Genomic DNA, 143,244 nt, shown 5'->3' on the forward strand with positions numbered 1-143,244 from the left:
AAGGCTTTCTTGAGGAGGAGGGCATCAAGCATGAGTTCTCTTCTCCCTACACTCCACAGCAAAATGGTGTAGTGGAGAGGAAGAATCGAACTCTATTGGACATGGCAAGAACCATGCTTGATGAGTACAAGACACCGGACCGGTTTTGGGCCGAAGCGGTCAACACCGCCTGCTACGCCATCAACCGGTTATATCTTCACCGAATCCTCAAGAAGACATCATATGAACTCCTAACCGGTAAAAAGCCCAACATTTCATATTTTAGAGTTTTTGGTAGCAAATGCTTCATTCTTATTAAAAGAGGTAGAAAATCTAAATTTGCTCCTAAAACTGTAGAAGGCTTTTTACTTGGTTATGACTCAAACACAAGGGCATATAGGGTCTTTAACAAGTCCACTGGACTAGTTGAAGTCTCATGTGACGTTGTGTTTGATGAAACTAACGGCTCTCAAGTAGAGCAAGTTGATCTTGATGAGATAGGTGAAGAACAGGCTCCATGCATCGCGCTAAGGAACATGTCCATCGGGGATGTGTGTCCTAAGGAATCCGAAGAGCCTCCAAGTACACAAGATCAACCATCCTCCTCCATGCAAGCATCTCCACCAACTCAAAATGAGGATGAGGCTCAAAATGATGAAGAGCAAAATCAAGAAGACGAGCCACCTCAAGATGATAGCAATGATCAAGGGGGAGATACAAATGATCAAGAAAAGGAGGATGAGGAAGAACCAAGACCGCCACACCCAAGAGTCCACCAAGCAATCCAACGAGATCACCCCGTCGACACCATCCTCGGCGACATTCATAAGGGGGTAACTACTCGATCTCGGGTTGCTCATTTTTGTGAACATTACTCTTTTGTTTCCTCTATTGAGCCACTCAGGGTAGAGGAAGCACTTCAAGATTCGGATTGGGTGATGGCGATGCAAGAAGAGCTCAACAATTTCACGAGGAACGAGGTATGGCATTTAGTTCCACGTCCTAACCAAAATGTTGTAGGAACCAAATGGGTCTTCCGCAACAAGCAAGATGAGCATGGTATGGTGACAAGGAACAAAGCTCGACTCGTAGCCAAAGGGTATTCACAAGTCGAAGGTTTGGATTTCGGTGAAACCTATGCACCCGTAGCTAGGCTTGAGTCAATTCGCATATTATTGGCCTATGCTACTTACCATGGCTTTAAGCTCTATCAAATGGACGTGAAAAGTGCCTTCCTCAATGGACCGATCAAGGAAGAGGTCTATGTTGAGCAACCTCCCGGCTTTGAAGACAGTGAGTATCCTAATCATGTCTATAGGCTCTCTAAGGCGCTTTATGGGCTCAAGCAAGCCCCAAGAGCATGGTATGAATGCCTTAGAGATTTCCTTATTGCTAATGGCTTCAAAGTCGGCAAGGCCGATCCTACACTCTTTACTAAAACTCTTGAAAATGACTTGTTTGTATGCCAAATTTATGTTGATGATATTATATTTGGGTCTACTAACGAGTCTACATGTGAAGAGTTTAGTAGGATCATGACACAGAAATTCGAGATGTCGATGATGGGGGAGTTGAAGTATTTTCTAGGATTCCAAGTCAAGCAACTCCAAGAGGGCACCTTCATTAGCCAAACGAAGTACACTCAAGACATTCTTGCTAAGTTTGGGATGAAGGATGCCAAACCCATCAAGACACCCATGGGAACTAATGGGCATCTCGACCTCGACACGGGAGGTAAGTCCGTGGATCAAAAGGTATACCGGTCGATGATTGGTTCATTGCTTTATTTATGTGCATCTCGACCGGACATTATGCTTTCCGTTTGCATGTGTGCAAGATTCCAATCCGACCCTAAGGAATCCCACCTTACGGCCGTAAAACGAATCTTGAGATATTTGGCTTATACACCTAAGTTTGGGCTTTGGTACCCTCGGGGATCCACGTTTGATTTGATTGGTTATTCGGATGCCGATTGGGCGGGGTGCAAAATTAATAGGAAGAGCACATCGGGGACTTGTCAGTTCTTGGGAAGATCCTTGGTGTCTTGGGCTTCAAAGAAGCAAAATTCGGTCGCTCTTTCCACCGCCGAAGCCGAGTATATTGCCGCAGGTCATTGTTGCGCGCAATTGCTCTGGATGAGGCAAACCCTGCGGGACTACGGTTACAAGTTAACCAAAGTCCCTTTGCTATGTGATAATGAGAGTGCAATCAAAATGGCCGACAATCCCGTCGAGCATAGCCGCACTAAGCACATAGCCATTCGGTATCATTTTCTTAGGGATCACCAACAAAAGGGGGATATCGAGATTTCTTACATTAATACTAAAGATCAATTAGCCGATATCTTTACCAAGCCACTTGATGAACAATCTTTTACCAGACTTAGGCATGAGCTCAATATTCTTGATTCTAGAAATTTCTTTTGCTAAGCTTGCACACATAGCTCATTTGAATACCTTTGATCATATCTCTTCTATATGCTATGACTAATGTGTTTTCAAGTCTATTTCACACCAAGTCATAGGTATATTGAAAGGGAATTGGAGTCTTCGGCGAAGAAAAAGGCTTCCACTCCGTAACTCATACTTCGCCACCACTCCGAGCAACTCTCTCTTCTTTGGGGGAGAAATGAGCCTCAAAGAAAAGGACTCTATCCTTGGGGGAGAGAGTAAAAGCTCAAAAGCAAAAGGACCGGACCTCGTCTTTGGTATAATCTTAACTCATTTACTTATGACCAAAGGGGAGGAACTTACTTCGGGGGCTCTAATGATTCCGTTTTTGGCGATTCATGCCAAAAAGGGGGAGAAATGAGCCCAAAGCAAAAGGACCGCACCACCACCACCAAATTCAAAAACTTAGTGCTTTCCAAAAGTCTTTATCATTTGGTATCCTATTGTGTTCAAAAGGGGGAGAAAGTAGTATTTCAAAAATGGTATATCAAAACCCTCTTGAACACTAAGAGGTGGATCTCTTTTAGGGGGAGTTTTGTTTAGTCAAAGGAAAAGCATTTGAAATAGGTGGAGAAAATTTCAAATCTTGAAAATGCTTTGCAAACTCTTATTCACTTACCTTTGACTATTTGCAAAAGATCTTTGAAATGGATTTACAAAAAGAATTTGCAAAAACAAAACATGTGGTGTAAACGTGGTCCAAAATGTTACATAAGAAAGGAACATTCCATGCATATCTTGTAAGTAGTTATATTGGCTCAATTCCAAGCAACCTTTACACTTACATTATGCAAACTAGTTCAATTATGCACTTCTATATTTGCTTTGGTTTGTGTTGGCATCAATCACCAAAAAGGGGGAGATTGAAAGGGAATTAGGCTTACACCTAGTTCCTAAATAATTTTGGTGGTTGAATTGCCCAACACAAATATTGGACTGACTAGTTTGCTCTAGTGTATAAGTTATACAGGTGCAAAAGGTTCACATCTAGCCAATAAAAAGACCAAGTGTTGGATTCAACAAAGGAGCAATAAGGCAACCGAGGGCACCTCTGGCTGGAGGCACCGGACTGTCCGGTGTGCACCGGACAGTGTCCGGTGCGCCCGTAGACTTCGTTTTCTACCCTTCGCCAGAGGACTTCGACTTCAACCCTTCGCCCTCGGGAATTCGCGGAGGCCGGCGCGCTATAATTCACCGGACTGTCCGGTGTGCACCGGACATGTCCGGTGCGCCAACGAACCGCGGCCTCCGGAACTCGTCATCCTCGGGTTTTCACGACAGCCGCTCCGCTATAATTCACCGGACTGTCCGGTGTGCACCGGACTGTCCGGTGTGCCAGCGGAGCAACGGCTCTCTGCGGCGCCAACGGCTCCCTGCGCAGCATTAAATGCGCGCGCAGCGCGCGCAGACGTCAGACCTGCCCATACCGGTGCACCGGACATCAAACAGTACATGTCCGGTGTGCACCGGACACCCCGGCGGGCCCACAAGTCAGAAGCTCCAACGGCTAGAATCCAACGGCAGTGATGACGTGGCAGGGGCACCGGACTGTCCGGTGTGCACCGGACTGTCCGGTGCGCCATCGAGCAGACGCCTCCAGCCAACGGTCAAGTTTGGTGGTTGGGGCTATAAATACCCCAACCACCCCTCCATTCATTGCATCCAAGTTTTCCACTTCTCAACTACTACAAGAGCTCTAGGCATTCAATTCTAGACACATTCAAAGAGATCAAATCCTCTCCAATTCCACACAAAACCCTAGTGACTAGAGAGAGTGATTTGCCGTGTTCATTTGAGCTCTTGCGCTTGGATTGCTTCTTTTCTTTCTCACTTGTTCTTGAGATCACAACTCCATTGTAATCAAGGCAAGAGGCACCAATTGTGTGGTGGCCCTTGCGGGGAAGTTTTGTTCCCGGCTTTGATTAGAGAAGAGAAGCTCACTCGGTCCGAGGGACCGTTTGAGAGAGGGAAGGGTTGAAAGAGACCCGGCCTTTGTGGCCTCCTCAACGGGGAGTAGGTTTGCAAAAACCGAACCTCGGTAAAACAAATCTCCGTGTCTCTCTTGTTTATTCGCTTGGGATTTGTTTTGCGCCCTCTCTCTCGGACTCATTTATATTTCTAACGCTAACCCGGCTTGTAGTTGTGTTTATATTTGTAAATTTTAGTTTCGCCCTATTCACCCCCCCCCCTCTAGGCGACTATCAAGTTCCCAGGGCGCACGTATGTGCCCTGGAAATTGCCGGCGAAGGCTTAGACCAGGTCGTCCCAGTTGGAGATCTGCCCCGGAGGCAGGTGCTCCAACCAGGCGTGAGCGGTGTCGGAGAGGAACAGGGGGAGGTTGCAGATGATGAGGTTGTCATCGTCCGTTCCACCCAGTTGGCAGGCCAGCCGGTAGTCCGCGAGCCACAGTTCTGGTCTTGTCTCCCCCGAGTACTTTGTGATAGTAGTCGGGGGTCGGAACCGGGTCGGGAACGGCGCCCGTCGTATGGCGCGGCTGAAAGCCTGCGGACCAGGTGGTTCGGGCGATGGACTCCGATCCTCCCCGCTGTCGTAGCGTCCTCCACGCCTGGGGTGGTAGCCTCGGCACACCCTCTCGTCGAGGTGGGCCCGACGGTCGCGGTGATGGTGCTCGTTGCCGAGGCGACCCGAGGCCGCAGGCGCTGTGTTGCGCGTGCGCCCGGTGTGGACCGAGGCTTCCCGCATGAATCGGGAAGTCGCGGCGTAATGTTCCGAGGGGTACCCCTGCCTTCGGGAGGCGGAGCTTTCGGCCCGTCGGTCCGCGGCGCCCTCCAGGAGATTCTTGAGCTCTCCCTGGATTTGCCACCCCTCGGTGGTTGATGGCTCTGGCATCGCACGAAGAAGCATTGCTGCTGCAGCCAGGTTCTGGCCGACCCCACTGGAAGCGGGTGGCGGCCTCACCCTGACGTCGTCGGCGATGCGGTGCTGGAAGCCCTGGGGTAGATGACGCATTTCTCCGGCCGGAGGTTGGCCCGCCCATTCCTGCCCGACGTCCCGGCGGACCGGCTCAAGTGTTCCTGCTCCCTCGTCGAGCCTGGCCTGCACCCCGCGGATTTGCTCGAGATGTGGGTCATGACCCCCCACCGGAACGGTGACCACAGCTAGCTCCCGTAGGATGTCAACGCGAGGCACAGGCCTAGGGAGATCACCGTCCTCCGGCATACCGAGATGGTTGCCTTCGGAGGGACCCCCTAGATCGACGTGGAAACATTCACGACTTGGGCCGCAGTCCTCGTCGCCGAGGCTGCGGCTACCGTCGGAACAGTCGGAAAGGCAGTAGTCGCATGCGGTCATGAAGCCCCGCATGGCACTGGGGTTACCAAGTCCAGAGAAATCCCAATAGAAGTCAGGCACGTCATCTTCCTCGGACGCAGAGGGCCCGTAGGTCGAGAAGACTGTCAGCCGGTCCCAGGGTGACCGCATACGAAACCCCAGAGGGTTTGGACTCGCCTCTACGAGAGCGTCCGCCAAAGCGAAGCCGCTTGGCGGGTCGAGGCTGAATCCGAAAGGCGTGAGATGGGGATCGGTGGGTACCTCTTGGTCGACGGGCGGTGACGAAGTCACGTCAGGGACTGACTGCACCGTCGTCTTAGGTACAAGGGTGACGCCCAGCAAGCCTTTCGCGAGCATGCTGGCGTCGTCCGTTTGCTCGGAATCGGCGTGTTGCTGGGAGACGGCGCTCGTCTTCGTCTCGACGCGAGGTCGATGCCCAACGCGCCCCCCGTTGGGGCGCCGGCGTCGTTGACTTGCTCGACAGCCGATGAGGTGCCGCCTCCTGCTTGGCCTTGGCTGCCCCGCCTCCTCCTCCGTCGACGGGGGAGAGGACGGGGTGAGCTCGAATGTTGTTCTTCCACCACGCGGGGAAGACGTCGTCGATTCTGCCGCCGGCGGGCGGGCTGTCGGCCGCCATTGTCGTTGTCGCACGGCGGGGGAAGGAGTATCATGTCGTAGCTGCTGTCGAGGGACATGAACTCAAGACTCCCGAAACGGAGCACCGTCCCGGGCTGGAGAGGTTGCTGGAGAATGTCCATCTGGAGCTTGACGGGAAGCTGTTCGTCAACACGCAGCAGGCCCCTACCTGGCGCGCCAACTGTCGGCGTTTCGAGACCGGGGGGTCCCTGGGCCAACGAGTGAAATGTCGTCGCGTGCCCCAGCTCAGATGGGTCGGCGCGAGGCCGAGCGCGAAGGGGGGGAAACAAAGGAGGGAGACCGGCGTGAGAGAGGTGGAAATCCCGCGGCCTTCGTGTTCGTCCCGCGCCCAGGTCGGGTGCGCTTGCAGTAGGGGGTTACAAGCGTCCGCGTAGGGAGAGAGCGAGGGACTCTACGCGTCGCTCCGTCCTCCCGTGCGGCCAACCCTCTCTAAGAGGGCCCTGGTCCTTCCTTTTATAGGCGTAAGGAGAGGATCCAGGTGTACAATGGGGGGTGTAGCAGAGTGCTAACGTGTCTAGCGGAGGAGAGCTAGCGCCCTAAGTACATGCCATCGTGGCAGCCGGAGGGGTTTTGGCACCCGGTTCGTGTGGTGTCGTGGCCGTCGGAGGAGCGCTGGAGCTTGGTGGAGGGACAGCTATCGGGGCTGTCAAGTCTTTGCTGACGTCCTCCTGCTTCCGTAAGGGGGCTGAGAGCCACCATCGTCATGGAGAGTGCGGGGCGCCATCATTACTTATCTGGCGGAGCGAGCCAGATGGGACGCCGGTCTTGTTTCCCGCAGCCTGAGTCAGCTTGGGGTAGGGTAATGATGGCGCCTCCTGTTGACGTGGTCGGTCCGTGCCCTAGTTTGGGCGATGTGGAGGCTCCTCCGAGGTCGAGGTCGAGTCTGTCTTTCGAGGCCGAGGTCGAGTCCGAGCCCCTGGGTCGGGTGAGGCGGAGACCGTCGGCTGAGGCCAGGGCTGAGTCCGAGCCCTAGGGTCGGGCGAAGCGGAGTTCGTCGTCTTCAGGGGCTGAGCCCGAGTCCGAGCCCTGGGTCGGGCGGAGCGGAGTTCACCGTCTTCTGGGGCTTAGCCCGAGTCCGAGCCCTGGGTCGGGCGGAGCGGAGTTTGCCGTCTTCCGGGGCTTAGCCCGAGTCCGAGCCCTGGGTCGGGCGGAGCGGAGTTCACCGTCTTCCGGGGCTTAGCCCGAGTCCGAGCCCTGGGTCGGGCGGAGCGGAGTTTCCTATGGTGCCTGAGGCCGGGCCTGACTGCCTGTCAGCCTCACTCTATCGAGTGGCACAGCAGTCGGAGCGGCGCAGGCGGCGCTGTCCTCTTGTCAGGCCGGTCAGTGGAGCGGCGAAGTGACTGCGGTCACTTCGGCTCTGTCGACCGGAGGACGTGCGTCAGGATAAAGGTGTCAGGCCACCTTTGCATTAAATGCCCCTGCGATTTGGTCGGTTGGCGTGGTTATCTGGCCGGGGTTGCTTCTTGGCGAAGACTGGGCCTCGGGCGAGCCGGAGGTATGTTCGTCGCTGGAGGGGGGCCTCGGGCGAGACGGAGATCCTCCGGGGTCGGCTGCCCTTGCCCGAGGCTGGGCTCGGGCGAGGCGTGATCGAGTCCCTCGAATGGACTGATCCCAGACTTAGTCGCACCCATCAGGCCTTTGCAGCTTTATGCTGATGGGGGTTACCAGCTGAGAATTAGGAGACTTGAGGGTACCCCTAATTATGGTCCCCGACAAGGTTGTGCACTAAATTTTCTTCACCAGGTTCTGATCCATAGCTCTTGATTCTAGAAGGTGAGAACATGTCCGTTCGCTTTCCCTGTTCTTTCGTTCTTTCTGTTGATCCATGACTCCTATTGAAGCTTTACTTTTGTATGCAAAGTTGGATGCGCTCTCCATAGGACGTTGGGATTTGAGAAAATATATAACACTAACATGACAGTTCACTTTTAGCAACCCTTCTTTAGTACAAATGGTTGGTTGCTAAATGTTAAGGACTGATAGTTGGTCGCTAAAGACATTTTTAGCTACGATCGGTTGGTCGCTAAAAGCATATAACTTTAACAACTTACGATTGGTCTCTATAGAGGCCGATAGACATCCGACTATTGGTTGCTAAATTTTTTTGGGTCGTTTAGTGTTGGCCCAAATAAGCAGTTGACTGCTGCGACCTCTCTCCCCGTACTCAGTACTCTATGTTCTCTCCCCCTCCGGGGCCACTCTGCCCACCCCACCGCCGTTGTCGCGCCCCAGCTGGAGCGCCACTCGACACCACTGTGCCCCCAAGCCCTTGCCCCGGAGCACTCACACGCTCATGTGCCCCTTCCTCGGAGCGTTGCCGCACCCCCTCCGCCCCTTCCTCGGAGCGTCGTGCAGCCATCAAAGTCCATGAGGACCTGTTCGAGCTCATCGACGCACTCGCGAACTAGGGCATCACCTCCTTCCTCGCGCTTGTGGCTCTTGAAGGCGTAGGCTCTCGCGCCGGCCAGACCCGTTGACCCCCAGCTTAATCGTAGTGGATGTCGCCAAGATCGCGTCATCGCTAAAAATCTTTGATCAGGTGCAAGGTGCAAATTCACCAAGGTCTACATGGCACTTTGCTTGAAGCATTAGTTTTTTTAATGATTTTGTAAAGTGTTTGCAAACATGTTTAAATCACACTAAGATGTAGCTTTTGTGAAATACACGTGCAAAGTCTATGATCTAGCTATGGTGATTTTGTGTTTATGTGATATGTGGATCTTTTATTGTGAAATACTAATTAATTGTGTATGTTTATGTGATTATGTGTATAAAAAGTTGTGATTTTATGATGCTTTTTGTGTTTATATCTATTTAGTGGATATATCATTTTTGAATGCTAATTAAATGCATACTATTATTAATAACAATAGTAAATAGGGGCAACTTTTTGTTGGTTGCTAAATGTATAGTATAACAACACATATTTGGTCGCTAAATATATAATACAACAACTATAACCCTAAATATGATATTAAGAAAATTAGTAGCGACTTTATGATTTGTGGAATAATACTAAAGACTTATTTAGAGTTGTGTTTGAAAGTGTTGAGATGTTACTACATAAATACTAAATACTTATTTTGAGTGTGTTCTAATTTGAAGAACTTTCTGCAGAGTAATGACACTGATAATAGGAGTTTGTTGTCATCGTGCAATATAGCATCAAGGGGGTGTTTGGTTTGTAGTGACTAATTTTTAGTCCCTCCATTTTATTCTGTTTTAGTCCCTAAATTACCAAATAGTAGTTTCTAAATTTGGTAATTTAGGGACTAAAATGGAATAAAGTAGAGGACTAAAAATTAGTCCCTAGAAACCAAACACCCCATAAGACTAGCTAGTTTGGTTATTTTTTCGTGGTGCTACACAGGGTCTTGGAATTATTTGATTATTTCTCATGTTTGGTTTGTGTTTGATGGCTTGATCTACGGTGGCTTTTTTGCTGAACATGGTCTAGCTAGTTTGCTTTCATTAGTACATGGTCTAGCTATTTCATTCGGTACATGGTCTAGCTAGTTTGCTTACGTGGTTCCTTACAGTGGTAGATCACATAACTCACCATAGAGCAGCCAACGTGTTGCTTATGTGGTTCTTCATGTAATATGATTATATGTAAGTACAAGTGCTTATACTAGTTCTCCCGGTTCTCTAGATATGAGTTCTTGGGAATAGCTAGCTAGGTAGTTTTTGTTGGAGGAAGAAGATGATGATGGGGAGTTTTTTTGTTCTTCTTCCTGTTATACTTCCATTCCTTTCTGAAGAGACAATGTCTATCCATACATCCTCTTTCTCTGGTGCCTAGAAGGTTAAGGAGATTCTTGAAGGCTGATAATAGTGTTGCTGTGTATTGGGTAGTACTCGTCTCTATGTGTGGGATTGCTTCAGCTTTAGTGGGACGAAGGTGGGGGAGGACATTGCTGCTCTAGTGTAGAGTGCGGCTACGTATTGTGCATATGGTACCAATCTAAGTGTTGTACACCGGACGATCCAACAGTACGCCGGACGGTCCACGATGGATTATCAGACGGACCGTTCTGACGTCGAATGGTCGAAGATTATACTCGGACAGTCCAACCGTGGCCTAGGGCACTGATGTATCATCTAGGGGTTGTGGAGGTGATGGCTATCCTTGGTATGAGTTTATCAGCATACCATATAATGGTTGGGACTGTGGAGACCCATTTGTTGTCGATGCGTCTAGCGAGGTCGTCTCTATCGCAACCTCATGAGATGGAAAACTAGGGACAATAGATTTTTCAAATAATATACGTGTGAGTTTCTTGAGTAATTCTTCTACCCCTCCCATACATTGTTCTAATGTATATCTTTGATGATCTATATAATGCTTTAATAGATTGATTATCATTAGCATTACTTACATTGCTATTTTGGAGCGAAGGCTGCAAGAAGTCGATCTTGATCTCCCTTTTCTTGATAATCTTCTGGTGTCGATCCACAGTGAAGTGTGACAAAACTTCTCCTTCGCTTCTTCGCGCACCCGGACGTGTTGTCACAGTGCCTCACCATCCTATTGCTTCATGAGGTTTTCAAACCGATGCTACTTATCAACCGACACGGTCTCCATAGCTGGCCTAAGTATTATCTTAGGAGACATTTGGTGCGATCTTTGGAACCGGCCATCATGACCGATCTAATAGATCTGAAACGCACTCGTTCCCAGTGGAGTCGTCAAAAAGTGTGTTAGTGCCTTTTTGAGCAAAACACCAAATGAACCCTAGGGTCTGTGCGCGACGACATGACCTTGGGGTTCTCTCTGCGGGAGCGCGGACTGTCCACAATTGACGCGCCCGGACCGTCCACGACTCAGAACTAAGATCTCATCTCCCGTGAGGGATCCGTCGAGGAGGAAAGATGTTGTGGTTGCTTTGCCGTTAGTAGGCCATCCAAAAGCTTCCCTAGACGACGTAGAGTGGAAGAGAGACGAAAATAGGAGATTGAGGAACTATAACTAAGGCTACAAGGTACTCTCCTAAGGCCAATTCATAAAGTATATATATATATATAGGGACGAACTAATGGAAGCCCAGGGCTTCCATTAGTATCGGGAAGCCCCAGCCAATTAGACGGAATCGGTCAGACCGCAGGTTTGTTCGGCGGTTTATGGTCTGGTCGAACCACAGCGTAAATCATAAGCCAACACATCGTAAACCCGTGTGTATTTTAGCGTAAAATGGTATACGCGATAAAATCTCGAACGATAACTGAAGCCTCCCGAAAATATCGCCCAGCATGCACGTAAGCAGAAACGCGAGGCATAAATATGTACATACAATGGCGTAACTGGTTAGATATACTTCAGTAAATATAAATCTGTTTCAACAAACCGCGATAAATTCTCTCGAGTTGTTATCACCAGTCCGACAATATCTCCTGGCATGCAGGAACAAACTTTATAGATCGTAATTGACCGAACAAAATAGCGTAAACATTGTACACGGGATTGGTTAGCTCAGGGCATATAAAAAGGAACGTGGCGGCTGATTGTATTGCATTGTTTACAATGGCTGACGGCAGAGAAGAAGAAGCAGGCGATGATAATTCTGCGTCATTGCACATAGCTGCACCAGGTAAATTTGCAATTGAATTATTACTTCAGTTCATAAAATAATTAGACAAATATGATGGCCGGCTTGCAGACACATGCAGTGGTCTACCAGCAGCGCCCACATCAAGAATTATATCTCCAAACTGTGGTGCGAGTCCACGGATAAATATAGTAACACCACCTGCAGAATTACGAGCGCCAGGGGTCAATGATGGCAATACAACAGTAATTGAAACAATGGTAGCGGCAAATCAAATGGTGCCTATGAGGACCATTAGTGATCATGAACAAGATACACCTAATATCCTCCGAAGTCATGTAAGTTATTTATCTTTGGTTATGTCAATTATACAATTTATAAAATTAAGACTGTAACTAATATAAAATTAATTGTATTTATGATTATGTTCATTCACAACCTGAAAGTATTGATCCAACCATGGTGCCTAGGATCGGTATGACATTTGGAAATGTCGATGAGGCATACAATTTTTACAGTCGTTACGCATATGAGGTTGGTTTTCCACTTAAAAAGTATAGGGAGAGAAAGAACTGTAAGTGGTTAAATTGTTCAATGGAGGGTAGAAATACAGAAAGGTTAGCTAGTAATCCTAGAATCCGTAATACATCATCGAGGAGAACACAATGCAAGGCTGGTTTGAAACTAAAAAAATCTATGATGACTCAAAAGAAAATATTGTAGCCGTAAGAATCGATCTGGTGCACTTAGAACATAATCATGAATTCATTAAGAAGGATACTGTAAAGAAACACCTACAATGCAACAAAACTCATGATCCTGAGTACATGGAGTTTCTCAATTCAATGCAGCAAAGCAGAATCCTGCAACACTGTATCATGGACTTCGTGTCTGAGATGCATGGTGGTCCAGAAAACGTACCAATTACAGCAAAGGACATTGCTAATTTGTAAGAATCATTTTCTTTATGTATCTATTATATAAATTTTAAAATCCATTTCAAGTTAATGAGTAATAATTATAAATTTTTGTTGAAATATACAGGAAACAGGCAAAGCAACGAGAAAAGAATGACAATGATGTGTCTAAGCTTTTGGCTTTTTTTCATTATGCAAAAGGGATAATCCACAATTTTTCTCTGATTTCCAGTTAGACAACGAAGGAAAAATATTGAGTATTTTTTGGTCTCATGCTAGTCAGCAAGGAGAGTATGTTGATTTTGGGGATGCAGTTACCTTTGATACAACTCATAAGACTAATTTGTATGGAAAACCCCTAGGAATGTTTGTTGGTGCAAACCAACACCTACAATGCACAGTGTTTGGGTTCTCATTATTGGGAGATGAAACTGTTGAAACATTCGAGTGGGTATTTAATGCATTCAAGACATGCATGGGGACTGAAGGACCAAGAGTCATGTTGACAGGTATGATTTATGTAGATATAATAACTATAAACTCGAAGTACATGCAATATAAATTCAATATCTTGTGCGTATTTACAATGCATGTGAGTCTTGTTTTGTTATGTACCATACAATGTTTGCATAAAAATATGCATATAATAATGTCAAACAATGAATATTTACAGATCAAGACCCTGCAATGCCAGTGGCATTACGTCGGGTCTTCCCAAACACAATCCACAGGTTGTGTCTATGGCATGTGCAAAATAGGTACATGCCATTTCTAAATGAGTTGTATGCATGATATGCTGAAGCAGATTTTAAGACAAAATTCCAGTCTATAGTACATCATCCATTGACTGAAATAGAGTTTGAGGCTGCATGGAAATTGTTGATTGATGAATTCAACCTGCATGAAGATGGAACACTTAGAAAATTATATGCAATGCGTAAGGAGTGGATACCTGTTTTTTTCAAACATGACTATTGTGGGCTTATGGTGTCAACGCAACGTAGCGAGAGCATGAACAAACTCGTGAAGAGCGCTCATGTCGATTCAAACACCCCACTTCATGAGTTTGCTAAGCAAATGTTGAAACTACTGCATAGCAGGAAGATGCAAGAAGGAAAGGAAACACTAGGATGTATGGTATGTAATATTATTTATGCATTATACTATTTAGTAGGCTCGCAAGACGTAACTAATTATTTTATATGCAGGGTCAAAAAGAAACCACAACTCTATATATGTTCGAAATTAGGGTTGCAAGGGCATACACCAGGGCTGTGATGAATAGATTCGAGGAGTCAATAAAATACACTACTGCATATAGGATAACACTTGATCCAGATGGAGGCGCAAATGATTGGTTGGTGCAGCATAAATCAAGATCGAAAAGAATCGTGTGGGGGCAACACCAATTCAAAGTGAATGCAGATGTAGAGGCAGGAAAGTTTAAATGTGAATGCAAACAGTGGGAACACACAGGTAAGCAAGAGTTAAGAAATAACGTCGTATTATTTATACGCTAATAAATAAAGCTGAATGTGAAATGTTGCACCCTTGTTTAAATGTAGGACTATTTTGTGTGCATCTAATCCGAACATTCATGCACATTCAACTAGAGAGGATACCTAAGGAATACATTCTACAGCGTTACACATACTCAGCTAAGCAAGATGTGGTATTTTCAAGAGATGACAGGAAAATGAGTGGAAAAGATGGAGAAACAAAATCATATAGGCAAAAAATGTTGCTTAAAAAGGCAATGAAGGTAGTAAACCAAGCTAGTATGTCAAAGGCAGGGAGTGATAAGGCTTTGGACACAATGGATGAACTGTTGGAGATGCTTGGGCGTTTAGAGCCAGATATAGGATGTGAAGATGCTGGTGGTGCAACTACTGGAGAGGGCAACCATGTGGGTGTTCTTTTATATAAAATTGTTGAAAATTTTATTCAGAACTTAATTATTACTAATTGTAAAAATTAAACGTTGCAGGGCGAAGAGGATGATGTTGGAAACGCTGAAGATGAACATGTATCGCAATGTGATAACGAGGAGCATGGGGCAGTACATTCACTACAACAGGTAATATTATGGCAAAAAAACAATGTAATTTATGTATAGTGCAAACAAATGGGATGATTTATACATTATTTGTAATATTGACTATAATGCACTAATGAGTAGGATGGAGGCTTAAATATTGATGCACATCATCAATCTGAACTGCAAATGACACTTGTTGGAAATGATGATTGTGAAGGAACACAATATGGGGATGTTAGAAAGGTATGAAATCTAAATTTATTAAATTGCAGATATTATGTATATTTAATGATAGTAACTATTTATAATTTGACATAACATATGTACCTATAAAAACTTCTTTGTATGGCATGTAGAGACTGGAATATGATGTAGATGGCATAAGCTTATTGCGTCCAATTAATGCAAGGCCAAAGGGAAGGACAATAAAAACTAGTGAACAAAGAGTTCTAAAACTGGGTGCGAAAGGAGAAAAGAAGAAGACTCGAAAGTGCCAAAAATGTGGCATTGCTGATGGACACAATAGTCGAACCTGCTTGTCTGTAGAGGAAAATAGGGTTAAATTGGCTAGCCTTGCCGATAGAAAAAGAGGACGACCGCCTGGGTCTAGAAACAAAAATTCAACAATGGTCCCACAGTGGAATGAGACATCCACATCAAAAAAACATAAACATACTGATTCTGAAGAACATGGTTCGGATGACGATAATTTGGCAGGATTGTAAAACATTTATACATAAATAATGGATGATATTGAAATGTTATGATCATGATACTATTTGATGATTATGAATATTTACGTTAAAAGCTCACTGTATGGAATAGATCTATTAATGCGACGTAATTATTTGTTATGAGCTATGCTACTGATGGATTTGTTTGGCTATATAATCATATATTCACTGCATCTCGTACAGTATTTATGTTGAAAGAATCAAATATCCGGTGAAATGAAGTCAATATGTAGGGGCTGGCGCCAAACGAAAAAACTAAATGAATAAGCGTAAACATGTTCAGTTATATGCATAAACGGTATCAGATTTATGCATAACTGAACAAAGATAGGCAGCACATTAACACTGGATAAACATGCGCATTCAGTAAATAAGTACATAAAACAAAGTAAACCTGTTCAGTTATATGCATAATCATTATCGGATTTTTTGCATAGTCAATACAAGGAATTATTGAAAATATTGAACAGAACTGATCAAAGATAAGCAGCACAATGAAGCTGGATAAACAGGCGCATAAAGTAAATAAGTATACAAAAAAGCATAAACATGTTCAGTAATATGCATAAACAGTATCAGGTTTTTGCATAATCAATACAGAGAATAACTGAAAAGACTGCATAAATGAACTTAGAAAGGAAGCACATTGGCACTGGATAATCAGGAACATACAGTAGATAACGGAATAAAACATCCGATGCATTGAAGAACATCACTGAATAAGATATAAAAACCATAAGACAAATGATAAAGTGCAGAACTATCATATATAAATATAACCATCTAAAACATATCTAGTACAATATATATAAGAGTTTGCTAAGAGCTGCATATGGACATAAGTATTATCTGAATCCTAACATAAGCCAACAGACCAATATTTACATGAACACCATTCAGTGACACTACCCTAAACTAAGCTAGAACTGAGATAACTTGAAGCCACCAAAAGCCATCAGACCATGATGTTCATACTAATATTAAGATAGTAAACTATACTAGGCTACTACTGAGAGAACTTGAATCTATCCAGATGGGAAACCACGGAGCTGTTTCTATTTAGTCAATGGAATATTAGGTAATGCAGTACAAGAGAGCGAATGTCCTCTGAATTATCCTGCAAACAAATATAAGGAAAAGGTGAGTTAGACATAACTATACATACATTATCTCATAACAACAAAAATACTATATATGTATTATGTACCGGATCAATGACTGCATTCATAGCTCCAACCATGTAGTCGTAGTTCTGCATATATCTCATGACAAAGAATCCACAATCATTAGACCCCAATTTCATTGTTGGGCAGTTATTCATGAGTTCAATAAGGTACTTCAAAAAAGCAGGGAAAGCTGATCTTGGTCGAGCATTTTGAATAGCTAGATTGAGCCTACTCATCATTAACCTGGCCCATGAAACCTTCCTATCACCCAAATCCATAGATATACAATGGTAATTTTTCCAGATAGTCCCACCCATCTCTGGTCCATAAGGGTTGGAATCTAACACATGTATGCGTCCAATCTGAAGATTAACAACATACAATGTCCAATGTCCAGAACGTAGCATGGGTACCATTATCTACATGCACACAAAATGGAAATAACATATGTTGAATACACTAAGGTTGATATGGATGATTGGATTAAAATTTAAATGCAGCAAAATGAGGTGAGAGTGTGAAGGGTGAAGGAACAGAAATTAACTGATTTGTAGTCATCCAGCTGCTTGAAAGAAGGCAGTGTCTTCAATAGGTAACTCTCCAAAACTGAAGGGTCAAATGGACGAGGAGACTTACTATGTTGCTCCTGCTCCTCAAAGTTCAATATAGCCTAATAGGATAGAGAAGTATTATGTAATTTCCATTAAAGATATGCATTTAAAAAAGAGGTATAAATGTAGAAGTCATACCCCAACATTAACATCTAGAATGAGCTGGTGAGCATTGAGTGGAGGAATATGTTTAGACCAGTCATCGCGGACACACTCAATGAAACATTGCATAAACACGTTGTCGAGACATGCGCCATCAGCAAAAGATTGTTGTATGTCACAACAATTGGCGCGATGTTCACCAAAGTCAATTATATTTCTACATAAGAAAAGATTGAGCATACAACAATAGAAACAAATGTTATTTGTATAAATGAGATATAAAATTACATAATATATATGAAACTTGACCATTGAATTGAAGGTACTATATGGGAATAATGAGATACAAAATTACATAATATGCAACTTGACCACCCTCTCTCAGACATAATAATGGGAATTCTAGTATTTCAATTTTCTGTTTTTCTCTTTTATGTAAACTTGCTGTTTTTGACTTTTGATTGTCTGGCACAGCCTGCTGTTGGAGCTGACAGAAGGAAAGTGGATGCTCAAGGCAATGTTCTATAGAAGCTACAACTCAAAGTTCAGTCATGTGTATAGCTATTTTCCTTTCGCTTCTATTCAATGCTAAATATTTGGGTACAAAGATTGAATAAAACTTAATAGTATCAATACCATTGCCACGATGTTGTTCAATCAGAATTAAAAAAATTAAAAATTATGCCAAGTCAAACAAATTGAAAATTATGTACCTGTCCAATTCAATGAACCTAGAACACAAGTATGCCCGAAGAGCGCGAGCACATTCTAATTCAGATAAGAAGAGACCTGGTGCAGAAACACTCCCAATAGGAGTCTTGTCAAATACTGGTCCAGAATCATTGTCAACTGTGCCACCTACCACTGTCTGACCTTGCTGCACAAAAAATATGAAGTATACGTTAATCATAATATGTAAACATGAAATGCAAGATATCGAGACAGAAAAGATATATAAGTAAAGCTTAAATACTAACAGTATATGGTGTAACAGATTCATCGGCCCGAAGAACCTCATCAATCAATTCTCCAAATGTAGCAGCTAGATTGGACTGCTTTGTACCAATAGTATTCAAACATTGCTTGATAGAGGCAAATATTTTGCCAACCTCTAAGTCATAATCAATCAACGTAGCTTGGAACTTCTGGCATTGATGTACAGGAAGCATCTGAATCTTATTTGCCATCAAGTCTTGCATAAGAGGGAGTTGGATGATTATATTGGGAAGTCGATCATGTTGATTTGGTAAGTAAAAAAAGATAATAATGATATGATAAGTATGGTAAAGCAACAGACAAACAAAGATCATAGTGGGTATATGACCTAACCTCAATCTGGCAAGTAGTTGGCGATTTTGAGACGTAACATGTCTCACTGCTGCTACGAAACTGATGAAACAGAATCAAAATTAATAATTATGTATATGGATTGACGCATGGCATGAATTGATATCGTTATATGACTACTAAAATCAAGATGTGTATTCCAACTAAGAAAGAAAAGAAGACCACAAACTATATTTCAAACCATCCAGCCATGCATACTGCAAGTTTCAGCTTCCATATACAAGGATAGCAATCCCGACACCTCTTATTTATCAGGACATTGTAAATGTAATTTAGATTTGATAGGGAGCCATATTATAGTAAACGCAAGCAAACATTTCGACATGAATATATACTTTCAGTGGCTGTTTGCTTGGGATCCCTAGGAAACCTGCCAGGCATATTATAGTGAACGCAAGCAAACATTTTGACATGAATATATACTTTCAGTGGTTGTTTGCTTGGGATCCCTAGGAAACCTGCCAGGCACGGGCAGTGCTCCCAGGCGCACAATTTCATCTGCCTAGGGTCATGATCAATGCCTGGCAGATCCCAATCAAACAGACAAATAGTCCCTCACCACACCCATTTGCAGTACTGTTCATGGCTCGAGTTTGATCAGAATATTTACTTTACAAAGAAAATGCAAGAATGCGCAATAATAGCCAGTAAGATGAGTCAAGCAAATCCATGCAGTAGTAGTAGAGGGTAATTATATAATATCTAAGGCAAAGTTAATCATAAATGGTGCTCCCAAAAATTATTACTTTGGATCAACTTGGTAACCCAACCATAGAGTTATTTTTTCAGAAAGGGCTACTTAATCTTTTATAACTTGTACTATGTCAGGTTTGAGTGTAAAGACATAATGCACATTTTGGGTTCAAAGGTACCGGCTAACTAATAGGCTACGAAACTGATGAAATAGAATCAAAATTAATAATTGTGTATATGGATTGACGCATGGCATGAATTGATATCGTTATATGACTACTAAAATCATTGGTTTGTAACTAGTTGTAAATAACATTGTTATAAAGATCAGGAAAAATATGATAGAAGAAATGAAGACTCACAGAGCAAACACCAAATGGTTCACCACCCTGGCGAGGCTTCCGCTTATCGGCCATTGACAACGCCCTTATAATATTCTTATTAAAATACTTTATGCGTGGAGTGCCATTTTTGTTGTTTGGAGCAGCAACATGATGCAAATGATCCAAATAATACAGCTACATAATATAAATATTTCATGAGAGTCATATACAAATGAACGTAAACACATAATATGTCTATGTATTTTCAAATTGCAAATGAATAATCTAATAAAAGATTTGACAAATTAATTTTGAAACTTACAAGAACAATGATGGAACAGCCATATATCGTCGCCGACACATTGTTAATGCTCCTGTTGTGCCATCTCTGGGCAGCCTCACATAAGTCACTAAAAATTAGATGGCACCAATCAATTTGAGGGAATCGCTCCATTTCTTCTGTAAGTACAACCTCATTGAAAGAAATAGACCAGCTAGTTGTTGGGAATAGCAGCCGGTTGAAGAGAATGAGAAAAAAACATCTGATAGAAAGATCATCATCCTGGCCTAGCCTCAATCTGTCTTGGAGCTTTGAAATAACAAACTCATCCTTGCTAATATTCAATGAGGCCCGAAGTGTTGCCGCAGCGTTCGCTTCATTAACATTAAGTGGCTTTCCACCACCCAAATTTGGAAGACCCAATATCTGATGGACAGTCTGCTTGGTGATTTTGAGTTCTTTGTCTGGACCAATACGAAGAGTCATGTCCCTGGGGTCTAGCTTCTGCATGAGCCAACAAAGAAGTGTTCGACATCCAATTGCATCAATTGTCATGTCAATAATACTAGAAAATTCTTTTCTGACTATAGCTTGACGTTGCCTTTCATTCAATATATGAATGGACGCAAGAACATCTCCTGGGTTGCATCTGATGTTGAGCTTCTGAAATGAAAAGGTAGATAGATGGATAAATATGCGAATACTTAAATATCACAATTTATGCTTTCTTATTTATACAAAGTTCCTTGTACTATGACTGTTTTGTATTAATGAGCTAATGTAATGTAGAAAGCTATAACTTTCAGCACATAAGATATGTATTGAGATTAGATGCATGATTAAAATATTGGAAACGATTAATTTCTGCAATGTTGTAAACTCACCTGCGTCTTATTTGGGGCATCCATTGAGATATTGCACTTCTTTTTAGGTGGCTCAAAGTCATCATCATCCACATTAGGCATAGCAATGTTTTTAGCAGCTGCTGCAACACCCGTCTTTCTATGCTGCGGAGGATCACCATCAGACGGCGTATTTGTAGGGTCTGCCATGTCAGTCGAGCGTGGAATGTCAACACTGAAACATTCTTGACTTGACTCAATGATTAAACGCTTCGGATTGGTTGGGGGTCGATCAACCTTCCGCATTATTGAAGCAGCAGCCTGCAAAAGAACAATGTAAAACATATGCGCTTCATTGAGTTAGAACAACATATACACCAATGATTATATGAACTAATTGAAAAAATTGTCATTAATTGTGTTTTATGACCCTAACGAAATAAATGTCAACACAGTCAAACATCAAAAAAAATTATATCATTGCATTATAAAAATTGCCATATACATATATGCAAACCAACAGACTGATAATAGAAACAATATTTACACAAGAAAAATGTATATTTATGCAATATTAGTAGTTAATAAGCATCAACATAAATATGTATATATGACTAAATAAACATGTAAACAGATGTTCAAATATTATTTCTTTTTTCCTTTATTTTTCCCCTTCTTCTAAACTGAGTGTATTGCCCTTGGTCCCCATCACATCTGTTCGTTCGTTTCTTGACAGGAAATAAAATAGTTTTTGCATTCCTGAAAAGTGTAAATCTGTGATAGTTTTTAAACCATGTAGTACATTTGTGCATAAAAGAATGTTGCAGATGTTGGATTGATCCATCAAGTAGTATATTTGTTTCTAGTTCTCAATACTAAAAATATATCAGTTTATGGAGGTGAAATATTGAAATTAAAACGTGACTAACTATTGTGAATTCAATGTATTGGTGGGATCTGCTCTTGATGCTGGCATATACTATCCACACGGTGAAGTGAAGAAACGAACGTACAGATGGGAATTGCCAATTAAGCTACACCCTATTACAGTAGAGACATTAGAAAATTTGGCGGTGCCGAATGCTACCAAGAAACGAACGAACAGATGTGATGGGGATTGGGGGCAATACAGTAAGTTTAGGAGAAGGGAAAAATAAAGGAAAATGAAATAATAAAAAGAGGTGAGAATACTATTTTAAAGAGTAATAGCACTTGTAAATACTACTATAGAGAAGGTCACATTAAAAATACTATAAGGGAGAAACCTGTTAAAACAAGTGTTATAATAGAAAAAAAACTCGGTATTTTTTGTAAATGATTCTGTCAGCAAGACCTATGTGAGCAAAAAACAGGTGTTCGCAAAAATTCGCAGCGCCGTAAGCACATATGGCCAAGTCACCGCAAGCTAGTCATTTGCTTTCAGCTAGTTTGGATTGGTTTGATTTGTGGCTGTTAGCTATGTGCTAAGATCGGTTTATGATTGTTGAGTGATTAGTTTGGTTTGCTAGAACCGCCTCTATGTTGAAAAAAATGCAGAACAGAGGATAAAAAAGGAATTGTATCTTGTTGTTCAGAGCCACTAAAGAGGGCAAGCACGCCATTCTCATCCCTGTCTTTTCTTTCTCTGTGGATAGATGGCAGGTTTCTCTCTTTCTCTGTGGTTTATGGTCGATTTAGTTCCATTTTGGGAGTTTAACTTATATGTTCATATAGCTGCAGCACAAAAGATAAATGTAGGCAGTGCCTATTAGTTTACTAATGTTATGAAGTAGTGGTTTATGATTGTTGAGTGATTAATTTGGACATGATTGATGACCATATTTATGTGAAAAATATGATCCAGTAAGTATATAAAAAGTGAAATGCATTACAGTTTATTTGAATAATATATAGTAGCATGAAGTCATGCGCAGCACACTTGTTTCCTCATCAAAATATCAACCCCTACTTCATAAAGGAATGTATAATTCACAACATTGCATATATATTCTCCCACACAATTTGAGCATACAATGAGTCTAAAACAACAGGTCCGTGAACCTTTATCAAAGCTAAAGGCTCTATGATAAACAACTGAACCATAATCGCACAAGAACAGTAAGATTAATGAAGACCGTTGGTGGGCATGTAAAATACCTATGGGACGCGGTGGCGGAGGATTGACAGCAGCGGCCGGCTCGACGACACTGTCAACGGCGGCGCTGATTAGGGTTGAGTTCGCGCGGAGACAAATGAAGGCGATTCACACTGCCGGAAGGGGGGAAGGACATTAGGAAGTTGCATTGTAAAGCATAAATTTAAAAAATCAACTCGAGCACCTTGGAATCCGGACGACATAGCGACCGCGGACGTGAGCCAATGTGACGCGGGGCGCGCAAGATTGACAACAGCAGCGGCTCGATGATGCTGTCAACGGCGGCGACGATTAATGTTGAGGGCGTGCGGCGGTGGAGGACGGCGAAACGCGCTGGCGGCGGCGGATGAACAAGAATCGCCCTGGCGACCTCTGAAGAAACGCGGCGAGTCGGCCAGGAAGGTTGACCGCACGGGGGTTAGGGTATAGAAATGTTTGACCGCGTGGGAAGTGGGGTAGTGGGCCAATTCCTTTATTTCTAGAACGTGGGTCGGCTGGAGTAGTTATGCTAAATCACTATTATGTATAAACGGAAGAATGGAATAGCGTAAACATGTGTTGACTAAGGAAGATATGGTTGACCACGTGGAAAGTGGGCCTAAGCCGCTATTTCTGGAACGAGGGCTCGCGGTTGTTACTCTCTTTACGCTAAAATGAGTTTCCGTTTACGCTAAATCAGTTCGCTTGCGTAAAAAGTGATCGGACGTGGGCTGGGGCTCTCTACAGTTATATAGAGCCCAGGGCTCTTAATAGATAAACTATATATATATAGGGCGATGGTAATGGAAGCCCTGGGCTTCCATTAGTACCAGGAAGCCCCAGCCAGGTATAGCCACGTTCCGTACCAACGTGCGTCCCATCGGGTACGGGTTCTGACTTGGACAGATTTTAGCGTAAAACGTGAACAAAAAGAGCGTAAATGATTACGAATTTTAGCGTAAATCGTAGATCTGTTTTGAAATGTCGAATGCGGCCCGAAAATTACGGCGTAAAAATCTCGCGCGTCCCATCGTGATCGAGTTCTGACTCGGACAAATTTTAGCGTAAAACATGAACCAAAATAGCGTAAATGAGTACGAAATTTAGCGTAAATCGTATATATGTTTCGTAACTGTAAATGGGTCCCGAAATTACGGCGTAATAATCGCGTGCGTCCGATCGTGCGCGGGTTTTGGCTCAAATAGATTTTAGCGTAAAACGTGAGCTAAAACAGCGTAAATGAGTACATAATTTAGCGTAAATCGTATATCTGTTTCGTAACAGGAAATAAGGCCTGAATTACGGCGTGAAAATCGCGTGCGGCCGATTGAGTGCGGGTTCTGGCTCGAATGGATTTCAACGTAAATCGTGAACCAAAACAACGTAAATGAGTATAAATTTTAACGTAAATCGTCCATCTGTTTCATAATAACGAATGTAGACCGAATGTATCTCTCAGCGCATGAGGTTGTCATAAAACGCATCAATAAATTTCATAAATTGGTGTAAGATACAACAAGTGATCTGAGGTAATTGTAGCGTAAAATGCAAGCTAACCATCTACAGGAGAACTGTTTCAGATTTTGCAATAAGATATAAGAGATAATTATTCTTGTACTCAACTATAATAATGTCGTGTTTACATTTTAGCTGTTGGTACATACACACAAAACTCTGTTTCACCATAACACCACTGTTAGCAAAAAAAATGAGTTCAAAAGGCTCTTCCAGCTTTCCTAATGTGGAGAAAACCACCGAGGTCCATATCTGCAAATGTAACATGAACTGTTAATATGAGGTGCTCGCGTGCTGCTGCTACTCAGCAAATTCTTTATGTATATTTAGTTAGAATTGGATGTGTTGTAGCATAGGCACACATATAAACCAGCGTAAAAACCCATTATTTTTTGACAAAAAAAACTGTTGCAGCATAGGCACACATATAAATCAGTAAAAGTATGTGGATGTTAACTTTAGAGAACTGATTAAAAAAGATTAAATAAGAACAAAAAAGTAACTAGGTTAGGTAATATCTTATTTTTCTTGTCACATACTTAACCAGATGAATAAAAATATTAGTTGCAACATACCTCATCAACTAAATAATAAAATTAATATCTGCATTATTTTAGGTAGAACTTATATTGTGAACATTTGTAGTTTTGTTAGTAGAGGAAATGACAGCTAACAATTCACTATGGAACCTATATGTTGAGAGTAGGATCTCCTGCAAACTCGCTAGATACAAAATCACATGACATTAACAATCCTATGCAATACTAATAAAAACAAATCTAGAACAATCAACCCTAGGCCTACGTTTTGACGGACGATGCCACATATGGGGACCGGATGGGAAGACGGCACAGATCAACCACTCTAAACAACAGATTGAATCACTAGAGTCATGGATCTATACCTCCAGGTGACATATGTGGCAGAACCGCCCGAATTATTCCAGCTTAAGTGCCTAAGTCACGCCTCAGAGGCCGTAACACACTTAAATCGGAATAACCCGTCAGTCCTTCAGATCTAGTCTGATAGAGCCACTTAACCAGGATCAAATTCCACAATCTCACTCGAAGGTGAGTCACAGAAGAAATACAATAAAACAGGAAACCTCAAATTAAGTACTGAGTTATTACATAAATCGGAGTTTTTGAGTAGCAAATAAAGTTCACAAAATAAAGTGCAGCGGATAATCAATGTCGTCGGTAATGAGGAAATGGGCAAGGCCTAGCCCACTACTCCTCATGCTCCTCTCCTGCCGGAGCAACATCCCACTCGACCGTCCAACCCGGTGGCAGGGTGGTAGGCCAAGTCACACCATCAACTACATCCTGCATGGTACCTGCAAAAATGGTGCCACAAGCAAGGCTGAGTATACTAATACTCAGCTAGACTTAACCGGTGTGAGGAGTCTACTCCTCTACCTCTAGACTATGCAGCTGTTTGGCTGAGGGGTTTGGTTTGCCAAAAGCACTAGCTGTTTCTAAAATCAACTTTTAGCTTTTCAAATTCTACCATCATTATCTTAGCTAGATTTGCTCCTTCTAAGCATACATGGTAACAATCAATTAGTTCAATCAACAAGTTATCTCATATAATCCACATTTCACTTCTTACTCGATGCAGTACAAGGAATCAAGCAGTCTCATTAGCTGCGAGAAGCAGACGATTCGAATCGAGTTTTTAAACCTTGCAAGGTAAACCTAAACACACGGCATGTCAGGGTACTCCGACCCCACACATGACAACCGTCCCCATCGATTCCCCGTTCGCGTCCAGGCCTCACCGCCTTGGCATACAATGCTCCGCTGACCCCGACTGCCGTCATGCAGTGGCCGCACTTGTACCCACCATAGCTAGCATGGGAGACCCTGTCTCAGGTCGCATGAGGGATAAAGTCCGCGCCCGGCTTCACTCAGGTACTAGGTTTACCGGTTACCATTTTTCCCGGCATGTGCTTAGTACGTTCAAAAGCTTGACTCAGGTATCCACACATTAATCCTTAATTCATTTTTCCCGTCTCATGGACATGGCATCCTCCCTGGATCCAAGTCCACGGACCAACATATATCCCATTATCAAGATGAATACAATCAATTCCTGACCTCGCGCGAGTGCTAGAAAAATCACTCGACTTCTACCGAGATCCTGATTAGCAAGCAGCTACTCGACCTAGCATACTAGTATTCATCTCAAAAAGGAATCCTAAGTTCATGCAACTAGAGGTTTCAAGCAACTCCTACACTTAAGTGCACATTGCAATCATACAAGCATTAAGTGTAGTAAAGTAGCATATAATAACATGGTTATGCATAAAACCGGGGCTTGCCTTCAATTGCTGGGGTTGCGGGGAGATCCTCAATAGCAGCCTCTGAAGCCTGCTCCTGGTCCTTCTCTTGGACAGGTCCTTGCTCGGGGATGAGCACGTACTCTCCGTCGGCAAGATTACAATCTAATGAATGCAATGCGTAAGATATATGCATGATATGATATGTGCTTTAGAATTTATAACTTTAAAGATGTATGATCTTTTGAGTTAAAACCAGTTAACTTTGCTTATGTAAAACCCTTTAGTAGTATACTTGGTAAATTGGGTTAGTCTTATTGGGATGAGATTTATTCCTTCTTCTCTTTTCTTTTATTCTCTTTAATGTTTTGGAGTAGGTTTGAACTACAAGTTGCTTTTATAAAATTCCAAAAATTCTGCAAAAATTACAGTGGCTTGTTACTGGTGTATGATTCTCTGTCTCAAAATTTGGGGTTCAAAAAGTGAATGGTTTTCTCTGGACAAAATTACCAAATTTTAGGGCAGAAGGGGTACTTTGAACTACAACTATTATTTAACAGTGGGTAGTTTTCAAAAACTTATTTTTGCTGGCTTTTAGGTGTTGTAACACGACTTGATACAAATTTCTAGTCATTAATACCCTTTAATTCTTTCCCCAAGATTTTCTTAAGGTTTCTAGCCAAAGGGGTGCTTTCTACTACCACTATACTTGAAAAACATCAAACAACAGAGTTCTTATTTTTCTTAGCTAGTATTTTGTGCAAGAGCAATCATTCTGGAGTTTGGCTTCCTTTTGCTTAAGGGAAGGGGTGGTTTGCATTATTTGAGCTAAATGGCCTTTCTCACAAATTACTAGCAAAAGGCATGGGTTCACTTCTTTTTCATGGGTTTGTATTTTTCTCTGGTGGTTTATCTCATCATGGACTTAGCAAAATTTTGGTTGCCCATTATCACATTATTTGGGGTTGCTCATGATTTAGTGGGAAAATGCCTTATTATCATTCTGTATTTATTTTCCCTACTTAAAAAGTTAGGCTGGGTGCTCTGTATTTTTGTAGTGGAGCTCTGGTGGTTATAAGTTCACTGGATTTTTGTTAACCACTTTGGTTATAGTTTTGCAATTCTAATAATTGATTTTCAGTCTACATAATGCTAATTAAAGCATTTTAATTAGAAACTGGTCCAAATTAATGGTCTCTGCATTTTTCCTAGGTTCTCTGTTGCATAAGTAATCTAGGAAAAATATTACTAATCACTGTTCATTAATCTCTAAGGCCTTTCTGATTTTCTCTAAGTTTTGGACAAAATGGCTTTAAATGAATAACTACATCATAAGCTCTAATGCTGGGGCTCCTACTATTTTTAAACAGTGTCTAATTAAGGTATAAGCATCTACAAATTTTCTTAAGCTCAGCACAAAAGAAAAACTAATTTTCCTTAATTAAACAAGGTTTAGGGGGTTTCTGTTTTTAAATTTAAACTCTAAAATTTTGAACAGAAAGCATGGGGTTTACTAATTTTAAATGATAGATCATAATATTCCAGAGCTAGCAAAATTGGTTTGACAGCTTTTCATTAAGATTTCATCAAATTATGGATTTCCTAAGTTCTCTAGTTATTTTAAAAAGAATAACAGAATTGATTAATGGAAATCCACTTTGCACTGGGGTCCCTGGCGGTTTTTCTAAGTTTTCCTCGCAATTCAGTCCTTAGGTTACTATTCACATGAGTCGCTGACATTACGAAAAACCCCTCGGGTTCTACAGAACCTAACCCGAGGTCCTTCTTCTACCTTAAACAGTAGCCGCGGCGAAGAAAAGGGCGGAGGGGCTTACCGGCGGCGAGACTGTTCCGGTGAAGTGGCCGAGGGTGAAGGGGAGGTCGCGGGGATCACAACGGTGTGCGGAACACCGTCGGAGATGGCCGGAGTCGGTCGGTCCACGCGCGCAGGCGGGGATGCTCGTCGGCGGCGAGGAGACCGGCCTGGTCACGGCGAGATAGTTCAATCAAATAGGTCAGGGAGGTCCACGGGATGCCAGAGAAGACATGAGCGAAAGGAATCGGGCGGAGACTCACTGGATAGCTCGGTCCACGCGCGGCGGCGGAAGACCGAAGTCCGGTGAGGTTGATCTCGGGCCTCCGGTGAAGTCCGGTCGGGTCCGAGGGCTTGGCAAGCTTCACGGGCTACTGGCGGAGCTAGCCGAAGCACTGGTTGGGCTGGAGGGTGGCTGGAGTGGGCTGGCCACGGCGGCCGTAGCTCTGGCGGCAATGGCGGGCGGAAATGAGCTCGCCGGAGCTAAGGAACGGTGGCTGGCCGGTGAGGGTGAGTGCGGGGCGAAGAGAGGTGCGCCCGGGGAGGCTTTATAGGCGCGGGCGGGCACGGCCGAGGGCGTGGGCGCGCGGCGGACTTGACCGGACGCCGGGGCGAGCGCGCGCGCGGGTTGGGCGAGCTCTGGCGTGCCGACCAGGGTCGAACACGTGTGCCCGTGCGTTCTGCCCAAGCTCTGGCGCGTGTGGTCGCTCATCCGAGCCTGCTCTCGCCTTGGTCAGTGCACAAAACCTCTTCTCCTCCCTACAAGCTACCATTCTTGTGTGGGGGTCATAGGATTTTGCCTACTGGTTGCAGAGATATGGAGCAAGGAAATCTGGTCTGTCTCCCTGCCCAAACCCGAGGCAAATCCCAAGTTTTGTCGTGTCTAGGGCTCGCGTCCCAATGCCATCTTCTGGCACACGACAGAGGGGTTAGTTAGACACAATTTTGTCAATGGGGCCATTAGGATTCGAGTTAGGGATCAAGGTGAACATCCCTGATCTTTGGCTCAAGGTCTGAATTTCAGAATTCTGAAATTCAGAATTCCCAATGAGTCCCAACAAAAGAAGCTTGATTTGGGGGGTTTCTTGAATTATTTTGGCTAAGCTTTCTCAATCTATCTTGTTGCTTATCAAATATACTTCAACTTATATAATTGGCTCAACTCAAAATTTTAAACTTTTCATGCCCTTTTGCTTATTTTCTTGAATTTTGTTCATGGGGTTCACTTAGGGTTCTTAATTAGGGTTGCACATTCTTATCCTTTAAGAGACTCAATTGTCTTGATCATGACACTTTTAAGCATATACTTGGTGAATTCTTTCTTACTTAAGTTATTTTGATGCTCATGCTTACTTTGGTTCACATAAAATAATGGTTCTTGGTTTGGCTTTTTAAGAGAAACCCTAGGTGACACTGGGGTGTCACAGCCTTCCCCCCTTAAAGGAATCTCGTCCCGAGATTCGGGCCAGAGTCCTTTCGAGGTGAAGCGAAGGGTGAGACTGATAGGAAAAGGGTGGGGATTGTTATTATTAGGGCAAAACTGCTCTTCGAATGTCATTCTCTTTGCAACTTCAGAAGGAAGTCCTTTTAAGTTTTACTTTATAGTCACTTCATTCTGAATTAAGATCATATTTTTGGAAATTAGATTCGAAAGGCAGGAGGAGGGGTTGGGGGTGATTACATACCAGCTTCCTTAGGTAGGCAATCGGGGAAGTTGGATCTTAAGAATTCCTCGGTTTCCCAAGTAGCTTCCTCCTCTGAGTGATTACTCCACTGGACCTTGAACATCTTGATTGATTTAGCCCGAGTTGATCTTTCCTTGCAGTCCAGAATCTTGGAGGGGTACTCTTGGTACGAGAGATCTGGCTCTATCTCCAATTCTGGCTCTGCTATGATCTCAGTCGGCAATCGAACACACTTCTTCAGCTGAGATACATGGAATACGCTATGAATGGCAGACATCTTTGAAGGTAACTTCAACTTGTATGCCACGGGTCCACATGCTTCTATGATCTCATAAGGTCCAATGTAACGAGGGGCTAGCTTGCCTTTGATCCCAAACCTCTGCACTCCCTTGGTGGGTGATACCTTGAGGTATACAAAACTTCCCACCTCGAACTGGAGAGGTTTCCTTCTTCTATCATGATAGCTCTTCTGCCTGGCCTGAGCAGCTTCTAGATTCTTCCTGATTAACTTGACCTTCCTTTCGGCTTCAGTCACCAAATCAGGTCCAAAAACTTCTCTTTCACCAGGCTGAGACCAATTGAGTGGTGTCCTGCACCTTCTTCCATAGAGAGCTTCAAAAGGTGCCATCTTTAGGCTGGATTGGTAACTATTGTTATAAGCAAACTCTGCCAAGGAGAGGTGCTTATCCCAGTTCTTGCCACAATCGATCGCACAAGCTCTCAGCATATCCTCCAGAATCTGGTTTACCCTTTCCGTCTGACCATCAGTCTGTGGGTGGTAAGCTGAACTCCTGATTAGCTTAGTTCCCAAAGACTCTTGCAATTGTTCCCAAAATCTGGCAACAAATTGGGCTCCTCGGTCAGAAACAATGGTCCGAGGTAATCCATGCAAACACACGATCCGGTCGATATACAATTCTGCATACTTCTGAGCCTTATCAGTGGTGTGCACAGGAAGAAAATGTGCCACTTTCGTCAATCGGTCCACAATAACCCAAATCGAATCATGATGACGAGAGGTGTTGGGTAGACCCATAATGAAATCCATGCTGATGTCGTCCCACTTCCACGAAGGTACGGACAGTGGTTGCAAAGCTCCAGCGGACTTCAAGTGGCTTGCCTTTATCCTCTGACAGGTGTCACACTCTGATACATACTGGGCTATCTCCCTCTTCATTCTGGTCCACCAGTACAAAAGCTTCAAATCATGGTACATCTTGGTGCTTCCCGGATGCATAGAGAATTTGGAGAGATGAGCCTCATCCAAAATTTTCTTCTTGAGATCCTGGTCCTTAGGAATTACCAATCTGCTTTTGAACCATAACACACCCTTCTCATCCTGGCGGAAACAATTATACTTCTCAACCTTCTGATGGAGATTCTTCTTGATAATTTGCACTCCCTTGTCACTGAGCTGGGCCATGATAATCTGGTCTTGCAAAGCTGGCTCAACAGCAATGTGAGACAAAGAACCAGAAGGAATCACTTCAATCTGCATCTTGCTCAACTCATCACACAAGGTGTTAACATGAGAATCCATCAGAATACAGTTGCATTGCAACTTCCGACTCAAGGCATCTGCTACCACATTAGCTTTCCCTGGGTGATAATGTACCTCCAGGTCATAATCCTTGATCAGCTCTAGCCATCTTCTCTGCCTCATGTTGAGATCAGCCTGAGTAAAAATGTACTTAAGGCTCTTATGATCAGTGAAGATGTTGCAGTGGGTTCCCATTAGATAGTGCCTCCACATCTTCAATGCATGAACCACTGCTGCTAACTCAAGGTCATGAGTGGGATAATTCTGCTCATGAGGCCTGAGTGCTCTTGAGGCATAAGCAATGACTCGGTTGTCTTGCATCAAGACACAACCTAGCCCGGTGCCAGAGGCATCACAATATACATCAAAAGGCTTGCTGCTGTCGGGTTGCGCCAATACTGGTGCTGTGGTCAGATGCTGCCTTAATGCATGGAAGGCATCTTCGCACTTCTGACTCCACACAAATTTGACTTCTTTCTTCAGCAACTCAGTAATAGGCTTCGCAATTCGAGAGAAGTCCGGAATAAATCTTCGGTAATAACCAGCCAATCCCAGAAAACTCCGAATCTGGCGAACAGTCGTTGGTGGCCTCCAGTTCATCACCTCTTGCACTTTATCAGGATCAACAGCTATTCCAGCCTGAGAGATAGTGTGACCCAAGAATTTGATTTCCTTTAGCCAAAAATCACATTTGGATAACTTGGCATAAAGGTGGTGATCTCGCAGACGTTGAAGTACTACATGCAAATGCCCGGCATGTTCTTCTTCGTTCCTTGAGTACACCAGAATATCATCGATGAAAACCACCACGAACTTGTCCAATTCTGGCATGAAAACAGAATTCATCAGATACATGAAATATGTTGGTGCATTTGTCAGCCCGAATGACATCACCAAGAATTCATATAGCCCATATCTGGTTGAGAATGCCGTCTTCGGAATATCACTTGCTCGTATTTTGATCTGATGGTAGCCAGAGCGAAGGTCTATCTTGGAAAACACCTTGGCCCCGACCAACTGGTCAAAGAGAACATCAATACGAGGCAAAGGATACTTGTTCTTGATAGTTACCGCATTAAGAGGGCGGTAATCTATACACAGCCTCAAGCTTTCATCCTTCTTCTTCACAAACAGTGCTGGACAGCCCCAAGGCGAAGTGCTTGGGCGAATAAATCCCTTATCCAGCAACTCTTGCAACTGCTTCTTCAACTCTGCCAACTCAGCGGGTGGCATTCGGTAGGGCCTCTTGGAAATTGGGGCCGTTCCCGGTTGCAACTCGATGGCGAACTCAATATCCCGGTCCGGTGGCATTCCTGGCAATTCATTAGGAAAGACATCTGCATACTCACAGACCACTGGGATCTTCTTCAGGGGTAACTCCGTCATAGAGAAAGCACATGACTGAGAAGAACCCTGACTAGGCAGAATCAAAGTGAAATTCCCGCAGAAGGGAGAATTAACTTCCACGGTACGACTGGCTACGTCGAGCACAACTTGGTGCAAGGTCATCCAATTTGCTCCTAGAATAATGTCCACATTTTCCAATCCCAACACAAGAAGAGTGGTTTTGATAATGTGGCTTCCCAGTTGAATAGGCACACTTTGGTTTAATTGATTAGTTGCAATTTTACCCCCAGGTGTGACTATCATGAATGACCCTTTTGAGTGAGAGAATGGCAGTTTGCAATTAGCACTAAACTTTTGGCTAATGAAACTATGAGATGCACCAGAATCAAACAGAATTAAAGCAGGTTGATTATAAACTGAAAAGGTACCGGTCATGATAGGAGCTCCTTCTGGCACTTCCTCTAGAGCAGTGAAGTTGAGCTTCCCTTGCCTGACTTGCACCTTCTGCTTTCTTCCCTTGTCTTGATTTGGTGCTGGCATCTGCCTCTGCTGGTTCCTGGGACAATTCTTGGCATAGTGGCCCACATTGCCACAAGTGAAACACTTGTTCCCATTGCCCTGGCGGAACTGCTGCTGCTGCGGAGGCTGATTGTTTCTTGGGGCGGGAGCTGGATAGCGGTTGGGTGCCGGCTGCTGCTGCTGCTGAGGTGGCCTGATCACCCATCTGCCTGCCTGCTGCTGAAAACCCCTGCTCTGATTGTGAGAAACAATCCGGAACCTCTGAGCCTGAGCGGATGGTGCTGCCATTGGTGCCTTCCTCTTCTTCTCTGCCCGGTGAGCAACAATGCAATCCTCCTGAGAGATGGCCATGTTGACCAACTCATTGAAGCTATCGGCCCGGACAGTGTTGAGTCGTTCCCGCAGCTTGGTATTGAGACCCCTGCGGAAGCGATCCCTCTTCTTTTCATCAGAATCAGCATGATACCCTCCATACTGGCATAAGTCGTTGAAGGCTTGCGCATACTGCAGTACCGTGCGGGTTCCTTGATTGAGGGCCAGGAATTCGTTCAACTTCCGATCAAGAATGCCAGCTGGAATGTGGTGCCCTCTGAAGGCAGTCTTGAATTCCTCCCAAGATACTTCACGATCATCGGGGAGCATAGCACGGAAGTGATCCCACCAAGTCCGAGCAGGGCCGCGAAGCTGCTGTGCGGCGAAGCGAGCCTTGGCCTCATCAGGGCAGTCTCCTGTGAGGAGGGGAAACTTGGACTCGACGACGCGAAGCCACACGTCGGCGTCCAACGGATCCTCTGCCTTGGTGAACAAGGGCGGCTGCGTGCTCAGAAACTCCTGGTATGTTGCCATAGCCGGAGGTCGCTGATGCTGGCCTCCACCAGGATGCTGAGGGTGGGGCTGGCGCTGCAAGAGCTGTCGCAGAATCTCATTCTGCTGGGCCATCAGCTCCTGCACTGTGGGAGCTGGAGGAGGTGGCGGGGGAGCTTGCTCATTTTGCCCGCGACGCTGCCTCGCTGCCATCTGAAAACAGAGATTGTCGCCATTGTTATCCCAATTCACATTTCCGAATGACAAGATATCATCTCATATGGAAGGAAAATGCCATAATCATAATATTAGGTTCGAATGAAGATAACATGGTGACAAGGATCCCACAGATATCAAAAGTTTACAGGGTTACATTAATCAGGGGAAGGTACCCACAAGCCTAGTCCAAAATGTGATACCACTAAGCTCGCATAGGTTTCTATCCGCCTAAAAATGTCAAAGCGACTGCTTAACCCTGAGCGGTGGAAGCGACACTGGATACGGGTGAAGGAGGTATCGCGGAGGTAGTCCCATTGGCACCAGGGGCTGGTCCTAGCTCCTCGGGAGCCTCTTCTCCCTCGCTTCCTGCTTCATTGGCCTCCATCTCCAGGTGGTGCATGTCCAAGTGGTCATTTGCTTCCTCGAGTTCCCTCTGCACGTCGTGAAGCTGGTTCTCCAAGACATCAATAGTGTTATCTCGGATCTCCACTTGCTGCTCCAGGGTGGTAATACGCTGGTTCAGCCTCTCCACCTGCAGATCCTTTTCCACCAACTCTGTGGATAGGTCGACCACAAAATCTTCCCGACTGTCGAGGGTGAGCTTGGCAGCCTGAGCGGTGTTAGCAAGAAGTGTCATAGCATCGCTCTGAAGGGCCTGAAGGCGGTACAGCGCACTCATGCACTGAACAGTGACCCTCCCAACCAAGTCAGGATACATTGCCCACACATCCTTCACATGGCTCATGCGGTTACACCATATGGGATCATCCTTCTTCTCAGCGGGGAAGAGTCCCAAGGGGTGCATCACCATCTCCAGGGGATGGTAGCCACAAAAAGTTGTCAGAGTCTTCATGGCTGCTGCCTCAACGGTGTCGTCCGTCCTGAGTCCAATCGTCTCAGAGTCAAGAGAACGCCAACCCGGCTGAAGGGGATGAGCCTCCAAAGTTAGCCAGACCCGACAACGAGGTACCCGATGCTCCTCATACAACTGCACCGTGTACAAAGGGGGCGTAGGGTAACCGACGGAATTAAGCACTTCCCACAAAATGGAAGGAAAGCCATCGCGAGAAAGGAAGTCAGAACTGAAACGAGAGTCTCCTCCACTGGCGGGGGTGGGTGAATTCATCTGTGGAAGGGAATCAAAGATAAAGATTATGGTGGAAGGAAAAAGAAAAAGAGAGCCCGGATGATTTCGAAGAAAAGGGGGTTAGCTCAATTTTAATTCCTCTTTATGTTTTATAATGCATGCATGCGGAAAGAAACGTTGCCTCTCAAAAGGAAAATAGGGTGCCTTTTTAGGGCATCCTAAAATATAAGTATTGGCCCACAGGGCCTAATTAGTTAGCCACCTATTTCTCCCTCTATGCCTAAGGCCTTTCGTCCTAGGTCTAGCGGTCTAGTCCTGACGATCCGTAGTAGCTTCTAGGCAGGTTTTAGATTTTGAAAATTGGTATTCATGGTTTATTGCCCTTCTCTGTGGTGGAATTTGCTCCGATACCAGCTGTGGCAGAACCGCCCGAATTATTCCAGCTTAAGTGCCTAAGTCACGCCTCAGAGGCCGTAACACACTTAAATCGGAATAACCCGTCAGTCCTTCAGATCTAGTCTGATAGAGCCACTTAACCAGGATCAAATTCCACAATCTCACTCGAAGGTGAGTCACAGAAGAAATACAATAAAACAGGAAACCTCAAATTAAGTACTGAGTTATTACATAAATCGGAGTTTTTGAGTAGCAAATAAAGTTCACAAAATAAAGTGCAGCGGATAATCGATGTCGTCGGTAATGAGGAAATGGACATGGCCTAGCCCACTACTCCTCATGCTCCTCTCCTGCCGGAGCAACATCCCACTCGACCGTCCAACCCGGTGGCAGGGTGGTAGGCCAAGTCACACCATCAACTACATCCTGCATGGTACCTGCAAAAATGGTGCCACAAGCAAGGCTGAGTATACTAATACTCAGCTAGACTTAACCGGTGTGAGGAGTCTACTCCTCTACCTCTAGACTATGCAGCTGTTTGGCTGAGGGGTTTGGTTTGCCAAAAGCACTAGCTGTTTCTAAAATCAACTTTTAGCTTTTCAAATTCTACCATCATTATCTTAGCTAGATTTGCTCCTTCTAAGCATACATGGTAACAATCAATTAGTTCAATCAACAAGTTATCTCATATAATCCACATTTCACTTCTTACTCGATGCAGTACAAGGAATCAAGCAGTCTCATTAGCTGCGAGAAGCAGACGATTCGAATCGAGTTTTTAAACCTTGCAAGGTAAACCTAAACACACGGCATGTCAGGGTACTCCGACCCCACACATGACAACCGTCCCCATCGATTCCCCGTTCGCGTCCAGGCCTCACCGCCTTGGCATACAATGCTCCGCTGACCCCGACTGCCGTCGTGCAGTGGCCGCACTTGTACCCACCATAGCTAGCATGGGAGACCCTGTCTCAGGTCGCATGAGGGATAAAGTCCGCGCCCGGCTTCACTCAGGTACTAGGTTTACCGGTTACCATTTTTCCCGGCATGTGCTTAGTACGTTCAAAAGCTTGACTCAGGTATCCACACATTAATCCTTAATTCATTTTTCCCGTCTCATGGACATGGCATCCTCCCTGGATCCAAGTCCACGGACCAACATATATCCCATTATCAAGATGAATACAATCAATTCCTGACCTCGCGCGAGTGCTAGAAAAATCACTCGACTTCTACCGAGATCCTGATTAGCAAGCAGCTACTCGACCTAGCATACTAGTATTCATCTCAAAAAGGAATCCGAAGTTCATGCAACTAGAGGTTTCAAGCAACTCCTACACTTAAGTGCACATTGCAATCCTACAAGCATTAAGTGTAGTAAAGTAGCATATAATAACATGGTTATGCATAAAACCGGGGCTTGCCTTCAATTGCTGGGGTTGCGGGGAGATCCTCAATAGCAGCCTCTGAAGCCTGCTCCTGGTCCTTCTCTTGGACAGGTCCTTGCTCGGGGATGAGCACGTACTCTCCGTCGGCAAGATTACAATCTAATGAATGCAATGCGTAAGATATATGCATGATATGATATGTGCTTTAGAATTTATAACTTTAAAGATGTATGATCTTTTGAGTTAAAACCAGTTAACTTTGCTTATGTAAAACCCTTTAGTAGTATACTTGGTAAATTGGGTTAGTCTTATTGGGATGAGATTTATTCCTTCTTCTCTTTTCTTTTATTCTCTTTAATGTTTTGGAGTAGGTTTGAACTACAAGTTGCTTTTATAAAATTCCAAAAATTCTGCAAAAATTACAGTGGCTTGTTACTGGTGTATGATTCTCTGTCTCAAAATTTGGGGTTCAAAAAGTGAATGGTTTTCTCTGGACAAAATTACCAAATTTTAGGGCAGAAGGGGTACTTTGAACTACAACTATTATTTAACAGTGAGTAGTTTTCAAAAACTTATTTTTGCTGGCTTTTAGGTGTTGTAACACGACTTGATACAAATTTCTAGTCATTAATACCCTTTAATTCTTTCCCCAAGATTTTCTTAAGGTTTCTAGCCAAAGGGGTGCTTTCTACTACCACTATACTTGAAAAACATCAAACAATAGAGTTCTTATTTTTCTTAGCTAGTATTTTGTGCAAGAGCAATCATTCTGGAGTTTGGCTTCCTTTTGCTTAAGGGAAGGGGTGGTTTGCATTATTTGAGCTAAATGGCCTTTCTCACAAATTACTAGCAAAAGGCATGGGTTCACTTCTTTTTCATGGGTTTGTATTTTTCTCTGGTGGTTTATCTCATCATGGACTTAGCAAAATTTTGGTTGCCCATTATCACATTATTTGGGGTTGCTCATGATTTAGTGGGAAAATGCCTTATTATCATTCTGTATTTATTTTCCCTACTTAAAAAGTTAGGCTGGGGTGCTCTGTATTTTTGTAGTGGGGCTCTGGTGGTTATAAGTTCACTGGATTTTTGTTAACCACTTTGGTTATAGTTTTGCAATTCTAATAATTGATTTTCAGTCTACATAATGCTAATTAAAGCATCTTAATTAGAAATTGGTCCAAATTAATGGTCTCTGCATTTTTCCTAGGTTCTCTGTTGCATAAGTAATCTAGGAAAAATATTACTAATCACTGTTCATTAATCTCTAAGGCCTTTCTGATTTTCTCTAAGTTTTGGACAAAATGGCTTTAAATGAATAACTACATCATAATCTCTAATGCTGGGGCTCCTACTATTTTTAAACAGTGTCTAATTAAGGTATAAGCATCTACAAATTTTCTTAAGCTCAGCACAAAAGAAAAACTAATTTTCCTTAATTAAACAAGGTTTAGGGGGTTTCTGTTTTTAAATTTAAACTCTAAAATTTTGAACAGAAAGCATGGGGTTTACTAATTTTAAATGATAGATCATAATATTCCAGAGCTAGCAAAATTGGTTTGACAGCTTTTCATTAAGATTTCATCAAATTATGGATTTCCTAAGTTCTCTGGTTATTTTAAAAAGAATAACAGAATTGATTAATGGAAATCCACTTTGCACTGGGGTCCCTGGCGGTTTTTCTAAGTTTTCCTCGCAATTCAGTCCTTAGGTTACTATTCACATGAGTCGCTGACATTACGAAAAACCCCTCAGGTTCTACAGAACCTAACCCGAGGTCCTTCTTCTACCTTAAACAGTAGCCGCGGCGAAGAAAAGGGCGGAGGGGCTTACCGGCGGCGAGACTGTTCCGGTGAAGTGGCCGAGGGTGAAGGGGAGGTCGCGGGGATCACAACGGTGTGCGGAACACCGTCGGAGATGGCCGGAGTCGGTCGGTCCACGCGCGCAGGCGGGGATGCTCGTCGGCGGCCAGGAGACCGGCCTGGTCACGGCGAGATAGTTCAATCAAATAGGTCAGGGAGGTCCACGGGATGCCAGAGAAGACATGAGCGAAAGGAATCGGGCGGAGACTCACTGGATAGCTCGGTCCACGCGCGGCGGCGGAAGACCGAAGTCCGGTGAGGTTGATCTCGGGCCTCCGGTGAAGTCCGGTCGGGTCCGAGGGCTTGGCAAGCTTCACGGGCTACTGGCGGAGCTAGCCGAAGCACTGGTTGGGCTGGAGGGTGGCTGGAGTGGGCTGGCCACGGCGGCCGTAGCTCTGGCGGCAATGGCGGGCGGAAATGAGCTCGCCGGAGCTAAGGAACGGTGGCTGGCCGGTGAGGGTGAGTGCGGGGCGAAGAGAGGTGCGCCCGGGGAGGCTTTATAGGCGCGGGCGGGCACGACCGAGGGCGTGGGCGCGCGGCGGACTTGACCGGACGCCGGGGCGAGCGCGCGCGCGGGTTGGGCGAGCTCTGGCGTGCCGACCAGGGTCGAACACGTGTGCCCGTGCGTTCTGCCCAAGCTCTGGCGCGTGTGGTCGCTCATCCGAGCCTGCTCTCGCCTTGGTCAGTGCACAAAACCTCTTCTCCTCCCTACAAGCTACCATTCTTGTGTGGGGGTCATAGGATTTTGCCTACTGGTTGCAGAGATATGGAGCCAGGAAATCTGGTCTGTCTCCCTGCCCAAACCCGAGGCAAATCCCAAGTTTTGTCGTGTCTAGGGCTCGCGTCCCAATGCCATCTTCTGGCACACGACAGAGGGGTTAGTTAGACACAATTTTGTCAATGGGGCCATTAGGATTCGAGTTAGGGTTCAAGGTGAACATCCCTGATCTTTGGCTCAAGGTCTGAATTTCAGAATTCTGAAATTCAGAATTCCCAATGAGTCCCAACAAAAGAAGCTTGATTTGGGGGTTTTCTTGAATTATTTTGGCTAAGCTTTCTCAATCTATCTTGTTGCTTATCAAATATACTTCAACTTATATAATTGGCTCAACTCAAAATTTTAAACTTTTCATGCCCTTTTGCTTATTTTCTTGAATTTTGTTCATGGGGTTCACTTAGGGTTCTTAATTAGGGTTGCACATTCTTATCCTTTAAGAGACTCAATTGTCTTGATCATGACACTTTTAAGCATATACTTGGTGAATTCTTTCTTACTTAAGTTATTTTGATGCTCATGCTTACTTTGGTTCACATAAAATAATGGTTCTTGGTTTGGCTTTTTAAGAGAAACCCTAGGTGACACTGGGGTGTCACAGCACGAGCTGAAACGGCGGCCGATTCGCTCTGTTCACCAGCTGAGGGCTGTAGGCTCACCAGGTGCCCACGTCTTCGTCGTCCCATCGCTGGCGACGAGGTACACGCCCATCCCCCTGCTGTCCCCTTCCTTCTGTGCGAAACCGAGCACACAGACGCTAATCTAAGTGCTCTTGTGCTTGGAACATGCGCACCCAGGGAACGGGAAAGGGAGGATGAAAATGGGCGAGTTCGATGACTACTGGGCGCACGCGTACAAGGGCAACTCAGCGGTCCCGCACTCCGACCCATAGCGGCTCGTCTCCACCTGGACTGGCGCCTTTGCTCTCGGCGCGGCCACCTGTGTCCACCACCATGCCTTCGCGCTTGCATCTTCCGTTGACGGTGGATGCGAGGTTGGGGCGACGGCGGGCGGCGATGGATTGGGTTGGGGTGGGGATGGAGCCGTCGAAAGAGATAGGGTTGAGGGCGACATGGTGTGAATCCCCGGGTATAGAAAGGTGGATTTACTGGACCGGGTGTGGGATACTGTAGGAGCGGTCGGTTTGCGATTCGACTCAGGGAGGGGAGGGAGGAGGCGTCAGGATGCATGAAAGCAAACGAACCAGATCCAGATCTCCTCTTGCGCGTAGACGACGAGATGAAGACCATTCCGGCCGCCGGGAGACGAGCAGGTTCCTTGAAGGGCCGCTCGGGCGCGTGGATTTGCTTTCCCGTTGTGGCCTCTTCGGCGGCCGCGGGATCCTCAATCAGCGGCGAGCCTCCTGCGGCTGGAAGGCGGAGAAGAGCGTGAGGGGATGTGGGGCTCCTGCGGCTGGAAGGCGGAGAAGAGGGTGAGGGGATGAGGGCGGATGCCGATCCGGAAGACGGCGGATTAGATTAGGGTTGCGAGTGGTTGGAGCGCTTGGGATGATTTGGGGGCGCAGTGGGGCGGATCCGATAGCTGGGCGCGGGTGTGGGATAAATCAATTTCTGCGTTTTTTCTAAAACGAATACAAAAGAAATGCTTGTATAACTAATCATAAAAGTTTTTTTTGTGGTACGTCTGGTTTACCTGGTCTACCTGGTCTTGAATGATTAGGGCTTTATCTAACTAGAGAGAGCCCAGGGCTCTAAATACATAAACTATATATATATATATATGGGAAATGTCTGCATCCGTTCCTAGATGAATCTTAACAGTTTCATGTGGGTTCTTAAGATAACTATGATAAGAATTCCAACCTAAATTAATATAATCGCGAACCTGCCATGCCGAACCGTTCGAACCACAAGGTCAAACCATCCGGTCGTTCAGGTGCCAAATTTAGTATTCCTTATATCTAAAAAATACAGTTCTTTCTATCAAAAAAGTTCGTCCATATTCATTCAAATTATAACGAATATAGACATACATGAAAACTACATTCATATATTACTTAATAAACATATTATTAGTCTAAAATAAATTATATTTTAGGACGGATGGAGTACATAACAAATTCATAATCCTTAAATCACATGTTTTCGGTGCGCTTATCAGTCAAGACTCAAAACGACACAAATAGGTAGAAGTGTGTCAAAGTGTCACTTGTTGGAACACTGACAAGCGGGAGTGTTCGACCGGCACCCCAAAAAAACGCTGCCGTTTTCATCCCGTGTACAGTGTGGTGGTCACGGGTCCGTGTGCGCGAGCATTATGGCGCTAGGCTGTGTACTTTGCTCTCCGGCGCCCACACTATCCTCTGACCGGTTGCGGGCCTCTTGTCGTCCCCCGACGGCAGCGGCTGCCGCCTGCCGCAGCACCACTTTATTGCCCCCGAGGCGACACCTGTCCCGTCGCGCACCTCGCCGCCGGGATCGTCTCCCTCAAAACCGCACCAACCCCCCCACCCCACCAACGCTCGAGCTCCACATCCCCCGGTGTTCCCCCTCCGCTCTCCTTCTTAACCCGTCCCACTGAACTGGATTTCCTCTCGCTATTGTGGTATACTGTAGCACGCCAGACGCAACTAGTCACGGTCACGGTCAAGCTCATTGCGAGCGGAGCGCCCTCCTGTCGCTTCTGCCGCCGCCGCCACCGCCGCCGCTCGGCTATAAAGTCGCCAGCTCTGTTCACCGCCGCTTTTCCTCTGCATCCGTCTGTGGTGCGGAATTGAATTCCGGTGGGATTTGGGAGCCGAGAGGAGAAGGCGGTAGGCGGGGATGGAGACACCGGGAGGGAGCGGGGCCCCGTCGCTGGCGCGGCAGGGCTCGGTGTACTCGCTAACGTTCGACGAGTTCCAGACCGCGCTCGGCGGCGCCAGCAAGGACTTCGGCTCCATGAACATGGACGAGCTGCTGCGCAACATCTGGACGGCCGAGGAGTCCAACGCCATGACCGCGGCCGCCCCGACCACGGCGGCCGCATCCATGGACGCGCATGGGCAGCATCAGCAGCAGGCCGGGGCGCCCATCCAGCGCCAGGGCTCCTTCACGCTGCCGCGCACGCTCAGCCAGAAGACGGTCGACGAGGTCTGGCGCGAGATCGTGGGCCTCACCGACGGGGAGGACGCGCAGGCGGTTGCGGCTCCCGCTCCCACGCCCGCGCACGCGCCGCTGCCGGCGCAGGCACAGCGGCAGCAGACGCTGGGGTCCATGACTCTGGAGGATTTCCTGGTACGCGCCGGCGTGGTTCGTGAGGACATGGGGCAGCAGACCCTCGTGCTGCAGCCGCACGCGCAGGGGCTTTTCTCCCAGGGGAATGCGGTCGCGCTCGCGCCGCAGACCATGCAGCTGGGGAACGGGGTGGTGACCGGGGTCGTCGGGCAGGGGCTCGGAGGAGGGATGACGGTGGCGGTGCCGACGACGCCGGTCGTGTTCAACGGGATGGGGAAGGTGGAGGCGGGGGATCTTTCGTCGCTGTCGCCGGTGCCGTATCCCTTCGACACTGCACTGAGGGTGAGGAAGGGACCGACCGTCGAGAAGGTGGTGGAGAGGAGGCAGAGGCGCATGATCAAGAACAGGGAGTCGGCAGCCAGGTCGCGCGCGAGGAAGCAGGTGGAGCCTTACTTCTTTCAGTGCACTGCTATGCGTGCTGTCCGTTAATCATACTGCACCTTTAGTTTAATTATAGTAAAAACTTGTCTGAAATGGAACTCTATGGTGACTATATTTGGTATGCCTCTCGATTATGTTGTACTTTATTCACTTGATGTGATCTGCCACTTCCAGTTTAGCTCTGTGTTATTAAGTAGCCTATACAGATAGCAAGTTGCCATTGTATAATGCTCTTATGTCTTATCTTCATCTAAAGAGATGAAGAATCTGATGATGAACCATGGTTCAGCTTGATCCTCTCAGATTCAGAAAGACTGAGACACTGGATAAGTTTGTTAATTTGGGAGATGGTGGTTGCACATTACAGTCTCACAGACTTCATCATTTCAACCACCTCACTGAGACACTGAGAGGATAGGGGTAGCACCCTGGGCTTACAGAGGTTCACAATTCCAATCATAAACACATGTGTTGTGTTCTTTCTAGTCAATTTTAGCTAAATACAAGAGACATGATTGATGTATTTTACATCTGTAAGTTATTCCATGGTGCACATGTACTGCTGTATAAGCTATAATCTTTGACCCCTAGTTTTCCATTGGAACTCAAATTTATTTTATTGCTGTACTTGCTAGTAGAAAATTGCTATGATGCTTCAATTTACTGGTAAGAGTCTAAAATCATAACCCAGTGTACAGACACTTGACCGCATGCGTTCTAACATCGTAGGCATACATAATTGAGCTGGAAGCTGAGGTGGCAAAACTCAAGGACCTGAATGACGAGTTGCAGAAAAAGCAGGTATGATTGCTATATTTTGTTAAAAGAACTACTGTTTCCACTAAAAGGGAGATTTTTTTCTTTCATGGTTGTATGCACATTATTTGTTTACCATATCAATGAATGTATTCAATCTGTGTTCCTTTGATAATCTCTTTATATTAGACTTTCATGAAGTCTTTCTCCACATTGGTACCTTTTTCTAGAGATTTGAGCTCCTAGAGACTTTTTATAATGAGGCTTGCCGCTGGCATGCCAGATAAGTTGCCACAATTAGTAGCAACATCCAAATGCTTGGTCCTTGGCCTCTGGATGAATTGGTTAAGTAATCTAAGTAGCACTCTTCAGGTCCTGAGTTCAAATCGTCCGACGCCAAAGCACAAGATCCGGTATCTGTCGCGGTCGTTCTCACATGAGCTACGGTGCCACTATGTATGCTATCTATATTGAATTATCAGACCTCAGTTGTCACATGTAATACCTGGGCATCTGATGTTATTGATAAATTGCTAGTGTTGCATATTTGTATTGTTCATTGTGTAGCACTGTAGCGCCATCACCCCACGTCCCCACCTCATTGATTTGGCACAAATGAAGGCAAGTTCTGGTTAGCTTAACTCTTAGGCTCCATTTGGATCCTTGGAATTGAAATCAATTCCAATAATCATAATTTAGGCACATACCAAGTTAACATGGTCACATGCGTAACATACTTGTATGCTGTTGTTGACCACATTAGGGTAGATACTTGTGTGTTGCACTGTTTGTTGCATGTCAGCGAGCTGAAGAGCCTAGTATAGAGCATGTGGATCAATGGAATCTAGTTCTATCTGTCAACTCATGAATTTAAGACAGTCTATATCTAAACTTTGAAAAGTTCTAGAATGTCAAATTTCAAGCCAAATAGTCCAGTCCGTAAGGTATATTCCAATTCCTCTAAAACGAAAGGATCCAAACAGGCCGTTAAGAGTTTATATATTTCAGACTTAAGTTCCATTTCATCCACGATAGTTTGTTTCTTCTTAACTCCTGAAACAAATGGAGAGGCGTTAACTTGGTATGCTTAATTGTGCAGGTTGAAATGCTGAAGAAGCAAAAGGATGAGGTAAGGACCTTCCATTTGAGGAAACTACTGCTGTTAAGATTTTTCATTTCTGTAGAAGTTTTACCAAGTTCTCTTTAGACTCTGCCTCATCACTATTGCATGTTTTCTTGATGTTGGGGAAGCAGGCGGGGGCTGATGATAATGATATGCTTCTGTTAAGCAACAACTTTTCTATATTGGTTTAATCCTTTCCATGGAACTTTCACAGATCCAGCCTCGCAGCATTTCAGTGGGGCTCTTTCTAGTTCCTACTTTCCCATGATAGAAACCTGCTGATGTTTGGTTGGACATGAGTTTGATTTTTTTTTCTTCTTTCTGAAATACGACTAGAATCTACTCCAGCATGTACCTATCACTAAAACAATGCATGATGACCTTATTTTATTTCCATGTCCATATGATTTTGGTACATGACTTTGAAAGTTTCTCCTTTTACACTCAAAAACTTTCTGAACCATAGGCTTGTTCGTAAAACATGGTGTCAACAAGTTCATTCATCCATGAGCCATCATGTTCGTTGTTTATAAGAAAAAAAAAGATTGATTTGATACCCAAAAAGATAAATAAATTCGTTGCAGGGAAATAGGGATGACTTGATTTTTTATCTTCCATGTGGTTTTGTTCTGCATGATTTGTTCACTTGGGACAATATATATATATACATATATTTTTTTTGCTCACAGAAATTTCTCTGTAAATGGTTTTTGCAGGTCCTGGAGCGAATCAACAACCAACATGGACCGAAGGCAAAGAAACTTTGTCTTCACCGCACCCTGACTGGCCCATGGTAGCCTGCTGAAGCTTGCACAGACCTCACCGAAGTCGAGATCGTCGGCTTAGATGTGCTCGTGTGTATACCAGATGATCTCAAGTTGTTCTGTGACGTGGGTTGTTGTCTGTGCCTGACAGTTCACCGTTTAGGTTCAGCTGCGCAATCCTCATATAAACAATGAGGCGTACTATCTAATCTGTTCATTTAACTCCCTCCTATTGCCATGGTGAGATCATGCATGTAACTTAGGCCTTGTTCGTTTGTGTCAGATTGTACCCGGAATCGTTCCAGTTTATCAAAGTCTATATAAATTAGAGAATCAATCCGGTTAGGAATCGTTTCGGCCCATCAATCCGGTACAAACGAACAAGGCCTTAATGTTGTTGAGATAATTTGACAATGAGATTATAGCTGATAGCTCAGATGGTCTGTATGCTTCTGCTTGTAACAAGTCCTGTTTTCCTGGGCTACCTTACTCATGACTGCTTCTGGACGGAAGATGTCGATTCTTATCATATTCACTTTCATCCATCCAACCAAACATAAAAATTCCATCCAACTAATAAATATGCAACATGGATATCCTTGTCTCAATATCCGTAGATCGGCATATCCCATCCAACTTCGCCGTATCCCTATCATAATTCTGGTATTCGAGAATGTATGCTCCTACCATCATATAATAAATGCACTTCTAACTTTCAAAATTTATCCTAAAATTTATTCAGAATGTAGCCTGTTTTCCACAAGGATTCAGTAGTTCACCACCCATGCATGCCGTCCAAACTAGAGGAGGCAAGGGTGATGCGGAGACCTCTGAAGTTTTAAAATTAGTTGGCAGTTGCGTTTAGAACATGTTTAGATTATGAATTATGTGATTAGACAACTAGTCTAATGCCCACCTTTCTAAAAATTTCACAAATCTCAATACTATATGCAGCAGCCTACAACTGAAAATACAATAGTCAAAGCTAATGTATCCTTGTGTTGGTGTCCTACAGTGTCGTACGTTTTCACCCTTGATTGATTTGGGTCAACAAGCTTCAGCCCCGTGGGCACGTACGTCCTCGCAGTGCCGGACATGCGGCACGATCTCGCCGGAATCGTCATGCCGCCGCTTGCAGTCGTACGGCGGCGCGATGCGGAAACAGGGCTCCAGGGACATGTCCCGGCTGCACCAGCTGTGCCGTTGGCCCGTTTGAGCAGGACCCACGGCCTCCGCCCGGCGAGTCCCTGGGCCACGTAGCCGATCGAACGTCGACTTGCCGGTGGTGACCAACATGTCCGTCAGGCTCAGCAGGTAGATCTCCGCCCAGGCCTTGTACTCGTGCGACTTGACGCCGTAGTGCTGGTACTCCTCGTGGGCTCGTGGCTCGGCTGCAGGCTCACGACCACCAACCACCTCGCCGTTCGCTGTCGCGTTCTCCCGGTACATGCCCTTCATCTGCTCCTAGTACCAGGCCTTGAGAGAGGAGATCACGACGGCGCTTGACTTGGCAGCAGGCGGCGCTGCCGTCGCTGTCGCTGCCACACGGCTGGTTCTTCCGTTTCCACCAGTTCCGGGAGCAGCTAGCCCCTCCTCCTAGGTAACGTAACGTAGTTATTCAACCATTCCAACTCCATGTCCTTGGGATCAGGGTATACCAATTGTAGGAGTAAACCCGTTGACTAGTCCGTTCCATTTGCAGCGTCCAGGCGTTAAGAGTCAAAGACTCCAAGGTCCAGCCGTGAGCCGTCTAGGGGAGATAGCCACCGGCTCACCGCCGTTTGTTTATAATGCACGCACGGACTATCTAAATCTTTTTGAACCATTATTTATGCTATTGTGCTATTGGTGTCTGTTGTCAGTGGTGATGAAGCGGGCCCTGGATAAGCACGGCCCGTTAGCACAACACGGCTCGACTAAGAACATATTGTGTTGGACCTTTCTCGGGCCCACATGTCACCATAGTCCAGCCCGACAATTGATAGTCCCGTGCATCAGCCTGACTAAACAGACCTGGCCCATGACAGACTCGGACCGTGTTGGTCCGACATAGCCCATTGACCACCTATATAAACACCAAATACATACTCGTACCAAAATTAGGACAGAGTCTGTCACTAACGATTGACATTCTATAGCTATAAAGGCCTATATTGATACTGTCTAGGACCATGTGTACTGCCAAAGGGAGTTTTAGAGCAACTCCAAAAGGATGTTAAAAAATTTATCCCAAAAACTGATTATTAGAAGTAGGATAAAAAGTTTTAAGAGTGAATCATGAAGTGTACTCCAACAGTTCCCCTAAATGTAATAAATGGCACAGTGTCAGGAGGTTGTGGATGATTCGATACGTTGAGAAATGTATTAGGGAGAGATGGAACATACCAGACTTTGGATGTGGGACACGATTTTTTTGGGAGAAGAATGAGGGAGTTGTTGAAGTAAGAAAAATCACTATTCTTTACTAATATATGTTTTGTGGTTAGTTTGCACGTTCTTTTGGAGTTGCTCTTATCGTACCATATCGTAAGTGTGGGGGACAGATATCCCCGAGTCCACTAGAAGGCGAAAGACCCTTGCATGGGGCCACAGACCGGTTACCCCCGCAAGGTCGTCTCGTCGTGGGTCGGGCAAAGACTACAAGTGGGATGGGCCGACCCCAAGGAGGCAATGGACTCATGCCCAGATTGTCGGTCGGATCGTGCATAATCTCAAGAAACCGTCTGTTTTCCCCGCGCCTGGCGCCCTCGAATGTCGGAGTAGTTCGGGGTAGAGTCGGCGGGTTTTTCTGGAGTTTGGTTGAGTTAGTTCGCTATTAGCTAGGAGATATGCTGAAAGAACGTGATCATCATGTACGTAGGGAGTATCCCACGGTCGTGTATATAAAGCCTAGGGGAACCCCATCATTATCATCTCATTAGCCTTTATCCATTCAGGAGACGCCACTTGTAACACACCACACATACAGATCCATCCCAGGAAGTAGGGTATTACGCCTCTCAAAGCGGCCCGAACCACCAAAAAATCGCCTGTCTCTCTCTCTCGTGCTCCTAGCACGAACCATCAAGCTACAATCAACAACACCGTCCTACCCAAAAGCACCGCAAGGGTATCCCTGGGTGCGCGGTCGAACTCTAAACACCGACAGCTGGCGTGCCAGGTTGGGGTACGCTTGCGCTTGCCATCGGCACGGCGAGGCAAGCCCCTGCCCCTCTTACCCCTACTCATGGTCGTGGGAGAGTGGAGCAGTGAAGAAGAAGAGAAAGAAGAAAGCAAACGATCAAGAGCAAGTGAAGTAAACAGCTAGAGCAAGCGGGCTATTTTAAGGGGCCGAAGGGTGGCCGTCCACTTCCTACCCCGCTCGCCGAACAGTCGCAAGAATTCAATAAGCAATTTAAGCAGCCTAAAAATGAGTCAGGCAACTGGCGCCGTTTCACGTAACACGACACTGTTTGAACCCAAGTCAACTGCTCAGACAAATGTGAAAGTCGCCTAGAGGGGGGTGAATAGGGCAAAACTGAAATTTACAAATATAAACACAACTACAAGTCGGGTTAGCGTTAGAAATATAATAGAGTCCGCGAGAGAGGGTGCAAAACAAATCGCAAGCGAATAGTGAAGTGAGACACGCGGATTTGTTTTACCGAGGTTCGGTTCTTTCAAACCTACTCCCCGTTGAGGAGGCCACAAAGGCCGGGTCTTTTTCAACCCCTTCCCTCTCTCAAACGGTCCCTCGGACCGAGTGAGCTTTCTCTTCTCAATCACTTGGAACACAAAGTTCCTACAAGGACCACCACAAGATTGGTGTCGCTTGCCTCAATTACAAGTGAGTTTGATCGCAAGAAGGAATCAAGAAAGAAGAAAGCAATCCAAGTGCAAGAGCTCGAAAGAACACAAGCAAATCTCTCTCACTAGTCACTAAAGCTTTGTGTGGAATTTTGGGAGAGGATTTGATCTCTTGAGTGTGTCTAGAATTGAATGCCTAGCTCTTGTAAGTGGTTGGAAGTGTGAAAACTTGGATGCAATGAATGGTGGGTGGTTGGGGGTATTTATAGCCCCAACCACCAAACTAGCCGTTTGGTGAGGCTGTCTGTCGAATGGCGCACCGGACAGTCCGGTGCACACCGGACATGTCCGGTGCGACAGCCACGTCACCAGACCGTTAGGGTTCCAACCGTTGGAGCTCTGACTTCTGGGCCCGCCTGGATGTCCGGTGGCGCATCGGACATGTACTGTAGAGTGTCCGGTGCGCCTGTTCGCGCGTGCCTGACTTATGCGCGCACTGGCGCGCATTAATTGCTGTTGCAGGTGACCGTTGGCGCCAAGTAGTCGTTGCCCCGCTGTTACACCGGACAGTCCGGTGAATTATAGTGGAGCAGCCGAAGCGAATTCCTGAGGTTGGCGAGTTCCTGAGGCCGCTCTTCCTTGGAGCACCGGACAGTCCGGTGAATTATAGCGGAGTCGCCTCTGGAATTTCCCGAAGGTGACGAGTTTGAGTTGGAGTCCTCTGGTGCACCGGACAGTCCGGTGCGCCAGACCAGAGGTGCCTTCGGTTGCTCCTTTGCTCTTTTGTTGAACCCAATACTTGGTCTTTTTATTGGCTAAGTGTGAACCTTTGGCACCTGTATAACTTGTACACTAGAGCAAACTAGTTAGTCCAATTATTTGTGTTGGGCAATTCAACCACCAAAATTATTTAGGAACTAGGTGTAAGCCTAATTCCCTTTCAATCTCCCCCTTTTTGGTGATTGATGCCAACACAAACCAAAGCAAATATAGAAGTGCATAATTGAACTAGTTTGCATAAGGTTGCTTGGAGTTGAGCCAATATAAATACTTACAAGATAGGCGTGGATTGTTTCTTCATTTTTAACATTTTGGACCACGCTTGCACCACATGTTTTGTTTTTGCAAATTCTTTTGTAAATCCTTTTCAAAGTTCTTTTGCAAATAGTCAAAGGTAAATGAATAAGATTTTGTGAAGCATTTTCAAGATTTGAAATTTTCACCCCCTGTTTCAAATGCGTTTCCTTTGACTAAAACAGAAACTCCCCCTAAATGAGATCCTCCTCTTAGTGTTCAAGAGGGTTTTGATATATCCATTTTGAAATACTACTTTCTCTCCCTTTTGAACACAATAAGATACTAATTTGAAATTTACCAATTTGAAAATCTCTATTTTAAAATTAGGTGGTGGTGCGGTCCTTTTGCTTTGGGCTCATATTTTCTCCCGCTTTGGCATAAATCGCCAAAAACGGAATCATTAGAGCCCTTAGAAGTACTTTCTCCTCCTTTGGTCATAAAATAAATGAGTGAAGATTATACCAAAGTTGGAGAGATGCTCGGAGTGACGACGAAGGATGAGTTGTGGAGTGGAGTGGAGTGGAAGCCTTTGTCTTCGCCGAAGACTCCAATTCCCTTTCAATATACCTATGACTTGGTTTGAAATAGACTTGAAAACACATTAGTCATAGCATATATAAAAGAGACATGATCAAAGGTATACTTATGAGCTATGTGTGCAAGTTTAGCAAAAGAAGTTCCTAGAATCAAGAATATTGAGCTCGTGCCTAAGTTTGGTAAAAGTTTGTTCATCTAGTGGCTTGGTAAAGATATCAGCTAATTGATCTTTGGTATTAATGTATGCAATCTCGATATCCCCCTTTTGTTGGTGGTCCCTAAGAAAATGATACCGAATGGCTATGTGCTTAGTGCGGCTATGCTCAACGGGATTATCCGCCATGCGGATTGCACTCTCATTATCACATAGAAGAGGAACTTTGGTTAATTTGTAACCATAGTCCCGCAGGGTTTGCCTCATCCAAAGCAATTGCGCGCAACAATGGCCTGCGGCAATATACTCGGCTTCGGTGGTAGAAAGAGCGACCGAATTTTGCTTCTTTGAAGCCCAAGACACCAAGGATCTTCCCAAGAACTGGCAAGTCCTCGATGTGCTCTTTCTATTAATCTTACACCCCGCCCAATCGGCATCCGAATAACCAATCAAATCAAAAGTGGGTCCCCGAGGGTACCAAAGCCCAAACTTAGGAGTATAAGCCAAATATCTCAAGATTCTTTTTACGGCCGTAAGGTGGGATTCCTTAGGGTCGGATTGGAATCTTGCACACATGCAAACGGAAAGCATAATGTCCGGTTGAGATGCACATAAATAAAGCAATGAACCAATCATCGACCGATATACCTTTTGATCGACGGATTTACCTCCCGTGTCGAGGTCGAGATGCCCATTAGTTCCCATGGGTGTCTTGATGGGCTTGGCATCCTTCATTCCAAACTTGGTTAGAATGTCTTGAGTGTACTTCGTTTGGCTAATGAAGGTGCCCTCTTGGAGTTGCTTGACTTGGAATCCTAGAAAATACTTCAACTCCCCCATCATAGACATCTTGAATTTTTGTGTCATGATCCTACTAAATTCTTCACATGTAGATTCGTTAGTAGACCCAAATATAATATCATCAACATAAATTTGGCATACAAACAAATCATTGTCAAGAGTTTTAGTGAATAAAGTAGGATCGGCCTTGCCGACTTTGAAGCCATTTGTAATAAGGAAATCTCTAAGGCATTCATACCATGCTCTTGGGGCTTGCTTGAGCCCATAAAGCGCCTTAGAGAGCCTATAGACATGATTAGGATACTCACCATCTTCAAAGCCGGGAGGTTGCTCAACATAGACTTCTTCTTGATTGGTCCATTGAGGAAGGCACTCTTCACGTCCATTTGGTAAAGCTTGAAGCCATGGTAAGTAGCATAGGCTAATAATATGCGAATTGGCTCAAGCCTAGCTACGGGTGCATAGGTTTCACCAAAATCCAAACCTTCGACTTGTGAATACCCCTTGGCCACGAGTCGAGCTTTGTTCCTTGTCACCACACCATGCTCGTCTTGTTTGTTGCGGAAGACCCACTTGGTTCCTACAACATTTTGGTTAGGACGTGGAACTAAATGCCATACCCCGTTTCTCGTGAAATTGTTGAGCTCCTCTTGCATCGCCATCACCCAATCCGAATCTTGGAGCGCTTCCTCTACCTTGTGTGGCTCAATAGAGGAAACAAAAGAGTAATGCTCACAAAAATGTGCAACACGAGACCGAGTAGTTACCCCCTTATGAATATCGCCGAGGATGGTGTCGACGAGGTGACCTCGTTGGATTGCTTGATGGACTCTTGGGTGTGGCGGCCTTGGTTGTTCATCCTCCTTGTCTTGATCATTTGCATCTCCCCCTTGATCATTGTCGTCATCTTGAGATGGCTCATCTTTTTTATCTTCTCCTTCATCAACTTGAGCCTCGTCCTCATTTTGGGTTGGTGGAGATGCTTGCGTGGAGGAGGATGGTTGATCTTGTGCATGTGGAGGCTCTTCGGCTTCCTTAGGACACACATCCCCAATGGACATGTTCCTTAGCGCGATGCACGGAGCCTGTTCTTCACCTATCTCATCAAGATCAACTTGCTCTACTTGAGAGCCATTAGTTTCATCAAACACAACGTCACAAGAAACTTCAACAAGTCCTGAGGACTTGTTAAAGACTCTATATGCCCTTGTGTTTGAGTCATATCCTAGTAAAAAGGCTTCTACAGTCTTAGGAGCAAATTTAGATTTTCTACCTCTTTTAATAAGAATAAAGCATTTGCTACCAAAGACTCTAAAATATGAAATGTTGGGCTTTTTACCGGTGAGGAGTTCGTATGATGTCTTCTTGAGGATTCGGTGTAGATATAACCAGTTGATGGCGTAGCAAGCGGTGTTAACCGCCTCGGCCCAAAACCGATCCGGTGTCTTGTACTCATCAAGCATGGTTCTTGCCATGTCCAATAGAGTTCGATTCTTCCTCTTGAGAGCACCTAGAGGGGGGGTGAATAGGTGATCCTGTGAAACTTAAACTTATAGCCACAAAAACTTGTTAAGTGTTAGCACAATAATCGCCAAGTGGCTAGAGAGAAGGTCTTGCACAATACGATAATCACAAAGAATTCAACACAGAGAAGACACAGTGATTTATCCCGTGGTTCGGCCAAGTACAAAACTTGCCTACTCCACGTTGTGGCGTCCCAACGGACGAGAGTTGCACTCAACTCCTCTCAAGTGATCCAATGATCAACTTGAATACCACAGTGTTATGCTTTTCCTTTCAATATCCCGTTTGCGAGGAATCTCCACAACTTGGAGTCTCTCGCCCTTACACTTGAGATTCACAAAGAAATACGGAGTAAGGGAGGGAAGCAACACACAAATCCACACCAAAATGCGCACACACACGGCCAAGAATCGAGCTCAAAAGACTATCTCAAAGTTCTCACTAGAACGGAGCTCGAATCACTGAGAATGACAAACGAATGCGCAAAGACTGAGTGTGGATGATCAAGGATGCTCTAAGGTTGCTTGGTGTTCTCCTCCATGCGCCTAGGGGTCCCTTTTATAGCCCCAAGGCAGCTAGGAGCCGTTGAGAGCAAATCTGGAAGGCCAATCTTGCCTTCTGTCGTCGGGTGCACCGGACAGTCCGGTGCACACCGGACACTGTCCGGTGCCCGATTTCTTTCCTTAACTGGCGCTGCCGACCGTTGGCCGCCAGAGAGCCGTTGGCGCACCGGACATGTCCGGTGCACACCGGACAGTCCGGTGCCCCCTTCCGACCGTTGGCCCGGCCACATGTCGCGCGCAGATTCCGCGGCCGACCGTTGGCCCGGCCGACCGTTGGCTCACCGGACAGTCCGGTGCATACCAGACAGTCCGGTGAATTATAGTCGTACGCCGTCGGCGAATTCCCGAGAGCGGCCACTTCGCTTGAGGCAGCCTGGCGCACCGGACACTGTCCGGTGCACCACCGGACAGTCCGGTGCTCCAGACCGAACAGCCTTTTGGCTGTACACAGCCAACTTATTCTCTGACTCGATTTCTCCTGTTTCAAGCACTTAGACACAATACATTAGTCTTCAAAACAATGTACTAAGGCTTAGAAACATACCTTTACTCTTGATTTGCACTTTGTCAATCCATGGGTATAGATTCACATTTAAGTACCTGTGTTGGCACTCAATCACCAAAATACTTAGAAATGGCCCAAGGGCACATTTCCCTTTCAATCTCCCCCTTTTTGGTGATTTATGCCAACACAACATAAAGCAACTAGAACAAGTGCAATATCACTTCAAATAAAACTCAAATTTATTTTGATTCAATTTTGGCATATATGGATCATCCTTTGCCATCACTTGGTTTGTTTTTGCAAATCAAACTCAAATCTCTATCTCTAAGTCAAACACACATGTTGAAGCATAAAGAGAGTCATTCCAAAAGAGATTGATCAAAGATTTCAAAAACTCCCCCTATTTCCCATAATCAACACTTCTCCCCACAAAAGGCCAACTTTTGACAAAAGAGACAATGCAAGAGTTTTGACAAACCAAAAGCTCTATTCTACTATTTTCAAAATTTCTCAAGTGGTAGCTGATCCATCTATTGCTTTGGCCTTTATTTTCTCCCCCTTTGGCATCAAGCACCAAAACAGGATCAATTTTGGCCCTATAACCCCATTGCCTCACCAAAATCTTCAATTAAGAGCAAATGGCAATAAGAGTTCATGAGATGAACTTGGAATAAGTTACCCTCTCATCGGAGTGCAGTGGAAGTCTTTCATGGTCCAAGTCCACCTTTTCCCTTTTAATTCTCCTTTGAGACTAAAACAAGCAAACTCAAGCATATGGTTAGTCTCAAAGGGTCAAGTTGTAACACATCTCCCCCTAAATCTGTGCATCACTTTGCAACGGACTTGTGAGGTCCAGGGAGTGTTTTTACAACTTGAGCACCACAATAAGCAACAAAATGCAGAATGAACATGATCAAAGGCATAAACACATGTATGCTACAATTCAATCCAAGTTCCGCGAATCTAAGACATTTAGCTCACTACGCAACCTGCAAAAGGTCTTCTCGTCTAGAGGCTTGGTGAAGATATCGGCTAGCTGGTTCTCGGTGTTAACATGAAACACTTCGATATCTCCCTTTTGCTGGTGGTCTCTCAAAAAGTGATGCCGGATGTCTATGTGCTTTGTGCGGCTGTGTTCAACAGGATTTTCCGCCATGCGGATAGCACTCTCATTATCACATAGGAGTGGGACTTTGCTCAGATTGTAGCCAAAGTCCCGGAGGGTTTGCCTCATCCAAAGTAGTTGCGCGCAACACTGTCCTGCGGCAACGTACTCGGCCTCAGCGGTGGATAGGGCAACAGAGGTTTGTTTCTTAGAGTTCCATGACACCAGGGACCTTCCTAAGAATTGGCACGTCCCTGATGTACTCTTCCTATCGACCTTACATCCAGCATAGTCGGAATCTGAGTATCCAACCAAGTCAAAGGTAGACCCTTTTGGATACCAGAGCCCGAAGCAAGGCGTAGCAACCAAATATCTTAGAATTCGCTTCACCGCCACTAAGTGACACTCCTTAGGATCGGATTGAAATCTAGCACACATGCATACGCTAAGCATAATATCCGGTCTACTAGCACATAAATAAAGTAAAGACCCTATCATTGACCGGTATGCTTTTTGATCAACGGACTTACCTCCTTTGTTGAGGTTGGTGTGTCCGTTGGTTCCCATCGGCGTCTTTGCGGGCTTGGCGTCCTTCATCCCAAACCGCTTTAGCAGATCTTGTGTGTACTTCGTTTGGGAGATGAAGGTGCCGTCCTTGAGTTGCTTCACTTGGAACCCAAGGAAGTAGTTCAACTCGCCCATCATTGACATCTCAAATTTCTGCGTCATCACCCTGCTAAACTCTTCACAAGACTTTTGATTAGTAGAACCAAATATTATGTCATCGACATAAATTTGGCACACAAACAGATCACCATCACATGTCTTAGTAAAGAGAGTTGGATCGGCTTTCCCAACCTTGAAAGCATTAACTATTAGAAAGTCTCTAAGGCATTCATACCATGCTCTTGGGGCTTGCTTAAGTCCATAGAGCGCCTTAGAGAGCTTACACACGTGGTCGGGGTACCGTTCATCCTTGAAGCCAGGGGGTTGCTCCACGTACACCTCCTCCTTGATCGGCCCGTTGAGGAAAGCGCTCTTCACATCCATTTGGTACAACCTGAAAGAATGGTGAGCGGCATATGCTAGCAAGATGCGAATTGACTCTAGCCTAGCCACAGGAGCAAATGTCTCCTCAAAGTCCAAACCTGCAACTTGGGCATAACCTTTTGCCACAAGTCGAGCCTTGTTCCTCGTCACCACCCCGTGCTCGTCTTGTTTGTTGCGGAACACCCACTTGGTTCCCACAACATTTTGCTTAGGACGAGGCACCAGCGTCCAAACTTCATTTCTCTTGAAGTTGTTGAGCTCCTCTTGCATGGCCAACACCCAATCCGGATCTAGCAAGGCCTCCTCTACCCTGAAAGGCTCAATAGAAGAGACAAAGGAGTAATGCTCACAAAAATTAACTAATCGAGATCGAGTAGTTACTCCCTTGCTTATGTCACCCAAAATTTGGTCGACGGGATGATCCCTTTGAATCATCGCTCGAACTTGGGTTGGAGGTGCCGGTTGTGCTTCTTCCTCCATCACATGATCATCTTGTGCTCCCCCTTGATCACACGCCTCCTGTTGATGAACCTGTTCATCGTCTTGAGATGGGGGATGCACCGTTGTTGAGGAAGAAGGTTGATCTCGTTCATCTTGTTCCTGTGGCCGCACTTCTCCAATCGCCATGGTTCGTATAGCGGCCGTCGGAACATCTTCTTCATCTACATCATCACAATCAACAACTTGCTCTCTTGGAGAGCCATTAGTCTCATCAAATACAACGTCGCTAGAGACTTCAACCAAACCCGATGATTTGTTGAAGACTCTATACGCCTTTGTATTTGAGTCATAACCTAACAAAAACCCTTCTACAGCTTTGGGAGCAAACTTAGAATTTCTACCCTTCTTCACTAGAATGTAGCATTTGCTCCCAAATACACGAAAGTAAGATACATTGGGTTTGTTACCGGTTAGAAGCTCATACGAAGTCTTCTTGAGGAGGCGATGAAGGTAGACCCTGTTGATGGCGTGGCAAGCCGTGTTTACGGCTTCCGACCAGAAACACTCGGGGGTCTTGAATTCTCCAAGCATCGTCCTCGCCATATCGATTAGCGTCCTGTTCTTCCTCTCTACCACACCATTTTGCTGTGGTGTGTAGGGAGCAGAGAACTCGTGCTTGATCCCTTCCTCCTCAAGGAACTCCTCCACTTGAAGGTTCTTGAACTCGGACCCGTTGTCGCTCCTTATCTTCTTCACCTTGAGCTCAAACTCATTTTGAGCTCTCCTGAGGAAGCGCTTGAGGGTCCCTTGGGTTTCAGACTTATCCTGCAAAAAGAACACCCAAGTGAAGCGGGAAAAATCATCAACAATAACTAAACCATACTTACTTCCTCCTATGCTCAGATAGGCGACGGGTCCGAAGAGGTCCATATGTAGCAGCTCCAGGGGTCTTGATGTTGTCATCACATTTTTGGTGTGATGAGAGCCTCCCACCTGTTTCCCTGCTTGACAAGCTGCACAAGGTCTATCTTTTTCGAAATGAACATTGGTTAGACCTATCACGTGTTCTCCCTTTAGAAGCTTGTGGAGGTTCTTCATCCCCACATGTGCTAAGCGGCGATGCCACAGCTAGCCCATGCAAGTCTTAGCCATTAAGCATGCATCTAGACCGGCCTCTTCTTTTGCAAAATCAACTAAATAAAGTTTGCCGTCTAATACACCCTTAAAAGCTAGTGAACCATCACTTCTTCTAAAGACAGACACATCTACATTTGTAAATAGACAGTTATATCCCATATTGCATAATTGACTAACCGATAGCAAATTATATCCAAGAGACTCTACCAAAAACACATTAGAGATAGAGTGCTCATTAGAAATTGCAATTTTACCTAACCCTTTTACCTTGCCTTGATTCCCATCACCGAATATAATTGAATCATGGGAATCCTTGTTCTTGACGTAGGAGGTGAACATCTTCTTCTCCCCCGTCATATGGTTTGTGCATCCGCTGTCGATAATCCAGCTTGAACCCCCGGATGCATAAACCTGCAAGGCAAATTTAGGCTTGGGACTTAGGTACCCAACTCTTGTTGGGTCCTACAAGGTTAGTCACAATTTCCTTAGGGACCCAAATGCAAGTTTTATCACCCTTGGATTTTGCCCCTAACTTTCTAGCAATTACCTTTCTATCCTTTCTACAAATTGCAAAGGAAGCATTCAAAGCATGATATATTGTAGAAGGCTCATTAATTTTCCTAGGAATATTAACAACATCTCTTCTAGGCATATTATGAACAACATTCCTTCTACCAACATTTCTATCATGCACATATGAAGAACCAGAAGCAAACATAGCATGAGAAAAATCATCGTAAGCATTATAACTCCTATAAGCATTTCTAGTTTGTCTCCTCTCATGATACAAAAAGGCATGGTTCCTTTTAGCACTAGTAGCCATAGGGGCCTTCTCTTTCTCCTTAGCGGGAATGGGAGCCTTATGGCTTGTTAAGTTCTTGGCTTCCCTCTTGAAGCCAAGTCCATCCTTAATTGAGGGGTGTCTACCGATCGTGTAGGCATCCCTTGCAAATTTTAGTTTATCAAATTCATTCTTGCTAGTCTTAAGTTGGGCATTAAGACTAGCCAATTCCTCAGTTAATTTGGAAATTGAAACTAAATGATCACTACAAGCATCAACATCGAAATCTTTACACCTAGTGCAAATCTCAACATGTTCTATACAAGAATTAGATTTACTAGCTACTTCTAGTTTAGCATTTAAGTCATCATTAACACTCTTTAAAGTGGCAATGGTTTCATGACAAGAAGATAATTCACTAGAGAGCATTTCATTCCTCTTAATTTCTAGAGCAAGAGATTTCTGAGCTTCTACAAATTTATCATGTTCTTCATACAACAAATCCTCTTGCTTTTCTAAAAGTATATTCCTATCATTCAAGGCATCAATCAATTCATTAATTTTGTCTACCTTGGTTCTATCTAATCCCTTGAATAAGCATGAGTAATCTATCTCATCATCGTCACTAGACTCATCCTCACTTGAAGAAGCATAAGTACTAGTATTATGAGTGCTTACTTTCTTCTCCCTTGCCATGAGGCAAGTGTGACGCTCGTTGGGGAAGAGGGATGACTTGTTGAAGGCGGTGGTGGCGAGTCCTTCATTGTCGGAGTCGGACGAAGAGCAGTCCGAATCCCACTCCTTGCCAAGATGAGCCTCGCCCTTTGCCTTCTTATAATGCTTCTTCTTCTCCCTTTTGTTCCCCTTTTCCTGGTCACTTTCATTATTGGGACAGTTAGCAATGAAATGACCAAGCTTACCGCATTTGAAGCATGAGCGCTTCCGCTTGGCTTTGGTCTTGCTTGGTTGTCCCTTGCGACCTTTAAGCACCGTCTTGAATCTTTTGATGATGAGAGCCATCTCTTCATCATTGAGTCCAGCCGCCTCAAACTGTGCCACCCTGCTAGGTAGTGCCTCCTTGATGCGCCTTGTCTTCTTCTTCCTCCCGTCTTTTCTTTTGTGGCCCGAGCCTGAGTCGGTGGGCTTGTCATTATTTGGCTCGTTGACGAAGGACTCCTTCTCCTTGTCGTTGATCACCATCCCCTTGCCTTTAGGATCCATCTCTTCGGGCGGTTAGTCCCTTTCTTGAAGAGAACGACTCTGATACCAATTGAGAGCACCTAGAGGGGGGGTGAATAGGTGATCCTGTGAAACTTAAACTTATAGCCACAAAAACTTGTTAAGTGTTAGCACAATAATCGCCAAGTGGCTAGAGAGAAGGTCTTGCACAATACGATAATCACAAAGAATTCAACACAGAGAAGACACAGTGATTTATCCCGTGGTTCGGCCAAGTACAAAACTTGCCTACTCCACGTTGTGGCGTCCCAACGGACGAGAGTTGCACTCAACTCCTCTCAAGTGATCCAATGATCAACTTGAATACCACAGTGTTATGCTTTTCCTTTCAATATCCCGTTTGCGAGGAATCTCCACAACTTGGAGTCTCTCGCCCTTACACTTGAGATTCACAAAGAAATACGGAGTAAGGGAGGGAAGCAACACACAAATCCACAGCAAAATGCGCACACACACGGCCAAGAATCGAGCTCAAAAGACTATCTCAAAGTTCTCACTAGAACGGAGCTCGAATCACTGAGAATGACAAACGAATGCGCAAAGACTGAGTGTGGATGATCAAGGATGCTCTAAGGTTGCTTGGTGTTCTCCTCCATGCGCCTAGGGGTCCCTTTTATAGCCCCAAGGCAGCTAGGAGCCGTTGAGAGCAAATCTGGAAGGCCAATCTTGCCTTCTGTCGTCGGGTGCACCGGACAGTCCGGTGCACACCGGACACTGTCCGGTGCCCGATTTCTTTCCTTAACTGGCGCTGCCGACCGTTGGCCGCCAGAGAGCCGTTGGCGCACCGGACATGTCCGGTGCCCCCTTCCGACCGTTGGCCCGGCCACGTGTCGCGCGCAGATTCCGCGGCCGACCGTTGGCTCACCGGACAGTCCGGTGCATACCGGACAGTCCGGTGAATTATAGCCGTACGCCGTCGGCGAATTCCTGAGAGCGGCCACTTCGCTTGAGGCAGCCTGGCGCACTGGACACTGTCCGGTGCACCACCGGACAGTCCGGTGCTCCAGACCGAACAGCCTTTTGGCTGTACACAGCCAACTTATTCTCTGACTCGATTTCTCCTGTTTCAAGCACTTAGACACAATACATTAGTCTTCAAAACAATGTACTAAGGCTTAGAAACATACCTTTACTCTTGATTTGCACTTTGTCAATCCATGGGTATAGATTCACATTTAAGTACCTGTGTTGGCACTCAATCACCAAAATACTTAGAAATGGCCCAAGGGCACATTTCCCTTTCACCTCTCCACTACACCATTTTGTTGTGAGGTGTAGGGAGAAGAGAACTCATGCTTGATGCCCTCCTCCTCAAGGAAGCCTTCTATTTGTGAGTTCTTGAACTCCGTCCCGTTGTCGCTTCTAATTTTCTTGATCCTTAAGCCAAACTCGTTTTGAGCCCGTCTCAAGAATCCCTTTAAGGTCTCTTGGGTATGAGATTTTTCCTGCAAAAAGAATACCCAAGTGAAGCGAGAATAATCATCCACAATAACTAGACAGTACTTACTCCCGCCGATGCTTATGTAAGCGATCGGGCCGAATAAATCCATGTGTAGGAGCTCCAGTGGCCTGTCACTTGTCATGATGTTCTTGTGTGGATGATGAGTGCCAACTTGCTTTCCTGCTTGGCATGCGCTACAAACCCTGTCTTTCTCAAAATGAACATTGGTTAATCCTAGAATGTGCTCTCCCTTTAGAAGCTTATGAAGATTCTTCATCCCAACGTGGGCTAGTCGGCGATGCCAGAGCCAACCCATGTTAGTCTTAGCAATTAAGCATGTGTCGAGTTCAGCTCTATCAAAATCTACCAAGTATAGCTGACCCTCTAACACACCCTTAAATGCTATTGAATCATCACTTCTTCTAAAGACAGTGACACCTACATCAGTAAAGAGACAGTTGTAGCCCATTTGACATAATTGAGATACAGAAAGCAAATTGTAATCTAGTGAATCAACAAGAAAAACATTGGAAATGGAATGGTCAGGAGATATAGCTATTTTTCCTAAACCTTTGACCAAACCTTGGTTTCCATCCCCGAATGTGATAGCTCTTTGGGGATCTTGGTTTTTCTCGTAGGAGGAGAACATTTTCTTCTCCCCGGTCATGTGGTTTGTGCACCCGCTGTCGAAATGATCCAACTTGAGCCCCCCGGATGCATAAACCTACAAAACAAGTTTAGTTGTTGACTTTAGGTACCCAAATGGTTTTGGGTCCTTTGGCATTAGAAACAAGAACTTTGGGTACTCAAACACAAGTCTTGGAGCCCTTGTGTTTGCCCCCAACAAACTTGGCAACTACCTTGCCGGATTTGTTAGTCAAAACATAAGATGCATCAAAAGTCTTAAATGAAATACTATGATCATTTGATGCACTAGGTGTTTTCTTTGTAGGCAACTTAGCACGGGTTGGTTGCCTAGAGCTAGATGTCTCACCCTTATACATAAAAGCATGGTTAGGGCCAGAGTGAGACTTCCTAGAATGAGTTCTCCTAATTTTGCTCTCGGGATAACCGGCAGGGTATAAAATGTAACCCTCGTTATCCTGAGGCATGGGAGCCTTGCCCTTAACAAAGTTAGACAAATTTTTAGGAGGGGCACTAAGTTTGACATTGTTTCCCTTTTGGAAGCCAATGCCATCCTTGATGCCAGAGCGTCTCCCATTATAGAGCATACTCCTAGCAAATTTAAATTTTTCATTCTCTAAGTTATGCTCGACAATTTTAGCATCTAATAATGCTATATGATCATTTTGTTGTTTAATTAAAGTCATGTGATCATGAATAGCATTGATATCAACATCTCTACATCTAGTACAAATAGAAGTGTGCTCAACGGTAGATGTGGAGGGTTTGCAAGATTTTAATTCTACAACCTTAGCATGCAACATATCATTCTTAGTTCTAAGGTCGGAAATAGTAGTATTGCAAACATCAAAATCTTTAGCCTTAGCAATTAACTTTTCATTTTCAATCCTAAGGCTATCAAGAGAAATATTCAATTCATCAATCCTAGCAAGCAAATCAACATTATCATCTCTAGGATTGGAAATTGAATCAATACAAACATGGGAATCAACCTTAGCAATTAATTTAGCATTTTCATTTCTAAGGTTGTCAATGGTCTCATGGCAAGTGCTTAGCTCACTAGACAATTTTTCACATTTTTCAACTTGTAGAGCATAAGCATTTTTAACCTTAACATGCTTTTTATTTTCCTTAATAAGGAAGTCCTCTTGAGAGTCCAAGAGATCATCCTTTTCATGAATAGTACTAATCAATTCATTTAATTTTTCCTTTTGTTCCATGTTAAGATTGGCAAAAAGGGTACACAAGTTATCCTCCTCATCACTAGCATTTTCATCACTAGAAGACTCATATCTAGTGGAGGATTTAGATTTAACCTTCTTCTTTTTGCCGTCCTTTGCCATGAGGCACTTGTGGCTGACGTTGGGGAAGAGGAGTCCCTTGGTGACGGCGATGTTGGCGGCGTCCTCGTCGGAGGAGGACTCGGTGGAGCTCTCGTCGGAGTCCCACTCGAGGCACACGTGGGCATCGCCTCCCCTCTTCTTGTGGTACCTCTTCTTTTCTCTCCTCTTGCCCTTCTTGTCGTTATCCCTGTCACTGTCACTTGATAAAGGAAATTTAGCAATAAAGTGACCGGGCTTACCACACTTGTAGCAAACCTTCTTGGAACGGGATTCTTCCGATGAAGTGCTCCCGTGACTCGTAGTGGGCTTGTCGCCGGTCTCCATCTCCCTCTTGGTGTGATCTCCCGACATCACTTCGAGCGGTTAGGCTCTAATGAAGCACCGGGCTCTGATACCAATTGAAAGTCACCTAGAGGGGGGGTGAATAGGGCAAAACTGAAATTTACAAATATAAACACAACTACAAGCCGGGTTAGCGTTAGAAATATAATAGAGTCCGCGAGAGAGGGTGCAAAACAAATCGCAAGCGAATAGTGAAGTGAGACACGCAGATTTGTTTTACCGAGGTTCGGTTCTTTCAAACCTACTCCCCGTTGAGGAGGCCACAAAGGCCGGGTCTTTTTCAACCCCTTCCCTCTCTCAAACGATCCCTCGGACCGAGTGAGCTTTCTCTTCTCAATCACTTGGAACACAAAGTTCCTACAAGGACCACCACAAGATTGGTGTCTCTTGCCTCAATTACAAGTGAGTTTGATCGCAAGAAGGAATCAAGAAAGAAGAAAGCAATCCAAGCGCAAGAGCTCGAAAGAACACAAGCAAATCTCTCTCACTAGTCACTAAAGCTTTGTGTGGAATTTTGGGAGAGGATTTGATCTCTTGAGTGTGTCTAGAATTGAATGCCTAGCTCTTGTAAGTGGTTGGAAGTGTGAAAACTTGGATGCAATGAATGGTGGGTGGTTGGGGGTATTTATAGCCCCAACCACCAAACTAGCCGTTTGGTGAGGCTGTCTGTCGAATGGCGCACCGGACAGTCCGGTGCGCACCGGACAGTCCGGTGCACACCGGACATGTCCGGTGTGACAGCCACGTCACCAGACCGTTAGGGTTCTGACCGTTGGAGCTCTGACTTCTGGGCCCGCCTGGATGTCCGGTGGCGTACCGGACATGTACTGTAGAGTGTCCGGTGCGCCTGTTCGCGCGTGCCTGACTTCTGCGCGCACTGGCGCGCATTAATTGCTGTTGCAGGTGACCGTTGGCGCCAAGTAGTCGTTGCCCTGCTGTTACACCGGACAGTCCGGTGTACACCGGACATGTCCGGTGAATTATAGCGGAGCAGCCGAAGCAAATTCCCGAGGTTGGCGAGTTCCTGAGGCCGCTCTTCCTTGGAGCACCGGACACTGTCCGGTGTACACCGGACAGTCCGGTGAATTATAGCGGAGTCGCCTCTGGAATTTCCCGAAGGTGACGAGTTTGAGTTGGAGTCCTCTGGTGCACCGGACAGTCCGATGCGCCAGACCAGAGGTGCCTTCGGTTGCTCCTTTGCTCTTTTGTTGAACCCAATACTTGGTCTTTTTATTGGCTAAGTGTGAACCTTTGGCACCTGTATAACTTGTACACTAGAGCAAACTAGTTAGTCCAATTAATTTGTGTTGGGCAATTCAACCACCAAAATTATTTAGGAACTAGGTGTAAGCCTAATTCCCTTTCAAAATGATTACACCTCTCCATCATATCAAGTTACTACTTCAGGACAACACGATAAACACTCTACGCACCAAGACACCCATTGGGTGTGTCGCCCAGAATTTTCAAGATTTTCTGAAGGAGAGATATCCATAAAATATACGCAATAAATGTACCACGACAAAAGGAGGAGATCGGCTGAAACAGGAGGAAGCACAATAGTGGTTACTAAAGCGTAAGTCCAATCAACAGAAGCATTGAAGCACAGAACAGGGTGATGTCCAGCCGAAAGCCATCTGTCTCAACTAGCTAGATGTCCAACCTGTCACCGATCAAATTTATTTCAGACCTAATAAGGCATGGACAGATGGCATCGCTTGGTTATTCAGAAAATGTTGATTTCAAAAGCATAAAATGAAAACCTTTGAATAGATTATTTCTAAAATCCACTCAAAGCTTTGTGGCTACACCCATTGGGTGCACCTTCGGTGCACCCAATAGATCTACAGTACCTTGAAGCCAAAATGCTGATTTCAAAAGCATAAAATGAAGACCTTTGAATGGATTACTTCTTAAATCCACTCAAAGCTCGGGGGCTACACCCAATGGAGCAGAACAGAAATCAGGCCATGCAACAAACCCATAGGCCGAACCAAGAATCTTTGGGCCGATTATTTCAAAATCAACTCAAAGATTGGGGGCTTGTGGGGGACAGATATCCCCCGGGTCCACTAGAAGGCGAAAGACCCTTGCATGGGGCCACAGACCAGTTACCCCGCAAGGCCGTCTCGTTGTGGGCCGGGCAAAGACTACAAGTGGGATGGGTCGGCCCAATAAGGCAATGGACTCATGCCCGGATTGTCCGTTGTATCATGCATAATCTCAAGAAACTTTCAGTTTTCCCCGCGTCTGGTGCCCTCGAATGTCGAGGTAGTTTAGGGTAGAGTCGGCGGGTTTTCCTAGAGATCGGTTGAGTTAGTTCGCTATTAGCTAGGAGATATGCTGAAAGAACATGATCATCATGTACGTAGGGAGTATCCCACGGTTGTGTATATAAGGCCTAGGGGAAACCCCATCATTATCATCTCATTAGCCTTTCTCCATTCAATAGATGCCACTTGTAACACACCACACATACAGATCCATCCCAGGAAGTAAGGTATTACGCCTCTCAAAGTGGCCCAAACCTGCAGAAAATCATCTCTCTCTCTCTCGTGCTCCTAGCACGAACCATCGAGCTACAATCAACAACATCGTCCTACCCAAAAGCACCGCAAGGGTATCCCAGGGTGTGCGGTCAGACTCTAAACACCGACAATAAGACATTGCTTTTTAGGATAATATTTAAAAAACAAAGCCAGGTGTCAGATCATGATGTTAGTGTCGCTAAGAATTCATAAAACAACACTGGTTTGAGACAGTATTCAGGAAATAGCAGTATATCACTCATTTCAAGTAACTCAAAGAACAACACCAATTTCATCAAAAGAATTCAGAAAACAACACTCCATCTATTTTTTTATTCTTTTGTTTCTCGCCTCACATACAAATGGACCAAATTACCCCTGTTAATTTGATAGTCTCACTTTTTTATCTCTTCTGTCTGTAACAACGTTAATGCATACAAATATATAAGCTTTATTTTTATATTGTTAAGCATAGTGTTAACCATACAAATAAACACATAGTTGATTTAACCATGGAACTTGAAAACTATATTTTGGGATGGAGAGAGTAGTTTTTTTTCAAAAACTTACATTTTTTGAATAAGACGGATGATTGAAGTTTTTGAAAACCTTATTCTTGTAAAACCTTTTGGTAAACCAAATATGTCTAATTTTTAATAACTCGATGACCGAAGATACACGATTTTAAAGTTCAATAGTTAAATCTAGACTTCGAGCTTATTTTTCCTCACATGTGCATAATTTTACCTTATTCTTGTATAATCATGGAAACTGAAAAGTTATTAGAAAGAAGTATAAAGACTGAGAGAGAGAGAGAGCTACAGGGAAACCCGCCGGCGAGCCACCGAAACGGTGGCCCGGGTGGCGACGAGGAGGGCGGCGGCATCATCCGAAGGAGCGCGCATGGATGATGTGATGGCAGAGAGCTGGCTGTAGACAGTCAGCGGCGGTGGATGGTCATGCACGGGGGACCCAACTGGCATGTCGAGCGGGACATGGGGAAAACCAGGTGCCAACACCTGAGAGCGAAATAGGGTCGCGTCGGGCAGGGAGAGTGCGCTGGAGGGGAAGCCTGGGTAGAGGGCTGCGACCGCCGAGTTAGGGGTCGCAGGGAGGTGGATGAGGTTGGTGCCGACGCGACCCTGGTAGGCAGAGGTTTAGGGGGTGGGTAGGGGAGGGGAGGCCGGCTTGGCCGAATCCGGTTGGGGCGCGATCAGAGCGGCCGGAGGAGAGGGCGGCGTGGCAGCTGCGATAAGGATAGGGGCAGGAGCACGCGCGGAGCCGGGCGCGGCGAGGGACGTCCGGTAGGTGAAGCGTCCCAATCCTTTGGGACTCAAATGTGATACAATTACTAGTCCTAGGAGGCTAGTAACCACATTCCTTACTTCAAATAGTACAGAGTTTTGAATAAAGGTTATTACAATACCGGGGTACAAGCTCGAGAGAGAGCCAGAATATAAAACGCAGTAGAAGACACACTAGCCCAAGCCACAGGCAGAACCTGGTGCAGACACAGTCACACAGCCCTCTCAATCAAGCATAGCAGAAAAGAAGTCTTCGGCTGCTGAAAAACATAAATAAATCTGGGTGAATACACTAGGTATTCCGCAAGCCCATCCCGCTCCCGTAAAGAGAAAGAGGCCTATATCATACATGCTTTATATGGTGGAGTTAAAGTCGCTCTTCTTTTCTCAGAGAAAGGCAGTTTATGTAGGGTTTTTTCCCAAGGAAATAAAAATAACACAATACTCAACCACCACTGAGCTTCCCGCTCCCGTGGCCTTGTTTTAATTTTCAAATACGCACTTACACACGCATTTCCTTGATCCCGAAGGTTGTAAAAATCTCTAATTGTCATACCACACCAGACTCGTCCATACCAGTGGACACGGACTATTCGAATATGTTTCAACTCTGCGCAGAGGGGTACACTTTACCCACTAGTCTGGTTTCTGCGATCTCACCGTCGCGAGACCCGAATGCCGAATCTCTTTCTTTCCTCGCACGTTCTAACCTTAACGGTTATACCGGAAGGAGTCAGGCCACCGCCATGTCCAAACCGGACAAAACATTCCCCCTCCTTATCCTCCCGGTGCTCCCCAGCCTTCATAACCTTGGGGTTGGACCGTACGAGTTCGGATTGAGTGACTGCCCACACAGTCTCGAGTGGTTGTACTATTTATGAGTACAGGTAGTGAAAGATGACAAACCGGTCCTTACATGAGGGGGCAATCCTTCTGCTCACGCCTAAACCAGCTGAGCCAACACCTTAGGTCCTCCCCTAAACCAGGGAGTCCCTGATCATCCCACTCCCAAGGTGATGATGGTGAATACCCTTCATCGCACATCCCTTTTTTTTCTAAAAACCTCTTTTGAAGAAACACACTGCCCTTTCTCCCATCCCATATTTTGTATCCAAAAGATATATGTTAATGCAGGCTATCTCTCTACTCACAATGCAAATATTCCACCCTAAAATCCCGGCCTAGGTAGTGGTAGAAATAATAGGTAATTTATGCATCAAGGGAAGGATGGACTTGCCTTCGTCGAAGCTTTCCTGGCACAAAAGGTCTGACTCCGGGAGATCGGGCTCCGGCCCTTCTTCCGGGGCTACGGGTTCCGGATCGACGGTCCCCGCTTCTTCTAGTAAAACAGGCAACAAACAATACATCAATAGTGGTTTACTAATTGGAGTGTGTCATTTTCTATTATTATTATTACATGTGACTTTAGAAAGTATTTTGATATTTTTTGGTGCATAAAATATTGAGATGTAATATTTAAAGGAGAAAAGGCTGAAAAGGAAAAAAGAAAAGGATTTAAGCTCTGGTGGGCCGGGGGGAAATCTGGCCCAGCCAGGCGCAGGGCGCGATTGCGTCGGCCCAGCTGTGGCCCAAGGCGGAAGACGGCGCGGGCGCGCGAGGGGTGACGCCGTTTCCGCGGGGCCCACACATCAGAGAGAGCGGGAGGGGGGAACGGTGCCAACGGTCGACGGGGCGGGGTGAACCGGCCGTCCGCGGGGGAGAACCCGGCCGCCGGTGGGCTCGACGGTGATTCACCGCCGGCGACCCGGTTCTTGGGCAACGGGCAGGCACTCTAGCATGAGGAGGGGCTGACGAGTTTAGGGGCAGGCCCAATTTGGCCAGAGGAGGCTAGGAGGGGGCTGACCGCGGGGAGGTGGCGGAGCTCCGCGGCGGGAGTCATCACCGGCGGGGTTCGTGCGGGGATTTGGGTAGGGGAGTGGCGTCCCAAGCTAACGGCGGTGTGGCGCAACTGATGAGCCTATCTAATTTCTCGCTGAACCGCCAGAGGGGGGAGGGAAAGGGCTTACCGGAGGGGAAGAAGACGGCGGCGCTTAGCGCGATTGCTCGGGTGAGGGGGAAGATGGGTGGCTGAGGCCGGTGCGGGGCTAAGGGGTGCTCGGGGCGGCCCTTTTATAGGCGCCCGAGGGAAGGGGAGCGACGGAGCTGGGCAGACGCCGGTGAGGTTGCACAGCGCCGGAGTTAATGCCGCACAGCGGCGACGACGAGACCGCACGGTGGGCGGTGCCGTGCAAGGACGCGGTCGCTGCGGCGAGGATGGGGCGGTGCCAAACTTTCCTGTGCGGCGAGGGGATGGGTGAGGGGACGAGGCGAGGAAGAGGACGGTGGCCGGAGGTGACCGCTGCGAAGCCGTACGCGGCGAGGACGACGGGGTGACTGACTGGTGGGGCCAGTCTGCCAGTGGGAGCGGTCACGAGCGAGGGCGAGGGGGCGGGGACTGACGAGTGGGGACGGCGCGTCAGCGGTGCGCGGGCGCGAGCTCGGAGTGGGCCGAGGGGGAGGGAGTCGCGAGCGCGAGAGGGGGAAGCGGCCGCGGGCGTGGGCTGGAAACGACCTAGCTAGGGGGGCATGGGTTTCTCTTTTTCTTTTTATTTTCCAAATCCTATTTCTATTTTTGCATCCCTTTTTTGAACAATTAATTAACTAGGTAATCTTAGGTGCTAAAAAATTATACTAAGTGAGGTGCTTCTAATCACACAAAGTATATGCATATGATGAGAATACCTAGGGATAAAATAAATAAGGGAGGGGGGTTAGATTAGGGTTCCAAACCTCGGGTTTGAAAATTGGGATGTTACAGTAGGTGAGAGGTAGAGGGGGGAAGGGGTCGCCAGAGTTGGGAGTGGCGGCAGAGGAAGTAGGGAACGGCGGCCGGCCGGTCATGGTGATGGCGGCGGCGGGCAAGGGGCCGACCGACAGCGAGCTCCTGCGCGTGCGCCGCGGCGTCGGCGGTGGGTGTGCCGAGCAAGGAGAAGGAGCGTGTCGTCGTGGCCGGGCACGCTGAGCAGGGCAGGTTCAGTGGGAGGAAGACTCGTCGGAGACCGGCTGGACGTGGGGCGGAGCCATGGGCGCCGGCCAGAGCAGAGCAAGCGAGTCAGAGGTCCAGGCGGGGAGGGAAGCGGGCGGCGGCAGCCGAGCACGGCGCGGCGGTGGGGCGGCGACCGTCGCACGGGAGACACGGGAGAGAGTTGGCTGATACCATGAGAGAGAGAGAGCTACAGAGAAACCCTAGCATACAGATATATCGTAATAGGCGAGACCCATGTACACATCACTCTAACAAAGATTTTTTTCAAAAGGGGCGACGGTGAAAAAAAACTGGTGCTTTGCGGTAGTAGAAATAGATATTTTGGTGAAATAGGTGTTGTTCTACAAATTGTTTTTGAAAACGGATGCTGTATCAAGAGCGCTGTTTCATGGTTCTTCCTGTTAGGGTTTAGGGTAGTACTAGCAACAAAAAAAACATGATGGTCTCTATCAATCCGTCAGTCTATCTGCCTGCTTGACACATTCCAAGTTTTGTTTATCCATTTTCTCCTTTTATTAGTTCCTTCCAAATAAATAAAAGAATCCATGCGCCCATGCCAAATCCCCTGGAAGTCTTATTTTAGAATGGGATCTCGGGACCCCCGAGAAGAACGCATCGGCCGCCAGGTCCGATAACAATGGCCTTGGTGGGCGTGGTCGGCATTGGCATAACCAAGCGACCGTCGCAGCAATGCCTGGACGCCGTCGAGAGCGCGGCCCGACGCGCCGAGGCAGAAGAGGGTACGGTGGAGCAGAACACACCGCCATGGATGGCGACAAAGAAGGTCACAGCGCTCGCCGCCATCTGCCTCGTTGCGTTGCCCATCCTGATGGTGACCACGGTTAGCCGGCGGGACGTGCCGCGGACGCCCGCGTCCTTCTGGCCCTTGGCGACCCTCGCGAGGCAAGGTAACATAGTGTAATCCACGCACTCGTGATCCATCTCATCCTCTGCCGTCGTGTGGGATCTTCCGAGTCGCGTGCTTTGGAACGATTTCGATTGGAAGGAGACCTAATCTACTGCGGAAATTTTTACCAATCGGCTCTGGTTTTTTTCTACGTTCCCGTGTGCAACATCTGATGCAGAGAAGCTTGTCGGCGGCCTGCTCGTGCCGGGGTTCGACGAGCGGTCGTGCCTCAGCCGCTACCAGTCCGCGTTCTACCGCAAGAACCTGGCGCGGTCGCCGTCCGCGCACCTCATCAGGCGGCTGCGCCAGCACGAGGCGCTGCAGCGCCGGTGCGGCCCGGGCACCGAGGCGTACAGGGCCGCGGCGGCGCGGCTCAGATCGTCGTCGCACCGCAATGGCAGCAACGACGACAACGACACCCGCGGCGCCTGCAGGTACCTGGTGCTGGTGCCGTACCGGGGGCTCGGGAACAGGATCCTGGCCGTGGCGTCGGCGTTCCTCTACGCCGTGCTCGCCGACCGCGTCCTGCTCCTCGGCGGCGAGACGTCGCTGGGCGACGTCTTCTGCGAGCCGTTCCCGGGGACGTCGTGGCTGCTGCCGCCGCGGTTCCCGATCGGCGACCTCCAGAACCTGACGGGCGACGTGCGGGAGAGCTACGGGAACCTGGTGCAGCAGAACGACAGCGCGGCGGCGGCGGCGGCGTCCGGGCTCCGGTACGTGTTCGTGGACCTCGACCACTCGTGCACGTACCACGACAAGCTCTTCTTCTGCGACGACGGCGAGCGGCAGTTCCTCCGGCGCGCGGCGTGGCTGGTGATGAGGACGGACGGGTACTTCGTGCCGGCGCTGTTCCTGAACCCGGCGTACCAGGACGAGCTCGACGGGATGTTCCCTCGGAAGGACTCGGTGTTCTACCTCCTGGCGCACTACCTGTTCCACCCGACGAACGAGGTTTGGGGGCTGGTGACGAGGTTCCACAGGTCGTACCTGAGGGGCTCGGACGAAAGGCTGGGCATCCAGGTGAGGGTGTTCGACGGAGACGCCCCGTTCCAGCACATCCTGGACCAGATCCTCGCCTGCACTTCGCAGGAACACCTGCTCCCCGACGTGGCGGTGACGCAAGAGCCGTCGGCGGGCCGCGGCGCGCGGTCCAAGGCCGTCCTGATGACCGGCCTCAGCTCGTGGTACTACGAGAAGATACGGTGGAAGTACTGGCAGTCGGCGACGGCCACCGGAGAGGTCGTGAGCGTGTACCAGCCGAGCCACGAGGAGCACCAGCTCTCCGGCTACACGACGCACGACATGAAGGCGGTGGCGGAGATGTACCTGCTGGGCATGACCGACAAGATCGTCACCAGCGGCTGGTCGACGTTCGGCTACGTCGGGCACGGCCTCGGCGGGCTCACGCCGTGGATCATGTTCAGGCCTGAGAACCACACCACGCCTTACCCGCCGTGCCGCCGGGCCAAGTCCATGGAGCCGTGCATGCACGGGCCGCCGTTCTACGACTGCAGGGCCAAGCACGGCGCCGACACGGGGAAGCTGGTGCCGCACGTCCAGCACTGCGAAGACATGAGCTGGGGGCTCAAACTTGTTCATCCCGAGTGAAACAGCAATAATAGTGAAAAGAATATCTTTTTTTTATGGTTCGAATTCCTGTGCTATTCTGCGGCTTTGTTCATTTCCACACCGATTTGGACGAAGCGCCAGGAACACGAACGCAACGCAGACACGAAGGTGAAAACTCCTGTTCATATTTCCCTCTTGTCTGACATAGTACATAATGTATTGCCTAGCCTCTTGGGCCGGCCCACTCACGAACCCTGGCTTGTTTAATAGCCCAAATACGCATAGCCAGTCTCCTGCACACTTCTCGCTCCCACCTGTATCAACTCCTTCCTGTTGCCGATGAATGATGCTTGATGGTTCCCCTGCTCACTTCAGATGGAAACCTTGCTTGTCCCTAATCAACATGCCGCGTAATGCAGACCTGGATCCCAAGGTCTAATGATCCAAAGGATAAACATAAGTGTTAAGACCCATTGTATGCTGCTGATGACAGTATCATGAATTCAAAATTTGCTGCTCAAGGTGTCCTACAAGCATTTTTCACCATTCCAGATACCCAATATTCCTCAGCTAGCACTCAATCCCAGTAGCCTCGCTTGATCAATCAAAGGCTGCAGTACATCATCCACTTCATCCATAATTTTGTTTTGTTATCTTGTAAACAAGGGTAGAACTGAATTCTAGCTTCAAAGCTGCCAGTGCATGCATGAGTCCCTAACTCTAAAACTGCAGTAGGCATAGCATAGGGACATTGTTGTTGCCTTGCAGTCACTTACCATGGGATTATGAGCAGATAACCAATCATATCCCAAGATCGTGTCATACATACGCACCCCAAACTCAGCACCCTGACATCACTAGCTGAAGGAACGACGCGAGGTGGACCTGTATGCCGAGGCCGAGACGCTCGTCGCCGCCGGCGTCGTAGAACCTTTACACGATCCCCACCGAGGAGCCTGGTGGTCGGATCCGCGGCCGACGCCCCTAAGCAGGCGGGCGGTTCCCCATAGTCCTCTACTTCCACGACGGGGGCCTGGTGGTCGGATCCACGGTCGACGACCCCGAGTACCGCCTGGCGCCCGATCGAACACCCTCATCCCCGCCTGCTACGACGAAGCCTGGGCCGCGATCCCTGACGTCGGCGGCCGACCCGTGGGTCCGCGACCATGGTGGCAAATTGAAGTTTAATACGATCGAGTTATACGCAGCATACACTCTTCAAACCATCCACAAATTGAAGTTACCACAAGACATTCAAGAAGCAGCAGCACTCGTACGTACAGCGCCTACTAAGAAAGTGTTTTTGTTTTGTTGCTTTGTACACGCAACTGATGGGTTAATCATTAGCGCTCGCTGCTTTCTCTTCCCGTTTGCGTTTGCGTTCAATGTGTTTTGACCAAACAGCAGTACGTAACAATAAGTAACAACACACATCCACCCGGACGTGAGAGAAAAAAAAAAAGTAGCAACAACACATCCAACCCACCCAGCTGTGACAAACAAGTGACGATCGAGTAGTGACAAACCCATCGATCGATGCCATATGCTCCATGCCTCCATATTGGCCGATCGATCGGCCGACGACGGATCAGCAGTACTAGTAGTACCCGAGCTGGGCGATCTTGACGCGGAGGTGGCTCTGCGCGAAGGCGAAGAGGCGGGCCACCTCGTCCTCCCCCAGCTGCACGCCGCCGTCGCGGTCGGCGTCGGCGGCGCGCACGCCGCCCCTCGCCTTCCACCACGCGAACCGCACGTTGAGGCTCCGCAGCGCGTGCCGCAGCTCCTCCCTGCTGATCCGCCCGTCGCTGTCCGCGTCGAACTGCGCCAGCCACGCCCGGAACTCCTCCGCTGTTAGCTCCCCCCGCGGCAGCGCGCGGTACCGCATGAACGCCATCCTCTCTCTCTCTCGCGACGCTGGTATCGTGCCCGGCCGGCGACCGCTGCTCTGCTTTGCTTCCGCTAGCTTGGTGAGTGGTTGCGAGTGAGCTGTGGGCCTACTGCTGATCGAGTGGCAGGCAAGTAGTGACGCACACAGCTCCGATCCGTCCAGGTCCAGGCTCTCCGCCTCCTATATATATAATAACCGGTGTCCAAGAAGAGGAGGGCCACGGCGCTGAGGGTTACTTTTACGACTACTCCGTTACCGCACGTTTTGCACGCGCGGTTTCTTCTCCAGTCGATGTCCTTTGCGTCCTTCTACAAAGTATTCACTGGTGTACGTGCTGGTAGCACAAAGTTTTACAATGCTTGAAGGCAAAAAGGTTGAGAGTTATTTGAGAGTAGTTCCGTGATTGATCATGCGAAAGCCTTGAAACCCCAGGATACTTTTGTTCCAAAGACGCGGCAAAACCATTCATTAATATGAGAATCAGATTCCGTTGGGTAGGCTTTTCGCAGGCAAGCCGTGGATCAGAGCAGCCTGACCCGCAAGTGGTCGCTTGTTTATCTCGTAGAGCGGGGCGCATCAGCAGGTTCTCTTGCTGGCTCATGCTCATCAACGGGTTCTCTAGCTGGGTAGTGGCACAACGTTAAATACATGCAGTAAAATGTACCGCTCCCATTTGTTTACGGCAGAAATATGAACGCGTCACTAGTTTCCTTTGTGGCTAAGAAGAGTACAGAAAACGCGTCAGTTCAGAAAAGGGAAGCATCGTGTCCATGTGTTGCCAACGTTGGCCAGAACACAACAGGTTCGTATTCGATCTGTCTGTCTTGGAACATGGAGGAATTTTTTTAAAAAAAATACGTTCTTTTTTTTTCGTTTTTAGAACATCTCTTGTGGTTCCTCCAGCTAGACCACAATGAGAGTTGCATATGCTAATTTTGGATTCTTAAAATTTTGCTCCATCATCATTTCATATCGTTGCAACAAAAACTGCTCCCTCAATCCTCCTCAAATTTCATTCCATGGTATCATGGCATCTGAATACTGAATGTTTTGACTTTGAGGTGAACCAGAAATACAGTCAGTGACAGCACTAAACACAAAACGGTACTCGAAGAAACGAAAGACACCAAGCGGGAAAAAAAAAGAAAGACCAACATTAAAATACTAACATCAGCTATGACCAGTAAAAAGGAAGAGAAGATTTTTCCGATAGTTAGATTTGACGAACATGAAATATAGAGGAGACTACAGGAGCATAATAATGCATTCCCTTGGCTATTCAATGTTAGCGTGCACCTTACAACCCGCCTAGAAACTATGTCCACGATCCACCTTCTAGTACACACTAAGGGCTTGTTCGGTTATTCCCAATACATATGGATTGGATGAGATTGGAAAAAATTGAGAAGAAGTTTGACTTGTTTGGGATTCAAACTCATCCAATCTCACTCAATCCACATGGATTGAGAGCTAACCGAACAAGCCCTAATATGGTATACAAAGCATATGTACATTCTCTCGCCAAGCAGCGCAAAAGTAAAAAACAGAAACAATTACAGGGAGCTTACATAGGTAAAATCTTGCTCAGAGTGCCCATTAGACACCTTGCCTCCGTTATATATACAAAAAATAATAATCTCAACTCCTACAGAAAACTATAGTCTTGAACGTCGGAAGTACCTGATGGGATTGAATGGACCAAGTTGACGGGCAGAAGCAAATGTTGGCCGTCCATTCGGGGACACTGTCGGCTTGATGTCCCATCCTTCAACATTTCTCGGAACACAAACATCAAACAGGATTTGGCCAAGGACTCCTTTAGGCTCCATGCAGGGTGGATGGGACATGTGGGACCCGGGTTCCTGAGACTCATCGTGATCCTTCGAACTTGGCAAGAAGAAGTGATCGCTAGGACTGTTAGGAACCCCTCTTAAACTCTCGTTTGAATTGGCTGCAGCATTGTGTAGACTGCAGACCGAGTGCGCTATCTTGTACTCCCGGTCACCAGCCATATTTGAGTCATATAGTTGGCTTCGGTGGCAGAAGGTAAGGAGAGCCTTCTTCAACATATCATCTACAGCTGTCCTGTATTCAGTTTCATGTGAATTGTAATGACCTGCAAGTAATCAGAAAAGTGATTTAACTTATCTGTGAAATGTGACATACTGCCTGGCAGCAGAGAAGAAAAAAATGAGGTCTGAAGTTGACCCTCATATCTGCAGCAGCTAGACTGTGTGTAGTATAATGTTGCCCCTTACTATTCTAGTGTGACCAACCTAACGCCTAAAGCTATAAGGCAGCATGGAAATCTCCTCCCGCTTGTCATTTCCTCAACATTTATGAGTAAACTCCCATACCCAATATTCTGTGTCCCTCAGAACTTGGCAACAGAGGAATTGTTCATTCTACTCTACCATTCTCTCAGACTGATAACAGCCCCAATCCATCCAGGTATTGAAACATGTGGTTCAAGTCAGCCTTATAAAACTTTGAGTATGAACAAATCATTACATTCAAGTGTTAATTGCTCGTGGATGTGGTACATATGGGACTTTTTTTTGTCTCAAATAGTTGTAGGATTGTACTGCGAATTCAATACGTGAGATTAATGCCACTTCTTGGAAAGAAGCTGTGATGGTTTCATTCATATTCAAGTTACAATGGAGCTATTTATCAATAGTGGTGAATGTTAGAGTCACTAACCAGTTCAACCCAAAAGCTTAAGCTGATGGGAGAAGGTAGTCAATCCACTTATACACTTCAACACCCTCATTCACGTGCAGCCAGAGAGAAAGGCGCAAACACAGCCAGAGAGAAAGCCACAAACGTGGAAATAAATGGGTGGAGGCACAAATAAAGCCTCTGTTAGGATTCAAACTCGAGACCTCTGACTTTGATAACATGTTAGAGTGAACGCACTAACCAGTTTAAACCAAAAGCTTAAGCTGATATACACTAACAGTGAAGACATGATAAGACATTAAGACTATCTCCTGATGGAATAAGTCTTGAGCATCTAGAGGACAACCTGCTTTTGACTGTCCTCTGTAGTCCTTTAGCATCTAGAGGACAGCTTGACTGTCCTCTGTAGTCTCTTTAGCATCTAGAGGACAGCAGTCGCTTTTTGACTGTCCTCTGTAGTCGCTTTAGCATCTATAGGACAGCAGTCGCTTTTGACTGTCCTCTGTAGTCCCTTTAGCATCTAGAGGACAATCCTGTTGTATAGTGTGTGTGAGAAGGTGTGGTAGTGCAGCCCCTAGGGCTATAAATATGTGTCCCCAACCCCTCTAAGGGTATGGCATTGTGTAGTGTTTGAGGAAATAAACAGAAAATTGCCCCAACTCATAGTGTCATCCTCTGATGAGAGTTAGAGTCCCTCTACTTACAATTGGTATCGGAGCCAAACTATCCTGCAGCCTAAACATCTCGTGCTCATCTCCTTCCCGTGCCTCTCCCCACACTCAGTCGGCAGCAAGAGCTCCAACTGTTCCTTCCTCCCCTGCTCAGACGAGCATCCTTTCGTCTGAGACAGCCTCTTCCACACGCAGCAACCCCTCACTAGCCCACCATGTCCCTACGCTCGGCCACTTCGAGTGCGCGGCGCCAGCAGGAGGCCGAGGTCGCCGCGGCACAAGAACGCGAGCGAGCAGCAGCAGCGGCTGCAGCGACAGCGGCGAGGGCAGCACGGTTGGCGGCGGCGGAACTGGCAGCGGCGAGAGCGGAAGTAGAAGCAGCGGAGGCGGCGGATGCTGCACGTGCGGCGGCAACAGAGCTCGAGGTTCTGCGCGGCAGTAGAGCTGGCAGCTCTGCTTCTGTCGACGACAACACCGACGACGAGCTCAGGCTGGCGAGGGAAGCAGCGCGAGAGCAGGCGGCACAGTGGGCAGCCGCGCATCCCCATGGGGGCGCGCGTGGCGGCAGCCCGGATAGGCGCCGACACGCTGACGGCGCTCCAGGCGGGGGCGCACGCGGCGGCAGCCCAGACGGGCGTAGACGCGCCGGCGGTGCTCCCGGCGGCGGCGACCGAGTCGACGGAGATCGCGGCCTCTACAGGCGGCGCGGTTCTCCCTCCCCGGATCGGTACCATGGTCGCCGCATGGCCCAAGCCATTGTCAGGGACATCGGTCCCGGCGGTGGGTGGCCTACCCTCACCAAGACCAACTACGTCGAGTGGGCCGCGGTGATGAGGGTACGGCTCCAGGTTCGCCACATGTGGGAAGCAGTTCGTTACGACGACGTCGACTACCACGAGGATCGGCGGGCGCTGGATGCCCTCATTGCTGCAGTCCCGCCCGAGATGCAGTTTTCGCTTTCCCAGAAGCGGACTGCCAAGGAGGCCTGGGACGCCATCGCTGCGACCCGCATCGGCAGCGATCGTGCCCGCAAGACCACACTGCAGGCACTTCGCAAGGAGTGGGAGAACCTGGCCTTCAAGCCAGGTGAGGATGTTGATGACTTTGCTCTCCGCCTCAACACTCTGTTGCAGAAGATGGTGCAGTTCGGCGACGACACCTACGATGAGGAGAGAGCTGTTGAGAAGCTCTTCCGTTGCATCCCCGAGAAGTACAGGCAGATTGCTCGCTCGATCGAGTCTCTGCTAGACCTCTCCACGATGACGATCGAAGAGGCGATTGGTCGCCTCAAGGTGGTCGACGGCGACGAACCACAGGCTCTCTCTGGGCCTATCACTATCGGCGGGAAGCTACATCTCACTCGGGAGCAGTGGGAGGCCTGCCAGGGTGACAAGAAGCAGGGGGAGTCCTCCTCGACACGAGGCCGCAAACGCGGCAAGCCGCGCAAGGCGCGTGGAGGCGCCCAGGCCGGGGCGCGAGGACATGCTGAGGGTGGTGCACGTGGAGGTGCCCAAGGCGGCGCCGTCGGCAACAAGAAGCCGGCACGAGACGACGGCTGCCACAACTGCGGCAAGCTTGGCCACTGGGCCAGGGATTGTCGGCAGCCACGACGTGGCCAGGCCAACGTCGCACAGGCGGAGGCGGAGGAGGAGGCCCTGCTCCTGGCACATGCAAGCATCGAGCCATCTCCAGCGGCACCGGCCGCAGCGGCACTCCTCCACCTTGATGAGTCGAAAGCACGCGCATTCCTCGGCGACGGCTCCAACAAGGACATGATCGAAGGATGGTGCCTCGACACCGGCGCCACTCATCACATGACCGGCCGACGGGAGTTCTTCACCGAGCTTGACTCTAGCGTCTGAGGCTCCGTCAAGTTTGGGGACGCCTCCGGCGTAGAGATCAAGGGCGCCGGCTCAGTCGTCTTCACCGCCGCGTCTGGTGAGCACAGGCTGCTCACCGGAGTCTACTACATCCCCGCGTTGAGGAACTCTATCATCAGCTTGGGACAGCTGGATGAGAACGGTTCGCGCGTGGAGGTCGAGCACGGAGTCATGAGGATCTGGGATCCCTCTCGTCGCCTTCTTGCCAAGGTACGCAGGAGTGCAAATCGGCTTTACATCCTCAATGTGAAGGTGGCACAACCTTGCTGCCTTGCTGCTCGTCGAGACGACGGGGCATGGCAGTGGCACGAGCGCTTCGGGCACCTTAACTTCGAAGCCCTGAAGCGGCTCAGCGCCAAGGAGATGGTACGAGGCCTGCCGTGCCTTGACCATGTGGAGCAATTCTGCGATGTCTGCGTGTTGACAAAGCAGAGACGACTCCCCTTTCCCCAGCAGTCGAGCTTCCGAGCCAAGGAGAGGCTCGAGCTCGTGCATGGGGACTTGTGTGGCCCGGTGACACCAGCCACACCAGGAGGACGACGCTACTTCTTGCTGCTCGTCGACGATCTCTCCCGCTACATGTGGGTGATGATCCTTGGCAGCAAGGGAGAGGCTGCGAACGCCATCAGGCGTGTGCAGGTCGCTGCGGAGGCGGAGTGCGGCCGCAAGCTGCGCGTGCTGCGCACCGACAACGGCGGCGAATTCACGGCGGCTGAGTTCGCGTCGTACTGCGCGGATGAGGGCGTTCAGCGCCACTACTCCGCGCCGTACAGCCCGCAGCAGAACGGCGTCGTCGAGCGGCGCAACCAGACGGTTGTGGGGATGGCTCGGGCTCTCCTCAAGCAGAGAGGACTGCCAGCTGTCTTCTGGGGAGAGGCGGTGGTGACAGCGGTTTACATCCTCAACCGCTCGCCCACCAAGGCTCTCAACGGGATGACACCGTACGAGGCTTGGCATGGGCGCAAGCCGGTGGTCTCTCACCTACGGGTCTTCGGCTGCCTCGCGTTCACCAAGGAGCTTGGCCACATCAGCAAGCTCGACGATAGGAGCACCCCAGGGGTGTTCATTGGCTACGCGGAGGGCTCGAAGGCCTACCGCATCCTTGACCCAAGAACACAGCGTGTGCGCACGGCGCGCGACGTAGTGTTCGACGAAGGGCGAGGATGGGCGTGGGACAAGGCGGTGGACGACGGCACGACTCCGACGTACGACTTCACCATCGAGTACGTCCACTTTGAGGGAGCTGGGGGAGTAGGCAACTCTTCTCCGAGCAGGTCTACCCCAGCCCCCAAGTCTCCACCGCCTCCAGCGCCACACTCTCCAGCTCCTGCTACAACGAGCTCTTCACCACCACGCACTCCAGCCACGACTCCGGCTACAGCGAGCTCTTCGCCACCACGTACTCCAGCACCGACGGTACCCTCTCCGGGAACGTCCTCTCCGACACCAGCTCGTGTCGAGCACGACCCAGTGGAGCTCGTGACCCCTCTGTCCCGCGACGAGGAGCGCGTCGACGCGTGCTACGACGGCGAGCCGTTGCGGTATCGAAGGGTGGAGGGCCTTCTCATCGACCCGTCGGTGCCAGGCCCTGCATCTCGCATTCTGGCAGGAGAGTTGCATCTTGCATGCGACGATGGTGAGCCTCGGTCTTTCGCGGAGGCCGAGAAACATGCGGCTTGGCGTGCCGCGATGCAGTCGGAGATGGACGCGGTTGAGACGAACCGCACTTGGGAGCTCGCTGATCTCCCTCATGGTCATCGCGCGATCACCCTTAAGTGGGTGTTCAAACTGAAGAGGGATGAAGCCGGCGCCATCGTCAAGCATAAGGCTCGCTTGGTGGCACGCGGTTTCTTGCAGCAGGAGGGGATCGACTTCGACGATGCCTTCGCCCCTGTAGCACGGATGGAATCCGTGCGACTCCTCCTCGCGCTGGCAGCCCTGAAGGGCTGGCATGTTCATCACATGGATGTCAAGTCGGCGTTTCTTAACGGCGACTTAAAGGAGGAGGTCTATGTACACCAGCCGCCAGGTTTTGCGATCCCTGGCAAGGAGGGCAAGGTGTTGCGCCTGCGCAAGGCTCTCTACGGCTTGCGACAGGCACCAAGGGCGTGGAATGCCAAGCTGGATTCCACGCTCAAGAGGATGGGCTTCATGCCAAGCCCGCACGAGGCGGCCATCTATCGGCGGGGCAATGGAGAAAATGCCCTGCTGGTGGGTGTCTACGTCGACGACTTGGTGATCACCGGCGCCAAGGATGCAGAGGTGGCAGCGTTCAAGGAAGAGATGAAGGCCACCTTCCAAATGAGTGACCTGGGGCATCTCTCCTTCTACCTAGGGATTGAGGTGCACCAGGGAGACTCCGGGATCACACTTCGCCAGACCGCCTACGCCAAGCGCATCGTTGAGCTGGCTGGGCTCATCGACTGCAACCCAGCTCTCACTCCGATGGAGGAGAGGCTGAAGCTGAGTCGCGACAGCACGACGGAGGAGGTGGATGCTACACAGTACCGGCGTCTTGTGGGGAGCCTTCGCTACCTCGTCCACACACGGCCTGACTTGGCATACTCCGTCGGCTACGTTAGTCGGTTTCTGCAGCGACCGACGACGGAGCATGAGCAGGCTGTGAAGAGGATCATCCGCTATGTTGCGGGGACTCTCGACCACGGTCTCTACTACCCGAGGTGCCCTGGGGAGGCACACCTTGTCGGGTACAGCGATAGCGACCACGCCGGCGACATCGACACCAGCAAGAGCACAAGCGGGATCCTCTTCTTCCTCGGCAAGTGCCCCATCAGCTGGCAGTCGGTCAAGCAGCAGGTGGTGGCCATGTCCAGCTGCGAGGCCGAGTACATAGCGGCGTCCACTGCTTCGACTCAGGCTCTCTGGCTGGCTCGACTGCTCGGTGATCTCCTCGGGAGAGACACTGGAGCGGTGGAACTCAGGGTGGACAGCCAGTCCGCTCTGGCATTGGCCAAGAACCCCGTGTTCCATGAACGGAGCAAGCACATCCGGCTGAGATACCACTTCATCCGAGACTGCTTGGCAGAAGGGAGCATCAAGGCGCGCTACATCAACACCAAGGATCAGCTTGCAGACCTGCTCACCAAGCCCCTTGGGAAGATCAAGTTTGTTGAGCTTTGCTCCAGGTCCGGGATGGCCCAACTTTCTCACAAGACGACGCCCAAGACTTAGGGGGAGAATGATGGAATAAGTCTTGAGCATCTAGAGGACAACCTGCTTTTGACTGTCCTCTGTAGTCCTTTAGCATCTAGAGGACAGCTTGACTGTCCTCTGTAGTCTCTTTAGCATCTAGAGGACAGCAGTCGCTTTTTGACTGTCCTCTGTAGTCGCTTTAGCATCTATAGGACAGCAGTCGCTTTTGACTGTCCTCTGTAGTCCCTTTAGCATCTAGAGGACAATCCTGTTGTATAGTGTGTGTGAGAAGGTGTGGTAGTGCAGCCCCTAGGGCTATAAATATGTGTCCCCAACCCCTCTAAGGGTATGGCATTGTGTAGTGTTTGAGGAAATAAACAGAAAATTGCCCCAACTCATAGTGTCATCCTCTGATGAGAGTTAGAGTCCCTCTACTTACATCTCCAACAGCTTACCCATCCTCATACTCATATTCAAACTACACTCTGCGAACATCGCAGAGTAGAACAATCCAGAAACAGTGTTTTAAGTAAACTATGGGTAAACTGCTGGAAACGGTCTAAGAACCATACCGACATGTTGGGAGCTGTTCCATTTCATAAGTTTAACCTCTGTGCCTAGTTCAATCAAACGCCGTGCAAAACCACAGATAATATAGCATGGAGCAAGGTTATCAGCTTCTGAGCAAAATAGAAGAACTGGGCCCAATCCCTGCAAGAACAATAAATGAAAAATATCATGAGTATCAAAGATGGTATATGATAAATATCACAGATAAAACAAAACTTACTGCTGCCGAGTACAGTGTGTGCCAGTACTCTGCACGCTGAGCTTCAATCCTGCTTGGGAAGAGAGTATCCATGACAGAAGCTAGAGCCTTTGCCATCCATGAATGCAATATAGTTGGCTGAGATGAATTTCCATCAGCAGGCTTTTGGACAAACTGGGCGCCCACATCACTGACAAAATCTACAGGGCTAGAGTCATAAATTTGCCCGCAGATACAGTTCCTCACTAACCGATAGTCCTTCTGCACAGTGAAAATTTTATGTCAAGAAACTCAACATCTTAGCCAAGAAATTAAGATCAGTAGCCCAAATAGCTAATCTCCACCCAATGGTGACCACATATATTAATAATAAACAGATCTATGTTAATTAAACAAACTAATCAAACATACACAGTAAATATTTTATCTCAACATAAATCCAAGATGATGACTGAAAAATATGGACTTCCCAAAATCCATCATTGCCACTGATCCAAATCATGAACACAAAACTACATACTAGTTGAACGTACTGCCCAGAAAGTACAAAGTTAGCATTTAAGGAAGGGGTTATCACTGTGAATGACAAATAAAACATTCAACATATTCAAGCAAAGCATAGTTCGTCACACTAAACAACTGGAAGAAACTATAGCCTAGCAGTATCTAATCCATATGACCATTATACACAGTTAATTTGTTAGCTATAAGTCTCAACATGTCCCGAAAACAGTTCAATTAAGATTTCTTCACAGGTTCCAATGTCCATGCCTACTTGTATTGATAGAAATTTATGTTGAAAGCAATGAATGAGAAGAAAGGCATCACATACCATGATTGCATCTCCTTCACATATTCCATCTAGTAACTGGAAAATCCAAGAAATTCAGTCATTTCAACTGGGACAAGTGATTTCTTTTTCATTAGAAAAGTTATATGATTCTATTTACAAATGGCAGTTAAGATTAAATCATTAAAAAAGTGGCATGCACCTGAATAACCTTATACATGCATCCCTTTGAGCCGCCAGAAAAGGAAGCAAGAACAATTGGCACAATTTTTATTTTCAGTTCCTGAAACCAGCATTCCATGTTATTCGGTTGGGGAGGGGGCGATAATGTAAAGTAGTAACAGAATTAAAGGATAGTACAAAAGCAATGTAATGTAATAAGATAAAATAATTATATAAATTATAATGTACTTGATTCTAAGGATCTCATCACCTACAAAATTCCCGTGTAAACCACAGATTGAGTACAAATGATAACAAAGAGTTAAAAGAGGCATAGTGCATTACACAATAGTGTGGATATACAGGAAAATGTTTTCAAGTCGGACGACTTGTTGGTCGTACTGGCTGACTTGGACGATTAATCGCGATTAATCACGATTAGTCGGACGACTTGGCGATTAATCGCAATTGGTCCAAACCGACTTGGACCGCGATTAATCGGATGACTTTAAAACATTGGAAAGTACTATTACTCGCTATCCTTTCACAGAATTTCTGTCAACTTGATGTACTGTGTGATATTTGTAAGCACAATAATAAGGGAGAAAAAAAATACTTACCTTAACCAGCTCATTTATAACACCAGTTGCCAGCGATATTGCTTTCTCAGAGAGATATCTGGAAGAAGATAGGAATTAGTACAATACCATGATCAGATTTATAATAAAGGAGCCCAATCATACACACAAACCTATTGATACACTACACTTTAGCATACCTGTACCATATTTGAATTAAGGTTCAACAACTGCCATTTCTAATAAATTCAAAAATAAAGCCCTATTCAACGTATTTTTGCTTAAAGGTCCATGGAAAAAGTTTCCTACTCCACCTGTGAATTAAATGTCGCTGATAAAACCCTTCTAACTTCAGCACTAATATGATGATAATCAGCACACTAGTGCTATTCAATCAGAATCGTTCCACTGCATTCAAACTGGTTACAAAAATAATTATAAAGCTTCCAGCTTCTATCTCCAGCTGCCATTGTTCAAGCAACAAAAATGTTTGGATTCTACATATCGAACTCATGCATATATGGTTTTAGCCTCTATTAATGTGTCAACACATAAGGGCTTGTTTGGAATGGAGGGGGTTGAGGGGGCTAGAATCCCTCATTATTTAATTTTGAATAGTGGGGGATTCTAGCCCCCTCGAATACCTCCATTACTCTTGCTCCCAAATAAGCCCTAAAAGCAAAAGAAGTGAAAAAAGGGTAACCTGACAGGAATGATAACGTTACAGGAAATTATCTATGGATGCAATTAGTTTTGCTTTTATATAGTTGTCCTTGAAGATTATGCCAACCTTGAAGTGCAAAGATTTACTCCTAATTACCACAACCAAAACATCTTTGACATCCCGTGATTGGTAACTTAAGTTAGACGTCCATGCCTAATAGCCAACCAGGAAAGGTCGCTAAAATGGCATCAATACAGAGCAAACAGTAAAAATTGCAAATATCAACCCTAAGACTAGGCATATTAACATCCAGTGATCAATCTAAAGGGAGTTACCAAACTCAACACAACGCAGCTAAGTACCATGCCCAACCAATTTGCTTGCCGCAGAATAAAATAAGTAGGCAAACGCAAACCTAAATCCTCCCGCCTCACGAATTCAGCAGGCACACACTAGCGAGAAATCTCTGAAATTAAAGCTAAGAATCCTAGTCGCACAGGCAGGCCAGGATAGAAGCTATAGAGCTACGGCCGGGCGCCTCCACAAGTCCAAACGAGTAACGGGCTAACGGCACGGCGGCACTCACAGTGCGACGAGATCGGGGTGGCAGACGAGGCAGCGCCACCCGAGCGAGGAGTACAGCTCAACGAACGGCCGCAACTGCGTCTCGTCGCTCCACACCCACGCGAACAGGACCGCGACGCCCCTGGCCTGCCCCGGCGGCGCCGATTCCGGCGCCCAGTAAAACCGGCCACCGCAGCCGGGCCACATGGGCTCCGCGGCCCCTGCTCTGCTACTTCCGTCGAGGAGGCCGAGGAGAGGGGAATCGGAGCAAGGGTTTGCGCTTTCACTTGTTTGATTCTGGATTTCTGGTGGTCTGGTGGAGATGGAGGTGACGGGTGCAGGAGACAGGGACGGGGTGAGTGGCTGGCTTCGGCGTTTGGTTCGTCGCGGATTTTTATTTTCTCTTTCGATGGTTTCCTCCTTTTTTTTTCTGAGGTTTGTATAGGAGTAAGTTTGCTTGTGCGTCGTGTGAGATGAAATTTTTGTTCCAGAATTAAGTGGACAAGTGGTCAACGCTAACCTGCCGGGCTGGATAAACATGAGTTGTCGTGGAGCACAGTCATACTCGTGGAGATTTTCCCATCTGACATCAAGTTTGTTTGTTTACACTACCTTGTAGTTGTAGTACTGACATCACCTTCGAGTGTAGATATATGTATGACTTCATGAGTGTAGATATATATGGTACAGGAGGCAGGGTTCACAATATCTCGTTTTTACTGTTCCGAGATACCTACTGTTTTGATAAAAAAAAGTAAACTTCTATATCTTTAAAATTGTCACCGAAATACAGAAAAAAACGGCGCTAGAAATCTGAATCGGTCCTCAACGAGGAACGGGGAATTTTTCCGATTTCTCGCTTTTACCGATCGGGAAATCAAACTAGGATACAGGGTACACTATAACATATTATTACGTAGTAGCAAATTGTATATAATGATGGGTTATACTATATTTCCTATAAATGTATCAAATGTCATTTGGCGCGAATAAATGTCAATAGATTGTACATCCAGGGCCGAGCTGAGGGGACGTGTAGGGCTCGATATCGAGCCAGCTCGGCTCGTTTTAGCTCGACTCGTTAAGGTAACGATAGCGAGTCATAAAGTTAGCTCGGCTCGGCTCGTTTACGAGCTCGAGCTGACTCGTTTAGCCCGCGAGCCAGAGCAGAAAAAATTATATGTGTATAATAATCAATTTCTAGTTAATTTTAAACTAATTTAACAACAGAAAATAGTGATTATACTCATAGTTTCACAGACCACATTAATATAACACCAGATTCACACAAATCATCACTTATCAATTCACTATTCACACACATGTTCAGCAGTTTAACCCACACTTATATTCGCATAGACCAATTTCATACATAGACATAATTCATCAATCATTAGTTTAACTTATAGGTTATAGACACAACACATACATATAATATATTCATATAATATATTCATCAATTGTTACGTACATGATATGTATATAGTTTTGTTTTTGCTAAAATGTGATAGCTCGTTTAGCTAGCGAGCTAGCTCGTTAACAAACCGAGCTAGGATGCCAGCTCAACTCGTGAAAAAATTCAAACGAGCCGATCCAAGCCGAGCCGAGCTGGCCACGAACCGAGCGAGCCGACGAGCCACGAGCATTTTGTCCAGCCCTAGGGACGTGCAGGGGTAGGGATGATAATAGGTACAAGTACGGATAAATAACCGCGGATAATTATCTATTGAACACGGGTATGGTAGATTTTGCTATCCACGGATACAAATATGGACATAATAAGGTATTCGCGGATGATTTTTTCGTGAGTATGGATATTCAATATCCATACCCGTTACCCGATGGGTATTTGACATATGGGCCATCCAAATTCAATATATTATCCTAATTTTCCATTCTTCAATTTTCATTCATAACATATTGTTTGGTGCTAAAATTATCGTTTGATGTTTCTGGAATGATAATGTTTTTGGAAATGTAATAAAAATGTTGTTTGGTGTTGAACGCTAAATTTTTAGTGAGTTGGGCGGGTGGCAGATACGCAACGGGTACGTGTATGGATTGGGCTTCGTCTCACAGATATGGGTTCGCGGACCATATATCCATGTCATGCACACACAATTGCTATCCCTAGGCAGGGCCCTTCCCCTATAATCGTCCGTACACACAATATGAAACATAGAATTTTATTTGGTTAAAATAAATTTCTCTATTCAAGTAAAAATTTTTCACATTTTTTAAGCGTCAAATTCATTGCTAATAATAAAATCGATAAATTTCAGTCACCGAATAGTCATTGTGTACATGACAAATTTGATACTTCACCTTGAGTATACAACCATTTAGAGCTAAAAACATTATGATCACCTGTTGTTTTAATAAAAAAGCCTTTTCAAATTATATAAAAGTTTCATATATCAAATGGTTTACGGATTATTAAGATTAACGGTCACCCTTCCAGTCTCAACTACAACCACTGAGAGAGCTGTTTAGCTACAAAACTTATCAAAACACATCTATGAAATAAAATAGGAGATATATTATGTGAAATTACTTGATCATTTATATTGATATAGAATTGATAGTTATCATCAGCTCTCATGATGTAATCGAAGCTTTTAATTTGATTAATTATCATAGAGGCAAATTATTTTAATCTTTATTGGAGTTAATTAAAATACAATTTTGGAGTTAATTAATATATAATTATATGGTGCAAGTATTTTTTATTAATTTATTATCTATGCTATACACAAATTAGTATATGACGCATATGTATATACTAGGTCTATGTCCGTGCGTTGCCACGGAAAACACATGAAATCGTTATATATGTGGTACCGCAAATCAAACAAAGTGAAAAACATGAAATATTTATACACACGATATTATAAATAAAACAACATATCATAGCAACAGTGAGAGATCCATCCATGCCACAAACGAGCATAGGAGAGAGCTGGAGTGTGCCTTTTCATCACCTTCTTGACACTGGCAGCAGCTACTAATAAACGACTACTAATTAACTACTACTACTATTATTTATGCCTACTACTCACTCACTTACTATCATATACTTATCATAGGCCTAAGAGCTAAAAAACAAACTGGACTTGTTTCTTCTCTGTTGTTGTCTTCACTGTCCCCTCCTTCTCCCACTCTGAAGAAGATTACACCTCTCCAAAGGTATTTCTTTTTTCTTTATCAAAGCTTCTCTATGCTCGGTTGATGGGACCGGCCATCATGTAGCCATATTAGTAGTCCCCTGCGCACAACAGCCCGTTAACACACAGATTATGACCATCATGATTCAGGATCTATGCTGGCATATACATGCATCATGGTCATGGGAGCAGCAGCTAGCTTATTATTAATGGTTACAGCACTATCAGAAAGACAGGCACAAGGAAGGTTGTTGTTGACACTTACTCCCAGATTAGAGGAATGGAGGGGGGCCCTCCCCCTTTTTTGCTCTGTGCACCTCACACATCATAGCCCAATGGCTTCATGCCCAGGAGAAAACCTGGAGAAATTCTGAACGGATGTAACAACAAAAAAACAATAATCTTTGATTTCTTTTGCTCACCCCACATGAATTGCTTGCAATAAGAGAAATAGCACGCAGGAAAGATTTAAGCTACATGCTGAGAACGTTTACCTGGGCACCTGAAAGAAGCAGGAGGGCGTAGGGGTCCCTGGAATCCAGCAATCCAGTGGGCGACGCGCAACCGACGAACTCGGCTCCGCCATGGTGCGTGTGCTGCAGCTTCCTGCAACCAGACAAAACGATAAAACCGAAAAAAGAAGCTTTTTAGGTGGCAACTGAAGCTATCGAAACAAACAAGCAACGCAACCCAACGTGCAGTGCAGTGCAATTGCAATGTGACTGAAGAGAAGCGCGGATGTAGATGAGATTGCGATGCATGCAGGCAGACAATGGGTAATGCAACAAAGAAGAAGGGAGAACATACCTAAACCTACCGGGGACCTTGCCCTTCTCCTTGTAGGGCTTGACGAGCACGCGAGCGTCGCACACAAAGTGCGGGTTGCCCTTGCTCAGGATGACCTTCACCGTCTCAGCGTACACGAAGGTGACGAAGCCGAACATGCGCTTCTGCTGATACGGGATGCGCACGTCCTGCACCGGCCCGAACATGCTGCTCGGTCCATCGATGGCGGGGCAACATTATTGGACGGCTAGTGGAAACAAAATGGAACGAGCGGAGCAGGGGTGCCAATAATGGCGGCGTGTGCTCTGGGTACCTGAAGTAGTTGGACACGATCTATCGCGCGGCGGGACTGCGGATGAGGTCGCCGCGGTCCATCCACGGGGAGCGCACCGGGAACCTGTGCATGTCCTCGACGCCGAGCAGCATGCCCACTGTCGCCCTGGAGCAGACAGCAACACGCAGAGAATAAAATGGGAATGGTGAGACCGGAGACAAAATGCAACCTTTAATTTGGTGGCGAGGAAGCCGCTGGGTAAAAATGGCACCTTTCCTGACCAAATCAGCTCAAAAGTAGTCAGATCAGGCGGTGGGGGACAAGATCTAGTGTGAGTAATAAGACTCAATTAATTATAGTTTCTGTTGCTATCAGACTACTTCACAAATTTTTGATGCTATCGGACTACTTCACAAATTTAATAATGGCATTTATATTCAGGTTTATACAATACAAATGCAATTCCAAAATCATGCAGGACATCATCTATCATTTGATCTAAACCTCATAAGTAAATACAAATGGCCCTGAAATATTTACCTCAAAGTAGCCATCTGTTTCTTTTCTTCTTATTTTCTTGATAATACCTGATTGTATTAAAGCCTTTGTAGAACAATACAATGAAGCTTATAGAGCAGGTAAGCCTCCTACGCTACACAGGATTACAGGAAGGAAACGCTCAGATTACATACATATCCGGGAAGCTCATCTCATATGTGTTCACCATTCCGATTTCCGAACTGGGACAAACTGGATCCATTCCACACCCTGCATGGACGCCGAAACGAACCATCTCTTATCTAACCAAAACCAAAAACAAAAATGTCTCGTAAAAATAGCAGAATAAAGCCGCATATAGTAGCAATAGTACGATGCCCGTGCATTGCAATGGTACACCACTCATACTTGATGGCATAGATACACACAATTCAGAAAGCTATATGATGTTATGCGTACGATTATGATCGTCTTTCCAGGAGCAAGCCAGTGACGAGCTTAGATTTCTAGCAAGCATATACCTGCCTAGACAGATAAGGGAAACCCCACTACAAACCATCAGCATCATATCGAACCAACTCCAAATTTAAACATGATGCATTTGATGAATAAACAAACATCCCTATCAATAAAAAGGCATCCATTGTTGAGGCCCACAAAACATCACCTAACAAGGGGTTAAGATCAACCGTGCAGGCATAATAGTACTTGATATAAGTTATGCTTGTTTCCAAGTTGTATCAAACCAGAGCACCCCAGGTGTCACAAAAAAGAAATTGAGTACAAAAAGTGTTGTGAAGTTTGTTACTCCAGGAGTATTACTCCATAATACCCCATGAGTGTTATGGAAGAAACAAGTAAATGTTCCAGTACCCATAACCTAGCCAGAGTTCCTTCTGTTTAGCACAAACAAAAAAACGTTTTATCCAAGCATTACATTCGTTGGACATAATCTAAATGGTGACCATGCCAACCAGCAAAGAGACAAGGCTACAAGGGTAAGACATCACAACATGTTGCAGCTTACCACCGATTATTGGCAAACTTAACCACTTTATTACCGTTCTTCAAACTCCAAACCTCAAGTGTGATGGCCTACTTGTGACACCCAAAAACCAATTTGAGGCACACATCCCCAAGTTCCCAAGTTCGACTTGGGCAACAGGCTTGTGCGCAGCACCCATAGGCCACACACCTAGAACCAACAACATGGTTTAAATGTCCTGTGTGAAACAGCTAACGACATACCCAAAGAAAAATAAGAGAAATACAAACTAAAAGCAGAGCATGGTATAGGAATAAGCACCTAGCAATATACACTACTTTGTGCCTAATGTGGTAGTACATTTCCCTCATTTGTGCTAATAGTGTCAGCATGACAAGGTGACCAAAAAAGTCGGTTGCCTCATCTCAAGTAGAATTGTCTCTGATGCACTAAACGAGATCAACACCACAAAAAAAGAAAATGTCAGTTGCATAGAATTTCATGCAAAACGGTTGGGAGCCCTAAGCTACCTCAAACCAAGCACATTTCCTTCCCACCACCTAATCGAAGGTCACATCATGATGAGTCGGGCATAGCAGTCGGCCATAGCAGAACTGCAGCTGGACTCTACAACATGGTTATCGGGTATCAACTAATAGAGATTTCTAATACTTCACTTTAAGGCATCAAGAACCAGGACTGAAATAGCATATGAGTAGAGCAGTGATGGTAGGACTGTTCAAAGTTTGATGCCTACATAGGAGTGTATCTTCTTACAACAGCCTTGCTATTATTGGTTCCCATCCGTCGACTATGATCATGACAATTTTTGTGTAAGTGCCAAAGTTTTGTATTTACCAGAGCCATATAACTCATGAAGTTTTCATGACCTAGGTCTGCATAGTAGTACCCCTTAAGCTAGGACGGTTTAAGCTGGCCCTTATAAACAATAGTCCTGTAATATAAAGATATACATAATAAGAATTATTTATACAAACATAAGCCAACCAGAATGTCATTTGGCTACATATTTACAATTTTTAAGAGCAAATCTAAGGCAAATTTTTGCTATCCCCCTATAGAAAAACAAAAATATTGCCAAAATTCCATTCTAAAAACTGTGCTAAGTGGAGACTCTCTGATCCTTTTCAGCCCTAAAACCTAATGAAATCAAAAGCATGAACAAAAACTTTTGAAGTGAGAAAAGGGAAGCACCTAGAAGATAGAGAGCACATGTAGAAATCCCTCTCTCCACCACGCTTAATGTTCAGAGAGGCTCGAACAGAGATGATTGAGAGTCTCCTAAGGATATATAGCTGCGACAATTCATGAAAAAATGTTAAAGCCAAATCCATCAAATGTGCTGATATGCACTTACATCTAGTGGTATGGAATTACCTGTTGCTCAAACTCAGCCTCTGATATTGAGCTCTTGGTAACGAAAACCTACTCAATGACTGGCTCAGTCTCGAGTGCAGATTCACCCAAGTCTGAGTTGTCAGTCGGAACCAGACGCCACCCGAGTATTACATGTCCCAGTGATTCTGCAACCTGCAAGGACAAGATTATTAATCAGAGAAATGAGCTTAACATGAAAATCCTGCATCATAGGCTATCAAATTTATTAATAGTGTTACACCAACCTTCTTAAACTCAGCTTTGCCTTTCTTACGACGCTTTTCATCTGTTGGCATAAAAAACATTGCAACAGCATACTCGCCTAGTGGGGGTAGCTCAATCCCAGCATCCTTTGCGACCTACAAGAACACCAAAGCAATTGAATAACTGTTGAAAAGAACAGATTTGTTCTTCTATTTCTTTTTGTTGCAAAGAAACTCACCTCTTTGAAGAAGTCATGTGGTAGAGCGACCATGATGCCGGCACCATCTCCTGTATTCTTCTCGCAGCCGCAGGCACCACGGTGAGCCATTCTCTCAAGCATCTCAATAGTATCATTAACCTGGGGTAAAAAGGAGAGCAAAATCGGCATCCCGAACATGATACATCAAAATAGTGTAGCTACAATGCATGTGGCATCGCCTCTTTGAACTTTGAAGGAATTGATGTAACTCACAGTCACGTGTTTGTAATCGCCAGATAGCTCAGCGACAAACCCAACGCCGCACGCGTCACGCTCGAACGAGGAATCGTAGAGCCCAATGCTGCTGTTTGGGAGCTTTGAGAGCGGCCTCACCACCTCGGCGTCGCATGCAGATTCCTCCACCGCTCTCAAAGCTCCCGAACAGTTCTAGATTGAATTCATAAACTGAGTGTGCCGAGTTTCAGATGTACGACTACAATTTTTCTCCCTGATAAATGTTTTTAGATTTATGAGCTAATTTGTTCATTTTTTAATTCCCACGCCACTCTATTTGTTTAAATTGGATTCAGTAGAGGACTATAATAGAGGTGCAGGAATACATCAGAGCTAGTTTTAAGAAAACGTGCTTATAACTGATTCCGTAGCAACCTTTCTTAAGTGGAACATGCGCATATTAAGGCCCTATTTGGTTCCTTTAGTCACCATCCTAAACTTTAGGCACTAAACTTTAGTCCCTAGAAACTAAGGCTATCTCAGCAGATCTCCTATGAGCAATCCAATGAGCACTTGAATATTGACTGACAACATGATTGTGCTCATACGACATTGAAAGGGAAATGTGCCCTTGGGCCATTTCTAAGTATTTTGGTGATTGAGTGCAAACACAAGGGCCTAAATGTGAAAATATGCTCATGGATGAACAAAGTGTAAATCACAAGTAAAGGTATGTTTCTAAGCCTTAGTACATTAGTTTTGTGTACTAACATCTTGTCTAAGTGTTAGAAACAGGAGAAAGAAGAAAAGAAAAGAAGTGGAGAGTGGCTGTGTACAGCCAAAGGCTGCTTCGGGCTGGGGCACCGGACTGTCCGGTGTGCACCGGACAGTGTCCGGTGCGCCAGATCAGCGCAGCGCAAACCAGCCGCTCTCGGGTTTTTCTCCGGCGACTTCGGCTAAAATTCACCGGACTGTCCGGTGTGCACCGGACTGTCCGGTGAGCCAACGGTCGGCCGGGCCAACGGTCGGCCGCGCGATCGGCGCGCGACACGTGGCCGAGCCAACGGTCGGAAGGGAGCACCGGACTGTCCGGTGTGCACCGGACTGTCCGGTGCGCCAGATCTGCAACGGTCGGCAACGGTCGGCTTCGCTTTCTATGGAAACAAATCGGGCACCGGACAGTGTCCGGTGTGCACCGGACTGTCCGGTGCGCCACGAGACAGAAGGCAAAGATGGCCTTCCAGATTTGTTCCCAACGGCTCCTAGCTGCCTTGGGGCTATAAAAGGGACCCCTTGGCGCATGGAGGAGTATACCAAGCATTCCTACAACTCTTCTAAGCACCAAGACATCAATCTCACGCATTCGTTTCATTGTGATAGCATATAGAGCTCTTGTGGAGTTGTGAACTCTTTGTGTTGCGTTGCGAGCTCTTGTTGCGACTTGTGTGCGTGTTGTTGCTCTGATTTTCGAGTCTTGTGTGCGTTGCTCATTCCCACCTTACTCCGTATTCTTTGTGAACTTAATTGTAAGGGCGAGAGACTCCAAGTTGTGGAGATTCCTCGCAAACGGGAAAAGATCAAAGGAAAGAAAAACACCGTGGTATTCAAGTTGATCATTGGATCACTTGAGAGGAGTTGAGTGCAACTCTCGTCCGTTGGGACGCCACAACGTGGAGTAGGCAAGTTTTGTACTTGGCCGAACCACGGGATAACCACCGTGTCAACTCTGTGATTGCTTTCTTGTGGTTATCGTGTTTTGAGTTCTCTCTAGCCACTTGGCCATACTTATGCTAACCCTTAACAAGTTTTTGTGGCTTAAGTTTTGAACTTTTACAGGATCACCTATTCACCCCCCCCCCTCTAGGTGCTCTCAATTGGTATCAGAGCCGTTCTCTTCAAGAAAGGGACTAACCGCCCGAAGAGATGGATCCTAAGGGGAAGGGAATTGTGATCAACGACAAGGAGAAGGAGTCCTTCGTCAACGAGCCAAGGGATGACAAGTCCAATGACTCGGGCTCGGGCCACAAGCGAAGAGATGGGAAGAAGAAGAAGACAAGACGCATCAAGGAGATCGTCTACTACGACAGCGATGAGTCCTCTTCTTCCCAAAAGGACGACGACCACGACAGACAAAGGAAACCGGTTAATTCTAACTTTTCTTTTGACTACTCTCGTATTCCGCAAAGTTCAAATTCACATTTGCTTTCTATTCCACTCGGCAAGCCCCCACACTTTGATGGGGAGGACTACGGATTTTGGAGCCACAAAATGCGTAGTCACCTATTCTCTCTCCATCCTAGCATATGGGAGATTGTAGATAGTGGAATGCACTTTAATAGTTCGGATAGTCCTATATTCATTAATGAGCAAATCCATAAGAATGCACAAGCTACTACTGTTCTTCTAGCCTCATTGTGCAGGGATGAATATAATAAAGTGAGTGGCTTGGATAACGCCAAGCAAATCTGGGATACCCTCAAGATCTCTCATGAGGGAAATGACGCTACCTTGCTCACCAAAATGGAGTTGGTGGAGGGCGAGCTTGGACGGTTCGCGATGATAAGGGGCGAGGAGCCAACTCAGACATACAACCGGCTCAAGACCCTTATCAACAAAATAAGGAGCTACGGAAGCACGCGATGGACGGACCACGACGTCGTCCGACTAATGCTCAGGTCCTTTACCGTTCTTGATCCTCATTTGGTGAATAATATTCGTGAGAATCCCAGGTACACCAAAATGTCGCCCGAAGAAGTCCTAGGAAAATTCGTCAGCGGGCGAATGATGATCAAGGAGGCAAGGTATGTGGACGACGCCTTGAATGGACCGATCAACGAGCCGCAACCTTTTGCTCTCAAAGCCACAGGGAACAAGGAGGCGCTACCCAGCAAGGTGGCGCAAATTGAGGCGGCCGGTCTTAATGAAGAAGAAATGGCCCTCATTATCAAGAGATTCAAGACGGTGCTAAAGGGTCGCAATGGACAGCCGAGCAAGACTAAGACCAAGGGGAAGCGATCATGCTTCAAATGCGGTAAGCTTGGTCATTTTATTGCTAACTGTCCCGATAATGATAGTGACCAGGAAAAGGGAAACAAGAGGGAAAAGAAGAAGCATTACAAGAAGGCAAAGGGCGAGGCGCATCTAGGCAAGGAGTGGGACTCGGATTGCTCCTCGTCCGACTCCGACAATGAAGGACTCGCCGCCACCGCCTTCAACAAATCAACCCTCTTCCCCAACGAGCGTCACACATGCCTTATGGCAAGGGAGAAGAAGGTATGTACTCGCAACTCTACCTATGCTTCTTCAAGTGAGGAAGAATCTAGTGATGAGGATGAAGTAGATTATTCATGTTTGTTCAAGGGCTTAGATAGATCTAAGATAGACAAAATTAATGAGTTAATTGATGCCTTGAATGAAAAGAATATACTTTTAGAAAAGCAAGAGGATTTGTTGTATGAAGAGCATGATAAATTTGTTGAGGCACAAAAATCCTATGCTTTAGAAGTTAAAAGAAATGAAATGCTTTCTTTTGAACTATCTACTTGTCATGAAACCATTTCTACTTTGAAAGGTGTCAACAATGATTTAAATGCTAAATTAGAAGTAGCAAATAAATCCAATTCTTGTGTAGAACATGTTGAAATTTGTACTAGGTGTAAAGATTTTGACATTAATGCTTGTAGTGAACACCTAGTTTCAATTTCCAAGCTTAATGATGAACTGGCTAGTCTTAATGCTCAACTTAAGACTAGCAAGAATGATTTCGATAAACTAAAATTTGCAAGGGATGCCTATACAATTGGTAGACACCCCTCAATTAAGGATGGACTTGGCTTCAAGAGAGAAGCTAAGGACTTAACAAGCCATAAGGCTCCCATTCCCGCCAAGGAGAAAGGGAAGGCCCCTATGGCTAGTAATGTGCAAAAGAACCATGCTTTTATGTATTATGATAGGAGACAAACTAGAAATGCTTATAGGAGTTATAATGCTTTTGATGATTTTGACTCTCATGCCATGTTTGCTCCTAGTTCCTCTTATGTGTATGATAGAAATGTTACTAGGAGAAATGTTGTTCCTAAGAGAAATACTATTCATCATGTGTCTAGAAAGAATGCTATTCATGCTCCTAGGAAAGTAGTGAATGAACCTTCCACAATTTATTATGCTTTAAATGCTTCCTTTGCTATTTGTAGAAAGGATAAGAAAATTGTTGCTAGGAAGTTAGGGGCAAAATGCAAGGGAGACAAAACTTGCATTTGGGTCCCTAAGGATATTTGCACTAACCTTGTAGGACCCAACATGAGTTGGGTACCTAAGACCCAAGCCTAAATTTGCCTTGCAGGTTTATGCATCCGGGGGTTCAAGCTGGATTATTGATAGCGGATGCACAAACCATATGACGGGGGAGAAGAAGATGTTCACCTCCTACGTCAAGAATAAGGATTCCCAAGATTCAATCATATTCGGTGATGGGAATCAAGGCAAGGTAAAAGGGTTAGGTAAAATTGCAATTTCTAATGAGCACTCTATCTCTAATGTGTTTTTAGTAGAGTCACTAGGATATAATTTACTATCTGTTAGTCAATTGTGCAATATGGGATATAACTGTCTGTTTACAAATATAGATGTGTCTGTCTTTAGAAGAAGTGATGGTTCACTAGCTTTTAAGGGTGTATTAGACGGCAAACTTTATTTAGTTGATTTTGCAAAAGAAGAGGCCGGTCTAGATGCATGCTTAATGGCTAAGACTTGCATGGGCTGGCTGTGGCATCGCCGCTTAGCACATGTGGGGATGAAGAACCTTCACAAGCTTCTAAAGGGAGAACACGTGATAGGTCTAACCAATGTTCAATTCGAAAAAGATAGACCTTGTGCAGCTTGTCAAGCAGGGAAACAGGTGGGAGGAGCGCATCACAGCAAGAATGTGATGACCACTTCAAGACCCCTGGAGCTGCTGCATATGGACCTCTTCGGACCCGTCGCCTATCTAAGCATAGGGGGAAGTAAGTATGGTCTAGTTATTGTTGATGACTTTTCCCGCTTCACTTGGGTGTTCTTTTTGCAGGATAAGTCTGAAACCCAAGGGACCCTCAAGCGCTTCCTCAGGAGGGCTCAAAATGAGTTTGAGCTCAAAGTGAAGAAGATAAGGAGCGACAACGGGTCCGAATTCAAGAACCTTCAAGTGGAGGAGTTCCTTGAAGAAGAAGGGATCAAGCACGAGTTCTCCGCTCCCTACACACCACAGCAAAATGGTGTGGTAGAGAGGAAGAACAGGACGCTCATTGACATGGCGAGGACGATGCTAGGAGAGTTCAAGACCCCCGAGTGCTTTTGGACGGAAGCCGTGAACACTGCTTGCCATGCCATCAACAGGGTCTACCTTCATCGCCTCCTCAAGAAGACGTCGTATGAGCTTCTAACCGGTAACAAACCCAATGTATCTTACTTTCGTGTATTTGGGAGCAAGTGCTACATTCTAGTGAAGAAAGGTAGAAATTCTAAGTTTGCTCCCAAAGCTGTAGAAGGGTTTTTGTTAGGTTATGACTCAAATACAAAGGCGTATAGAGTCTTCAACAAATCATCGGGTTTGGTTGAAGTCTCTAGCGACGTTGTATTTGATGAGACTAATGGCTCTCCAAGAGAGCAAGTTGTTGATTGTGATGATGTAGATGAAGAAGATGTTCCGACGGCCGCTATACGGACCATGGCGATTGGAGAAGTACGGCCACAGGAACAAGATGAACGAGATCAACCTTCTTCCTCAACTATGGTGCATCCCCCAACCAAAGATGACGAACAGGTACCTCAAGTGGAGGCGCTTGATCAAGGGGGAGCACAAGATAATCAAGTGATGGAGGAAGAAGTGCAACCGGCACCTCCAACCCAAGTTCGAGCGATGATTCAAAGGGATCATCCCGTCGACCAAATTCTGGGTGACATTAGCAAGGGAGTAACTACTCGATCTCGATTAGTTAATTTTTGTGAGCATTACTCCTTTGTCTCTTCTATTGAGCCTTTCAGGGTAGAAGAGGCCTTGCTAGATCCGGACTGGGTGTTGGCCATGCAAGAGGAGTTAAACAATTTCAAGCGCAATGAAGTTTGGACACTGGTGCCTCGTCCGAAGCAAAATGTTGTGAGAACCAAGTGGGTGTTCCGCAACAAAAGGTTATGCCCAAGTCGCAGGTTTGGATTTTGAGGAGACTTTTGCTCCTGTGGCTAGGCTAGAGTCAATTCGAATCTTGCTAGCATATGCCGCTCACCATTCTTTCAGGTTGTTCCAAATGGATGTGAAGAGCACTTTCCTCAACGGGCCAATCAAGGAGGAGGTGTACGTGGAGCAACCCCCTGGCTTCGAGGATGAACGGTACCCCGACCATGTGTGTAAGCTCTCTAAGGCGCTCTATGGACTTAAGCAAGCCCCAAGAGCATGGTATGAATGCCTTAGAGACTTTTTACTTGCTAATGCTTTCAAGGTTGGGAAGGCCGATCCAACTCTTTTCACTAAGACATGTGATGGTGATTTGTTTGTGTGCCAAATTTATGTTGATGACATAATATTTGGTTCTACTAACCAAAAGTCTTGTGAAGAGTTTAGCAGGGTGATGACGCAGAAATTCGAGATGTCGATGATGGGCGAGTTGAACTACTTCCTTGGGTTCCAAGTGAAGCAACTCAAGGACGGCACCTTCATCTCCCAAACGAAGTACACGCAAGATCTGCTAAAGCGGTTTGGGATGAAGGACGCCAAGCCCGCAAAGACTCCGATGGGGACCGACGGACACACCGACCTCAACAAAGGAGGTAAGTCCGTTGATCAAAAAGCATACCGGTCAATGATAGGTTCTTTGCTTTATTTATGTGCTAGTAGACCGGATATTATGCTTAGCGTATGCATGTGTGCTAGATTTCAATCCGATCCTAAGGAGTGTCACTTAGTGGCGGTGAAGCGAATTCTTAGATATTTGGTTGCTACGCCTTGCTTCGGGCTCAGGTATCCAAAGGGGTCTACCTTTGACTTAGTTGGATACTCAGACTCCGACTATGCTGGATGTAAGGTCGATAGGAAGAGTACATCGGGGACGTGCCAATTCTTAGGAAGGTCCCTGGTGTCATGGAACTCTAAGAAACAAACTTCCGTTGCCCTATCCACCGCTGAGGCCGAGTATGTTGCCGCAGGACAGTGTTGCGCGCAACTACTTTGGATGAGGCAAACCCTCAGGGACTTTGGCTACAATCTGAGCAAAGTCCCACTCCTATGTGATAATGAGAGTGCTATCCGCATGGCGGAAAATCCTGTTGAACACAGCCGCACAAAGCACATAGACATCCGGCATCACTTTTTGAGAGACCACCAGCAAAAGGGAGATATCGAAGTGTTTCATGTTAGCACCGAGAACCAGCTAGCCGATATCTTCACTAAGCCTCTAGATGAGAAGACCTTTTGCAGGTTGCGTAGTGAGCTAAATGTCTTAGATTCGCGGAACCTGGATTGAATTGTAGCATACATGTAGTTATGCTTTTGATCATGTTCCTTTTTGCATTATGTTGCTTATTATGGTGCTCAAGTTGTACAAACACTCCCTGGACCTCACAAGTCCGTTGCAAAGTGATGCACATGTGTAGGGGGAGATGTGTTACAACTTGACCCTTTGAGACTAACCATGTGCTTGAGTTTGATAATTTAGTCTCGAAGGAGGATTGAAAGGGAAAAGGTGGACTTGGACCATGAAAGACTTCCACTGCACTCCGATGAGAGGGTAACTAATTCCAAGTTCATCTCATGAAATCTTATTGCCATTTGCTCTTAATTGAAGACTTTGGTGAGGCAATGGGGTTAACAGGCCAAGATTGATCCCGTTTTGGTGCTTGATGCCAAAGGGGGAGAAAATAAAGGCCAAAATGATAAATGGATCAGCTACCACTTGAGAGATTTTGAAAATAGTAGAATAGAGTTTTTGTTTTGTCAAAAGCTTTTATTGTCTCTTATTGTCTCTATTTTCAAAAGTTGGCTTCTTGTGGGGAGAAGTGTTGATTATGGGAAAAAGGGGGAGTTTTTGAAATCCGTGGTCAAATTCTTTTGAAATGACTCTCTTTATGCTTCAATATGTGTGTTTGACTTATAGATAGAGATTTGAGTTTGATTTGCAAAAACAAACCAAGTGGTGGCAAAGGATGATCCATATATGCCAAAATTGAATCAAAACCAATTTGAGTTTTTATTTGAAGTGATTTTGCACTTGTTCCACTTGCTTTATGTTGTGTTGGCATAAATCACCAAAAAGGGGGAGATTGAAAGGGAAATGTGCCCTTGGGCCATTTCTAAGTATTTTGGTGATTGAGTGCAAACACAAGGGCCTAAATGTGAAAATATGCTCATGGATGAACAAAGTGTAAATCACAAGTAAAGGTATGTTTCTAAGCCTTAGTACATTAGTTTTGTGTACTAACATCTTGTCTAAGTGTTAGAAACAGGAGAAAGAAGAAAAGAAAAGAAGTGGAGAGTGGCTGTGTACAGCCAAAGGCTGCTTCGGGCTGGGGCACCGGACTGTCCGGTGTGCACCGGACAGTGTCCGGTGCGCCAGATCAGCGCAGCGCAAACCAGCCGCTCTCGGGTTTTTCTCCGGCGACTTCGGCTAAAATTCACCGGACTGTCCGGTGTGCACCGGACTGTCCGGTGAGCCAACGGTCGGCCGGGCCAACGGTCGGCCGCGCGATCGGCGCGCGACACGTGGCCGAGCCAACGGTCGGAAGGGAGCACCGGACTGTCCGGTGTGCACCGGACTGTCCGGTGCGCCAGATCTGCAACGGTCGGCAACGGTCGGCTTCGCTTTCTATGGAAACAAATCGGGCACCGGACAGTGTCCGGTGTGCACCGGACTGTCCGGTGCGCCACGAGACAGAAGGCAAAGATGGCCTTCCAGATTTGTTCCCAACGGCTCCTAGCTGCCTTGGGGCTATAAAAGGGACCCCTTGGCGCATGGAGGAGTATACCAAGCATTCCTACAACTCTTCTAAGCACCAAGACATCAATCTCACGCATTCGTTTCATTGTGATAGCATATAGAGCTCTTGTGGAGTTGTGAACTCTTTGTGTTGCGTTGCGAGCTCTTGTTGCGACTTGTGTGCGTGTTGTTGCTCTGATTTTCGAGTCTTGTGTGCGTTGCTCATTCCCACCTTACTCCGTATTCTTTGTGAACTTAATTGTAAGGGCGAGAGACTCCAAGTTGTGGAGATTCCTCGCAAACGGGAAAAGATCAAAGGAAAGAAAAACACCGTGGTATTCAAGTTGATCATTGGATCACTTGAGAGGAGTTGAGTGCAACTCTCGTCCGTTGGGACGCCACAACGTGGAGTAGGCAAGTTTTGTACTTGGCCGAACCACGGGATAACCACCGTGTCAACTCTGTGATTGCTTTCTTGTGGTTATCGTGTTTTGAGTTCTCTCTAGCCACTTGGTCATACTTATGCTAACCCTTAACAAGTTTTTGTGGCTTAAGTTTTGAACTTTTACAGGATCACCTATTCACCCCCCCCCCCTCTAGGTGCTCTCAGACATATGTTTTATTTCTTCCTTTCAAATTTGAGTATCCACTTAAGATGGAGGTTTCAATTGTAACTATTGAACTCTGAATCACACGTTGAAGATGCCATCAAGAGCTCTGAATTGCAGCGAGATGATTTTGGGAACTTCTATTAATGCTCATACTATTATGTGGGATGATTTTGGCAACATGATTGGTGAAATCACCCCACATATGGCTCTGAATTGCAGCGGGATGAATCACACCTCGCTTTAGGATCTGGATTTAGCAACTTAGATACAAAAGTACGGTATACCCTTATCTGTTTTATTATCTGGCATTGAAGTTCTCATACTAATATCCTCTTGGTGAAATTTAGAGGTTTATAACGGTGCCCAAGCTTTGATTCTAAGCTAGATTCACCACTATCTGACGGAGGTTCCTATGCTGCTTCACCGTTGCTTGCTTCTCCAACTCCCACAACCCACAGTTCGCCATCTGTCTGTAGCTCTCTCGACTCTCCAACAAATGTGAGGTGGCTTGTGCTTTGTGCGGCTCGCCCAAGTGCTTAGTCAATCTATGCTAAAATGCATTTATATTGTGTCTTTATAGAATTTAGTTAACATAAGGAGAAATATATGATCTGACACCCCATTAGCATCAATCATATAATTGCTCTGAAAACAGATCTCCTTTTCCATTTGCACACCGTACCATTTTTAGTTAACCGGGGCTAGCAGGGGCTAGGTATGTTGGGAGCCGCACGCGCAGGATCATGCCGGCCATACCCATAAAGGTTATTGTTTAAAACACAAGCTAGGGTTCACCATGCACCCATATTGCACAAACAAAAACACACACATATATGCATAGATGGTAATCAATCAAGAAGGGAAAAATTTTAAAACTATGGCGAGCAAAAAAAAACATCAGACAATGCATGCCATACCTGTGAATCGTCCTCAAGGCCCAGCTTGTTAACAAGGTACCTCATCACTACTCTAACTGTCATCCTCCCGTCTCTGCTGCCCATCAACAACAACAAGTCAATGTGGCATGATCAAACAGCATGGATGGTAGATTAATCATCAAAAGGGTCTTGATTTAATGGACGACGACATAGAGAGATGCATCTCTATGGAGAGTGGAGATGCATACTGACCTAACCCTCAAGAAGCTCCTGGAGATCTACGGCAATGGCGGCTCCCTCCTCCTGCATGTGGATGAGCGGCAACGACATGAGCTAACCACCCACATTGGCCGGACAAGTCGCCAGCAGGCAGGACGCACGGCGGTGCAGATTCCTCCGCCGCCGCCGCGACACAGCAGATTCACGAAGCAGCGCACGGACGGAGGTAGAATCAAACATCAACGGATCGAAATAAATAAAGCAACGAGACGGCCGCGCATGCCACCAACCACGCACGCACGCTACAGCTGAACCAAACCGTCAAGTTGCCAAATCCCGTCGGCTTTTTTTAGCGTCTCGCGGGTCATGGCAAGAGGGTGCAGGGAGCGGATACCTCTCTCTCCGTCTAGCCGCACGGAACCGGTGGCTGCGGGCTCACGACCGCGTTGTGGCTCCACCCTTTTCTCCGCCGCTACCTTCGCGACTCACGCCCGGGGATCGGTGTCTTAGATTTTGGCTTCTCACTCCCCCACGCTTATCCCCGGCGGCAGCTCGGCGAGGAGGGGATCAGTGTTGTGGGTTGGTGGGAGCGGAGTGCCGCCACTGTCGCGGCCTCGCGGGATGCCCTTCCTGCCGAGCGTCGCTCGCCTTCCTTGACCTCTCCCCCGGATTGTACAGGGCGTTGGGGAGCATTCGGCGCGGCGGGAGTTGCAGTGCGGGGGTGGGCGCGGTGGGCAGGGGCTGGCAATGCGAGGGTGGCGGCGGCGGGGCTTGTCCTCCTCCTTCCAGGCGGCGGCGGGGCTTGTCCTCCTTCTTCCAGGCGACGGTGGGGCTTGTCCTCCTTCTTCCAGGCGGGGGGGGGGGGGGGGGCTTGCGCTTGGCGGGGTGGTTGTTCGGCACGCGACTGGCCTGCACGGATGGGGCGGAATCGACGGATGGGATGGTTGGGGATGAAAGTTGGGTGAGGGGAGCGCCGGTGGGCACGTGCTCCGGCGTGGAGGGGGAGGTGCGACCACCATATGCGACATGTGGATTGCCTATGCGGATGGAGCAGTTGGGACTCAAGGTAGGGCGAGGGGCGCGTGCGAGGATTTGGCTGGAGGAGCGGCAGGCGATTCCCGGGAGATTGAGGAGCGGCTCCGCAGGCGGGGTGCGGGTGTAGGCGGGTTCCGCGGCGGGGGAGGCGGAGCGGTGGGTGGGATTCGCAGGCGGGGGCAGTCTACACTGCCCCCTTAATAGTTAGTACAGATTCTATGATAATTTTTGCTCATCCCTTCTTGTGTTATAATCCTGGCTCCGCCACTCAGAGTAAATGCAGCGACAGATCTAAAATTTTATTGTAGCTACATCTAAATTTCTATATGCATTCGATGAAACCATTTCTATCGAACTATTTTTCAATTCAGTAATAGTTTTAAATTTATACATAATTTAGTAAGTGATCGTTTTAAATTTATACATAATTTAGTAAGTAATAGTTTTAAATTTAGACAGAATTTAGTATGCATAGTGCATACACTAAATTACACAATAAATCTTAAATTTAAGATTAATCTAAAACATAAATAATAAGTCTTAATTTTGGAAATTAAGTTAAAATGTACACAAATTATAATTAAATGGATAAAAAGTCATATAATATAGGACTCGAGGCTTATGGTGCTAAATATACTATCTCAACCAAACAGACATATTCCTTTCAAACCAACGAATCTTCTGCTCTGTGGAAAGCTATGTTGCAATGTCGACCCACTCCCTTCGCCTTTCCCATTGCCAGATCGCTTGAGGTGCTAAATCCCACTGCATAGATGTCTAGACAAAGATCGAATGCTTCTTGAGAAGGGAAGTAAGGGGCTTGGCCAAAAGATCGAACTTGCGCACAAATTTGCGATAGTACCCCGCGAGACCGAGAAACCCTCTCAATTCCTTGCATGAGGTCGGCACATGCCATGAAGAAATAGCAGCAACCTTGGTGGGGTCCGTGGCTACTCCAGCACTGCTTATTACATGTCCCAGATAAGCTATCTACTTGCGACCAATAGTGCATTTAGACAATCTGACCTGCCAACTATCTCGAGCAAGCAACTACAACACCAACTCCAAGTGTGACAAATGTGCTTCCCAAGTTGGACTATAAACTAGTATATCATCGAAGAACACTAAAGCACATTTATGAAACAAGGAGGCCAAGGTACGGTTCATAGCACTCTGAAATGTAGTTGGTGCTCTGGTCAATCCAAAGACATAACCCGGAACTCGAACTGACCATGGTGGGTAGAGAAGGTCGTCTTGTGTTGATCCTAGGGTGCCATTCTAATCTGATGGAAGCCAGCGCTTAAGTCAAGTGTAGAAAACCATGCAACCCCATGCAACTCATCCAAAAACTCGTCAATGATCGGGATAGGAAAACGAGTCTTGACGGTGAGAGCATTTAAATGACGGTAGTCGACACAAAAACGTAGTTGTTGTCCTTCTTTTTCACCAGAATAGCTGACGATGAGAAATCACTCCGACTATGTTGTATGATACCCGACTACAACATGTCTTGAACTTGATGCTTAATCTCTAACTTCAAGGTAGAAGCATAGCGATAAGGAAGCGTGCGAAAGGGTTGGGCTTTAGGTAATAAAGAAATCTGATGATCATGATCTCTCTGGGGAGGTAAGCCTAGAGGTACTGTGAAGACCGACTGGAACTTATGGAGCAAGGATTGAAGCTCCCCTGGCAGTGTGGACAGTATACTCTGCTCTTTTTCCGACAAATCAGTCAATTGACAAAACTCTATGACTGAACAGTTGTTCGTTGTTGTCTGCAGGCCAAACAATTTGATTGTAGACCCTCAGTATGGTCGATGAAAGGTAAATTGGATTAACCATTTCCTATAATTAATTTTGGTGGTTGATGACCAACGCAAACACATGACTAACTAGTTTGTCTAGAATTCATCTATTATAGGTGCATAAGGTTCAACACAAACCAAGAAAGAAATCAAGTTAGGGACACAATTTTATTGGAGCAAAAGGACTTAAGTGTGCTAAGAATTGGCGCACCAGACTGTCCGGTGTGCCACCGGACAGTGTCCGGTGCACCAGGACCATACAACTCCAAACCAGCCACTCTCGGGAATTCTAGGGCGCGCTCTGCTATAATTCACCGGACTGTCTGGTGTGCCACCGGACTGTCCGATGAGCCAGTGGAGCAACGACTCCATCCGCCAATGGTCGACTCTGCAAAGTGCTACAGTGATAAACAGTGTCGCGCAGAAGTCAGAACAGCGAAGTCTGAGTGGCACCAGACTGTCACTAGACTGTCCGGTGTGGACCGGACTATTCGATGCCACAAGAGGACAAAGCCTCCAACGGTCGACCAGCTCCAGACCCTAACGGATGGTTGACGTGGCGGCGCACCAGACAGCGCACAGTACCTATCTGGTGGCGCACCGGACTATGCAGTGCGCCCATCGCCAGCAGCCTTGGCCAACGGCTACCAAAGTGGTTGGGGGCTATAAATACCCCCCAACCACTACAACCTTTGGCATCCAAGTTTTTCAGAGATCACTTTCAATACAAGAGCTAGTGCATTCACTCCAAGACACATTTCCAAAGATCAAACCCTCTCCAAGCCTAGAATTCATCTCCAACATTTAGTGACTTATGAGAGAGTGTGTTCAGGTTCTTTTGCGCTCTTGTTTCTTGGATTGTCTTTCTTCCTTTCTCATTCTTGCTCTCAAGTGACTTGTAATCAAAGCAAGAGACACCTAAGTGTGTGGTGGTCCTTGCGGGGTCTTAGTGACCCGATTGATTAAGGAAAAGGCTCACTCGGTCTAAGTGACCGTTTGAGAGAGGGAAAGGGTTGAAATAGACCCGGTCTTTGTGACCTCCTCAACGGGGACTAGGTTCTTTGGAACCGAACCTTGATAAAACAAATCACCATGTTCACTCGCCTTGTTTCTTGTTGGTTTGTTTTCCCCTCTCTTTCGAACTTGAATTTAATTCTAACGCTAACCCCAGCTTTTAGTGTGTGTTTAAAGTTATAAATTTCAGGTTTCACCTATTCACCCCCACTCTAGGTGACTTTCAATTGGTATCAGAGCCAGTGCTTCATTAAGAGACTAACCAACTCGAAGTGATGTCTAGAGATCATGCCAAGAGGGAGATCGTGACCGGCGAGAAGGCCACAGGCTCGGGGAGGACTCTATCAAAAGGGTCCGGTAACAAGTATAAGGAGGAATCCTCTTCCTCCATCAAGTCACATCGGAGAGGTGACAAAAAGAAGAAGAAGATGAAGAAAGTGGTCTACTATGAGACCGGCTCTTCGTCACCCCCACGTCCAGCATCGAGTCTTCGACTACTTCTAAGCGCCATGAGCGCAAGAAGTAAAGTAAGATGCCTCTTCGCTATCCCCGCATTTCAAAGCGTGCTCCATTACTTTTCGTACCCCTAGGCAAACCACCATATTTTGATAGTGAAGATTATTGTATGTGGAGTGATAAAATGAGGCACCATCTAACCTCACTCCACGAAAGTATTTGGGATATTATTGAGTTTTTAGCGCAGGTACCAAAGGTGGGGGACGAGGACTACGACTCGGACAAGGCCGCCCAAATTAAGCACTTCAACTCCCAAGCCACTTCTATACTCCTTGCCTCCTTGTGTCGAGAGGAGTATAATAAGGTGCAAGGGTTGAAGAACGCCAAAGAAATTTGGGACGTCCTCAAAACCACGCATGAAGGGAATGAGGTGACAAAGATCACCAAGCGGGAAACGATCGAGGGCGAGCTCGGTCAATTCGTCCTCAGCAAAGGAGAAGAGCCGCAAGCAATGTACAACCGGCTCAAGACCATGGTGAACCAAGTGCGCAACCTTGGGAGCACCAAGTGGGATGACCATGAGATGGTCAAGGTTATTCTTAGATCTCTTGTTTTTCGTAATCCACTCAAGTGCAATTAATTCGTGGATACCCTAGATATAAACAGATGTCTCTCGAGAAAGTAATTGGCAAGTTTGTGAGCTTTGAACTTATGATCAAAGACTCCAAACACATTGTTAACTTGGAGCAAGGTGCCACCTCTACACCTGAGGTGCAACCGTCGCATTCAAAGCGACGAAAGAAAAGAATGAGGAGTCTACACCAAGTAGGCTTCCAATTGACGCCTCCAAGCTTGACAACGAGGAAATGGCACTCATCATCAAGAGCTTTCGCCAAATCCTCAAGCAAAGGAGGGGGAAGGACTACAAGTCCCGCTCCAAGAGTGTGTGCTACCAATGTGGTAAGTCCGGTCATTTCATAGCTAAATGTCCAATTTCTAGTGAAAGTGACAGGGACGAAGATAAGAAGGGGAAGGAGAAGAAAAGATACTACAGAAAGAAGGGCGGCGATGCACATATATGTCGGGAATGAGGCTCCAACGAAAGCTCCACCGACTCCTCCTCCGACGAGGACGCCGCCAACATCGCCATCAATAAAGGCCTCCTCTTCCCCAACACCGGCCACAAGTGCCTCATGGCAAAGAACGATAAGAAGAAGAAGGTACATTCTAGAAGTACCCCCAAATATACTACATCTAGTGATGAGGGTAGTTCTAACGATAATGAAGAAGATTTACTTTCTCTCTTTGCCAACCTTAGTATGGAACAAAAGAAAAAATAAATGAATTAATAGAAACCATTAACCAGAAGGATGATATCTTGAAAAGCCAGGAGGACTTCCTCATTAAAGAAAATAATTTTTTTGTTAAATTAAAAAATGCTTATGCTCTAGAAATAAAGAAGAATGAAAACCTTGTTAGAAATATGCCCTAGAGATAATCATAGGGATGAGCATATTTCTTTGTATCCATGATATATATATTGCTTAATTGAATATCCATGAAAGGCACCTTGTATTGATCTCTACTACTATTATAATCCTACTGTAGGCGTCCACACCTGCGGCGCGGTGCACGTTCTGCCTCCTGCAACCCGCCCCGCTCGTGGCCGCATCCCTCCCGCAGCAGCACCATCAACGGCGCAACAGCCGCATCCAGTCCCTCCCGCATCAACGACATCGCAGTTCCATCCCGCGGCCGCATCCCAGTTCGCGCAATCCATGGTCCACGATTCGCGCTTAATCCTCGGCCACATCCCAGTTCCATCCCGTGGCGCAATCCATTGACTCCCGGCCGCATCCCAGTTCGTGCAATCCATGGTGCAATCCAGTTCCGCCTGGCCACATCCCAGTTCCATCCCGCGACCGCACCATCAACGGCGCAACGGCCGCATCCAGTCCCTCCCGCATCAACGACGCAATCCATTGACCCCGATTCGCCGCAACCAGTCCTCCCCGCCCTCCCGCATCCAGTTCACGCAAACAACTCCATTGACCCCGATTCGTGCAATCCAGACGCAATCCACCAATTCGCGCAATCCAGATGCAATCCAGACGCAATTCGCGCGAGGTTCCGAGAAAGGTTTCCATCCTTCTCCACGCTCTCCTGGAAGACTACCATCCATGGCGTCGCCGCGGCCGCCCCCGCAATCAACTCCATTGCCCCCGCGATTCCCTTCCCGACGGCACTCACCTTCCATCGGTGGGAGCGCGTTGGGTTCTACCATATACCTTCTTCTCTCTCAGTTCCTGCCCCTCACTCGCCGGCCAATCAAGTCCTGAGCGTCTGCCTCCACACACCTCCCTTCCCGTCATCCCTAGAGAAGACAAGGAGGTGCACGGATTATTGAGCCAGCGACCAGATTGGAACAAAGGTACATCATCTCTCTGCCACGCTCCCTCTCATCCTGCGCTGGTATTTAGGAATCGCTGCCTACATGCCGGGGGTTCGCTGGTTTTTTGTGATGCCGGGGGTTCGCTGGTATTTAGGAATCGCTGCCTCCATGCCGGGGGTTCGCTTTGCAGTACTGCAATGCAGGCTTCATCAGGCAGAGTCTTGTTGGAGAATAGTCCATTAGTCGAACAGCCAAGGAAAAGCAACAAAAGATAAACCCATATTCCTAACAGATTCTTTGATATGCAACAGTACTGCAAGAACAATTATACTCTCTAAAATAGCAGCCTTGTTGTGGACTTTCATCCGTTGCTATAATTTTTAGCTCAAAGAGACAAAAGAGCATTAATAGACAATCAGGAATAAATTTATAGGTTGACGAATATTTAGCATGAAACCTGTAATTGTATATTTAGCATGAAACCTGTAATTGTATATTTAGCATGAAACCTGTAATTGTATATTTAGTGGGAAGCAATTGATCTCCTCCCGGCACCCAGACCCACTGTGCTGGTCCCACCCCTTTGGTTGATCTATTGTGTTTTCTATGGATCCTTCTATTCGGAACGATACTGTTAGGAAACAAAAATGTAAAGTTCAGTCTTCATCCGGTGGATTCCTTTCACGTGTATATAGTGTGTTGTCAAGAAAAAAATGTAACTTATTACTTAGGGTGACATCCTCTCCATGGTGGGAGTTGAGTTTACTGAATCACGTGTATATAGTTCAAATGGGGCAAGTTCCATAGGTTAGATTTCTCTCATTTTCATGTTTCAACTATGTGCCTTGATTTGCTTAGATTTACTTCTCCAAGGTAAACAATAATTTGTCTATTGACCTCTATATATGCCTGAATTTCCTATACAACATTATGTCCATGTATGCATGTTAATAATCTTCTAGTCATTGTGTCCTAAGTTGTTTTAATAATATGAATACTAAACCATATATCAGACAACATTATATTATTTGAATACTAAACCTGACTACTGATTAATAATCTGAATAGTCTTCTGGTCATTGTGTCCTATGAATTCTATCTGCATATGAACTTCAGGATGCAAACTGAAGTTGGTAGATTTGGAGGGTGCTATTCAAGTCGATGTGGAGGAGTGTGATTTTCTATAGATTAGCTGATCCGGTCGGCGTTCATTGCTTTTGGGATCACATTGTCCGTGTGTTCCTTCTGTTATATCAAAGTGGATATTCACTAACATAAGATGTGGAGGAGTGTGGTTTTCTGTTATATCAATTATGCATACTCACCAACATATCAATTATGCATATTCCTTCTTAATTCTTATACATTTTTGTTCATCTCCGGCTTTAGGAGGACAACTGACAGCACACCGGTGTCTAAGCAGTGGAGCAGTGGAGAGGAAATAGATTTAGTCTCATGAGTTTACATTTTGCATGTGATTCTTTTTTCTATTCAGTTATAACATTTCAGAATAAATATATTTATGTTATATCAAAGTGGATTTCTGTTATATCAATTATGCATATTCACTAACATAAAATTGATTACTGAATTTTTGTTATATCAATTATGCATATTCACTAACATAAAATTGATTACTGAATTCCTGTTATATCAATTATGCATATTCACTAACATAAAATTGATTACTGAATTTCTGTTATATCAATTACTGAATTTCTATTTTATTTTGGGCATATTCACTAGCATAAATTTGTTGCTTGATATGTTACTGAATTTGTCGCTCAGTTTCATTACTTGTGTGTATTGGAGTTTTTATTGGGGTATAATAAAGTTTATATGCATTCTTCTGGTATATATCAGTTAATGCTAATTTTAAGATAAGGACCAATACGTGTTCAGTTAAAATACGATGCATACAAAAAGAGTACAGAATTCAGTAATTTCTGTTAAAATACTCCTTCAACAGCTCTTCCACCTGCACCATGATGAACAACACAGAAATTAGCTTCAAGCTTAATGAAGTAAAGAAAAATCCTTGATAAAAAGAACATCCCGAACTTACCATTGCCTTTATTTTGGAATAAAAGGAACCCGTAAAGTTGGGTGTGTCTTCCTCTTTAAAGCCAATACCAGACCCTTCTTGGTGCTTGGCATCACACTCAAATATACAACCTGTAGTTAATCATTAGCATACCCTGCTCGCGACAGACATCAACAAGATTCGATATGCAAACAACATTTTTGATCTCAAATATACAAACTTGAGTTGGCTTCACCTTTCTGATCTCCTCCAACAGCTCAGAGCGCTCCTCCAAGCGTCCTTTCCCATACTCATATGGTATCCCTTGCTTGTCACAAATCTTCCCAAGGAGGCCACCAATCCATCCAGTCCTGCCATATATTAAGAACTTGTACAAAGGCTTTTGAGGGGCAGCAGTGGTCCTTTTGGCACTGGTTGCGAGAGCTATTCATGCCCATGCGTTGATCAGGAACACTGCTAATAATGTCTGCAGAAAGGGTAAGTATAGGAAATACCAGAATAGTGTCTGCAGACAGGGTAAGTAAAAAATAGAAAAGTGGTGTCGCCGTCACACTTTTCTCTCACAAATATCCATCTACTACAATTGATCCAGTCCATGTTTCTCCAAGTGTGATGGCTTATCTGAATTTGCAAATGATTATCTAAATTTTTTGTTGCATGGTTTGCCTGCTTATTGAATCTCATTCAATTTATGGTCTGAATCTGTTGTTCCTCTTGCTTGAGTGTCTTCTTCGGCCATCAGGTGCTTGGTTTGCCATCTTTTCCTCCATTCCAGCATATTCATCAGCATGTGCAGGTGGCCTTAGAATCCTACTTCTCACGGAGACAGGGTTTCTTTTCCTCCTTTGGACATTGATGTCTAACACCTCCACATCCATTAGTTCCCTCCGACGGTCACTATCCTTTTTGCCATATTTCTTCATTTCTTTCTGACCATTCTTTTCTTTCATGTCCAAAGGAGGCAAAGGATTATTCATGTGCCTTCTCTCACTAGGTTTATCAGGGTAGTTCTTTCTGTTTTTCGCCTAACTGGCCAATGCCATCAGGAACGACATGAATATCTTTGGGTTTTACGTTCATTTCCTGCTTCTGTTCATAGCCTTCAGGCATAGCTTTTGATTTTCTTTCATGAACAACATGCCTATCAACCTTGTGTCCATCTTGTTCCATCTCCTATTTAAGTGAACTCTTCTTTGGAAGATCCTGATGGCAAAAGAATGTGAAGATTAGGATTGAATGATGCATATATGCTTACCAAATAATTATTCAATGAGCCATTGCATATATCTGATAATGCAAATAATCCCCTACAAGTCAAAATCCTCCTCAATCCCCATGGATTAGGGATGCAACGAGCGAAGCCTAAATGTGAACAACTATGGTATTCATTTTTTGGGATGAGAGAACAATGGTAGTATGCATGATTAGTAAGAAAAATACAAAAAAAGGAGGACCTGGTACACGTAAGAATCTACAAATCATGTACAACTTTGGGATACTATGGGAATTGTTAAACCAGAAAGTCAAACATCACGTCATTGGTTAGCTACCTTGACTGAAAGAATTTTCAACTTAAACGCGACATATGCATGAGAACAGGAGTATGGTATGCCTTGAGCACAAAATAACAAGAAAATCACTACCGTGGCATTATGTGTTTCCGTTGCAACGCACGGGCACTCACCTGCGATGGTGAAGCACACAACATTCAACATAAACATCAAGTCCCAAAGAACAAGTGTCATATTAGTTATAATTTTTTTTACCAGAAAAACATAGAGAAGCATAAACCATAGTGCAACCAGTAACAACAATAGAATATTGAACCGCGAAAGTATGACATATGTTCTATTTAAATTTTTAAATTTTAAGGCAATAAGGTTTTGATGGAACCGGTCGTATTGAACCGCGAAAGAGCCGCAGCGGACCGCCTAAAACGAATGCCTATGTAAGTTATTATATAAATATATTTACACAAAATTTGTCTATCAAAGTTATGACCGTTATTTAGTCGTATGTTTAATATAGCTTCAGGTTGTTCTACGACTACCGTGAAGAAGATTTTTATGGGCTACCGCGGAAATACAGTATTGTCACTCGGGTAGAAGTTAAATTCCCGAAGGAACCACGTTTCCGTGACAGACAACATTTCGTTTTATCTGACATCAATGTAAGCCAACAATTATTTAAGTTTCATTATCAAAGTTACACGATTATCATACCATCGCCTCTTCTCCTACTGAAATACTATTAGGGAGCCAAGATCGAGGCCATAACATATATGTATGAGACAGTCAAATATTTTGACAATGTGCTACATGAAAAGCATGTTTACAAGATGCATAATGTAAAGTTCAGTCTTCATCCGGGTGAATTTAATTTTCGTCATCTAAATGGTCCCATGGAATTGTGTCTTGACCAACAAACTATCGTGGAGCCATACACTGTTCCAATTCAAATGGCGCCATTCCCAAAACAAATACTCTTGAACCTTGCTGATATTGCCGAGTTGCCAAACAGGACTTTAGTCGGTAAGAATATATCGATCTCTTAATAGTATTTGTTGGGTTTATGCTTCGTCGCCGAAGGTCTTATAAGAAGAAGTGGTCCTCGGCTGAAGCTGTTTGTATAAGATAGCCGAAGGTTCTTCTTCGTGTAGCTTCGGCATCATCAACCGACTTAAAGATAGAATGACCTTTTAGTCCATAAAGGTCTGAGTCAATGTTGTAAGTTTTTATAAGGGGCATACTTGTAATTCCTCACAGGCCGCGTCCTGTGCCTATAAATAGTGAACAGTATTCCGTTACTGTTCACACATTCTGGTATTTGAAAGCGCATCTCTCGGAATTCAACCTTTGTCAAGGCATAGGTATCATTGTATTTAATGATTCAACATATTAAGCGAACATAATATAATGCATTTGTGATTCATTCAACCATTTTATACCTTTCGTTTTGCATTATCTTGCAATGATTATTGAAAGTTTATTACGAAGGTTCAACTTCGTAATAATATTCTCATCAACCTTCGTCCAAGACTCATTATCCTCAAAGGAATAATGCTTCACGGACGAAGGACAGTATCATTTAACATTTTATGTTGCCTTGTTCTTAATTCATAGCATTTGAGAACAAGTCCCCAACATTGGCGCCCACCTCCGGTGAACTCACTTCCACTTTTTGAGCTGATGGCTTCGTTCAACGACCAAGCTGGAGCTGCTTCGGACCCGAAGCTGGTGTTCCCGATCACAGGTGGCTCGTCCTCAGAGCCAGCCAACAAGAAACAGAAGAAAGAAGCACAGAGAAGAGTACAGCATGTTGGGGTGCAAGGACCCTTCATCAAGTCAAGATGGTCTCACATTCCTATTACCTTCTCCCAAGAGGACCTTCAGCTCAAAGATTACCCACACAACGATGCCATGGTTATCTCTTGTGTTATCAAAGGATTTCTGGTCCACAATGTCTTGGTTGATACAGGTAGTGCAGCTGACATCATATTTGCTAAAGCCTTCAGACAAATGCAAGAGCCAGAAGATAAGATTCACGATGCTACACATCCTCTCTGTGGTTTCGGAGGAAGGCAGATAGTAGCACTGGGCAAGATCACCATGTCAGTGACCTTCGGGTTCATCAACAACACTAGAACTGAGCAAGTTGTGTTTGACATTGTTGACATGGAATATCCTTACAATGCAATTATTGGTCGTGGTACTCTCAATGCCTTTGAAGCAATCCTTCATCCTGCCTATCTTTGCATGAAGATACCTTCGGATCAGGGACCCATTGCTATCCATGGAAGTCAGGAAGCTGCAAGAAGGGCCGAAGGCAATTGGACTGACTCAAAAGCAATCCATAACATAGATGGAGCTGAAGCTTGTGAACAGTACAAATTCAGAAGGGAGAAAGCAGCTTCAGCAGATCAGCCGAAGCCTATGCTCTTATGTGAGGACATAGCAGAGCAGAAGGTGCTGTTAGGCTCTCAATTATCCGAAGAGCAGGAAAAAACCTTGATAAGGTTTTTGTTCAATAACAAAGATGTTTTCGCATGGTCAGCCAATGATCTATGCGGAGTTAATAGGAATGTTATTGAGCACTCGCTCAATGTTGATCCATCCTTCAGACCCAGAAAGCAAAGGCTTCGGAAAATGTTAGATGATAAGGCCAAAGGTGCTCGCAACGAAGTCAAAAGACTCCTCAGTGCAGGAGTTATCAGAGAAGTGAAGTACCCAGAATGGCTGACTAACACTGTTATGGTAAAAAAGGCCAATGGCAAGTGGCGAATGTGCATCGATTTTACAGATCTTAACAAGGCTTGTCCGAAGGATGAATTCCCACTACCAAGGATAGACTCTTTAGTTGATGCAACAGCTTCTTCAGAGCTCATGAGTCTGTTAGACTGCTATTCAGGCTATCACCAAATTTGGATGAAGAAGGAAGATGAGCCGAAGACTAGCTTCATAACTCCAAGTGGCACATATTGCTATCTTCGGATGCCTGAGGGGCTCAAAAACGCTGGAGGAAGTTTCAGCCGAATGACTGCGAAGGTTCTCCAATCTCAAATAGGCAGAAACGTGCTAACTTATGTTGATGACATCATTGTCAAAAGCACGAAGCAGGAGAATCATATTGCTGATCTGCAGGAGACCTTCGCCAGTTTCAGGCAAGCTGGCTTAAAGTTAAATCCAGAAAAATGCGTCTTCGGAGTGAAGAAGGGGAAATTTCTTGGATGTTTGGTTTCAACAAAGGGAATTGAAGCCAATCCAAGTAAAATTGAAGCTATACTTCGAATGGAGCCACCAACTACAAAGAAGGGGGCTCAAAGATTGACAGGAAGATTGGCATCTCTCAATAGATTCATATCCAGATCAGCAGAGAGAAACTTACCATTCTTCGAAGTGCTGAAGTCAGCAGAAGTCTTTCAATGGGGACCAATTCAGCAGAAGGCTTTTGAAGAGCTAAAACAGTATTTAATAGATCTAACAACACTGACTCCACCAATGCCAGGGGTTCCTTTATTATTATATGTGGCAGCTTCGCACTCAGCGGTAAGTGCAGCGCTTGTCCAGGAGAAGCTTGATGGTCAAGTCAAAAGGCAGGCTCCAATATATTTTGTTTCCGAGGTTCTTAGTTTATCAAAGAAAAATTATACAGAGTTGGAGAAGGTATTGTATGCTGTCTTGATGGCCTCCAGGAAGCTTCGGCATTATTTCCAAGCTTACAACATAATTGTTCCTTCATCACAACCTCTGAAGGATATTATGAGGAACCGAGAAGCTACTGAAAGGATTGGAAAATGGGCTGCAGAGCTCAATGAATTTTGTATTGAATATGTTCATAGATCTTCAATTCAGTCACAGGCGCTGGCAGACTTTATTGCTGATTGGACGCCAGGGGCTCAGGAGGAGGAAACGAGTAAAGACAACGAAGCCTGGACAGTATTTTGTGATGGATCTTGGGGAACCTTCGGAGCAGGAGCGGCTGCTGTGTTGGTTTCACCTTCCAAAGTCAAAACTTGCTATGCGGCAAAGCTTGATTTTAATTGCACAAATAACATTGCTGAGTACGAAGCATTGATTCTAGGTCTTCGGAAGTTAAAAGCAATGGGAATCAGAAGGGCCATACTTAAAACTGATTCCCAGGTTGTTTCGGGCCATATTGACAAGAGTTGCAAGGCTAAGGATCCGAAGCTTGAAAAATATCTGGATATGGTTCGAAGAGTCGAAGCTTCCTTCGAGGGGTTTTCTGTCAAAAATATCCCTCGAGGACAAAATGAGCATGCTGATTTGTTAGCTAAGTCAGCAGCACAGGGGCTGCCTCTACCTTCAGATGTGTTCTTCGAAACAATAAAAGCACCTTCGGTGGAACTTCTTGAAAGAGCAGTCCTTAACATATCTCCTGTTTTTAGCGAAGATTGGAGAACTGAGATCATCTCTTACCTTCAGGGTAAATTCCTTTCAGATGACGAAGCTTATAACAAGAGAATAGAGGCAAGAGCTCGACCATATGTCATAATAGAAGGGGAGTTGTACAAACATGGAGTTTGTGCTCCGCTACTCAAATGCTTATCCAGAACCGAAGGTATAGAGTTAATGAAAGAAATACATGCAGGCCTGTGTGGATCTCACATCGGATCTAGGCCGTTACTTGGAAAAATTTTCCGTCAAGGGTTTTACTGGCCGAAGGCAGCTTCGGATGCAGCAGAATTGGTTCAAAAGTGCGAAGGTTGTCAGAAATGTGCAAGAGATCAAAAACAACCTTCGTCCTTAACACAGCTCATACAACCTACTTGGCCATTGCAAAGGTGGGGCCTTGACTTGTTAGGTCCGCTACCACCGGCTCAAGGGAATCTGAGATATGTTGTAGTAGCTGTGGAATATTTTTCTAAATGGATTGAGGCGAAGCCTTTAGCCACAATAACTTCGGCTACCGTCCAAAAGTTTTTCTGGCAGAATATTGTTTGTCGTTTCGGGGTGCCAAAGGCTATCACTGTGGACAATGGAACACAGTTTGACTCCGAAGCCTTCAGGGATTTCTGTAACCAAATTGGTACGAAGATCCATTTTGCATCAGTTAGGCACCCGGAGTCAAATGGACTCGTTGAAAGAGCCAACGGCATTATTATGACAGGAATAATGAAATTAATCTTCAATCAACCCAGAGGAAAATGGCCAGATCAGTTAACCAAAGTGGTGTGGAGCCACAACACGACAACATCAAGGTCTACAGGCTTCACTCCATTCAAGTTGTTATTTGGTGACGAAGCAATAACTCCAGAGGAAGCTAAAACCGGATCAATAAGGATAGTAGCTTCGGCAGAATCAGATTCTGAAGCTGCTTATTCTATAGAAAAAGATGCTTTAGAAGGGATCAGACTGCAAGCAGTGGAGAATATCAACAAATATCAAGCTGAAACAGTCAAATGGCGGGATAGAAAGATTCGGCTAAAAAATATTGAGCCAGGGCACATGGTGCTTCGGAGGGTGGCCAACCCAGAAACAGTGGGTAAATTGCAGTTGAAATGGGACGGACCTTTTTTAGTAGCATCTTCGTCAAGACCCGGTTCATACAGATTGAAGGATATGGACGGCAACGACATTCCTAGGTCTTGGAATGCGGATGAGCTTCGGCGATATTATGTATAATTCGATGTAATTTTTCATATTTTTTATTTTTTTTTATTTTTTCTTTCATGGCACCCTTTTCCTTTCCAAAAGGGGGAGAAAGGTTTTTAATGGGGCCAGCATATGTAATTTCCTTTTTAGTTCTATAAGAGCAAAATCCCCCAAAAAATGTAAATGTAAAAGCTGAGAGCGCACCATCGAGTGCCAAAAAGTAAAGGCGAAGAAGCTCCAAAGACGTTCCTAAGGGAATGCAGAGCTTACAGCGAAAAGTCAACGCTGATTCCGCCAAAAGTAAAGGCGAAGAAGCTCCAAAGACGTTCCTAAGGGAATGCAGAGCTTACAGCGAAAAGTCAACGCTGATTCCGCCAAAAGTAAAGGTGAAGAAGCTCCAAAGTCGTTCCTAAGGGAATGCAGAGCTGAGGTGTGATTGTCTTTAAGAAAATAATGGCTATGAATATAGCTTCGGATACATGTTTGGCCATTCATTTTGCACATCACATTACATCATAGCATTTGCATTCATAAACATTCATCTAGGCATATGTAGGATAATCATCTTCATCGCATAAATGGTTGCTTCGGCAAAAAGAGAAAAAAGAAAGGGAAAAAAGAGCTTCGTATACAAAGAAGAAAGGAAAATGTTGTTTTCTATGCTTCACTGCGTACGAAAAGAAGGGAAGGTGTTTTTTCGCCTTTCGGCTCAAAAGAGAATTTCGTCCACATCAAAGCATTTCGCATACATCAATGGAAGGATAAGGATATATAACAAGGTATGAATAGATTTCATCAAAGACAAGTTTTGGCTACATTTACAAAAGTTATCTCAAAAGTTTTTTAAGTACTGTCTACAGACTACTATCTAAATCTCCAAGGAGCTTCGGCTTCGGCGTTATTTTTGATCATCAGCTTCAGCTTCGTCATCCTACATGAATAAGGTCATTGGAAGTCAAAATCAAGTTTACAGGAAAAGGTAAGCATAAGGTATGGTTTCTTACTGGATCAAGATGGCTACGAGCTTCGTCTCCAGCTTTCTCCCGACCACCTTTTGTCCATATCATTTTTACAAATCGATTTGAAATGCTTCGGGCGAGATCAGGGATGTCATCCAGAATTGATGGTGACAAAGTGAAATTTGGCCTATTGACAATCTTCCCATGATCACAGCCAGCCTTCAGGAAGGCAGCAGCAGTCCCTCGAGAAGCCACCCAGGCACAGAAGTCACCATGCCCAGCTATGACTTCGTCGAGCTCGTCAATCTCCCCCTCAATATGTTCGAAGGTTTTCGGTAGATCTTCAGCTGAGGGGGTAAATTTTTCGCTGCTGGCTCCAACTGAGTAAAAAATCTTTCTTAATCGTTGAATACATTTATTGCTAAATTCCAGGCATTTTTCTTGAAGACCTGTCAGTAGCTTTCTCAAATCTGAATTTTGCTGAGCTTCGAGTTCAAGTTTTGCATTAAGATCTTGTCTTTCTTGTTCGAACTGCTCAGACTGGCGGAGAAGCTTCGTGTTCAGTTCTGATATTTTTGCTTCAGCTTCCGCCAATAAACCTTCGGCTGCCTGGAGCTCAAAGTTCTTTTTCTCGAAAGCATCTGATTGCTCCTTTATTTTACTTTCTAAATTTCCAATTATAACTTCATGCTTTTTATCTTCAACATCTTGTTGCATTTGCAAGGCTTTGCTCAGCAGCATACTCTACACAAACACAACCTTCGTCAGACATGTTTTTATTCGAAGCAATAAAAGTTAAGGGACAAGTCATTCACCTTGAAGTTGGAGTAAAATAAACTACCAACGACATGTTGTCGTCGGTAGCGGCTGATGTCTGTTTCTAGCTTCGGGAATCCAATACTCTTGGACAAAGTACTGATAACTTTGGCCCCTGTTTGGTCTCGAATACACTCTAATTTCTCATCATCAACGCCTCCGAAGAGGAGTGCCCCAGGTTTGTATCCACAGGATTGGGCATACTCTTTAAGCTCTTCTATTTCAGCTTTTGTTAGATGTTCTCCAACTAAGTTTTGGAACGCAAAGGCTTCGTTTTCTGAAGCTTCATCAGCAATTTCTTTTCCTTTCTTTGACGCTGCGGTCACGGCCTCTTCGGCAGCAGTGGTAGCTTCTTCTGCAGCCATGTCTAGCAGCATTTGGTCAATATGTTCAATTGTGCTCTCCAAATTCAAATCTTCAGCTGTGGCAACTTCGGCGGCTGCGGCCTCCGAAGGTGCAATTTCAATATCTGCCCCCTCTGCAGCTACTTGTGTTTTTTGGGCCGAAGCTCTTGGCGGCGTTTTGTCAATTACCTTTGTCACGGTAATGATTCTTTGTTTCTTTGCCTTGATTGTTTTCCTCGATTTCTCGGGCTCCTTGTCCTTCTGAAAAAACTTTGTCAGTTGAGGACCCAGTGGACTTAGCTTCGCAGGTAAGGATTCAGTCATTACCTTCAGAATTTCCTCAACAACGGCAGCAGAAGGTGATGCAGGGGTTTCTTCTGCTACGGATATTTGTTGCTTCGGAGAAGAAGCTTTCCTTTTCTTCGGAATTTTCTTCTTTATTGGCTCTTTTTCACCTTCATCTAAGGCTTCAGTTACCCTTTTCCTTTTTTGGCCTCCGGCACCTTTGTTTAGATTTTCGTAGTCTGGGTATTCGAAACCCAAGGCGTCCAACACTCGATTTAGCCTTCGTTTCGGACGGGTGCCGAAGGCTGCGGTCATCAATTGATCTTCCTTTTTGGAATAATTACCAAGTATCTCATTGCACATCACTTCAATAGAATCCAGCCACTCTTGGCAAGGAGTTTTAAAGTATTTCTTTAATTTGAAGTAGTAAGGTAAACGTACAAGTTCACCTTTTTTCTTCCCCCCCTTCAGCTTCGGCATTTCCCACTCTTTTACACAAGGAAAAACCTTGAAAGCCAAAAACTCTTGGACCAAGTCCCTTGTACTGATATGCTCTGCAATTATTTTGAATTCATACATTGCTTTTTGAGTCGGACCCTCTGGTAACATGTGGCACTAGGGGCGGGTTTCTCCGAAGATTAGTGCAAGAGGACTTTGCACAAGCTTTTCCTTATCGTCATCAACCTTGACATAGAACCATTCCGATTTCCACCCTGCTGCCCATTTGCTTCGGTAGCTGATCACAGGATACTTCGTAGTTTTCCGATAAGCAAAATTATAGCAACCAAAATTCTCATGTAATCCATCCTTTCTAGCCTTTGTCTGATAGTGCAGTTCGTGAACTCGGCAAAAACTGTCCGCAAACGGTTCCACCGCCTGGCTTCGGAGTGCCCAAATATAAACATTAAGCCTAACGATAGCGTTAGGGGTTAGCTGATGAAAATAGATTCCAAAATTCTTCAATATCTCTGCAATAATCCCATGAAGGGGGAATCTTAATCCAGCCTTTAGGAAGCTCTTAAAAATAACAATTTCATCTTTCTCCGGCTTTGGGGTAGTCTCTTCTCCCCCGAAGCGTAATAGTTTTTTTTGATCTTCAGTAAAATAGCCTGACTTTACCATTTTGGACAGATCAGCCTTCGAAACAGTAGATTTCCCGAAGTCCAAATGGCTGGGTTTGCTTGGCGTGGCAAGGTGATAATCATCTTCGGGGTCAGTTTCCTCAGCATCTTCTCCTTCTGCTTCAGCGATAGCTTGTTCCGCATCATCACTAGGAATCTTTTCTGAAGTCACTAGCCCGGATCGTTGCATGGCTTCGGAGATAGGGACAGTCTCCGAAGCTTCAGTTTCGTCCCCCTCACGCTCAACCCTGGCGGTAGAACGGACTCTGGCCATTAAACTATGAACTTGTGAAACTTTAATACTTTTTTCCTCCGAAGCAGGTTTCAAGATGGAGCTTCGTTCAAATTCCGACAAACAAGCTTCGGCGACGGTTAAAATTTTGGCAGCAAAACAGTGCAAATAGCAGTAAATACTGTGGTAACTTCACACCTACTTGTCTGTTTATATAGTGCCGCAGGTAAGAAGGCGAAGCGCCAGAAGTTTTACACCAGGCGGACACCCGCTCGCACTCGCTGTACGGTGGACCGCAGAGACCGAACAGTAACTCTGCAAGGTGGGGCCGCTACGCGCAGGGAGATTGAATCGTTTCTCGACAACGAGCTCAGGGAAGGTGTTTTTTAGACCTTCGGCTCTCCGAAGCTTAAGAGACTTTTTTCACGGATCAAGCTCGTTACGAAAAACGATCTAGCACCGCGAAAGGGGCTACTGTTGGGTTTATGCTTCGTCGCCGAAGGTCTTATAAGAAGAAGTGGTCCTCGGCTGAAGCTGTTTGTATAAGATAGCCGAAGGTTCTTCTTCGTGTAGCTTCGGCATCATCAACCGACTTAAAGATAGAATGACCTTTTAGTCCATAAAGGTCTGAGTCAATGTTGTAAGTTTTTATAAGGGGCATACTTGTAATTCCTCACAGGCTGCGTCCTGTGCCTATAAATAGTGAACAGTATTCCGTTACTGTTCACACATTCTGGTATTTGCAAGCGCATCTCTCGGAATTCAACCTTTGTCAAGGCATAGGTATCATTGTATTTAATGATTCAACATATTAAGCGAACATAATATAATGCATTTGTGATTCATTCAACCATTTTATACCTTTCGTTTTGCATTATCTTGCAATGATTATTGAAAGTTTATTACGAAGGTTCAACTTCGTAATAATATTCTCATCAACCTTCGTCCAAGACTCATTATCCTCAAAGGAATAATGCTTCACGGACGAAGGACAGTATCATTTAACATTTTATGTTGCCTTGTTCTTAATTCATAGCATTTGAGAACAAGTCCCCAACAGTATTAAAATATCGTTTACACAATATTCAGTATTAATCCATTTATAAATTGTTATTTTTGTAGACATTATGGCTATTGTAGTCCACTTGGATACAATTCATCACACAATGTGGGGCCCTTTCAGAAAGATTGTTATAATGGATGCTAGGTATATTCAGTTAATTGTATATATATATATATATATATATTCAAATCTAAATATTACTAACCTATTCTTACCAAAATCAATGGCGTAGGGGGTATTTACATATCATTAAAATTTGGGGTGACCTACTAAACAAAAATGCACTCCACTGGGCGTTGTAAGGAGGATTATGGCATAATAATTGGGACTATGTTTAGACAGTTCAGAAGACAAGGTACAACATGTCTTACGCCTTTCAAAAACTTTTGTCACTAAGTTTTGCTTTATAGTGATTCGTAACGGAGATATAAATGTGTAATTCTAGATTGCCTCGAGTCTTCGGATCATACCGCAATACACTTCAATCCGTTCCATCACAACACCCATCATTTTGGACGTAAGTATATTCTAAAAAATTAGTTACATTTAAATCGTGATTGTTCTCATTATATCATGAACTACGTGTAGATGTGATTAATTGTGGCATTCATTGCAGCAATTCAAAAAGCTTTGGTGGCGTGGAACAACCGTCAATTTGCTTTTACATTTCTTGAAGAACAAAGGCGTAGATAGATTCTACAAATTCGCAAAGAGCAATAATTGGGACTATGTTTAGGCGTAGAGAGATTCTATAATGATAGAATACGTGTCGTACTGTTATTGATCAACCAAAAGCAACATGAGGCAAACTTGTATGTCTATGAATTTTGTTTGTAATACCTATGACATGGGTTTAATAAGAGATATTTTGTGGATTTTTTTGTTCCCATGATTAATAAATATTTTGTGCAAAAAAATGAATTCCTGTAAAAATTAGTGTAAAACAACCATTAATCACATGCCCGATTTTGAGAGGTAAGAGAGGAGCTGTCCCGTTTTTCAGTCCATGAGGTGTTGCTTCATACGCAACAAGACTGCTAGACATGAGCAGATCGTAGAAACAGTTCAAATTATATGAAGGAACACGAGAATGAAGGATTGTCTTCGGCAATTCAGGGAAATCTTGATCAAGCTCTTCGTCTTCAGAGTGACGGTTTTCTGAAAACAGCTCACGCTTAGGAGGCAATGGCCTTTCCGCTGACTGAATTTCCACATCATTTTCACCTTCGGAATCTGAACATAGTCCCTTAGAATCATCAAACTTTATCTCTGAGTGCACCTTCCGATCAGCACGGCAGTTCCTTCTCCGTGTCTTCGTTGAGTCCAATCTGCAGGGTAGCCGTCTTTGTCATATTCTACATGGTTCTTTCCACTGAACCTTCTTCTACTGTATGTTTTCCCTTCATGATGATTTTATTCATCAAAGGCATTTGCATCTTCTTTCAAGGAGGATCTACTCGAGTTGCTCATCGACTGTCTCTTGAGGGTATGAGTGAATTCATGAGTTGGTCATCGACTGTCTCTTTTGTGGAATTTGCTTCTTCATTAGCGGGTATACTAGCTCCAGCTGCATCCTTTTCTAATACTGTCATGTGTTTGTTGGACCGTATGTTTAGTACTTTTTGCACATGTTGCATATTTGAACATTGTTGAATCACAATGTTGATTGCCCTGTGCTTGAGTAAATAACATTATCAAATGTAGTTTCATAATTTATCTCTCTCATGTGATACAGATATTAATCAAACTTAGGATAGTTTGTACTAGAAGAAAGGTTCCACTATCCATAATAGAGTTTCTTTATGGAGAACGGAGAACCAACAGAAACAGATCAGGTGGAACATAATGATGGTCGCACACCATTGACAAACATCTCAAACACCATTACTATAGGTAAAGGTTATTACACGCGTGTCGATTAACGTTTGAAACGTAGTATGTAGGGGAACACTAATACACAAGGTTATATTGTAGCTGATGAAAATGGATCGAAATCGCTTGGTCCAAATGTCGATGCTAAGGAACGTAAGAGGCAAAGGGAAAGGGAAAGATATGCCGCGATGACCGTTGAACAAAAAAATGAGAAAAGTAGAAAGCCTCCTGAAGTAAGCCAACGAAATAAAGGACCTCCTATACAGCCAGAGGTATATGATCATCTTGGTTCAGGTATATGATCATTGTAACAATTATTTTAATAGATCCTCTTGTGGATTAGTGAATATCTATTAATCTTATTTTTGGTTTTCATTGTGTTTCACAGTTAGTCTTTCAGATGGCTGTAGCACAATTGATTTCACAAACTTTGCAACACAAGGTATTGCGGGTATACCAATCACAATTTTTTTCACCCATTGTTTTCTGCTAGGGAGATTTGTAGCCATGAAAATCATTTTGCCACTGTTGATTTGGCAGTTCCAAATAATAACACTTCACCGACCGATGATTTTAACGAATGAGAAAGGCAAAGGCATATAGAAAGACGTGCAAAAATGTCAGTAGACCAAAGGAACGAGTAGAATAAGAAGCGTCGTGAGGCGCGACAACAAAACAAGGGACAACATATGATGTCCATTGTGTTAGGAGGTGATGAAACATGTCAAATTTAAATTAATGTTTCTATGCATAAACCTACACTTAGAAAGTAATGTGTTCATTGTTTTTAGATGGAAACGAAAAAGTAAATGTGAATCAAGATGATGATAGCGATTGGTTGCATAGGAATGAGACATTCAATGCAGACGATGTTTTCACAACTGGAGACCTACTGACACCAGGTACATGACTGTTCACTCAACTAAATTTGCAAAACAGCTGATCTCAGGCGGTTTAACGTATACATGCCTTATTCTAGGTGGTGTGCATGAAACTGTTGGTAACACACCTAACCATAATTTGGAAAGGACCGCCTACTTTAGAGAGCGGTACAAAAACTTAACTCCCACCGAGAGGGAGTTTAGGCGTGAACGCCTTAGGTTGTATAATAACACACCAAAGCGGAAAGGGTCAAAGATAGAGTACATAAGAAAACGTAGAGCATTGGTGGCTGAAACATTGAGTCAGGAGTCCATCGCCATGGAGTCCCCAACATATACCCCTAAGGTTGTACACCCTGCAACAGATGCAATTGAACCTAATGGATCCACAGTTCCCCCTGCGACTGGGTTATCCCTGAAATCGCTAGTAACCCGTTCCTGCCAGCTTCAACACAGACTGAGGATGCTGATTCACTGCATATGTCTACTAGACCACTAAGACATAAACAACATGTGCCACGTGGTGAAAGACAAGCTATCTTAGCCCGTCGAAACCAGCAATTTGAAGCATCCATTTCAAGGAACATGGCTACTGCGAGTGAGGTTACTATCAGTGACGCTGGGGAAGGGGATGATTGGACACAACCCCATATAACTGCAAAGATCAACAACAATGGTAATTACTATCATTGTTTTCAAGTCGGACGAGCTGTCGGTCATTTTTGGCTGATCGACTTGGACGATTAATCGTGACCACTCTCGATTGATCGGATGACTTGAAAACAATGATTACTATCCTATCTTAAATGGATGCAGCATGACCCTTGTTGGTGTGTTGTCCGCCTAAACGTGTGTTTCCATCAGTACAATGTAGGAATCAATGCCATGGTGCTATCGTGGCAACAAATGAGAGTGCAAGTATGACCGAACAAGGAAATGGGGTTGATCATACCTAGTCGAAGCCAAGGGTCATTTCCAATGGTAATTGTTAATAATCTTTATTCAGGTTACATATTTTCCCCACCCTGTTATCACGAATGCCCTTGTATTTTATGTGGCTTGTATTTTCACGTTCCAGTTGATGACGATGACAGTGTCGTATTTGAAGACGATGCTGATGAGAACGAGGGATACCTATTCGCTGGGAAATGTACTAATTTCAATCATTTTATGATACCAATGCTTATATAAATACATATGTCTTACTCATTGTTTCCAAAAAAATATCAGATGAGGCTACCGATGAGGATATAGAGGTCGATGGTAGTCAAGATGGATCGACTGCCACTGATGTTCCTGAACCGTACGACAAGGTGTACAACAACATCCCTGAAGAAACACATATGCTCAAGACTGTTCCCAACTGCAGTTATTGCACCACGAAGAAGTTTGAGTATGAGACACCTGGTTTTTGTTGTCGTGGTGGGAAGGTTGAGCTAGCCCCACTGGAGACCCCTCCCCAACTCAAGAGGTTGCGGGATAGTGCAGACTCTGATGCTAGGCACTTTCGTGATAACATTAGGTTTTTTAATGGCCATTTCTCTTTCACTTCCCTATATTGTTGCCTCGATAGTATGACAACTAATGTAAGGGATTCTGGTATATACACATTCCGAGCACAGGGCATGATGTACCACAATATCAAGTCATTTGGTAGGGAGGGTGGGGCAGAGCATAAACACCTTGAGCTTTACTTTTATGATGATGATCCCACTCTCGAGCATCGGTACCGTAAGTGTCGCGAAGAGCATCAACAGAAAGACAAAGAGGTTATTCGACAGATAGTCGACATACTACGTGGAAACCCATACTCCGAGCACCTTAGGACCATGGGTCAAGTTGAGAACCTTGATGACTATCGTATCACATTGAACCTAGACCAGACGTTGAACCAGAAGACATATAACACACCTCTCACTTCGGAGGTGGCCACTGTCTGGATCGAAGGGAGCGAAGGGCGAGGTCAGTTCAGCAAGAGTGTTATGCTCCATGGGAAGGACAGTTCAAGCTACTGCATCCGCTCATACCATGGATGCTACGATGCACTATCATATCCATTGTTCTTCCCTAGAGGCGAACTTGGCTGGCACGCAAATATCCCAAAGGTTGGAGTATCCATGGACGAAGTGGATGCATACCATGCGACACATAGGGCAAGTAATGCAAATGATGAAGATGCAGGTTAGTTGTTTGTTTATAATTTGATATATTTGCGCATTATTAACTATCTTTTCAGCATCACTCACTTTATAATCCTTGCGTATGCAGAATCTCCTAGCCATTTATGTGTGTCTGTATGTGACTACTACTGCTACAAATTCCAGATTCGCCCCGGGGTATTCAATCCAATACTTCATGGAAAGCGGCTTTTCCAGCAGTTCGCGGTCGACACGTACATAAAGATTGAGAACTCTTGTTTAGATTACATACGCAAGAATCAGGATCGGTTAAGGGTAGACCTGTACCAGGGCTTGGTGGATAGCATGCTAGATGGAGATATTAGAGGAGAGAAGGTTGGCAAGCGAACTGTGCTATCGACGTCGTTTATTGGCGGTCCTCATGACATGAGACGTCGGTATATGGATGCTATGGCTCTGGTGCGGAAGTTTGGTAAACCAGACATATTTCTTACCATGACATGTAACCCTAACTGGGATGAGATAAGGAGGGAGCTTCTCCCTGGGCAGACACCGCAAGATCATCCGGATCTTGTAGTGCGTGTCTTTCATGCGAAGCTACAAGAGTTAAAGCATAGGCTAACTAAACATGATATTCTTGGTAAGGTCCGAGCCTACGTCTATGTCATGGAGTTTCAGAAGCGGGGTTTGCCGCATGCTCATTTTCTACTCATAATGTAGAGGAAGTGCAAGCTCACATGTCCTAAGCAGTACGACCTTTTGATCTCAGCCGAGATCCCAAGCAACAAGTACCCTGAACTACAAAAGATGGTTATCAAGCATATGATGCATGGCCCATGTGGGTCGCTAAACCCTAACTGCCCATGCACTAAGGGTCGTAAATCGTGCAAGAATCATTATCCTCGGCCTTTCAGTGACACAACCTTGCAAGGGAAGGATTCATACCCTATTTACAGACATCATGACGATAACCGTAAAGAAAAGGTCCGAGGGTGCGAACTGGACAATAGATGGGTTGTCCCTTATAACCCATACCTCCTTCGTCTCTTCAACTGTCACATCAATGTCGAGGCATGTGGGAGCATCAAGGCTGTTAAATACCTGTTCAAGTACATATACAAAGGTCATGATCGTGTGTCTGTTGTAATGAGAGATGCGAGCAAGGCAGCCGATGATGTTGATGAGATCAAGCAGTATAGAGATGCAAGGTGGGTGACTCCTCCAGAAGCCTTGTGGAGGATATACGGCTTTGAGCTTAGTCAGATATCTCCACCTATTATGCAGCTGCAACTCCATCTTCCAAACATGCACATGGTGGCGTTTCACGAGCGTCAAATGGTCGAGCGAGTCATCAACCGTCCAGGTGTTGATAGGTCGATGCTCACAGCATATATATTTTGAGGCGAATAGGCTACACGAGGAGGCTTGTGGCATCCTATATCGTGACTTCCCTGAGTGGTACACTTGGCAGAGTGGTAAGGGCAAAGTATGGCAACGGAGGAAACAAGATACAGGTGGACAAGTCGGTAGGATAGTCTCTGCTCATCCGGCCGAGGGGGAGCGCTACTATCTTCGTGTTCTCCTAAACCACGTGACTCGCGCCGCCTCCTATGTGGATCTAAGGACAGTTGATGGTGTCACCCTACCGACTTTTCGTGAGGTAGCAGAGAGAAGGGGACTACTTGAGTCGGAGAACACACTGGATGAGTGTCTCACTGAACGTGCTCTTTTCCAGATGCCATCGGCGCTGCGACGACTTTTTGCCACAATACTGGTGTACTGTGAGCCAAGCGATGTGGCTGTACTCTGGCAGAAACACAAAGATTCTATGTCCGAGGACTATCAACATAGGAGTCAGAACAAAACTCATGTTGAGCAGATGGTATTGATTGACATTAGGAACATGCTGCAGTCAATGGGAAAGGACATAAAGACATTCCCTCTACCTCCTATCATCGACATGTATGACAGAGAGGCTTAGTAAGGAGATGAATCATACCTTCCCGACATTTCAGCACCTGATGGATAGAGCAATCATGACAGAGAGGAAGCGTAAGGAGATGGAGGATCACAAGCGCAAGATCAGTGGACCCCAGTCTGGAAGCAGCAATCGTCCTCGTTTCTTAGGCAATCAACCTCAGCAGTTCAGGCCGAACCAGCGTCCACCTCAGCAGTAGCAGTTTCAAAGGCAGTATCCTCAGCACCAGCAGCAGAATCGCCAGAACTATCATTCAGGAGGAGGCCAGTTCCAGAGGCAGAATCAGCAGGCACCTCGTCTTCCTGCCCCAGCAAACCAGCAGAACAGTCAAGCAGCACCAACTCAGGGTGGAAACAGAGCATGTTTCCACTGTGGAGAGCAAGGCCATTGGGTGATGCAATGTCCGAAGAAGGCAGCCCAGCAGTAGTCAGGCCCTAATACCCCAGCAAAGCAGAACGTGCCTCAGCCTGGAGCAGGCAACCGCTCTCAGTCACGCTATAATCATGGGAGACTGGACCACTTGGAGGCTGAAGCAGTTTAGGAGAACCCCGGCATGATAGTAGGTATGTTTCCAGTTGACTCCCATATTGCAGAAGTGTTATTTGATACTGGAGCAACACATTCAATTATTACTGCATCATGGGTAGAAGCACATAATCTTCCAGTAACTACCATGTCAACCCCCATTCAAATTGATTCAGCCGGTGGTAGAATTCGAGCCGATAGCATTTGCTTGAATGTAAGTGTGGAAATAAGGGGGATAGCGTTTCCCGCTAACCTCATAGTAATGGGTACTCAGGGAATAGATGTCATCCTAGGGATGAATTGGCTAGATAAGTATCAGGCAGTTATCATTTGTGATGAGAGGACAATCAAGTTGATGTCCCCACTAGGAGAGGAAGTGGTGACCAAGTTAGTCCCGCCTGAGCCAAAGAAAGGAAGTTGTTATCAGATGGCTATTGATAGCAGTGAAGCAGACCCACTAGAGATCATCAAAGTTGTGTCCGAGTTCCCAAATGTGTTTCCAAAGGACTTACCAGGCATGCCACCTGAGCGAAAAGTTGAGTTTGCCATAGAGCTTCTTTCTGGCACCACCCCCATCTTTAAGAGAGCTAACAGAATATCTGGACCTGAATTGGTTGAACTCAAGAAGCAGATTGATGAGCTGTCGGAGAAAGGCTACATTCGGCCAAGCACCTCGCCTTGGGCCGCCCCTGTCTTATTCGTGGAGAAGAAAGATGGCACCAAAAGGATGTGTATCGACTATCGAGCTCTGAATGAGGTCACCATCAAGAACAAGTACCCCTTGCCTAGAATAGAAGATCTGTTCGACCAGTTGAGAGGAGCCAGCGTGTTCTCCAAGATAGATCTGAGGTCAGGTTATCATCAGCTCAGGATTCGACCTTCAGAAATTCCGAAGACGGCATTCGTTACCAAGTATGGGTTATATGAGTTCATTGTGATGTCTTTCGGTCTAACAAATGCACCAGCCTTCTTTATGAACTTGATGAACAGTGTATTCATGGATTATCTTGACAAGTTTGTGGTGGTATTTATCGATGATATTCTTATATATTCTCAAAGTGAAGAAGAGCATGCAGATCATTTGAGGATGGTATTGCAAAGATTGTGAGAGCACCAACTGTATGCAAAGTTGAGCAAGTGTGAGTTCTGGATCAGTGAAGTCCTGTTCTTGGGTCACATAATCAACAAAGAAGGATTGGCTGTGGATCCGAAGAAAGTGGCAGACGTTTTGAACTGGAAAGCGCCAATAGATGCTCGAGGAATCAAGAGCTTCATTGGAATGGCCGGATATTATCGACGATTCATTGAAGGGTTCTCGAAGATTGTGAAACCACTGACAGCTTTGCTAGGCAACAAGGTTGAGTTCAAGTGGACCCAGAAATGCCAAGAAGCCTTTGAAGCGCTGAAAGAGAAGTTGACTACAGCGCCTGTCTTAGTCTTGTCTGATGTGCACAAGCCCTTTTCGGTGTATTGCGATGCTTGTTACACTGGTTTGGGAGGTGTGTTGATGCAAGAGGGAAGAGTTGTGGCTTACTCGTCCTGACAGCTGAAGGTTCATGAGAAGAATTACCCAATCCATGACCTAGAGTTGGCAGCAGTGGTTCACGCACTGAAGACATGGAGGCACTATCTGTATGGACAGAAATGTGATGTTTACACAGACCACAAGAGTCTGAAGTACATATTCACTCAGTCAGAGCTGAATATGAGGCAACGAAGATGGTTAGAGTTGATCAAAGATTACGAGTTGGAGATTCATTACCATCCAGGCAAAGCGAACGTAGTGGCAGACGCTTTGAGCAGGAAGAGTCAGGTCAATCTGATGGTCGCTCGTCCGATGCCTTATGAGTTGGCCAAAGAGTTTGACAGGTTGAGCCTCGGATTTCTGAATAATACGCGAGGAGTCACGATTGAGTTAGAACCCACCTTGGAGCGGGAAATCAAAGAAGCACAGAAGGATGATGAGAAGATCAGTGAGATCCGGCAACTGATTCTGGAAGGTAAAGGCAAAGATTTTCGAGAAGATGCAGAAGGTGTGATATGGTTCAAAGACCGCTTGTGCGTTCCCAATGTCCAGTCTATTCGGGAATTGATTCTCATGGAAGCTCATGAGACAACTTATTCGATTCACCCCGGAAGTGAGAAGATGTATCAAGATCTGAAGAAGAAATTCTGGTGGTACGGAATGAAGAGAGAAATCGCAGAGCATGCGGCTATGTGTGATAGTTGCCGACGGATCAAGGCAGAGCACCAGAGACCAGCTGGATTATTGCAACCATTGCAAATTCCTCAGTGGAAATGGGATGAAATCGATATGGATTCCATAGTCGGATTGCCTCGCACTCGAGCCGGCTACGATTCCATTTGGGTAGTAGTGGACCGCTTAACCAAGTCAGCCCACTTCATACCAGTCAAGACCAACTATAGCAGTGTAGTCTTGGCAGAGTTGTACATGTCTCGAATCGTTTGTCTTCATGGCGTGCCGAAGAAGATAGTATCAGACAGAGGAATGCAGTTCACCTCTCATTTCTGGCAGCAGTTGCATGAAGCCTTGGGCACACATCTGAATTTCAGTTCAGCTTATCATCCGCAGACATATGGTCAGACCGAAAGAACCAATCAAATCCTCGAAGACATGTTGAGAGCTTGTGTGTTGCAAGATCAGTCCGGATGGGACAAGAGGCTACCTTATGCAGAGTTCTCCTATAACAACATCTACCATGCCAGCTTGAAGATGTCACCATTTCAGGCGCTTTATGGGAGGAGTTGTAGAACTCTGTTGCAATGGGATCAGCCTGGAGAAAAGCAAGTGTTCGGGCCAGACATTCTGCTTGAAGTTGAAGAGAACATCAAGATGGTTTGGGAGAATCTGAAGATAGCGCAGTCAAGGCAGCGAAGCTATGCAGACACCAGAAGAAAAGAGCTAAGTTTCGAAGTTGGAGATTTTGTCTATCTGAAAGTGTCATCGATCAGGGGAGTCAGAAGATTCGGAGTCAAAGGCAAGCTAGCGCCCCGCTATGTTGGTTCGTATCAGATTCTCGCAAGGCGTGGAGAAGTGGCCTATCAACTCAGTTTGCCAGAAGGCTTGTCCGCAGTGCATGATGTCTTTCATGTGTCTCAGTTGAAGAAGTGTTTGCGTGTGCCAGAAGAGCAGTTGCCAGTGGAAGGTCTCAAAGTCCAGGAGGACTTGACCTACATAGAGAAGCCAGCGCATATTCTTGAGACTGCAGACAGAGTCACCCGGAGGAATTCTATCAGAATGTGCAAAGTCAGATGGAGTCACCACTCTGAGGAAGAAGCAACCTGGGAGCGTGAAGATGATCTGATGGCTAAATACCCTGAGCTCTTTGCTAGCCAACCTTGAATCTCGAGGGCGAGATTCTTTTAAGGGGGATAGGTTTGTAACGCCCCGAATTTTGGAGTTGAATTTTTTTTCTTTTTCCTTCACTCGCCAAATTCGGGCGTTACCCTTTCCTTTTTCCTTTTCTCCTCGCTAAGCCTTGATTATTTTTTTCAAAGTTATAGCGAGATTCGGCTTGAGATCTCGTGTAAGTAAAACCCTAGAAATATTTTCTTTGGTCGTTGCATCATGCCGAACCACGCATCTTTTCTTTGTGAGTATTTGTTTGGTTTCCATAAAGAATGCGCTTAGCAGAAGGTTAGAGGGAAATATATAATGGAAAATAGGGAGATGTTGGAGCGAAGGCAAAGACGCCACCCTTCGCTCGAGGCCTTCGCTGCAGCCGCTGGTCCGCCGGAGGCAAAGCGGGCAGGGACACCCTTCGCAGGACTCGGCGCTTTGACGAAGGCCTGCGGCGACGACCTCACACGGCGCGGCCTCGTTCAGCCCCAAGGCCCACGTGTGATCCGGCCCATTGTAACGGGCCCCGCGTGGCCGCCTCTGTATTACGGGCCTGACTTGTAAAGGCAAACTTGTAATTACAGCTTGTAACCCTGCTTTATGGGAATATTCCGGGGATAAACTAGGCGTCTGAGGGCACATGCGTCCTTAACACAAGACGCTGGGCACTCAGACACCTATAAATACCCCCGCACAGTGCCCGTGAGAGGCTAGATCAACAGAGCTATTGCCCCCGTGCACGTAACCCTGTTGTCGCCATTGTTCACCCCCGTTGGCCCACTTGCAGCAGAGAGCAAGTTCCAACATTTGGCGCCCACCGTTCGTGCTACGACAAAACCACCCGCGATGGCACCCAAGAAAGCTAACCCCAAGGCTGACGAGGCTGCGAAGGCAGCACTGCTGGCCGCAAGAAAGGGCAAGGCCCTCGCCCTCACCCAATCCACCCACCAAGAGCCCATTGAGGACAATGTTCCCCACACCGGCGAAGACGACACCTTCCGCACCTGCGGAACCGAAGGACAGTCGCAGCCGCCCCCAGGCTTCGCCCCACTGGAAGGCGCCGACCTCACCGAGGATGGTGAGGCCCTCGGCGTCTCAACAGAAGAACAGCTGCAGCTGCGCGCCCTGCGCCTCAGGAACCGCAATCTCCAGAGGCAGAAAGAGATACTGGAGGCCAAGCGCCAACGTGTTTCCGCATTAGCCAAAGTGCGGCAAATGATACGCGACGAGGAGCAGAAAGCCCAAGACCTCGAGCGCGAGATCGCGCTGATGCAGCGCGAAGGCCACCTCGGTTTGCAGCAAGAACCACCCCTCCAACAACGCGCTCAGCCGGAGGACATGCGCGAAGGCTACCTCGGCCGACAGCACGGCCAACCCCTGCAGCACCGGGCGCAGCCGGAGAACCCGCGTTTCCCCCAGCATGACTACGCCCCCCAGCACGGCGCGCCATTCCAAGGGATCAACTACCTCGACGAGCGAAGTCCCCTGGCGCCACACCTGCAAGTGACGCCTTGGCCAGCCAACTTTCGAGCGGGGGCATACCCCAAGTACAACGGCAGCACCGATCCGGCGCAATACATCATGAGTTACCAAGTCGCCGTTGCATCAGCCGGAGGGGACGACGCCACAATGGCAAAGTCTTTCATCATCGCCCTAGAGGGCCCAGCACTCACCTGGTTCACCAGATTGCCCCCGCTGTCCATTGATTCGTGGCGAAGTCTCAGGGACAAGTTCCTCCTCAACTTCCAAGGGTACCGTCCAGACACCGACGCTTTGGCCGAGCTCTCGCTTTGCAAACAGCTGGAAAAGGAGACTCTGCGGGAGTATTACCGCAAGTTCTTAACACTCAAGTCACAGCTGCCCTCTGTCGACGATCAGATCGCTATCCACTACGCCATCAATGGCCTTCGGGCCGGCGTCCTCTACAGCCATTGTATCAGGGATCCACCCAAGAGCTTGCAGGAGCTATATCAGCTCTTCGAAAAATATGCCAAATCCGAAGAGCTCCACCAGCGCAAGGTCGAGTCGCAACGGAAACCCAACAGTCAGACTCCGCAGTCCAGCCGCACGTGGACAAGGACTTCGCAGCCAGACTCCAGTCGAGACAGCCGCAGTCAGCAGCAAGTCCACAACATCGTCAACCAACAGCCTGCTGCTGACCCCCCTCGCCGCCAGGAATATCCCCCCCAAGGCCGCGGAAATGGAACGCGCGGCAGGGGTCGAGGGCGGGCGCAGCAGCCGCCGCGCCGGTTCTATTGCCTTTTCCACGGCGAAGACTGCGCCCACCAGACCAAAGACTGCCCCGAGACGAAGGCCACCAGAGATAGAATGGCGAGGGCGCAGCCGGCCGACAATCCCAGAATTGTCGCGCATAACTACCAGCCACCCCCTCCACCATACGTCCACGCCCCCGCTCCGCATCCACCGCACCACGCTTACCAACATCATCAGGAAGTACAAATCGTACCTCCTCCACCCCCACCACCACACCAGCAACACCAAAACATTCCCCATCCCCCAAAGCAAGAAGACTTCGCCGATCAACCTTATCGCGGAGTCATTCACATGATAACAGGGGGGTCAAGCACCGACTTCGACACCAAGCGGCAGAAGCGGGACCACTACCGCAGCATCAACCATGTCGCCGTCACTGGCCCAGTCGTGCAGACGAAGTGGTCCCACATACCGCTAACCTTCGACGCGCGAGACGTCGACCTGCGCAGCGCCCCCCACATCGACGCAATGGTCATCAACTGCAGCGTGGCAGGTTGGGACTTACACAAAGTCCTTGTCGACAATGGCAGTCAGGCGGACATCATCTTCCTCCACGCCTTCGACCGCATGGGTATAAGCCACAGCTTGCTGAAGCCTTCGGACAACCCGTTGTATGGTTTCGGCGGCAAGGGCACCTTTCCAGTTGGCAAGATAGAGTTGCCCCTCTCCTTCGGTGTAGCACCCAATGCCCGAAGTGAGCAAATAACCTTCGACATTGTCGACATGGTATATCCATACAACGCCATCATGGGCCGAGGCTCCATCAACAAATTCGAAGCCGCCATCCACGGGTTGTACCTATGTATGAAGATACCAGGCCCGCTGGGCGCCATCACAATCTACGGCAACCAGCAGACGGCGCGCAACATAGAGCGGGACTTCGTGCCCGGTCAGAGAAATGTACACTGTCTCACGACCCAGCGCGAAGTCCCTGCGCCGGCTAGCCCAACCGACAAGCAGCACGACAAGGCACAGTTGCAGTGCCAAGACGGGACCAAGACTGTCCCCCTCGATCAGGCCACGCCCAAGCAGACTGTAACTATCAGCGAAGACCTCACGTCACTTGAAGAAGAGAAACTTCTCTGCTGCCTGGCCAAGAATAAAGATGTCTTCGCCTGGTCTGCCCTCGATCTGGTCGGAGTCAGCCGAGCCATAATCGAACACAGCCTGGGGATTGACCCTTCGGTGCGACCCAAAAAGCAGAAGCTTCGCAAGATGTCAGATGAAAAGACAGAAGCCGCCAAGGCGGAGGTGCATCGCCTCCTGGAGGCTAAATTCATCGAGCCGGTGGCTTACCCCACGTGGCTCTCCAATGTTGTGATGGTGCAAAAGAAAAGCGGAAAATGGCGCATGTGCATAGACTTCACCAGTCTCAATAAGTCCTGCCCAAAGGACAATTTCCCGTTGCCACGGATCGACAAAATAGTCGATAGCGCGGCCGGATGCGAGGTCATGTCCCTCCTCGACTGCTTCTCCGGCTATCACCAGATATACATGAAGGAGGAAGACAAGGCCAGCACCAGCTTTATAACACCCTTCGGCACTTATTGCTTTGTCAGAATGCCGGAGGGTCTCAAGAATGCCGGGTCCACCTTCTCCAGACTCACCAAAACGGTGCTCGAAGGGCAGGTCGGCAGAAATGTATTCACATATGTGGACGACATCGTCGTCGCCAGCAAAAATAAGGAGGACCACCTCGCCGACCTGGCGGAAACATTCGCGAGCATGCGAGATGCACGACTCCGCCTAAACCCGGAAAAGTGCGTTTTCGGTGTCCGCCAGGGCAAGATATTGGGCTACCTGGTGTCCCGCCGAGGCATCGAGGCCAACCCAACCAAGATCCAGGCCATCGTTGATATGTCGCCTCCGCAGTCCGCCAGGGACGTCCAGCGCCTGACAGGCAGGATGGCCGCCCTCAATAGATTCATCTCCAGGTCCGCCGAGCGAAGTCTCCCCTTCCTCAAAACCCTCCGCGGCGCGAAGGACTTCGCTTGGGGACCGGAGCAAGCAGCGGCCTTCGCCTCATTAAAACAGTACCTGGCGGAGCTGGCCATCCTCACAAGCCCAGACTCCTCGCTCCCCTTATTGCTCTATGTCGCGGCTTCGCCGCACGCGGTCAGCGCGGCACTAGTGCAGGAGCAGACAGTCGAAGGCGCAGTCAGACAGTGCCCTGTTTATTACGTCTCCGAAGTCCTGACACCATCCAAATGCAACATGACAGAGCTGGAGAAGATTGCTTACGCAGTTGTTATGTCCTCGCGCAAGCTGCGCCATTATTTTGAAGCATTCAAGGTCCGAGTCACCTCGGACAGGGGACTCGGCGAACTATTCAGGAACCCGGAGGCATCAGTGAGAATCGCCAAGTGGGCAGCCGAGCTCTCCGGCTACCACATCAGCTTCGAGCCCAGGACAGCCATCAAATCGCAAGTCCTGGCAGACTTCGTCGTCGACTGGACTGGGCCAGTAACACAGCCGGACCCATCCACAGAAAAGGTCTGGACTATCCATTGCGACGGTGCATGGTGTCATGCGGGGGCAGGCGTCGCTGCAGTCATCACCTCACCAGCCGGAGTCAAACACAGATATGCAGCACGCCTCAGCTTCGCTCTGGAATCCGACAAATGTACAAACAACATAGCAGAGTATGAAGCAGTCATCCTCGGCCTCCGCAAGCTAAGGGCCCTCGGAGTCACCACCTGTATCATCAAAACAGACTCCAAGATAGTCGCCGGTCAGGTCGAAAAAGACTATGCAGCAAAAGACCCCGCGCTCATGCAATACCTCGCGGCTATCCGAAGTCTCGAGAGGCAGTTCAAGGGATTCACCCTACAGCATGTGGACAGGGCCAAGAATGAGGAGGCCGATGCATTAGCCAAGGCCGCCGCCAGGGGCGAGCCCCTGCCCTCCGACGTATTCTTTCACACCATCGGCACGCCAGCCGTC

General features: G+C 46.1%; 7 protein-coding genes and 1 pseudogene across 28 annotated transcripts; 2 read left to right on the forward strand and 6 right to left on the reverse strand.

Moving 5' to 3' along the window:
• Positions 1 to 16,659: 16,659 nt before the first annotated feature.
• On the reverse strand, positions 16,660 to 18,678 carry LOC103631351 (uncharacterized). The gene is made up of 6 exons (XM_020540072.1): positions 18,469 to 18,678; positions 18,205 to 18,368; positions 17,528 to 17,708; positions 17,323 to 17,448; positions 16,820 to 17,197; positions 16,660 to 16,729 (listed from the first exon to the last, which is right to left on the reverse strand). Exons 1-6 carry the CDS (start codon positions 18,676 to 18,678, stop codon positions 16,676 to 16,678), a joined length of 1,113 nt encoding a protein of 370 aa, XP_020395661.1. The 3' UTR covers positions 16,660 to 16,675.
• A 46-nt stretch (positions 18,679 to 18,724) lies between these two features.
• Positions 18,725 to 21,186, reverse strand: LOC109940522 (uncharacterized). The gene is made up of 4 exons (XM_020540073.1): positions 21,019 to 21,186; positions 20,177 to 20,638; positions 19,894 to 20,049; positions 18,725 to 18,880 (listed from the first exon to the last, which is right to left on the reverse strand). The coding sequence occupies exons 1-4, from the start codon at positions 21,184 to 21,186 to the stop codon at positions 18,725 to 18,727; spliced, it is 942 nt and encodes a 313-aa protein (XP_020395662.1).
• A 21,226-nt stretch (positions 21,187 to 42,412) lies between these two features.
• On the forward strand, positions 42,413 to 46,820 carry LOC100283578 (uncharacterized). Of its 2 annotated transcripts, NM_001371950.1 has the most exons (4): positions 42,745 to 43,934; positions 44,664 to 44,735; positions 45,790 to 45,819; positions 46,530 to 46,820. In NM_001371950.1, exons 1-4 carry the CDS (start codon positions 43,101 to 43,103, stop codon positions 46,608 to 46,610), a joined length of 1,017 nt encoding a protein of 338 aa, NP_001358879.1. In that variant the 5' UTR covers positions 42,745 to 43,100; the 3' UTR covers positions 46,611 to 46,820. The 2 variants fall into 2 exon arrangements, with proteins under 2 accessions (XP_020394575.1, NP_001358879.1); XM_020538986.3 differs by lacking the exons at positions 45,790 to 45,819; positions 46,530 to 46,820 and adding an exon at positions 45,063 to 45,783 and having other exon boundaries at positions 42,413 to 43,934.
• A 736-nt stretch (positions 46,821 to 47,556) lies between these two features.
• Positions 47,557 to 68,559, reverse strand: LOC103631349 (galactoside 2-alpha-L-fucosyltransferase-like; annotated as a pseudogene).
• Positions 68,560 to 72,499: 3,940 nt separating this feature from the next.
• On the forward strand, positions 72,500 to 74,477 carry LOC100383179 (galactoside 2-alpha-L-fucosyltransferase). The gene is made up of 2 exons (XM_008651022.3): positions 72,500 to 72,834; positions 73,012 to 74,477. Exons 1-2 carry the CDS (start codon positions 72,564 to 72,566, stop codon positions 74,439 to 74,441), a joined length of 1,701 nt encoding a protein of 566 aa, XP_008649244.1. The 5' UTR covers positions 72,500 to 72,563; the 3' UTR covers positions 74,442 to 74,477.
• A 1,288-nt stretch (positions 74,478 to 75,765) lies between these two features.
• Positions 75,766 to 76,448, reverse strand: LOC100283082 (EF hand family protein). The gene has a single exon (NM_001155984.2). It carries the CDS (start codon positions 76,294 to 76,296, stop codon positions 76,000 to 76,002), a length of 297 nt encoding a protein of 98 aa, NP_001149456.1. The 5' UTR covers positions 76,297 to 76,448; the 3' UTR covers positions 75,766 to 75,999.
• Positions 76,449 to 77,482: 1,034 nt separating this feature from the next.
• Positions 77,483 to 88,589, reverse strand: LOC100277688 (uncharacterized). Its single transcript, NM_001151191.2, has 7 exons — positions 88,226 to 88,589; positions 87,018 to 87,075; positions 86,438 to 86,518; positions 86,278 to 86,313; positions 85,467 to 85,706; positions 85,249 to 85,387; positions 77,483 to 78,406 (listed from the first exon to the last, which is right to left on the reverse strand). The coding sequence occupies exons 1-7, from the start codon at positions 88,408 to 88,410 to the stop codon at positions 77,946 to 77,948; spliced, it is 1,200 nt and encodes a 399-aa protein (NP_001144663.2). The 5' UTR covers positions 88,411 to 88,589; the 3' UTR covers positions 77,483 to 77,945.
• A 2,471-nt stretch (positions 88,590 to 91,060) lies between these two features.
• LOC103629918 (uncharacterized) lies at positions 91,061 to 107,305 on the reverse strand. 21 transcript variants are annotated; one of them, XR_004850272.1, is made up of 15 exons: positions 106,990 to 107,303; positions 106,629 to 106,679; positions 106,416 to 106,488; positions 95,751 to 95,870; positions 95,554 to 95,667; positions 95,309 to 95,461; positions 95,126 to 95,226; positions 94,668 to 94,865; positions 93,120 to 93,227; positions 92,968 to 93,030; positions 92,467 to 92,703; positions 92,175 to 92,360; positions 91,862 to 91,973; positions 91,633 to 91,726; positions 91,061 to 91,468 (listed from the first exon to the last, which is right to left on the reverse strand). XR_004850272.1 is itself a non-coding variant. In XM_035960129.1 (8 exons), the coding sequence occupies exons 3-6, from the start codon at positions 106,476 to 106,478 to the stop codon at positions 95,357 to 95,359; spliced, it is 402 nt and encodes a 133-aa protein (XP_035816022.1). In that variant the 5' UTR covers positions 106,479 to 106,488; positions 106,629 to 106,679; positions 106,990 to 107,294; the 3' UTR covers positions 93,120 to 93,195; positions 95,126 to 95,226; positions 95,309 to 95,356. The 21 variants fall into 21 exon arrangements, 1 of the variants encoding a protein (XP_035816022.1); XR_004850275.1 differs by having other exon boundaries at positions 92,467 to 92,592; positions 92,968 to 93,014; positions 106,990 to 107,302; XR_004850270.1 differs by having other exon boundaries at positions 92,467 to 93,014; positions 106,990 to 107,304.
• Positions 107,306 to 143,244: the final 35,939 nt, after the last annotated feature.

This window comes from Zea mays, chromosome 6 (genome assembly GCF_902167145.1).
Source record: "Zea mays cultivar B73 chromosome 6, Zm-B73-REFERENCE-NAM-5.0, whole genome shotgun sequence".
In the NCBI taxonomy this organism is placed as follows: Eukaryota; Viridiplantae; Streptophyta; class Magnoliopsida; order Poales; family Poaceae; genus Zea; species Zea mays.

Bases quoted from the DNA above. Each gene is read 5' to 3' on its own strand.
- LOC103631351 (XM_020540072.1), bottom strand. From the start codon at position 18,678: ATGGCAAATAAGATTCAGATGCTTCCTGTACATCAATGCCAGAAGTTC. The intron at 18,369-18,468 runs GTTAGTATTTAA...TTTTTTGTGCAG, and splicing joins AATCTGTTACACCATATACT to CAAGGTCAGACAGTGGTAGG. The intron at 16,730-16,819 runs GTACATAATACA...ATTTGTTTGCAG, and splicing joins TGAATGCAGTCATTGATCCG to GATAATTCAGAGGACATTCG.
- LOC109940522 (XM_020540073.1), bottom strand. From the start codon at position 21,186: ATGGCAGACCCTACAAATACGCCGTCTGATGGTGATCCTCCGCAGCAT. The intron at 20,639-21,018 runs GTGAGTTTACAA...TGGCTCATGCAG, and splicing joins ATGCCCCAAATAAGACGCAG to AAGCTAGACCCCAGGGACAT. The intron at 18,881-19,893 runs GTGAGTCTTCAT...CTGTTTCATCAG, and splicing joins AACCATTTGGTGTTTGCTCT to TTTCGTAGCAGCAGTGAGAC.
- LOC100283578 (NM_001371950.1), top strand. From the start codon at position 43,101: ATGGAGACACCGGGAGGGAGCGGGGCCCCGTCGCTGGCGCGGCAGGGC. The intron at 43,935-44,663 runs GTGGAGCCTTAC...CTAACATCGTAG, and splicing joins GGTCGCGCGCGAGGAAGCAG to GCATACATAATTGAGCTGGA. The intron at 44,736-45,789 runs GTATGATTGCTA...TTAATTGTGCAG, and splicing joins ACGAGTTGCAGAAAAAGCAG to GTTGAAATGCTGAAGAAGCA.
- LOC103629918 (XM_035960129.1), bottom strand. From the start codon at position 106,478: ATGACAGTTAGAGTAGTGATGAGGTACCTTGTTAACAAGCTGGGCCTT. The intron at 95,871-106,415 runs GTATGGCATGCA...TTTTTACCCCAG, and splicing joins GCCTTGAGGACGATTCACAG to GTTAATGATACTATTGAGAT. The intron at 95,462-95,553 runs GTTGGTGTAACA...TTGTCCTTGCAG, and splicing joins GCAAAGCTGAGTTTAAGAAG to GTTGCAGAATCACTGGGACA.
- LOC100283082 (NM_001155984.2), bottom strand. From the start codon at position 76,296: ATGGCGTTCATGCGGTACCGCGCGCTGCCGCGGGGGGAGCTAACAGCG.
- LOC100277688 (NM_001151191.2), bottom strand. From the start codon at position 88,410: ATGTGGCCCGGCTGCGGTGGCCGGTTTTACTGGGCGCCGGAATCGGCG. The intron at 87,076-88,225 runs GTGAGTGCCGCC...ATCTTCTTCCAG, and splicing joins CACCCCGATCTCGTCGCACT to ATATCTCTCTGAGAAAGCAA. The intron at 78,407-85,248 runs GTATGGTTCTTA...GATTACTTGCAG, and splicing joins GAACAGCTCCCAACATGTCG to GTCATTACAATTCACATGAA.
- LOC100383179 (XM_008651022.3), top strand. From the start codon at position 72,564: ATGGCCTTGGTGGGCGTGGTCGGCATTGGCATAACCAAGCGACCGTCG. The intron at 72,835-73,011 runs GTAACATAGTGT...CATCTGATGCAG, and splicing joins GGCGACCCTCGCGAGGCAAG to AGAAGCTTGTCGGCGGCCTG.